Source organism: Dipodomys merriami, unplaced genomic scaffold (assembly GCF_024711535.1).
Source record: "Dipodomys merriami isolate MVZ:Mamm:240054 unplaced genomic scaffold, mDipMer1.0.p SCAF_348, whole genome shotgun sequence".
NCBI classification, from domain to species: domain Eukaryota; kingdom Metazoa; phylum Chordata; class Mammalia; order Rodentia; family Heteromyidae; genus Dipodomys; species Dipodomys merriami.
Window position 1 is genome coordinate 912,071 of NW_027205026.1, and position 116,101 is coordinate 1,028,171.

At 65.2% G+C, this 116,101-nt stretch overlaps 6 protein-coding genes across 7 annotated transcripts; 5 read left to right on the forward strand and 1 right to left on the reverse strand.

Moving 5' to 3' along the window:
- Positions 1-615: 615 nt before the first annotated feature.
- Positions 616-59,516, forward strand: LOC138803781 (piezo-type mechanosensitive ion channel component 1-like). Its single transcript, XM_069987864.1, has 51 exons — positions 616-679; positions 28,382-28,477; positions 34,244-34,366; positions 35,027-35,069; positions 35,233-35,371; positions 37,703-37,871; positions 37,994-38,207; positions 38,307-38,478; positions 38,564-38,674; positions 38,742-38,829; positions 39,556-39,656; positions 39,949-40,209; positions 40,874-40,985; positions 41,067-41,245; positions 41,324-41,472; positions 41,573-41,755; positions 42,021-42,115; positions 42,403-42,563; positions 42,646-42,822; positions 43,160-43,285; positions 43,373-43,573; positions 43,981-44,185; positions 45,594-45,698; positions 46,008-46,161; positions 46,229-46,472; positions 46,560-46,656; positions 46,750-46,921; positions 47,324-47,413; positions 47,493-47,593; positions 47,875-47,946; positions 48,255-48,355; positions 48,739-48,817; positions 48,890-48,946; positions 49,025-49,197; positions 49,276-49,370; positions 49,491-49,697; positions 49,995-50,253; positions 50,334-50,522; positions 50,605-50,896; positions 54,490-54,607; positions 54,691-54,838; positions 54,918-55,132; positions 55,245-55,403; positions 55,510-55,657; positions 56,881-57,069; positions 57,925-58,017; positions 58,111-58,283; positions 58,362-58,484; positions 58,560-58,639; positions 58,747-58,936; positions 59,013-59,516. The coding sequence occupies exons 1-51, from the start codon at positions 616-618 to the stop codon at positions 59,260-59,262; spliced, it is 7,542 nt and encodes a 2,513-aa protein (XP_069843965.1). The 3' UTR covers positions 59,263-59,516.
- A 23-nt stretch (positions 59,517-59,539) lies between these two features.
- Positions 59,540-65,842, reverse strand: LOC138803780 (cytoplasmic tRNA 2-thiolation protein 2-like). Of its 2 annotated transcripts, XM_069987862.1 has the most exons (15): positions 65,722-65,842; positions 64,854-64,928; positions 63,100-63,178; positions 62,934-62,993; positions 62,156-62,216; positions 61,670-61,779; positions 61,290-61,558; positions 61,045-61,180; positions 60,747-60,878; positions 60,463-60,554; positions 60,281-60,384; positions 60,062-60,200; positions 59,905-59,971; positions 59,767-59,825; positions 59,540-59,695 (listed from the first exon to the last, which is right to left on the reverse strand). In XM_069987862.1, the coding sequence occupies exons 1-15, from the start codon at positions 65,787-65,789 to the stop codon at positions 59,620-59,622; spliced, it is 1,527 nt and encodes a 508-aa protein (XP_069843963.1). In that variant the 5' UTR covers positions 65,790-65,842; the 3' UTR covers positions 59,540-59,619. The 2 variants fall into 2 exon arrangements, with proteins under 2 accessions (XP_069843963.1, XP_069843964.1); XM_069987863.1 differs by lacking the exon at positions 59,905-59,971 and having other exon boundaries at positions 59,561-59,695.
- Positions 65,843-65,973: 131 nt separating this feature from the next.
- LOC138803783 (E3 ubiquitin-protein ligase RNF166) lies at positions 65,974-74,673 on the forward strand. The gene is made up of 6 exons (XM_069987865.1): positions 65,974-66,158; positions 69,940-70,096; positions 72,158-72,270; positions 72,563-72,677; positions 72,841-72,948; positions 73,680-74,673. Exons 1-6 carry the CDS (start codon positions 66,004-66,006, stop codon positions 73,743-73,745), a joined length of 714 nt encoding a protein of 237 aa, XP_069843966.1. The 5' UTR covers positions 65,974-66,003; the 3' UTR covers positions 73,746-74,673.
- Positions 74,674-80,245: 5,572 nt separating this feature from the next.
- Positions 80,246-85,587, forward strand: LOC138803746 (zinc finger protein SNAI3-like). The gene is made up of 3 exons (XM_069987794.1): positions 80,246-80,321; positions 83,582-84,193; positions 84,985-85,587. Exons 1-3 carry the CDS (start codon positions 80,246-80,248, stop codon positions 85,164-85,166), a joined length of 870 nt encoding a protein of 289 aa, XP_069843895.1. The 3' UTR covers positions 85,167-85,587.
- Positions 85,588-92,216: 6,629 nt separating this feature from the next.
- On the forward strand, positions 92,217-101,318 carry LOC138803784 (diphosphomevalonate decarboxylase). Its single transcript, XM_069987866.1, has 10 exons — positions 92,217-92,355; positions 95,368-95,438; positions 95,811-95,925; positions 96,075-96,221; positions 96,665-96,864; positions 97,089-97,163; positions 97,265-97,483; positions 98,180-98,295; positions 100,127-100,235; positions 100,775-101,318. The coding sequence occupies exons 1-10, from the start codon at positions 92,286-92,288 to the stop codon at positions 100,853-100,855; spliced, it is 1,203 nt and encodes a 400-aa protein (XP_069843967.1). The 5' UTR covers positions 92,217-92,285; the 3' UTR covers positions 100,856-101,318.
- Positions 101,319-103,761: 2,443 nt separating this feature from the next.
- LOC138803785 (cytochrome b-245 light chain) lies at positions 103,762-110,511 on the forward strand. The gene is made up of 6 exons (XM_069987867.1): positions 103,762-103,894; positions 108,706-108,775; positions 108,979-109,053; positions 109,176-109,259; positions 109,687-109,768; positions 110,194-110,511. Exons 1-6 carry the CDS (start codon positions 103,837-103,839, stop codon positions 110,416-110,418), a joined length of 594 nt encoding a protein of 197 aa, XP_069843968.1. The 5' UTR covers positions 103,762-103,836; the 3' UTR covers positions 110,419-110,511.
- The last annotated feature ends 5,590 nt before the right edge of the window (positions 110,512-116,101 follow it).

The window sequence follows — 116,101 nt, forward strand, 5'->3', positions numbered from 1 at the left end:
GCTGGGGCGGCGAGGCGGGGGCGCAGCCGGTCCCCGCGGGCCAGGCCGCGCCAGCGTGGCCGCCGCCGGCCCCAGGGGGCGCCGCGCCCTCGCGGCTCCGGGAGCAAAGCGAAAGTCGCTCGGGCCACGCGGGGCAGCTTCGCGCGTGGGTCGGCCGGGCCCAGGGGGCCTGCGGGCGCTGGCGGGGTGGCGGTGCGGGCCGCCCAGAGGGGGCGCGCGGGGCGGCGCGGGCGGCGCAGGGGCCGCGGGGCGGCGGAGGGCGCCAGGGCGCGTCCGCCGGCCGTCGGGGCAGCGCGGAGGCGGGCACGCCGGGAGGGCGGGGGCCGAGCTTATAAAGGCCCGCGGGCGGGCAGGGCGGAGGGAGCCGCGGAGGCGCCGTCCGGCCCAGCTCGGTCTCCGCCAGCCGCGACGCTGACGCCCGGCGCGCGGGCTCCAGGGGTCGGCACCGGAGCGCGGACGCCGCGGGCCCCGGCCCGGAGAGGCGGCGGCGCGGCGCTGGGCCCCCGCGGGCCCCCGGGCTCCCGGCCGCGCGCAGACTCGCCCTGAGCGCCATGGCGCGCCGGCCCCGCGGCCCCTGCGCCGCCCCCTAGCGCGGGAGCCGGGCGGGCCGCGGCGATGGAGCCGCACGTGCTCGGCGCGGGGCTCTACTGGCTGCTGCTGCCCTCGGCGCTGCTGGCGGGTGAGTGGGGCGGGGGGCGGGGGGCGCGCGGCCCCGGGCGCCCGCATTCCGGAAGCATGGGCGGGGGGCGGCGGGGCGCGGGGCGGCAGCGGTGTGGGGGACGGCCGGGCGCGGGCGCGGGTGCGGTGCGCCGGGCCGGGCGCCCCCAGCCTCCCCGCGCGGGTCCCGCGGCGCCCAGCGCAGCGCGTTCGTCTCGGCCGCCCGGGGCCGGGGCCCGGCGCGGGGCGCGGGGCGGCTGCGCCCGCGGGTCGGAGCGCGAATCTCCGGCTCTCCTTCTTGCTTAAAAAAAGAGAAAGGAAGGAAGAAGCGCGGCCGCGCACCGGGACTTCCTGACCGGGGGGACGGCGGCTTCCTGCCCGGCTTCCCCGCGCCCAGGAGCCGTCGAGCCCGCCCCGCGCCGCCCCGCGCCGCCCCGCGCCGCCCGGCTCCCTGGGCGCCCTCTCCCCTGTGCCCTGCTTGGCGGACGCGGAGGGCGCCCCACGAGGCCTGGGGTGCGCGGGCGTGGCGGGAGGAGGGTCCCGGGGTCCCCAGAATCTGTACCCCTTGTTCGCGGGAAAGCGTCCTCCCCGGGCCCTCTGCCCCCACCGCGCCCCGCCCGGAGTCCCTGTCCGCAGCCCGGCTGGCTCGGCGCTGCTCCGTGAGCGTCGGCGGGGAGGAATCCCGACGCCCAGCCGGGTCTGTCCCCGGGCCTTCCAGAGCTTTGCGGCTGGGGAGGTGGGCGCTGCCCCCACTGCGGCCCCCGGCGAACCCAAAGGGGCCAGATGGGGGACTTCAAGGCAGGAATGGAGGAGAACCGTTGAGCTTAGAAAGGAGGGGCCTTGGGACACCCCGGCCCGTGTGGACTCTGCGCAGGAGAGCTGGGTCCAAGCTCCACACGGCCGGCCTGCCTTCCTCCCTGGCCTGTAGAAAGCCAGATGGTAAAAACAAAGGTCCTGGGCCAGTGGTAGGCCCGGGAGCCAGGAGATGAATGAGCTCACCTGGGACCCCCTGGGGGCATTCCAGGGAGGGCCGGACAGGTTGTCTGTGTTCCTTTAGCGGGAGGATTTCTTCCTAGATGGTAACAGCCCTTGAACAAAGTCGGCAGAGCTGTCTCTGCCCTGCCAGATGGTAAACACTTTCACAAAATGAAATGCTCCTTTGATATTTTTTCCAGCCATTAAACACGTAAAAAACGTTCTCGGCTGTGGGCAGTACCAAAACAGGCAGAGCGGCCGGATCCAGCGGGCAGCCGGGCTGTGACCCCCTCCCCTGCCCATCGGGAGGGCGGTGGGTGGCGAGGGGAAACCCGAGCTCCTGGGGTAGGATGTGGGGTTTCACCAGTTGAGGGTTCCACCCAGGCCGAGTTAGTCACCTGGGGAGTGACTAACTCTGTGCTTTCCCTAAGCCCGAACTGCCCTGAATAACATCTGTTCATGAAGAAAATGCCGATGCCCAGGACACACCCGCTGGCTGTGTGCCCAGTGTGGGCCTTGCACCCCTGGGGGAGGGGTGCAGGGCTGGCCAAGCCCTGTCTCCTGACACCTGAGCCTCGCATGTGCTGCCTCCGGAGTGCCCCTGGTCACGGAGCTTTGGTGCTCTGGTATTTTGGAAGTGACACCTTTGGAGGGTTAGTCACCTTGTGTGGAGGGAGAGCCTGAGTCACCCAGTGCTGGCCTCCTCGCCACGCCCCATCTAGCATCACTACCTGGAAAGCCCGGCAGCGCTGGCCCCGGGCCCGCGCCCCGCGTGGCACAGTGACCGTGTCCGGGTATCTCCTGTGGCGGAAGCCCTCGGGGATGAGCTCCTGGGGTTGTCCGGGCAGAACATTCTGTACTTGGATAGAAAGGACCGCAGCTACCTCTTTGGCTCTTGGCTTGCTGGGCCACCCAGCAGCAGCATGGACATCAGAACGGAACGCCCGGCGGTGAGAGGCGGCCTGGCCTGGGGCGCGCAGGTCTCCCCAGCGTGTTACCTCAGGTCGTGGTGATCTGGGCTTTCTCACTGTTCTCCACAGCGTGAGGCGGGCAGACAGGAGGGGAGGAGGCGGCGGCGGCTCTGGCTCGGCTTTGAGAACAGCCGGGACTCGGTAGCAGTCACTCAGCCTCAGATCTGCCCCTCAGCCCAGTGGCTGGCCAGCGAGTAATGAGGATCCCAGGGAACTCAGTATTGGCAGGTGCTTGTGCTACATCTCAAAGCTCCAGGCTTGGCAGCCACCCTCTGGGGTATGGGTGGTCCCGCGTCCCTGGCAGGGACCCCAGGTGGGCCTGGCACTGGTGAAGGCCACAGCCTCTGTGGTGGGCGGGGAACTGAGGGCTATGGTGCACTTGGGTGTGTATTCAAGGGTGAGCCTAAGGTGGGGTGCCAGGGGCCCACCCAGGAGCTGAGGATGCACCTCCATCCTCTGGCCAGCCACTGGGCTGAGGGTCTTCCTGCAGAAGTGGTCTTCCGGCCCAAAGGGTGGGCAGGGAGCTGCTCCTCGATCCTGGCCCCAGGCTGTTTGCGGGGCCGTGTCTCCTGTACTGGCACAGCACTAAGTTTGCTCTCTGTGATCAGAGGTCGGGAAGGTGAGCCTTGTAGGCACTGCTGTCCAGGGGCGCCGTGCCCTGACCCCACACATCCTAAACCCAGCAACGTTGGTCTTTGCTATCTAGTTTAGACATATGCAATTACCCATTTACATTTTCATCCATGTTTTTTATTTTTTTGTCGGTTGTGGGTACTGAACTCGGCCTGGGCGCTGTCCCTCAGCTCTTCAGCTCAAGGCGAGCGCTCTACCACTTGAGCCACAGCGCCACTTCTGGCTTTTTCTGCTTATGGGGTGCTGAGGACTTGAGCCTAGGGCCTCAGGCATGCAAGGCAAGCGCTCTACCACTGAGCCACCTTTCCAGCCCTCATCCATGTTTTGTTCTTGTTACTGCAGTAGTTTTGTATTTTGTCTTCGTGAGACGTTTAAGTGTTAATCTGAGCAGTGATTATGGCAGCACAAGCACCCATGTGGCCCTTTTTTTTGCTCTACTTAAGGTGAGCAGTGTTGCGGGCAGCCTGGCCTGGTGAGGGTCCCTGCAGAGCAGAGGCCTCCTGGCCCCGCCCTGCCCCACCCTGCCCGCAGCCTGCGCCTGGAGGAATGGGGTGGCCTGGGGGAGGACCTCTCACCCCTAGCCCTGTCTTCTGTCCCTCCCTTGACCTTTGACCCCAGCTCTGGAGTATGGGGAGTTCATTTGCCCTCTGGAGGGGGAACCACTGGGGGTGAAGTCTTGCTTTCCTCTGGGCAAGTGAATCCTTCTCTCCTGCCGGCAGCTGGACCTGTGGAGGACCTGGGCTGGGAGGTCGCTGAGAGGAGGCCTAGGTGGCTGGAGGCAGTGCTGGGCGGAGGCCCGGCCAGCTTGCTGGAGGGGTCGTGAGGCCTCTGCTTGCCCTGAGCATGGCAGCCTCATCTCCCTCCTGCCCTGTTACCTCCTCTGTAGACAGGACAATGCGAGTTTCACAGGGGCTCCCAGATCTCTCAGGGCCTGCTGGGCGGGGTGGGCAGCCCGCCCTCGGGAAGGCCAGCCCTGAGTCCAGCCCTCCTCGCAGGCCTGTGAGTCCCGAGTGCTTTCCCAGATGTGCCGGGCCGAGCGCTGAGGCGTTGGTGGTCAGCGGCCAGGCCAGACCTCGAGGGAGCTCTGTGAAGGGGGGCCGCCTCCCCCTGATGCTCTCTAGAAGGGGAGGCTCCGCGGGGACCCAGCCAGGCGTCTGCCTCCCTCCGTGTGCAGAACGAATCCCCTGGGGTGTCTCCGGCCCAGTCCCCGCAGCCAGGTCCACACAGCCTGTGGAGTCACGCGGCCCTTTCCCTGGCTCCAAGTGCATTCGTGCGGCTCTCATCTAGGTCTTGTGGGCCGCAGCCTTGGGTGGGAGCCAGGGGCTAAGTTAGGATTTGAGGCCTGGAGTGCCGGGTGTGGGGCCTGGGGGCTCGGGGGCTCTGCATGCTTGCTGCTACCCACAGGTGGGAAGAGCGAATCGTACCAGCAAAGCAGGGCCTCCCAGTAACGCCTCCTGGGGGGACCCCAGTCACACCCTCAAATGAGGTTCCCTAAGGTAAGTGCTGGACCTTCGGAGCAGGGCCGGTGTCCAGGGGGGTATGACCGGGCTGGGGAGACCTTGAGGGCTGTGTGAAGTTGTGAGGGCCCCCGTTTCTCCGGGGGACAGTGGATTCCTACGTGTGCCACTGGCCGGCCCGCGGGGAGTCAGTGCGGCTCCGGGCTGGGCTGCAGAGGCCCAGCTGTCCAGCAGCTTCCCGGCTCCGAGACACAGGCCCTCCACCACGGCCCCTCCACCACGGGCACCCGACCTGCAGTGTCTTGGGGCCTCAGCCGAATGGGGCGGGTCCATTTTTCTGGTGTGTTTTAATAGCATAATTACAGGGAGTATTTTTGGTTCCCTCTAACGGGCTGGCGGGGTTGGGGTGCTGTTTACTGGTGCACGCTGTTTTTCCCTCTCTCTCTCTATATATATAGCTGGGGCCGCTGCTTCCTTGGCTCAGGTTGCAGAGGGACTGTCTGCCTTGGTCTCCTGTGGTTTCCTCTGCCGTTGAATAGGCAGCCAAAACAGGTCGGTGCCGAGCGGCCGCTGGGCGCTGGGTGCTGCCGGAGGAGGGGGCTGGGCTGCAGCCGCCCTCTCCCGCTGCCCGGCCGGCCTTGAGGAATCTGCAGGATCCATAAAACTAAGTGCCGTGGGGATCCGTTCACAAGGCCTGCAGGCTGCTCTCTGCTCGGGCAGCCCCAAGGGTCACAGCACAGAGGACTAGGATGGGCCCCGGGCAAGGGTCTTCTGACAAGACCCGGGTGCACAGCAGGCCTGAGGGGCTCAGCCTCTACTTTTTTTGTGTTGGTCATGGGGCTGAACTCTGGCCTGGGCGCTGTCCCTCAGCTCTTCAGCTCAAGGCAAACACTCTACCACTTGAGCCACAGCGCCACTTCTGGTTTTCTGGTGATTCGTTGGAGATTAGAGTCTCACAGACTTTCCTGCCTGGGCTGGCTTTGAACCGCAGTCCTCAGGGCTCAGCCTCCTGAGTAGCGAGGATGACAGGCGTGAGTCACCGGTGCCCGGCCAGCCTCTACTTCTTGGAGCCCGCAGGGCCTGCGCTCTGCTGGTTGGACCCCTGCGCCCAGCTCCTGTTGGGCATGTCTGCCACCAGCCACACTTGTGCAGTCCCTGTCATTACCTGAGTTCTGTTTATAGTTAAAACACGGGTTAACAAAGCACATCATCCTGATGTGAAAGGGAAATGAACCTTCCCTTCCGCCAGTCCTGTCCAGCAGAGCCGCTGTTTTTGTGTTCCTTTTCCTGTCCAGCTTGTCTAGGACTGAAGGGACCCCCACACCCCGACGCCGTGCGGCTGTGTGTCTGGTGGAGCTGTGACACGTACAGTGCCCCTGTTCTTGGGTGGCTGAGGCAGCGCCACGGGTGCGGGCAGCCTGGCCTTGGTGGGCAGGCACAGGACGCCTTGCCTCGGGCTGTGATCTTCCGGCCCAGCGCCTCCGTCCAGTGACCCGGCATGTGTGTGCAGACCTGCATCATTTCTTCTAGCAGCCCCCTGGGCAGCCCCTCGGGCCCCTCAGCCTGGCAGAATCCGCTGTCTGCTTTCTCCCTGCCCCTGCTGCCGTGCAGCTGTCCCGAGCACACCCCACCACCTATTTTTCGAGTAAAGCCCTTGACCGGACTGCCCAGCTGTGAAGACCCAGATGCTTTGGGGTGCGGGGCCCCCAGCTCTTTCGCCCTGTCATCACCCTCCAGAGGCAGCAAGGGCAGCTGCTGCAGTGAGAGGCTTGCTTCCGGACAGTTCAGCGGAGTAGCCCCGTTTCTTAGAGAAGGTCCTACGGTGCACTGTCCCTGCCTGGGGCCGGTGTCCTGCCCCATTGCCCTGTCTGAGCCCCCAGCTCCTTCCCTGAGCCTGGCCAAGAGACCTTCCTGCTCTGTGGCTGGAGTGTCTCTCATCTCCCTGGCCTCCAGCTCAGATCCTTCATTCCTCCAGCCTCCATCTACACCCCCTGTCATACTAACCTCTGTCGAGGTTTAAGTCTCCCTAACTCCCAGCCCAGACCCCTTGTCCTCCTGTGTTCGTCCTGGATACTTTGTCCCCCAGTGCCATTTACCCTCCTGCCCAGGGCCTGAGACGCTCCACCCCCATCTCCCCGACCCATTTCCCTCCAAACCCCTAGTGCCTGTCCTTGACATCAGCCATTTATTTGGCAAATGAGTCTGGAAAACTCTCTGGGGGCCAGGCTGCCCTAGGGTGCGGAGTCCCGACAAAGTCCCTGCTGTGTGGCTTTTTGGGTGCTTAATTGGGGATAAAGAGCATCATGGACTTTCCTACCCAGGCTGGCCTTGAACTGTGATCCTCAGATCTCGGCATCCTGAGTCGCTAGGATGACAGGTGTGAGCCAGCAGTGCCAGGCTTGTTTTGTTTTTTGAGGCAGGATCTTGCTCTTTAGCCCGGGCTAGGCTTGAACAATCAACACTCCTGCGTTCGCCTTCTCAGTGCAGTGGTTCTAGGTATGCACCTGACAAGTTTTGACAGTTGACTGAGGTTCTAAACAAGACAGTGGCGGTTCCCGTCCCCTGGAAACTCCCTGCCTCTCTCTGGCCCCAGCTTCTGCGGCAGCGCTTTCCCTGTCTGGTGCTTGTGTTTGGGTCAGGCCCCGCAGGGATGTGTCTCTTTGTGGTCTTTGCTCAGCGCACGTGTGGGCTGCGCGTGTGGCTGGTCCCTGGCTGCTGGGTGACATTCCATTTGTTTGTTCATCATCTGCCAGTGGAGCTCATCAAGTCCAGGAGGCCCCAGCCCCCCGGCCACCTGTCCCTTCATCTTCGGGCTGTGCCTAGGATAGCTATACCTTGTGGCATTGGAGCCCAGACCTCTGCGGGTCCTGTGAGGCCCGTGCCCAGCCCTCCCGGGAGATGGGGTGCTGGGAGCAGGTCTCGGGGACCTAGCTGGGCCTTGTGCCCTGCAGTCGTGCGGGTTCCACCTGCCCTTCCGGTCAGCCCGCTTCTGTGATCTCTGGTCAGGCTGGCGTGTGTGGTTTGGGCCCCATCCTACCCTGTGGTGGGAAGGGAATGTCTGCAGGGGCCAGGAGGTGAGGAGGCGGGTGCTGCTCTGGGTCGTGGAGGTCATGCCTGCCTGCCCGCCCCGCCCCGCCCCGCCCCATGGTTCCATACTGTGAAGGCCACTTCTATCCGGCCCTTATCAGTGGGTGCAGACCGTGCCTGTTAGGGGTGCGGGTGGCTAGCCGGTTCCAATCTTGGAGGGCCAGGACTGTGGGCCTGGGGACCCCCAGGGAGCTGTTGGAGGTCTGGGGCAGGGGCTGAGGCCCTGTTACGGGTGGCCGTGTCTGGGGGCTCAGCGGGCTGGCCTCTCCAGGCAGCAGCCATGTGGCCCCGACTCTGCCCTACACAGTCTCCTGCCTTGGTTTCCTTTTCCTAGAAAATGTGCAGATGGTCTGACTTCATCCTATGCCTTCCCAAGAACATACTTGGCCAGTGGACAAGCAGAGTTCCAGGCCACTCCTTGGGTGGCAAAGCTGGGTGACCTGGCGTGTTCCCCGGGCACCCGGTGTGGGTGGCGGCCTTCCTTTGGGCTTGCCACCCTGCTGGCGGTTGCTGGCCCAGCCTTTCCAGGCTTTGGTCCCTAATCTGGGGGGCTTCGGTGTGTGACCTCCGGACATGGCCGCTGCTGTCTGTGTCCTGCAGACGAGGCCAGGCCTTGCCAGGCTTGTACAGGACCTGCATGCAGGTGGGGCTTCCTGTGGATCCTCCCCCTCCCCCCTGCTTTTCCCTCTTGGCTTCACCCTGGCCCCACCCTGGGGCCACCCGCCTCTCCCTCTCCCACAGTCCCCACTCCGGCCCTGGGCAGCCCTTCACCCCGGGGTCAGCGTCTCCGGCCCCCCCTCCCCTGCAGGCTCCCCATGATGACCAGCTCCAGGCATGGAGCCAGGAGTTACTGAAAGGCTGGGGAGGGCTCCCCAGGTGACAGGGGACGTGGGCCTGGGCCGGGGCAGGTAATAGCTGCCTCCCGAGCTTGGGGCTCCTGGGCTGACAGGCTGTGTCACATTCCAGAGGAGGACGGGTGGGGGTGGGGGCTTCCAGGCTCCCTGGAGGCCGCCAGCGACCCACCTGCGCTGTGTGGGTGTCGCAGCGCGCGCCGAGCCCTGGGTGGGTGAGGCAGTGTGACTCAGCCGCCCCGCAGCGCCCGAGAAGCAGGCCCCCCATCCCAGCGGCTCCTCCATCTCCTCTGCCAGACTCGCGCTCACCCAGGCGCCACCCTGGGGCATCCCAGGTCACCTGACTGTCCACGGCCCCGGCGGTGTGAACGTACCCTGTCTGCAAGGTGCTGGCTGTCAGCGGCTGCGACCACACGTTAGCCTCGCCTCGAAGCCCCTCCGCCGTCCTCACCTGGGTGGAAGCCAGGCAGGACGGTGACCCCCGCGCTAGCTTCTCGTCACCTCCAGTCCTGTCTCTGCTGCCGGCCCCCGGGGCAGCTCGTCCGGCCTCCCTAAGCCCCGAGCCTTTCTTCTTTAAGGAGTGGGGCCGGTGCGGCCCCCTGTAGTGCAGGCCGGGCCCGGGGTGCAGGCTCCGAGCCGGTGCCTGGCAAGGCGCTGTCCAGTGCTGCAGCTGTTCTGGCGGCGGCGGAGGCTTTATCTGCGTTTTGGATGCTTCAGTTATAATGTTAGCGCCTGTCCTGCTTGGCTCCTGGGGACACAGCAGGTGACGAGAACAGAGGAGCCTTGCAAAACCAAACGAGACAGGAGGGGGCCTCCCTGCACCGCCAGCCTCCTGTCACGGGACTCAGGGGCTGTCCCGTGTTCAGAGCACGTGCGCATGCGTGTGCTGCCTGGTCCCCGGTGTGAGGATGTGGGGACCAGTCTACGGATCTGCACCTGGAGACCGCGGTGTCCTCCTGCGGCCGAGGTGGGGACAAAGGCAGCTGCCAGTTGAAAACACCAGTTTGGGGACTAGCTATGGCCTGAGGCCAGGCGGGGGCCGTGGTCCGGGGCTGCTGAGGAAGCCAGGGGCCTCTGGGGTCCGGAGTCCCCCCAGGAGGGCCGTGGCCCGGCGTGTGGGCGGGGCTGCACGCACACAGGAGGCCTTGCCCCACGAGATGGCACGCTGCTCTGGGTGCCCTGGGCCCTCGCGGCGAGCTCAGTCACAGCCACAGCCCCGAGAGGCGAGCCGGTTCCCACAGCCACAGTGGGACGTGGCACAGCCGGGGCCAGACACAGGCAGCGTGTGCTGGGCAGCGGGCGCAGCTGGCAGCGGCCTCGCAGGCGGGGGGACGTGTTGTAGGACCCCCGCAGAGTCCTGTGCCCTGAGGTTAGCGCGAGCCTTCACAGTCCCTCGCTGGTGAGGGGCCCGGGACCCCCAGCAGTCCACACCCCACCCTCCTCCCACGTCGGCCCCAGCAGGCGCAGTACATAGCCTCTCCTTTAGCTAGCCGCCCTCTTCTGGCCACCGTTGAGGGCACCGAAGCCCATCCCAGTGCCACCTGCCCCTTGGGGTGGTCTGGCCCACACCTGCTTTCCACAGGGCCGCCCTCTGGAAGCAAGCATGCTGTTCCTGGTTAGCCTGGTAGCCTGTCCAGCGTGCTGGGGGGCAGCCTGGCAGGGGGCGGGGGCTGGTCCTGATGCCTCTGGAGTCCACAGGCCGGAGCTCTGGGGCCATGGGCCAAGAGAAGACAGGGTTGGGGTCAGCCCCAGAGCCCCGTGGTCCTGCGTCCCTGTCCCTGCCGGGGCTTGGGCCGGCCCCGTGGGCCCTGTGGGTGTGGTTTCCCTGCAGTGCGGGCAGCTGTGCTGAGACAGACAGCCGGTGGCTAACGAGTGAGTAGCTGGCAGCCAGTCTCGTCTGGTGGCTTCGAAGGGGAGATGGAGGCCCAGAGGCCCCGTGGCGAGCAGGGGTGCGACTGGCCCCAGAGCTTGTGCTTTCCAGCCTGTGCTGCGTCCGGCCCAGGGTCCGAGCCTGGTGCAGACCCACAGTGTGGCCAGTGCTTGCCGTTCCCCTGTCCTGCCCAGGGTCAGAGCCGCTCCTCCGCAGCTGGCCGAGGTTTGGGGCTGGCGGGTGAGGCCCAGCCGTCCCTGCTGCTGGGGAGGGCCGGCCGCTGGGAGAAGGGAAGCGGCTGGGAGGGCTGCTGCCTCCACACGGGTCGGGGTGGGCTCGCCTGCGGTCCCGTGGCCCCTCAGGACCCCAGGGATGGCTGCCCCTGGCCTGCCAGCGGGAATTAGATTAGTTTTCCATGAAAACAGGATGTGGTGGGCGACAGGCCCGCCCAGCCGTCATTTTCTCACTCCTCTTTTTCCAGGAATTGAACATATAGCCTTTGGCCGGGATCGTCCCCGTCCCCACCCTGCGTCCCCATGCGCCGCAGTTCTCTGCTCTTAATGGCCACTTGATCCGCTCGTCCTCCAGGCCCGGCGAGCTCATTAGTTCCTTGGGAGCCACTGAGTCCCACGGGGACACCGACCTCGTGGCCGAGGATGGGCGGGAAATGGAGGAGGCTCTCAGCCTGGGCAGTGCTGGCCAGCCTAGGCGCTGAGCACCGTGTCCAGCAGAGCAGTAGCCCAGCCGGTGTCCACATGGCAGGCGCTGGGCCCGGGGAGCCCTTCCCCGGACGCCGCGCAGGCACAGGATGGAGGGTCTGTGGGCCTCACACCTCCACTTCTGGGGTCAGTTGTGCAGAATGGGGCCCAGGGCCAAGAGCAGCCCTGGCAGGGGGCAGAGGAGCCACGCAAGGGGAGGGGCGGCTGCGGGGCGGGGGGCAGTGAGGAGCCACGCGAGGGGAGGGGGGCAGTGAGGAGCCACGCGAGGGGCGGGGGGCAGTGAGGAGCCACGCGAGGAGGGGCGGCTGCGGGGCGGGGGGCAATGAGGAACCACGCGAGGGGAGGGGGGCAGTGAGGAGCCACGCGAGGGGCGGGGGGCAGTGAGGAGCCACGCGAGGGGAGGGGCGGCTGCGGGGTGGGGGGCAGTGAGGAGCCACGCGAGGAGGGGCGGCTGCAGGGCGGGGGGCAGTGAGGAGCCACGCGAGGAGGGGCGGCTGCGGGGCGGGGGGCAGTGAGGAGCCACGCGAGGGGAGGGGGGCAGTGAGGAGCCACGCGAGGGGAGGGGTGGCTGCGGGGCAGGGGGCAGTGAGGAGCCACGCGAGGGGAGGGGTGGCTGCGGGGCGGGGGGCAGTGAGGAGCCACGCGAGGAGGGGCGGCTGCGGGGCGGGGGGCAGTGAGGAGCCACGCGAGGGGAGGGGGGCAGTGAGGAGCCACGCGAGGAGGGGTGGCTGCGGGGCGGGGGGCAATGAGGAGCCACGCGAGGGGAGGGGGGCAGTGAGGAGCCACGCGAGGGGCAGGGGGCAGTGAGGAGCCACGCGAGGGGCAGGGGGCAATGAGGAGCCATGCGAGGGGAGGGGTGGCTGCGGGGCGGGGGGCAGTGAGGAGCCACGCGAGGAGGGGCGGCTGCGGGGCGGGGGGGCAGTGAGGAGCCACGCGAGGGGCAGGGGGCAATGAGGAGCCACGCGAGGGGAGGGGCGGCTGCGGGGCGGGGGGCAGTGAGGAGCCACGCGAGGGGCGGGGGGCAGTGAGGAGCCACGCAAGGGGCGGGGGGCAATGAGGAGCCACGCGAGGGGAGGGGCGGCTGCGGGGCGGGGCGGATTCTGGAGGCTGAGGGTGTGTCGGGGTGAGGCTTTGTCCTGTCAGCACTGGGTGCCATGAAGGACAGCTGGCGGGTGCTTGGAGTTTTCTCACTACCCGCTGTGAATCCTGGGTGGGACTGCGGGGCAGGGGCAGCCTGAGGGGCCAGGCCCACGTGGTGGCTGGGGCTCAGCTGGCGCAGCCCCTCCGGCTGTGCGGCCTGGGGACCAAGGGATCAGCTGTGTCGTTCCTCCGTGGAGCAGGAGAGCCGTGTGTCACTGCCGGTGATGGAGTGACCGGCTTGCCTCGCGGGGCGGGGCCTGTGCCCTGCTTGGGGACAGGCTGCACCGCTGAGGGTTTCTGGCACGGGAGGAGCGGGGGTTTCCAGGAAGTGGGGCCTGGGGCCAGCCCAGCGTGTCTCCATAGCTCCACGCTGACTGCGACCTGAGGCTGGCGCCTGGGGCTGGGGCTGCCGGGCCACCGAGGGGTGTGGGCCAGGGCAGCTTCTGGAGCTGTGCTCCCTCCCGAGGCTGCCCGTCCCATCCCCAGCCTGGCTGGGCCAGACGCTTGGCTGGCCCTGGAGGTTGGTGTGTTCTGTGGCTGCCGTGGTTCACAGCCACAGGCCTGGAATGTGACCCGCATGAAGTTCCAGGGCCCAGTCTGGAAGGGGTCGTCTGGGGAGGGAGGAGGCCTGGGAGGCATCCGAGGGCACAGCTGGGTGACGTGCAGGCAGGCAGGCAGGGAGCGTGCATGCGGTGCGCAGGTGCCCGGCCCCAGGCAGCGAGCGCCGCTCTGCTGCTCTGCACCTTGGGCCTGTGCAGATGAACACAGGACAGTGAGTGCTCTGTGAGCTGGCCAGAGTTTTCATGAAAGGAGGCTGGGCGGCCGGGGCCAGGGCCGGGGCCGGGGCCGTGGGCCGGGGCCGTGGGCCGGGGCCAGGGCCGGGGCCTGGGGCCGGGGCCGGGGCCTGGGGCCGGGGCCGTGCCGGGGCTGGGGCCGGGGCCGGGGCTGGGGCCGGGGCCGGGGCCGGGGCCTGGGGCCGGGGCCTGGGGCCGGGGCCGGGGGCTGGGGCTGGGGCTGGGGCTGGGGCTGGGGCTGGGGCCGGGGCCGGGGCCTGCGGCCTGGGGCCGGGGCTGGGCGGGGGGCTGTGGGCCGGGGCTGGGGCCGGGGCTGGGGCCGTGGGCCGGGGCCGGGGCTGGGGCTGGGGCCGTGGGCTGGGTCTCTTCCAGGCGGAGCTCACGGCAGCTGTTTGGACCTGTGGTGCTGGGTTATTGCTTGGTTACTTCACGAGCTTGTTGGAATTCCCCAGTGCGTGTAGGGGCCTGGGCTGCGTGTCCTCCCTGCCCTGTCCACAGCCATGGAGAGCTGTCCCCATCCGTCTGCCTATTTGTATCTGCATTCCTGTATCTACGGCTAGCTACTTCTATCTGTGTCTGTGTATTTATATCTACCTAGACCTGTAGCTATGTATCCACCTGCAGCTGTCTGTATCTCCTATCTTTGCCTCCCTGTATACATCTGCTTATCTCTTATCTTCTGAAGATGTCAGGGTGGCAGCAAGTAGGAAATGGAGTCACTGATCTTTGCTATTCATGTCTGGTCCCTCTTCCTCTGGGGTCCTGGGGCATCTACCCTAATCATGCCAACCTGTTTCAGTGTCCTAAAAACCCCTTGGTGCCGGTAGTAAGATTGGTGCCTGGTCAGCCTCTGGGCCCGGCAGCCCAGGCTTCACAGTGAACCCGGGAAATGAGGCTTGGGCCAGCCCACGGTGCCCACAGGGCCAAACGCAGACCCTACACCTCCAGCCTCAGCCCAGCGGCAGCCCCAACGCTGTATCCCAAATCGACGGCGGGAGGGCAAGGTTTCCGGGCCGGACGGGCAGGCCTGCGGTCTCCAGCTCTGTGAGCCACTCGCATGGGTACCTCCCGGGCCGTGTCCCCGCGTTTTACCACTGGGGAATCACGGATGGCAGAGGTGAGCCAGGGCCGGCGTGAGACACCTGACCAGTCGCCCTGGCCTCTGCGACCCTGCGGTAGCGCCCGGGCAGGCCCCGCAGGGGAGCCTGGCCGGTGCCACCGGTCCCTCACCCCCAGCCAGGGGTCAGCCGCCTCCTGGCAGCCAGTGGGAGGCCGCCAGACAGCATTCCTCCCAGGTGTGCGGGAGGGGCCTGGGCGGCCGGGCTCCGGGTCTGCTTGCACAAGCCAGGCTGGACGGCTGAGAAGGCTGAGTCACGGGGCGGGGGTCTGAGTCAGTGCGTAACTTCTGCCTTTGGCTGGGAGTGACGAAAGGGCTGTGTGGTGGCTGGAGCTGCCTGGGCTGGCTAGGCATTTGGAGTGGACGCTCTGCCCCGTGCGCACGGCCAGCCGGGGCACCGGCCTCTGACGCCCAAGGGCGGAGCCAGCCGCTTCCTCGGGCGAGCCGTGGGGGCCGTCTGTCCTTAGTGATGCCCACGTCCATCCTGGGGGCAGCGCGGGACTGAGCCAGGCCTCTGCTGTGGTCACTCAGTGCCGAGCCACACCCTGCCGTGCCGCCCGCCAGCCTCGCAGATAGTGGCAGGAAGATCTCCATGGCAGCTTACCATCTGTCTCTCCTCCATCCCTGGAGTGTGAGGCATTAGAACCTGTCCGCAAGCCGCCCTGGGAACGCCGCGGGGCCTGGGGTCCCCAGGGGAGGCCCCGCCTCGAGACCCTCAGCTCTGCGGCACGGGTGGTGCTCAATCCGGGCACAGGGACAAGGGGCAGCCGCCCACCTCGGGGACCCCGGCGGCACAGGGCTCAGCCTTCCCCTCCAGGGCCTCAGCACTTCGCTTTCTCTGCTGAGTCTCCCCAGGCCCCGATTCTTCCTGCCCCATGTCCAGCTCCTGCGTCCCCCAGGGGAGCCTTCCATCGGACACTCCTGTTGCGTTGCCTCCTGGTTCATTGGGCACCTGGGTGTGGGACTGGGCCCTGGCTCCCCGCCCCTCCCCCCAGCCCCTCCCCGTGCTGTTGACCCCTGACCCGATGGCTGCCCTCATGCGTGTACGTAGCCCTCTGCGCCTGCAGCCTCTGCACCTGTGGCTCATCCAGCCACAGATCAGAGTGTTTGCCGCGAGGCGCCAGAGGCTCACGTGTCATCCTACCCACCTGGAAGGCAGAGGTCTGGAGCATCTCAGTGTGAGACAGGCCCAGGCAGAAAAGGTTTCTAATAACTAGAAACGGCAGGGCTGGAGGTCTAGCAAGCTCGAGGCCCTAAGATCAAGCTCCAGAATCCCTAAAATTAAAGAGAAAAATGGATGAAAGAATTGACATAAAATCCTGGAAGCTCTCAAGAAGCAGACTTTCCATTTGCTGTGAGCAGAACGCTGTGTGTGCACCCCTGCCACAGCCCCGCTTCACGACCCCCGTCTGCCCTCGTGCCGGCCCGGCCTCCGCTGCCTGTGTGCCGCTCCCTTCCCCTGGCTCACACTCTGGTCAGCCTGGCCGGCTGCGTCTCAGCGCTCTGATGCGGTAAGCACCGTGGTGCAGCGTGTTTGCGTAGCACCTGCATGGCCAGCATAGGCCTATTGCCAGGCTCCCACCACTGACTCACACGCACAGGCCATGTGAGCTCCGCACAGCCCCACGCCGCTTTCCAGAAGAGAGAGCCTCCCGGATGGATGGTGGTGTCTGTGGGACCCTAGGACCAATCTCCTACAGACACCAAGTGGCAACTTCAGGGTTTTGTGTTTTGTTTTGTTGTGGTTGTTTAGTGGTACCGGAGTGTGAACTCTGAGCCTCACACGCTTGCTAGGCAGGTGTTCTGTCATTTGAGCAACATCTCTAGCCACTTTAGTTATTTTTCAAATAAGGCCTCACAGTTATGTCCAGACCAGCCTGGGCCACAATCCTGCTGTTTGCTTTCCTCTCAAGTAGCGAGGAGCACAAAGCCTGCAAGCCATGATTCTCCCTTTTTCTACTTCCCACGTGGCTAGGATTACAGCCTGAGCTACTTCCTGGCTGCGGTTGTTTTTTGAGACAGGCTGTATGTTGCCCAGTTTGTATTTGTTGCTTTGGGTGTGTGGCAGGTCTGGACCCACTCTGTGCCGTAGCTTAGTGCTCTTCCCACTGTGGAGAGCTCCTCACCACGGCTGGCAGATGCCTGAGGTCTGGGCTCTGCATCGTGTCTCTAGCTCCAGGGCCTGGCCCGGGCCAGGGCCGGCATCCCTGAGACAGACCCGGGGTGGAGAGGGTGGTGGCTTCCACCATCCTGACCCACGCAGCTGTGGGAGCTGGCGGTCAGTCCTGGTGGGCTCTGCTGTGTGAGGGGTCCAGGCTCACATGAAAGTCCGGGTGAGAGGCCGTGTCCTGGCGCAGGAGGACCCTGGCTGTCGGCTCCATCACATAGAGTTGGGAGGGCAGGCAGGGCCCAGGATCCCAGGGTGCCGCTCCAGATTTCTAGACTCTCTTTCTGCCCTGCCTAGGTGCCCTGGGCAGGGCTGTTCCTGGAGGAATCCTCCCCCCTCCCTCCGTCTACTGGGAATGCTGCTGTGGCCTGGCTCCAGGTCAGGAGAGAGGCTGTTTACCCACAGCGCAATGCCAGCCCTTCTGTGCTAATCAGTCAGGTCCATCCAAGAGTCCTCTGGAATGTGCTGGCCACTCTGTGGGGCCAGAGCCGGGAGGGGACACTGCCGCTGTGACCCAGGCCCCCTTTGCAGGAGTCACCGTGGGCGACTCTGGCTCGGCACATTCCTCCAAGAGTTTCCAGGAAGTCAGTGCCTTCCCAGTGAACGGGCTCTGAGCTCCTGGCCCCTCGGCCCAGGGCCCCCCAACACCATGCCTCGTCGCTCCTGGTCTCCACGGAAGGGGCATGGCCGGAACCTCCCCCCACCTGATGCGGACACAGGGCCGCAGGAGGGCAGGGTGTCCAACCCTTCCCCCCCCACCACTCACCTCTGGTCTTGGCCTTTGACCACAGGAGCCCGAGAGTCCCTTCCACACTGGGACCTGTGACTGAGCCCCTCGCTGTGCTGGCTTTGTCCGTCTGCCACCAAAGATCTCAGGGGGCTGGGGATCTGGAGGGTAGTGCCAATGGACTGGGCTGACCGGGGTGGAGGTGTGTGTGTGTGTGTGTGTGTGTGTGTGTGTGTGTGTGTGTGCAGGCACACACGTACATGTGTGTATATGACCTGGGTGGAGGCTCGAGGATGTGTGTGCACACGCGCGTGCACACGGGCGTGCATGTGTGTATACATGCAATGTGAGCAGGTTATCTCCTGAGCCTGTCTTAGCCCTGGGTCCCTTGCTGTGCCCGAGGGACTCTGTCCCTAGGTCTGAGCTGTTTTGTCAGTGGCCTGCCGTGTATAGGGTTAGTGATGGCCTCTCCTGGCCGGACCCCTGCCGAAGCCCAGATCCCAGAGTTCCAGAAGCCCGGGAGGGATGTTTGGCTCTGCAGAGGTGGCTCTGCTGGAGCCTTGTTGGGGCTGGGGCCTGCCCCTTCCCCGTGCCTTCCCCGGCCTGTGCTCACACCCCTCCCCGCCTGCTCACCTGCATCAGCTGGCAGATGGCAGCCCAGATAACCCTGGGATCCTCCTTCCCTCAGAGGCTGGGGGCCCGGGGCCCCGGGGCGGGCGGCCTGGGCCCCGCCCTGTGGGCTGTGGGAGATTGGATGGCTGGCATGGAATGCAGTCCAGCCGGCCCTCCATGCCAGGGTCTCCTGGGGGACCGTGTGGGGGGATGTGGAGGCCCTGCAGAGGCGTGGAGTTGCTGGGTGGATTTAGGGAGGGGCGGCCGGAGCGAGTTCCGGGAAGGCTCAGGCTTGGCTGGCCGTGGGGCAGCCCAGGTCTGTGGGAGGGGAGCGTCTCCCAGGTGGGTTGCTGGGACCCCCCTCCGCGGGCTCTGGTCTTTTCCGTGGCCTCTGGCACTCCTGCGGTGGGGACCCTCCCTCCCTCCATACCTGTGTCTGTCAGTCAAGTACAACTCCTGGCCACACGTGCCTCTGCTTCCCTTGGGAGGCCAGCAAAGGTGCCCCGTTGAGCGGGCACCAGTGACTCACACCTGCAGTCCCAGCTGCTCAGGAAGCTGAGATCTGAGGATCACGGTTCAAAGCTAGCCTGGGCAGGAAAGTCCAGGAGACTCATCTCCACACCAGAAAACCAGAAGTGGTGCTGTGGCTTAAAGTGGTAAAACCCTAGCCTCGAGCTGAAGAGCTCAGGGACAGTGCCCAGGCCTAGAGTTCAAGCCCCATGACCCCCCAAAAAGGTACTGCGTGAACTTGTCTCCTCTGCTGGGCTGCTGGCCCCGTCCCGTTGTGTCCGATGCACCCCTGGTTTCCCGCTTTCCTGGGGCTCACGTGTGCACCCCCGACCTGCTTCCCCTGCTAGCTGGTCACCTCAGAGAGCCACCTGGCTCTCCAGCTTTGGTCTGCCCATCTGTGAGATGGCAGCTGCGGACTTGCCCGGACGCAGGTGAGAATCTCAGGCTGTGGCCCCTGCAGACCCCAGCCTGAGCCCAGGCCGCCCGGCCTGTGCCCTGGCCGCCCGGCCTGTGCCCTGGCCGCCCGGCCTGTGCCCTGGCCGCCCGGCCTGTGCCCTGGCCGCCCGGCCTGCACCAGCGCATGCAGCAGGCCTGCTGAGCTGTCTGCAGCCAGCCCCCCTCCTGTCCTGCAAACCTCGTGGTCACCGTGGCGAGTATAGCTGCGAGGGGCGGCCCTGGGGCACAGTGGCGGGCTTGTGTAGGACTGCAGGCTGCCCTGCGTTCCCGTTCCTCCTGGAGGTCCCTGCCAGCGAAGTGTCCCTCAGGCCACCGCAGCCCCGCAAAGCCATCGCGCAGAGAGCAGGGCCACCAGTGACCTGCCCCGTGCAGGCGAGCCATAAAACCACCCTTCCCAGACACGGCAGTAATGAAACTCTGACACTGTGCTAATTAAACGCTCCAGAAGCTGCTCAGAGTTCCGGCTGCTTGGCCCCGCTCCAGGTAGGCAGCACTGTGTTCCTGCTCCTCTCCCGCCTCTCCGTGTCTCCCGCCTGGGTCCCCACTGCTCCCACAGACCCACGTGTCCCGAGTCTGGTCTCCCTCCCGTGGGTCCTGGATTTCCACCGGGTGAAAAGCTTGGGGTGTCTGGAGCTCGGCAGGCCCTGAGGCTTCATTTCTTGGGCTTCGTGCTTGGGCTTTCTCTGCTCCTTTGCTGGGGTGGTGCTGCAGACGGGCCTCCCTGCCTCCGGCCTGTGCCGGTGGGAGTGGCTGGCTGCCATCTGTGCCTAGGACTGTTTGAAGCCGGCCTTGGGGTTACCAAGGCCCAGAGGTCCTCGCTGGCCCGGGGCCAGGTTGGACTTGGGGTGACAGAAGAAGCAAGAACCTGGTCCTGGGGGGCTGTGCGCACAGGCAGATGACTGCGGGCTCGGTGCCCGCCCAGTCTTGGGGGCAAGGAGCAGACAGGAGCTCCGGAAGGAGGAGGTCTGCCTACGGCTGGCTGGTGCGAATGGGTCTGGCTAGGGCTGGTCAGACAGGGACCTCCAGCCCCTTCCCCGCCAGCACCGCCTGACTGCTCTAAGCCCCCCTCCTTTGCGCAGGAGCCATGGACGTCTGGCCACACCGCCTGGGCTGACCCTGAGCACAGGCCGGACGCACCTGCAGTGGCCGGCCCGTGTCCCCCCCTGCTCCAGCCTTCCTCTGCATGGGTGGACTGGCCACGCCCGCAAGTCGCCTCGCACGGCCTTCCGTGTCCGGGTTTGGGTTCTGTGCTCTGCCTTGCGGGGCGGGGAGCCCTGGGGATTGAAGCCCCAGGCCAGGCTGGCAGGGCAGCAGCAGCGCCCTGCGCTCCTCCCCTGCCGCCTCCTCCGCCCCGTCCCACCTCTGGCAGAAGCTCCACAGACGTGTTTATGGTTTCTGGCCCAAGCCAAATAAGGCAGAGGCAACTGGGAGTTGGAGTGGGCTGAGGGCAGCTGGGCAGGGACCAGGCCCCCAGCCCAGCAGCTGTGCGGCCTGGCCGCTGTCACCTGGCCAGACCTGGTACCCCCCGTCCCCACCGGCCCTTCACACGGTCAGCGGGCGCAGCAGGAGGCCTGCCTGGGCCGGGACCCTGGGGTCTAGGCCTCAGACACTGCCCGCTCCACCTTGCAGATGGCGCTTGGCCCCTCCCCCCTCGTGTGTGGAAGGTGGAGTCGGGTCAGGCCACTTGTCAACCACCCCAGTCATACTGAAAACATTTTTCCGTGGCAGAGGGTCAGCCTTAGGACCTCTGCTCCCTCTGCCGGCCCACACGCACCCAGGGGCATCACCCCATGCACCACATAGATTGTGGATTGGACATGCGGCTGCAGGTGTCGCCCAGAAAACATCAGATGTGTTTGGCTGTCTGCAGCTGTGTGGCTGGACAGACTGCGTGAGTCACCCCTACCCCTGTGCTGCGCCCAGCCCCGCACTGGCTGCGTGCTGCCCGTCCGGCAGGCTGTGGCTGCAGACGTTCTGTGAGGGGCAGTTGTGACTCTTGCTGTGGCCCTGCGAACAGCCCAGACTTGATTCGTGGTTGGTAAGGGGTGGCAGCGTGAGACAGCCACCAAGTCCTGCAGAGTGCGTTCCCGTGGCAGTGACGCCCACCAAGGGTACAGAGGCCATTTCCACGTTGGCGGCCCTGTGACATGGGCTGTTCCAGGTGCCCCCGTGTCTCGTGGCCCTGTGACGTGGACTGTTGCAGGTGCCCTGTGTCTCGTGGCCCTGTGACGTGGACTGTTCCAGGTGCCCCCGTGTCTCGTGGCCCTGTGACGTGGACTGTTCAGGTGCCCTGTGTCTCGTGGCCCTGTGACGTGGACTGTTCAGGTGCCCCGTGTCTCGTGGCCCTGTGACATGGACTGTTCCAGGTGCCCCTGTGTCTCGTGGCTCTGGCGTCGGCTGTTCCAGGTGCCCTGTGTCTCGTGGCACTGTGACATGGACTGTTCCAGGTGCCCCGTGTCTCGTGGCCCTGTGACGTGGACTGTTCAGGTACCCCCGTGTCTCCTGGCCTGTGACATGGACTGTTCCAGGTGCCCCGTGTCTCGTGGCCCTGTGACGTGGACTGTTCCAGGTGCCCCTGTGTCTCGTGGCTCTGGCGTGGGCTGTTCCAGGTGCCCCTGTGTCTCGTGGCCCTGTGACGTGGACTGTTCCAGGTGCCCCCATGTCTTGGGGCCCTGTTCCAGGGAGCCCCCTTGGTCTGCTGTCTCGTGGCTCTGTCTTGTGGGTCTGTGGTGTCTCTCCAGGATACAGGGAGTGGTGGGGGCTGGGCCTTGTCAAGCACAAACTGGCACAGGCTGGAGGGGAGCAGCGGGGTGTGAGCCACTGTCGGGGGGAGCGGCCGCGGGCCCAGCCGAGGGGCGAGCAGCAGCAGCAGCGTGGGAGAGGCTGGGCCACCGGCGCCAGGGTGAGGACGCCGCTTCCTGGAAAGCAGAAGCGTCACAGGAGGCCGGCCGTGGGGGCACTGAGGAGATTCTTTGCTCCGGGACCATTGTGCCTCCGTGGCTCTTCCTCTGTAGCCACTGCATGGCGGCCTGGGAGACGGAGGGGCCCTGGGAACCCCTTCCTGGACCCGGCCAGTCTGTCCCTCGCCTTCCTGCAGAAGAGACGTGGAAGTACGGGCGGCCAGGCTTTGGGCTTGCTCGGGGGGTGAAGGGCGGTGTGACTCCCCTTCTCCCTCCTCCGAGCACATGTGTCCTGCTCAGCCCGCCCCTCTCTGGTTACCCGCCCGACGCTGCCCCAGGACCCTGGCCACCGCCAATGAGGGGCGGCTTGTGAGGCATGGCACATGGGCCCCCCAGGCGCTCCCTCCTGGACTGCCGTGGCCTTTCCCCTGCGGTGGCCTTTCCCCTGCGGTGACCTTTCCCCTGCGGTGACCTTTCCCCTGCGGTGACCTTTCCCCTGTAGTGACCTCTCCCCTGCGGTACCTCTTTCCTGTTCCCCTGGCACTCAGGCAGCCTGGAGGCTGTGGGGTGGGGGTGGGGAATTTCACACCTCAGCCACCCAAGGTTCAGGGGTCTGGCATCTGAAGGTAGAAGTGACCCAGTGACACCGACCCCAGGGTGGCTGTGGGGTGCCCAGCCCCGTGCTGTCCCCTGGGGGGTGACGTCCGTGCTGACCTGGGTCAGCAGGCCTTTATCCTGAGGTCCGGAGGCCCACGCAGACCAGGGTGTCTGCTCTACCCCTTATCTTCCTCTCCCCCGTTAGTTCAGCCCAGTCCCCCCCACTGGCTGCTGCCTGGCACTTCGGCTGTCCATCAGTGTGGGTTTGGGGGGACACCCGGCAGCAGTGTCCTCTTCAGGCCCAGCCTGTGTCCTGAAGCCTGCACCTGGGCCAGCCAGGTCCTCCTTGAGGTTCAGGGAGTGTGAGCCTGTGTGGGGCCTGCCCCGTGTGTGGTGCCCTGTCCCCGTGGTGTCCTGTCCCCCGTGTGGGGCCCTGTCCCCCGTGTGGGGCCCTGTCCCCCGTGTGGGGCCCTGTCCCCATGGGGTCCTGTCCCCGTGGGGCCCTGTCCCCTGTGTGGGGCCCTGTCCCCGTGGTGCCCTGCCCGCCATCCTGCTCGGCTCACCCACATTGTAGAGGAGATTCCGGCCCCGAGCGGGAGTCTTGCCCAGGTTCCCGAGGGTCAGCACGTGTCCTCCTCCACCGAGGCCGGGGCCAGGCTGGTGGACGCAGGGTCCACATCTTCCTGGGACCTGGCTGTCCAGACTTCACAGCCCGTCTCCCTGCAGGTAACGGGAGTGGGCGGTGAGTGGGCCGTGCGTGTGGAGGAGCTGGGAGTGGTGTGGGGCTCTGTGACCTGGGGTGCTGGTCACCCCCTCCCCCCGTCCCGTCCAGTCCCTCCTCCCCCCGTCCAGTCCCTCCTCCCTCCATCCCGTCCAGACCCTCCTCCCCCCGTCCCGTCCAGTCACCTCCTCCCCCCCCCCGTCCCATCCCAGCCGCTGCTGGGCCATCTGGCTTCCAGGAGACTCACCCCAGTGGCCTCAGTTTCCCCAGTGGGAGCTGGACACCTGAGCGTGGTGCTCAGGTGGGAAGTGCGGGTCCGTGAAGGGTTAACGGTCCTGGCTGCGGGGCTCTTCCTGTCTCCACTGACCCCCATTGTTGCTAGTTCAGGAAAGGCATTTCCTGTGAGGTCACAGCCGGGTGCTGTCCAGGCAGGGCTGGGCTCTGTCCCCTCTGAACATCTTTGTGTCCCCACGTTGCCTCCAGCGGGCAGCGGGCAGCCTGCCTTCAGGGGCAAAGCATGGCTGCCTCTCTAGGCCTCCTGCACCTGACCTCTCTCCACTGGGCAAGGGCACAGCAAGGGCACCGTCAGCGTGCTTGGAACGAGCCGGGAGCTGAGGGGCGCTGGTGTGAGGCCGGGGGGCGCTGGCGTGGGGCCGGGGGGCGCTGGCGTGGGGCCGGGGGGCGCTGGCGTGGGGCCGGGGGGCGCTGGCGTGGGGCCGGGGGGCGCTGGCGTGGGCTCGGGGGGGCGCTGGCGTGGGGCCGGGGGGCGCTGGCGTGGGGCCGGGGGGCGCTGGCGTGGGCTCGGGGGGGCGCTGGCGTGGGGCCGGGGGGCGCTGGCGTGGGGCCGGGGGGCGCTGGCGTGGGGCCGGGGGGCGCTGGCGTGGGGCCGGGGGGCGCTGGCGTGGGGCCGGGGGGCGCTGGCGTGGGCTCGGGGGGGTGCTGGCGTGGGGCCGGGGGGCGCTGGCGTGGGGCCGGGGGGCGCTGGCGTGGGCTCGGGGGGGTGCTGGTGTGGGGCTGGGGGGAGCTGGCGTGGGCCCAGTGAGGGCTGATGTGGGCCGGGGGGGTGCTGGCATGGGGCCGGGGGGGGCGCTGGCGTGGGGCCGAGGGGGGTGCTGGCGTGGGCCGGGGGGGCTGGGGGGCGCCAGTGTGGGGCCGGGGGGCGCTGGTGTGGGGCTGAGGGGGGGGCGCTGGCATGGGGCCGTGATTCCTGGCTTTCCCCTCACAGGCCACAGCCTCATGTGAGCGTGGGGAAGGAGAGTCAGCACCACTTGTGGTTTTCTGGTGTTTTATTGGAGATAAGAGTCTCACGGACTTTCTTGCTCGGGCTGGCTTTGAACCTCGATCCTCAGATCTCAGCCTCCTGTATGATGAGATGACCGGCGTGAGCCACCAGTGCCTGGCAGTGTTTGCTGTTTGAACCCATTTTTCAATGCATGTCCCACCGGCATTAAACATGCTCACATTGTTTTGTGTCTGTCACCACCGTTTGCCTCTAGAACGTGTAAATTGTCATGAATTAGACCTCAGGCCCCTTTGCTGCCCTCCTGGCCTCCTGCCAGCCTGGGTGGTCCCTGTGGACGCCCCTCCTGTGTTTCCACCTTGGGTGTCCGTTCCATCCTTCCTCTGGCTAGGCCCTAGCACCGCGTCAGGAGAAAGCCAGGGTCCCCAGGGTGGGTGGTGGACACCGGTGGACAGATGGGTGAGCGTCCTCTGGCTGGAGGCTCTTGGGTTGGAGGGGAGGGGAGGCTGGCCTGGGGACAGAGCGGGGCTGGCGCTGGTAGAGGCAGCACCTGGCGGCTGAAGAGTGCAGTTCTGGGAAACAGGCGGGGCCGTGGAAGGGTTTGCCGCACTGCATCTCCCCCGCCCCTGGGCCGTGGAAGGGTTTGCCTATGTGCATCCCCCCCGCCCCTGGGCCGTGGAAGGGTTTGCCTATGTGCATCTCCCCCGCCCCTGGGCCGTGGAAGGGTTTGCCTATGTGCATCTCCCCCGCCCCTGGGCTGGTCACATTGATTTTCTTCTTTATGAAAATGTATAATTGTTGAAAAGTTCAGATTTAAGGGAGTCAAGCTGATAGAAGTGGAAAGAGGACACCGTGGCCCCAGGGGCCCCGGGGCAGAGATGGCCACGGTGTGGAGGGAGGGGAGCACTGTGCTGGCGGCAGGCGCCCTGGGCTCTGTGGCTGAGACCTCTGGGTCCCCGAGGGAGGAGGCTCCTGGGAGGAACTGTACGTTGGGGTGGCTTGGGATGGGGTGCAGGTCCTACCCGTGGCTGGTATTGCTGCACAGCGTCTTCTGCCTGGCGTGGGCACCGTTGCTCTCTTCCCTGGTCCCAGACTGGGTTTGGAAGCCCCTTTCCCTGTCAGTTCGCTCTGAGGGAGCCCACTCCTGTCCCTGAGCTCAGGACCGCCTGCCTCCGCCCTCCGGAATGGATGTGTTCCCAGAGGCCGGAGCCACAGCTGGGTGTGTGAGTTCTCACGGGTGGGGCTGAGAGTGGACACGGGTGGGCGGCTCAGGGGACGCACGCATTGCCTCTGCGGGGTGGGGATCGGCCTGCGGTGCGGCTGTCCCAGAGGCTCCTCCAGCCCCGGGTGGGGATCGGCCTGTGGTTGGGATGTCCTGGAGGCTCCTCCAGCCCCGGGTGGGGATCGGCCTGTGGTGCGGCTGTCCCAGAGGCTCCTCCAGCCCCGGGTGGGGATCAGCCTGTGGTTGGGATGTCCTGGAGGCTCCTCCAGCCCCGGGTGGGGATCGGCCTGCGGTGTGGCTGTCCCAGAGGCTCCTCCAGCCCTGGTCTGTGTGGACCAGGTCCGTGTGCTCCACTCCTAGGGGAAACAGTTGTCCAGGCTTCCTAGGCGGTGTGACTGGTGCCCCTCAGCTGGCATGAAGGGCCTCTCTGTGCCCAGGAAAGGCCAAGGGGCTCAAGTACCCAGTGCTCTGATCTTAGTACCTCGCCCCCGGCAAACCTCGGTCGTGGGAGGAGACGGCTCAGCTGGCCTGGCGGGCAGGGTCCCCGGCTCTCCGCTCCAGGTGCCCTGGCCATGCTGGTGGACGTACTCAGGATGGCGTGGGCATCACATGGCATCAGAAGGTCCCCGTGGGCAGCCAGGCTGCATGCTGTGTGGCTCTGGTTGGTGACCTGGGGGAGGCAGGGCTGTATCCCCGAGAGCGGGTCGTCGGGGCAGGGAGGGCACCGCTCTGCCCAGTGGTGGCTCCTGTGCCTTAGCAGCATTCCTGGAGTCGGCCACCAGAACCGTGTGGGGGTGCATGGTCAGCGGGACTTCAGAATTGTGGGGAAGCCAGTGAGGAAGAAGGGTCACTGCTCAGCTCACTGTCCAGAGGTGACGCTGGGGCAGCGGAGTGCGCATCTGACCAGGGGCTGTGGTGTCTGATCACATGAGGAGGCCGGGGCTGTGGTGTGTGACCTCGTGGGGAGGCCGGGGCTGTGGTGTGTGCACGTCTGACCACGTGGGGAGCCCGGGGCTGTGGTGTGTGCGTGTCTGACCACATGGGGAGGCCGGGGCTGTGGTGTGTGATCATGTGGGGAGCCCGGGGCTGTGGTGTGTGACCACGTGGGGAGGCTGGGGCTGTGGTGTGTGCGTGTCTGACCACGTGGGGAGGCCGGGGCTGTGGTGTGTGCGTATCTGACCACGTGGGGAGGCCGGGGCTGTGGTGTGTGCGTGTCTGACCACGTGGGGAGGCCGGGGCTGTGGTGTGTGACCTCGTGGGGAGGCCGGGGCTGTGGTGTGTGCACGTCTGACCACGTGGGGAGCCCGGGGCTGTGGTGTGTGCGTGTCTGACCACATGGGGAGGCCGGGGCTGTGGTGTGTGATCATGTGGGGAGCCCGGGGCTGTGGTGTGTGACCACGTGGGGAGGCTGGGGCTGTGGTGTGTGCGTGTCTGACCACGTGGGGAGGCCGGGGCTGTGGTGTGTGCGTGTCTGACCACGTGGGGAGGCCGGGGCTGTGGTGTGTGACCACGTGGGGAGGCCGGGGCTGTGGTGTGTGCGTGTCTGACCACGTGGGGAGGCCGGGGCTGTGGTGTGTGCACGTCTGACCACGTGGGGAGCCCGGGGCTGTGGTGTGTGACCACGTGGGGAGGCCGGGGCTGTGGTGTGGTGACCTCATGGGGAGCCCGGGCTGTGGTGTGTGACCACGTGGGGAGGCGGGGCTGTGGTGTGTGCGTGTCTGACCACGTGGGGAGGCCGGGGCTGTGGTGTGTGACCACGTGGGGAGGCCGGGGCTGTGGCGTCTGACCACGTGGGGAGGCCGGGGCTGTGGCGTCTGACCTCATGGGGAGGCCGGGGCCGTGGTGTGTGACCACGTGGGGAGGCCGGGGCCGTGGTGTGTGACCTCGTGGGGAGGCTGGGGCTGTGGTGTGTGCGCGTCTGACCTCGTGGGGAGGCCGGGGCTGTGGTGTGGTGACCTCATGGGGAGCCCGGGCTGTGGTGTGTGACCACGTGGGGAGGCGGGGCTGTGGTGTGTGCGCGTCTGACCACGTGGGGAGGCCGGGGCTGTGGTGTGTGCGCGTCTGACCTCGTGGGGAGGCCGGGGCCGTGGTGTGTGACCACGTGGGGAGGCCGGGGCCGTGGTGTGTGACCTCGTGGGGAGGCTGGGGCTGTGGTGTGTGCGCGTCTGACCTCGTGGGGAGGCCGGGGCCGTGGTGTGTGACCACGTGGGGAGGCCGGGGCCGTGGTGTGTGACCTCGTGGGGAGGCCGGGGCTGTGGTGTGTGACCTCGTGGGGAGGCTGGGGCTGTGGTGTGTGCGCGTCTGACCTCGTGGGGAGGCCGGGGCTGTGGTGTGTGACCTCGTGGGGAGGCTGGGGCTGTGGTGTGTGCACGTCTGACCTCGTGGGGAGGCCGGGGCCGTGGTGTGTGACCTCGTGGGGAGGCTGGGGCTGTGGTGTGTGCGCGTCTGACCTCGTGGGGAGGCTGGGGCTGTGGTGTGTGACCTCGTGGGGAGGCCGGGGCTGTGGTGTGTGACCTCGTGGGGAGGCCGGGGCTGTGGTGTGTGCGCGTCTGACCTCGTGGGGAGGCCGGGGCTGTGGTGTGTGCGCGTCTGACCTCGTGGGGAGGCCGGGGCCGTGGTGTGTGACCTCGTGGGGAGGCTGGGGCTGTGGTGTGTGCGCGTCTGACCTCGTGGGGAGGCCGGGGCCGTGGTGTGTGCGCGTCTGACCTCGTGGGGAGGCCGGGCTGTGTGGGAGCGTGAGGAGCTGTCTCCGTGGAGGGGTGATGCGGCTGCACTGCGTGCTCCTGCCCCTGCATGCGCTAGCAGGGGTGTGGCTTGGCTGTGTGTGGCACGCAGGGACACGGCGGATGCAGGGGCCTTGGGGCCTTGGGGCCTCCCAGTGAGGAGGGCCCGGCAGCACCCCCGGGAGGGCCGACGGCCCGCTTGCCGTGCCACGCTAACTGCGTCTCTCCTCCCCAGCCGCCCTGCTGCGCGTCAACGTCCTCTCCCTGGTCTACCTGCTGGTGCTGCTGCTGCTGCCCTGGCTCCCGGGCCCCACGAGGCACAGTGTCCCAGGTAAGGTCCCGGGGGGGTGCCGCCTAGGCAGAGACCCGGGCAGCGGGGAGCCGGACCCGCCCGGGTAACCGGCCGACACGAGGACTCCGGAGTCTCGTTTCCTCATTGTGGACTGTGGCTGTTTCCGTCTGCTCTGCGGAGGGCTCGTCACCGGCGTTGGTGTGACAGGATAGAGGCTGTGGGCGACTCCCCGCCTGTCACGGGAGCCTCTGGAAGCCAGGACAGCCCACACAGGAGCTTCCCAGCCTACCCCGTTCCGCAGCTGAACTGGGATGCCCTCCCCCACACGACTGTGGCCACGGCGGTCTCAGCCCGAGGGGCTCCGGCCGACTCACCCAGCCAGCAGCCCAGGCTGCCCGTGCGCCCTGCTTCCCTGGTGTCCCGAGGGGCCAGCCTGGGCTCTAGCCAGCGGTGAGCTGGGCAGGGATGTCTCTTCTGTCCTCCACATGAGCGAGGGTCGGTTCTGAGCCGTGCCTCCAGGGGACTGGGCAGTGCGGCCCCAGCGGGGCTGTGTCCCAGCTATTGCTGCTCCATGATAAGGAAGAGCGCAGCGCTGTGCCCTGGGCGCAGGCCTGGCCACGGCTGCCGGGGCCAGAGCTGAGGGCCCTCGGTCTCCAGTTCTTCTTGCCTGCACTGTGTGCGTCTAGTGTCCGTTTTACGCCTTACAGTGACAGCAAGTGGTCAGGAACCTGTCCCCAAAATGCCCACCCTTGGGTGGAGAGGCCTTAGCTAGCCGCGGGGCTTGGAGTGGGATGTGGCCCCCAGTTTACAGAGGGTTGTGGGGAAAGCACGCGTCACATCGAGAGACCCTGCCCAGGCGGAGCTGTCCAGGAGCGGCAGGAAAGCAGCTGAGGCCAGCAGGGGACACCCGGGGCTCACCGAGGACACTCAGGCCTGGGCACTGCCTTCTGGGTGGTGCTGGCCACCTTAGCGCCTGGGTGAATGGGCTTCCTGTGGCTGCTGGGCTGAGTCACCACCCCACCCTGGGGCTGTGGAGCCACAGCTGACTCCTGATCCTGACTGCTCGTCGGTTGGTAGAACCCAAGGTCGGGGCAGCGGTCGGGCTGGACTGGCTTGCTCTTCCTTTTAGCTTTCTTTTGCTTGTTTTTCATCTGTTTGTGCTTTTTGTTTGGCTTTTGGGTGGTTATTTGGAAATAAGAGTCTCACGGACTTTCTTGTCTGGTCTGGCTTCAAACTGTGATCCTCAGCTCTCCTTCTGAGTAGCTAGGATTACAGGTGTGAGCCTCCCATACCTGGCTTGATTTTGTTTTTGTGCTAAGGTTTGAACAAAGGGTCTCAAACTTGCTAGGCCGGTACCCTACCACTTGACCCGCTCCCTCAGCCCTTCTCTCTCTCTCTCTCTCTCTCTCTCTCTCTCTCTCTCTCTCTCTCTCTCTCTCTCTCTCTCTCTCTCTCTCTCTCCCCCCTCCATCTCTCTGTCTCTCTCTCTCTCTGTCCCTGTCTCTCTCTGTCTCTCTCCCTCCCTCTCCGTCTCTCTCTCCCTCTCCGTCTGTCTTTGTCTCTCTCTCTCTTTCACTTTTCTTTTCTTTTTTTCTTTTGGTAGGTTGTAGGTAGGGCTTCAACCTGGCCTCAGCACTGTCCCTGACCTGTTTTTGCTCAAGGCTAGCACTCTATCCTTTTGAGCCACAGTGCTACTTGTGGTTTCGGGTGGCTATTTCTATTTGGAGATAAGTGTCTCACGGACTTTCCTGCCTGGGCTGTCTTGGAACCTCAGTCCTCAGACCTCAGCCTCCTGAGTAGCAGGGATGACAGACAGGCCTGAGCCTCCTGTGCCCAGCTGGGTCAGCTCTTTTTGCTTTAGGTTATTTTACAGATAGGCCCTTCTTGTGTGTGCGTTTCTAGCCAAGATACTAGACACACGCCCCCTGCTCATCCTATTGGCCGAGAGGAGGTCTTTCGTTAACTTTTAGCCCAGGCTGACGGGAACTTGAGTGGGAATCCTCCCGAAGCCCCTCCCAGGACCTGAGAGGACGGTGTGGGCGGCCAGCCAGCTGGGGTCTGGCTTTCTTGCCTCTTCTTCTGGCGAGAGGCACACGCACTCCTTCCTTCAAGATGGCTGCCCTTCCTCTTCTCTTAACACACTGAGGTGGTCTAGAACAGCCTTCCACATCAGCTCCGCTCTCAGCCGCCTTTGCTCACGTCTGCCTTAACCCGCATGAGATCATAGTCCCCAGGGGTGTGAGCTTAGCATTGTCCTGCTGGCCACAGGCAGAGGTCACCCCTCCCTAGCTTGGCCATCCCTCAGGCACCACCAGCCCAGAGGGCAGAACCAGGGGGCAGAAAGCAGAGGGAGGGCATTTGGGAGTCCAGCACAATCAGCACGCTGGGAGGCGGGGGGCGCGGGCCAGCCCTTCCCCCCTGCTGGCCTCACTGAATGCCACTTGCTCCTTCAATGTCTCGCACTGGAGACTCCCAATGTGGCAGCCAGCTCAGCCCTGTCCTCTGACATAGTGGCCGTCCAGTCTGGATTACGGGGGAGACCCTGACTCCCTGCCCCGTGCTCTGACGTGGTGGCCGTCCAGTCGGGGTTACGGGGGAGACCCCAACTCCCTGCCCCATGCTCTGACGTGGCCATCCAGCCTACCCAGGTGGGGATTACAGGGGAGACCCCGACTCCCTGCCCCATGCTCTGACATAGTGGCCGTCCAGTCAGGATTACAGGGGAGACCCCGACTCCCTGCCCCATGCTCTGATGTGGCCGTCCAGTCAGGATTACAGGGGAGACCCTGACTCCCTGCCCCATGCGCTGACGTGGTGTCCGTCCAGTCGGGGTTACAGGGGAGACCCCGACTCCCTGCCCCATGCTCTGATGTGGCCATCCAGTCAGGATTACAGGGGAGACCCGGACTCCCTGCCCCATGCTCTGACGTGGCCATCCAGTCAGGATTACAGGGGAGACCCCGACTCCCTGCCCCATGCTCTGACGTGGTGGCCGTCCAGTCAGGATTACAGGGGAGACCCCGACTCCCTGCCCCATGCTCTGACGTGGTGGCCGTCCAGTCAGGATTACAGGGGAGACCCCGACTCCCTGCCCTGTCCTCTGACGTGGTGGCCGTCCAGTCGGGGTTACAGGGGAGACCCCGACTCCCTGCCCTGTCCTCTGACATGGTGGCCGTCCAGTCGGGGTTACAGCTGTCCCATGCTGTCTGTGTGTCGCTCTCCAGCCTCAGAGACCCTCCGGGGGTTTTTCCAGGCGTGAGAGAGGAAAATGTGAAGCAGAACGGTGTGGAGTATCCTGTGTGGGTTTATGACTTGTGCAGCTGCAGGCCTTGGCAGCGGTCATGGGGGAAGGCTGACGTTGCCTGGCCGCGTCCCCTGACCTCTGGGTGGGAGGGGGCGGGGGGGGCTGGCAGGGGCTGGCTTGGGCCCTGTGCCCAGACAGGCCCTGGGCCTGGTGTCCAGCCACCTGCTTGTGACTGACCCCTGCTGGGACTCGTCCTGCCTGCCAGGGTGCTCGCGCCAGGAGGGCCCCCCCACCCCCCCCACCCCTGTCTATCTCCCTTTCCCACGGGGATGGCCGGGCCTCACCACCCTGCCCAGGCTCGACTGGTACCCCTCACTGACATGACGCAGAGCGGGACGGCCCAGCCTAGCCCTGCGCAGCTCCGAGACCCTCCCCTCCCACCCGCCCCCTCCCAGCCCCTCCCCTCCCACCCGCCCCCTCCCAGCCCCTCCCCTCCCACCCGCCCCCCTCCCAGCCCCTCCCCTCCCACCTGACCCCCTCCGAGCCCCTCCCATCCCACCCGCCCCCTCCCAGCCCCTCCCCTCCCACCCGCCCCCCTCCGAGCCCTCCCCTCCCACCCGCCCCCCTCCCAGCCCCTCCCCTCCCACCCGCCCCCCTCCCAGCCCTCCCCTCCCACCCGCCCCCTCCCATCCCACCCACCCTCCTTCGAGCCCCTCCCATCCCATCTTGCCCGCCCCCACCCGAGCCCCTGTGGTCCTGGCAGCGGCTTGGCCTCTGCCCAGCAGCGTTAAGACCTCCTGCTGCTCAGCTCAGTGAGCAGAACCCCAGCCCAGGGCTCTGCCCAGGCAGAGGCTTGCCCCTGGGGCTGCGGCTCAGGAGCTGGGGCCGGGGCCTGGCGAGTGGCAGGCGTGTTGCTCCTCGGGGCTTCCTCTGCTGCTGAGCACCGCTCCCCCTTCGCTGGCTGCGTCCCCCTTCACCTCCTTCCAGCGTGGGGCAAAGGATGCGTGGGGAGGCGGGGGAGGGGGGCTCCTGCAGTCATGTGCACACAGTTGAGTCAAACGGGCCTCCCGTACGCTGGCAGCCCGGCCCGGCCCTGCACGTCTGCCAACCGGCCCTGGAGAGGTCTGGAGCTGGCCTCGGCCTGGCGCCTGTGCCCGGAGGGCGGGGTGCGGTCGCGGAAGGCGGGGCTGCTGCTGCTTCCTGGGGTGGGGGAGGGCAGGGCCGGCTGGCAGGGTCTGCGGACCTCCAGTGTCCAGGCCCAGTGAGGCCCTGACTGGCTGCCAAAAGGACCTGCCCCGGCCACTTCCTGTTTCCCCTTCCATCCATCTGTTTTCTCAGCTGAGCCCCTGCCCTCCACCAAGCTGGCCAGCCCCACGGGGTCACCCAGCGGCTCAGGGACGGAGGCCGCCGGGCCGGGTGGCCCGGCCTCCCGGTGTCCGCAGGGCAGGCGTCCCCGTCAGCCAGCTCGAGCTGTGGAGATGAAGGGGAAGGTGGGCGCCCGGGCCGTGGGCGTGCTCCGCGGGTTCTCTGCATCGGTTTGTCCGTCTGAATGAGAGGGAGCAGGCGCGGGGCGGGGAGGCCTGCGGTGGGGGAGGCCCACCTCGCACGTCTGGTCATCACAGGGCTTCTGGCTGAGAAGTGGACTCCGGCCTCGCTGGCCAGGGTCACTGCAGGGCTGCCACCACCCACCCACTTCTTGACTCACTGGGGTGCAACAGCAGTGGGGGAGGGTAAAGTCCCCCACCCATCTTCCCTCCCCCAGACCCTACATCCAGGCTCTGTAGGGACTGACCACGGGGGCCTGTGTACCAGGCTGCTCCCCACCTTCTACGCCTTAAAATAAGTCTTATTTGGGGCTGGGAAGGTGGCTGAGTGGTAGAGCGCTTGCCTTGCATGCCTGAGGCCCTGGGTTCGATTCCTCAGCACCACATAAGCAAAAAGAAAAAAAGCCAGAAGTGGCGCTGTGGCTCAAGTGGTAGAGCGCTAGCCTTGAGCTGAAAAGCCGAGGGACAGCGCCCAGGCCCAGAGTTCAGGCCCCACGACCGGATTCCCCCAAAAAAAGTCTTATTTGAGACAAGGTCTCACTCTGTAGCAGAGGCTGCCTTTGAACTCATGATCTTCAGTCTCCAGATTGCAGGTATCTGTTTGCAAGGCAGGTAGATCTTTGCTGGGTCAATGGAAACAGTTGTGTCTCTGGGAGCCAGGGGTTCTTCCTGCCTGTTCTCTGTGCTCCCAGAGAGCAGCGAGCAAACAGGAGCCCTGTGGGTCGGGCTGTGGGTCGGGCTGCCCTCCCTCGCTGTGCGGCCTGGGGCCGGTCACTTCCCCAGCCTGTGCCGTGTCCTCATCGGCGTCAGGTCACAGCAGCATCGTCCGATGGCTGCCAGGAGAGGCGCGGTGCCCGAGGGCTGTGTAGCCTGTGCCGCGTACCTGTCACTCTGGTCACAGAAGACGTTGGCTGTGGTTCAGACGCCACGGCCGTCCTCCTGCCCCTCCATGTCGCCTGCGCCCCTGGCCATGTCCCTGCCTGCCCTTCCAGCCTCACCCCAGCCTGTCTGCCTCAGGTCACACAGGCCGCCTCCTCCGTGCCCTGCTCTGCCTCAGCCTCCTCTTCCTGGCGGCTCACCTGGTCTTCCAGATCTGTCTGCACACTGTGCCCCGCCTGGACCAGCTCCTAGAGCAAAGCTGTGAGTTGCCACGGGGCAGGGGTGTGTCTGTGTGTCTGTGTCTGTGGCTGGAAGGAGCAGCGTAGCCTCTCAGGCAGACCCTCGGGTCTGCTCGGGAAGGCTGAGCCGACCCCGGCAGGCTCCCGGCCTCACCCATCATGTCTGGCCATGGTTTATGTCCAGCGCAGGTTTTCTGGGGGCTGATCCGGGTCTTGGGCGTCCAGGCTTGAAGGCAGCCTTCGGGCCCCTGCGCCCGGCCCAGCACAGGTCTGCGTGTGGCTGTGCAGCCGGGCGGCTCCAGCACCTTCCTTCCACGTGTGAACCGAGCCTCGGCTCCAGACAAGACGGGGTCTGACGCCAGCCCCTCCCCACACTTCCTCCACACACAGCCCGGCGTCCCGCAATGCCACGCAGGCTGGGGCCCCGCCCTGGGGCTTTGCCCTGCTCGTTAACCACTGAGATGTCTGGGCCTCTCTGCACCCTGAGGTTCAGCCGCGGCTACTTCCAACCCTGCCCTGCTACATCGCCCATCCGGGCCCAGCACCGCTGCCCTGCCCCCCGCCACCGGCCGTCCCCCGGCTAGGCCTCCGTTTCCCCATCAGTGAAGGCCGGAGGGGGGCTAGGCGTCTGAGCCCCTTGCTGTCTTGCTGTCCTGCCTGACCGGTCCCTCACTCTCTGCAGGCAGCCGCTGGGAGAACATCTCTCGACATGTCGGGGTCACAAGGTAAGACCCCGTGGGCTGCCTGGGGCTTCTCAGTCCAAGGGCGGTTCTGGAACCGCGATCTGGGGTCCTCGCGGACCAGCCTGTGTGTTCTCGGGGCAGCCGCTCCCCTTCCCGGCCCTGCCCCCCCCCCGTGCTGACCATAGGCCCTCCCTGCCCTCCACAGACTGGACCTGAAGGACATTCCCAACACGCTCCGGCTGGTGGCCCCCGACCTGGGCATCCTCGTGGTCTCTGCGGTCTGCCTGGGTCTCTGCGGGCACCTCACGAGGAAAGCGCGGCAGAGCCGGCACACCCGCGAGCCGGTGAGCGGCGGGACACTGGGCGGAGGCTCGGTGACACTGGGCAGAGGCTCGGTGAGCGGTAGCACTGGGCAGAGGCTCGGTGACACTGGGCAGAGGCTCGGTGAGCGGCGGCACTGGGCAGAGGCTTGGTGACACTGGGCAGAGGCTCGGTGAGCAGTGGCACTGGGCAGAGGCTCGGTGAGCGGTGGCACTGGGCAGAGGCTCGGTGACACCGGGCAGAGACTCGGTGAGCGGCGGCACTGGGCAGAGGCAGCTCCCAGGGCTGCTTTAAGCCTCTCTCTTCAAGCGCTCGAGAATAGTCATGGAGGTGCTTATGTGCTGGGTTTGAAGAGGGATGCAGGAGGAAAGGGAGCGTTCTGGTCCATTGCTGAGCCCCAACCATGTGGTTACTCTTTTCTTTTTTCTTTTTTGTCAATCCTGGTCTTGAACTCAGGGCCTGAGCTGCTTTGGCTCAAGGCTAGCACTCTACCACGAGCCACACACCGCTTCTGGCTTCTTCTATGCATGCGGTGCTGAGGACGCCATGCATGCGAGGCGAGCACTCTCCCCAAGCCACACTCCCAGCCCGTTATTTACTCGAGACCAGTTCCTGCTAGGAATCCCACCCTGGGCAGAATCAGCCAGGGAGCCATGACTCTGCTTGTGGGAAATGTCGCTCAGGGATTAGCTCAGCTGGAAGGTGGGACAGGTGCCGGTGGCCACAGCAGAGCCACGGCCCTGAGGACCAGGCAGGGCCCAACCTCACTGCTGGGCCACCGAGCCCAGCACCACAGGCACGGGGGCTGTGCCCTGGGTGTGCCCTTGGTGGCCTCTCGCCCTGCCTGTAAGCTGTGCCTCCAGCCCCACCCCAGCCTTGGCCTGCTAGCGCGGTGGCTAGGACTGCCCCAGGATTTACGACAGTCCAGGTGTTCTGGCGCAGGCCCCCGGCCCCAGCGTGCGTTTATCCACAGCTGACGCTTGCTGGGCCTTGCGTTCCGTCCAGAGAGGGGAGGAGGCTGGCGGCGGGCACAGAGCAGGTCAGCAGCCCAGTGGGCCTCACTGCCCGCCACGGGGTGGCCTCGGACGCCCCGACTCTCGGGCGCAGCCCCGATCTTCCCACACCTGCAGTCACACATTTGTCACGGACTTCTCCGGGAGGTTTCCCAGGCCTGGAGTCACGCGTTTGTCACAGGCTTCTTGGCTGTGGGCGAGGGCCGATCCCAGCGGGCGTGGCCTCAGCCTTGCTGTTCCCGCTGCCTCTATGCTCAGGGCTCCGCCCTCCAGTCTCCAGGTCTGGCCTCCCTCTTCTCTGCCTCTGTGGTCTCCAGGCCTCGCCCCCTGCCTCAGCCCCAGCCTGAGGCCAGACCTGCCGGCTTCCACCCCGACTTCACCGCGGGGCCTGGGCCGCCTGGCGCCGAGCTAGCGCACTCAGCCTGGGCACCTGCATCCTCTCTGCGCAGGGCCCAGCTGGGCCTGGGCTGCCAGCCCCCGGCCAGAGCCAGCACAGCTGATGAAGTTCCTGTTCTTTTCCAGCATGTCCTGGCCTTCCCCGGGTTCTGGGAAATAGAAAGTTCTGTTCTGGGAACCCTCTATCAGGGCCAGGGGAGGCGGGTCCCATCGGGTCCAGGTCAGCCCCAAGTAACGGCTGACTTCCTCCTAAGCAGTTGGCCACCTCCATCCTGCTGGCAAGGGCGGGAAGCTGTGCCCCGTGTGTGGCTGCGTTGTCTGAGGGGTGGGGAAGGGCGCAGGCAGAGCAGCTGGGGGCCCCGCAAGCGGCCCCCGGCCCCCAGCTGGGCGGCAAGTCTAAAAATGCCCTGTAAACTACAGTGCACGTGGCACCCACGCCCGACGCGTGTGCAGTGCGCACAGCCCGCTACTCCCCTCCGTCCTCCTAAAAATGCCCATCTGGGAGCTGCTTTGGGGACAGATTCGAGAATCTGTGGCTGCCCTGTCTCCTGGGGCTAGCCTGCATGGTTGTGTGTGCCAGGTCTTGGCAGGGCAGTGGCCGGTGGGCTGGGCCAAGCACCCCCAGGAAGGCCCGCAAGGCAGAGCTGGAATGAGGAAGGAGGCTGTGCGGCTGACTTCCGGTGGAAGACAGCGGGTTGGTGCTTGGGGCGGTTGTAGGCCCAGTGATTTTGTAGGGGCAGGTGAGGTGGGGCAGAGGACCACACGCCTGACCCCCCTCTCCTGACCCCCACCCCTGACCCCTCCCCTTCCCTCCCCTCCCCGCCCCTGATGACCCTCACCGCCCTCCCTTGACCGTCCTCCCCTCCCCACCCCTGATGACCCTCGCGGCCCTCCCCTGGCCGCCCTCCCCTGACCGCCCTCCTGCCCCTCCCCTGACACCAGCAGGACACTGAGGAGGCGGAGGGGGACGGTGAGCCCCCGGCAGGCCCACAGGAGGCCTCTGCAGCGGGACCCAGGCGCAGGCTGTGGCTCGCCCCCCGGTTCTGGGTCACCGCGCACTGGCTGTTGGTGGCCGCCGGGCGGATGCTGGCCATCACACTGCTGGCGCTGGCAGGTACCTGAGGGGCGGGCGGGGGCGGGGATCCTGGGCTGGCCAGCGCTGGGGCCGCTCCCTGCGCTCCCTCCCCGCCGGCCGTTGGCTGGTGGACGCCAGCGTACCTCGCCTCCGCCCTGCAGGGATCGCCCAACCCTCGGCCTTCTCTAGCGTCTACCTGCTGCTCTTCCTGTCCATCTGCACCTGGTGGGCCTGCCACTTTCCCATCAGCCCCCTGGGCTTCAGCGCGCTCTGCGTCATGGTGAGCTGCTTTAGCGCCGGCCATCTCCTCTGCCTCTACTGCTACCAGATGCCCATTGCACAGGCTCTCCTCCCGCCGGACGGCCTCTGTGCCAGGTGAGGGCTCCCGAACCGCCTCGGTCCTGCCCTGGCCTGTCCGAGTCTTGGCTGCACCATCTCTGGGCCTGTGGTCAGTGACATGCCCTCTCTGGGCAGGTTGTTCGGTCTCAAGGACTTTGTGGGTCCCACCAACTGCTCCAGTCCCAATGCCCTGGTGCTGAACACCAGCCACGACTGGCCGGACTATGTGAGCCCCGGCATCCTGCTGCTGCTCTACTACACGGTCACCTCGCTCCTGAAGCTTCGTCAGCGTCGCCCCTTGGACCAGGTGAGCACCTCTTACCCCACCTCGCATGCCGGGGTCTGCGCAGCCTGCTGGAGGTGTGGGCTGAGCTCGGGGCCATGACTTGCAGAGGAAGGAAGTGGCCAGCGAGGATGAGCAACATGATCTGGAGCTGGATCAGCTGGAGCGGGGGACCCAGGGCCAGCCCGGCGCTGCCGCTGGAGATGGGGAGGCCACGCAGGTGAGCAAGTGGCCAAGCGGGTGTGCCGGCCACCTGCGGCGGCCCGCTCACCCACCTCTCCTCACAGTGCCCAGTGCCCACGTCCACGGGGCCCGACACCAGCAGCTGCATTGTGCATGACCTGACCGGCCAGAGCCCCATCCGGCAGCGACCCAGTGAGTAGGCGCTCTTGAAGCCAGGGTGTCTGGATCCCTCTCCACCTGTGGGCAGGGCTGGTGCTGCCCCCCAGTGGCCGCCAGGTCCTCTGCACTCTCTAGCCTTCCCATGCTGTGCCCTCGAGGCCATCTGCAGCCATGTAGCTGCTCCCGGCACACTGGGGGGGGGGGGGGGTCTCCAGCATCCCCTGGACCACGGCACGCGCTGGGGGTCTCCAGCATCCCCTGGACCACGGCACGCGCTGGGGGTCTCCAGCATCCCCTGGACCACGGCACGCGCTGGGGGTCTCCAGCATCCCCTGGACCACGGCACGCGCTGGGGGTCTCCAGCATCCCCTGGACCACGGCACGCGCTGGGGGTCTCCAGCATCCCCTGGACCACGTGGCCCCGGGAGAAGCAGCTGCGGGAGGCTGTTCCCCACAGTGCCGTGGAGAGGGCTGGGAACGGTGCCTGGGTTTCTTTCCTCACTGTGAGCTTTGTTCTCTGTTGTGGGATTTGTCCCCTGTTGAAGTGTACGTGGTCACGGGCCCTCCGTGGGAAGGGGGTAGGATGGTCCTGTGTATCCTGGCCCTTCAGGGCCTTGTAAAGCGCGGACAGCAGGGCTGTTTCCTGCTCCGTGCTCCGCCCTGGCCATGCGCTGGGCCACACTGCTCGCAGGCAGCACCGTGGGGCCTCGTGGGCTGTGGGAGTAGACCCCCAGGTGCCAGCCTCTGCCCCGCCCCTAGTGCACCCCAGGCTGGCTCAGCCGAGAGAGACGTCGCCGCTGCACGGCCTGGGCCACCTCATCATGAACCAGAGCTACGTGTGCGCCCTCATCGCCATGATGGTGAGAGGGGGAGCCTGGGGCTCCCCGAGGTCCCCCAAGGTCCCCCGAGGTCCCCTGAGGTTCCCGAGGGACGGTGCGCTGAGAGGGGCCGGGGCGGGGCTGGAGACAGGCCCAGCATCCGTCCAGCAGACACGGGCTCCGACTGCTGCACAGGGAGCTGCCTGTGTGTGTGTGCGTGTGTGTGCACACGTGCGTGCGTGCGTGCGTGCCTCACTAGGACCTGTCTGCGTTGGTGGGCCGGGGATCTGGACCGGGCACCCTAGGCAGCCCCTGCCCATGCCCTTCCGCCCAGGTGTGGAGCATCACCTACCACAGCTGGCTGACCTTTGTGCTGCTGCTCTGGGCCTGCCTCATCTGGACGGTGCGCAGCCGTCAACAGCTGGCCATGCTGTGCGCGCCCTTCCTCCTGCTCTACGGGCTGACGCTCTGCTGCCTGCGCTACGTGTGGGCCATGAAGCTGCGTCCCGAGCTGCCCACCACCCTGGGCCCCGTCAGCCTCCACCAGCTGGGGCTGCAGGACACTCGCTACCCCTGCCTGGACCTCGGCGCCATGGTACGTACGTCGCTACGTCGGATGGTGCGCCTGAGGTGAGGTCTGCTCCTGACCTGCTCGCTCGGTTGGGTAGAAACTCCAGGCGAGTAAGCTGTGTCCGGCAGTCACCTGTGGTACAGCGTCCTGGCCAGGCCCCATGGCCACGCAGACGTTGGTGCTGTGTGCTGAATGTTGCTGCGCTCTGGGGGCCAGCCCTGTCCTCTGGGATGTAGTACCGTGTGCATCACAGCCTGTGTGCTACCCCGGTCTCTGGCACTTGTGCCAGGTCAGGGTGTCCAGGCCACCTGGAGAGGGATGTCCCCAGGAAAGACAGGAGAATACCAGCGCCTTTGTGTCTGCCACCAGGCCCACTGACTATAATAATTCCATTGTGAGACTCGGGAGCCTCTGCACACTTAGGAGTGTTTTAATGTGCATGTGTGTGCGTCTGTGTGATGAAACTGAATGTGAGAACCTGCAACCTCATGTGCATCATTTCGTGTGAGCACGTGCTCATCTGTATGAGTGTGTCAGACATGACCGTGTATGTGCCCGTCCCCATGAGGACCCATGTGTGAGTGTGTAGAGAGGTGACTGGGTGAGCGAGGTCCTCTGTGGTGCCGGGTCGCTGGGCCGGGCTCTTGGGTGAGGCCTGGGTCCTGGAAGCCCCCTGTACTTGTTGCAGCTGCTCTACATGCTGACCTTCTGGCTCCTGCTGCGCCAGTTTGTGAAGGAGAAGCTGCTGAAGAGGGCGAAGCCGGCCGCCGCGCTGTTGGAGGTCACGGTGGCCGACACAGGTGAGAGGCGGGCCGAGGCGGGTGGCCGGCACGGGCCCCTGGTCGCCCGAGACCATCCTCTCCCTCCGGCCCGGCCCCCAGAGCCCACGCGGATGCAGGTACTGCTCCGGAGCCTGGGGGAGCTGGTCACGGGCATCTACGCCAAGTACTGGATCTACGTGTGCGCCGGCATGTTCATCGTGGTCAGCTTCGCCGGCCGCCTGGTGGTCTACAAGATCGTCTACATGTTCCTCTTCCTCCTGTGCCTCACCTTGTTCCAGGTGCCTGGAGGGCCGCACCGGCCGGCGGGGGGCTGAGGTGCAGCCCCCCACGCCCGGCTCACAGCCCCCCGCCCGCAGGTCTACTACAGCCTGTGGCGGAAGCTGCTGCGCGTGTTCTGGTGGCTCGTGGTGGCCTACACCATGCTGGTGCTCATCGCCGTGTACACCTTCCAGTTCCAGGACTTCCCCGCTTACTGGCGCAACCTGACCGGCTTCACGGATGAGCAGTGGGTCCAGGCCCCGGCACGCCCGCGCCCTTCCGCCCGCCGCGGCCGCGGCGGACCCTGGGTCCGGCTGGCCGGGGCACTGACGGGCCTCTCCCGCCAGGCTGGGGGACCTGGGCCTGGAGCAGTTCAGTGTGTCGGAGCTCTTCTCCAGCATCCTCATCCCCGGCTTCTTCCTGCTGGCCTGCATCCTGCAGCTGCACTACTTTCACCGGCCCTTCATGCAGCTCACCGACCTGGAGCACGTGTCCCCGCCCGGCACCCGGCGCGCACGCTGGGCCCGCAGGTGCGGTCCCGGGCCACGAGGGAGGTTCAGAGCCTGACCGTGGCTTCTGCCTTCCACATGGCCCTGTGGGGGTCAGGGGCATTAGATGGCGTGGGCCGGGTGCGGGGCCCGGGCTCAGGGACCACTCGGTCTAGGCAAAGGCCCCGCCACGTCCGGGGCCCATGCAGCCATCCTGGCCACCGCGTGGGGAGCTCGGCGGGGCATGTGGAGGAGGAGGAGGCTGGGGCAGGCCGGCAGTGACCGCTGGCTCTGGACTCTTGTCCAGGCAGGACACCGTGAGTGAGACCCCTCTGCTGCAGCAGGAAGAGGAGCTGGCCTTCAGGGAGGATGGCCCCCTCCACACCTCACAGGCCGCTGAGGGTGAGGGAGCCGCCGCCAGCCCGAGCCCTGGCCTGGGTCTCCGGTGCCAATCCTGCTGTGGGCCTGGAGGCTGGTCTCCCTCACTGTCCTCCCCCTTCCCCTCATGCCCCCCACCGTCCCTCCCTCCCCCTGACAGTCCCCCTCCCCCCTCACCGTCCCCTCCCCCTCACTGTCCCTCCCTCCCCCTCACTGTCCCTCCTCCCCCCTCACAATCTCCCCTCCCCCTCACCATCCCTCCCCCTCACCATCCCCCCATCCCCCTCATGCCCCCTCACTTCCTGCAACAGGTTCAGTCAGCAAGTGGGGCCTGGTGGCCGAGCGGCTGCTGGACCTTGCGGCCAGCTTCTCGGATGCCCTCTCTCGCGTGCAAGTGTTCGTGCGCCGTCTGCTGGAGCTGCACGTCTTCAAGCTGGTGGCCCTGTACACCGTCTGGGTGGCCCTGCGGGAGGTGAGTGCGGGTGGCCGGACGTCCCTCGAGTCGCGCCCTGGGTGCTGCTGGTCCCCGCTGCCCGCCGCCTCCCCCCACGCAGGTGTCGGTGATGAACCTGCTGCTGGTGGTGCTGTGGGCCTTCGCCACGCCCTACCCCCGCTTCCGGCCCATGGCCTCCTGCCTGTCCACCGTGTGGACCTGCATCATCATCGTGTGCAAGATGCTCTACCAGCTCAAGGTCGTCAGCCCCCACGAGTATTCCAGCAACTGCAGCCAGGTGCGGGCTCTCGGGGGAGGGGTCCACCCTGCCCGTGGGGCCTGGACCGTGAGCGCAGTGGAAGGAAGGGACCGACCTCGGGGCCAGGCCTGGGGCCGGGAAAGGCGCTCCCTGCGGCCCCATCCGGGGCTTTCTCTGCTCCACTGTCCTCCTCTTCCCGGGCATCTCTCTTCCCCCCCGGCGCTGGCTGTTTCCCAAATGTCCAGCTCCCTGTTAGGGTGGCTCCGGTTGCCAGTCCTGTCCGCCTGACCGGGTCAGCTGCTGTGTCTGCCTGGCGCTGATCTGGGAAGCGCTGGCGACCCCAGAGCGAGCGCTGACGCCCACCCCTCTCCAACAGCCCCTCCCCAACAGCACCAACCTGCTGGCCGCGGAGATCAAGCAGTCCTTGCTGTACCGCGGGCCCGTTGACCCAGCCAATTGGTTTGGGGTGCGGAAGGGCTTCCCCAACCTGGGCTACATCCAGGTGAGCTGCGGGGTCGGCAGCCAGGCGGTCCGCCCCGGAGGCTTCCCGAGGGTCCCCGTGACAGCTGCTGAACCCCTTCCCCTGCAGAACCACCTGCAGGTGCTGCTGCTGCTCGTGTTTGAGGCCATGGTGTACCGGCGCCAGGAACATTACCGCCGGCAGCACCAGCAGGTCCCGCTGCCCGCCCAGGCCGTGTGTGCCGACGGCAGCCGCCAGCAGCTGGACCAGGACCTGCTCAGCTGCCTCAAGTACTTCATCAACTTCTTCTTCTACAAGTTTGGGCTGGAGGTGAGACGGAGCGTCCACGCCTCGTTCCCCTGCGGGGCATGTGACTCGCAGGCCAAGGGGCCGCGTGGGCACGGGCTGCGCTGGGAGGCCTCGAGGGGGCTCCCCAGGACGGAAGCGAGGCCGTGGTGCCCAGGGAGGCGAGGGAGGCTGGGCCTTCCCATCAGGGGCCGGGTGAGGCTGTCCAGTGTCTTAGAGCCCACTGCCTGAGCCTGCTTGCTCCAAGCGTGGTGGAGACACATCTAGCTTTGACAGCCCTGGGAGAGCAGGTCGGGTCCTCCCAAGCCGGGGTGTGGGCCCCCAGGGTGCCCTGCACGAGACGGGAGCTGCTCCCGGCGTGCATCTCTGGGGGTCCTCACAAGCCGGGGGCCCTGCATCACGCCCCTCCGCGTCTCCCCTCTTCCGTCCAGATCTGCTTCCTCATGTCGGTGAATGTGATCGGTCAGCGCATGGACTTCATGGTCATCCTGCACGGCTGCTGGCTGGTGACCATCCTGACCCGCCGGCGCCGGGGGGCCATCGCCCGCCTCTGGCCCAACTACTGCCTGTTCCTCACCCTCTTCCTGCTCTACCAGTACCTGCTGTGCCTGGGCATGCCCCCCGCCCTGTGCGTCGGTGAGCAGGCCGTGGCTGGGGGCGGGGAGTGCCTCCGCCTGTCCAGGCGTGTGAGGCAGTGTGGGCTGCATGTGTGTGTCGTCTGTCTGCACGGAGGTCTGTTCCCCTCCACCAGCCTCATCTTAGCTTGGTCCTCCAGGCCCACGCCAGGCAGCACGTGCGCTCACGCCACCCTTCGGTGTCCTCTGGGCCGTTGTTGGCTGTGCCCCAGCATAGGTCACTCTGGGACAGGGCCTGGCCGCTTGGAGGTCTCCTTGCCTCTGGTTCTCATCGTCATCTCCTCCCCCTCCCCCTCCCCCTCCCCCCTCCCCCTCCCCCCTTCCCCTCCTCCCCCTCCCCCTCCCCCTCCTCCCCCTCCTCCCCCTCCCCCTCCTCCTCCTTCCCCTCCTCCCCCTCCCCCTTCCCCTCCTCCCCCTCCCCCTCCCCCTCCTCCCCCTCCTCCCCCTCCCCCTCCCCCTCCTCCCCCTCCCCCTCCTCCTCCTTCCCCTCCTCCCCCTCCCCCTCCCCCTCCTCCCCCTCCCCCTCCCCCTCCTCCCCCTCCTCCTCCTCCTCCTCCTCCTCTTCTTTTTGGTGCTAGTCCTGGGGCTTGAACTTGGGGCCTGGGCACTGTCCCTGATCTTCATGTTCAATGCAAGCGCTCTACCCCTTGAGCCACAGCACCACTTCCAGTTTTCTAGTGGTTTATTAGGGAGAAGAGGCTCACAGACTTTGCTGCCTGGGCTGGCTTTGACCTGAGATCCTCAGCTCTCAGCCTCCTGAGTAGCTAGGATGACAGGCATGAGCCACCTGCCCCCGGCTGTGGACCTGTTTTTTTAACAGAAAGTGTCAGAGTTGTGGGCTGTGGGCTCCCAGGTGCTCTTCACCCCGTGTCCCTTCGTGCCAGCTGCGTCCACAGCCCAGCAATGATGCCAGGAGGGAGGGAAGGCCGTGCGAGGCTCCCGACTGGGCAGTGAAGCGCTCGGCACGTGCCATCTCCGGCCCTGCGCTGCGGCCTGTCCCCGGTGCCGTCTGTAGGGACTCCTCGGCTCCCTGGGGAGCTCTGGACGGCTTTTTTAGTGCCGTCCCTGTGGACCCCAATAAGGTGCCCCCTTGGCCGCGCCAGGCACCCCTGCCAGCTCCGCTCCACGCAGGTGGCCATGGCCTCCACCGGGTCGAGCTGGGTCCCAGGCTGTCCCCCTGCAGCTATTACTTTTCCCCTTGTTGGTTAGGCCTGTTGTGGAGGGGACACTGGAGACTGGGCTGAAGTCCTTTTTCTCCTCTGACATTGCCCACTAGACTTACTCAGGCGTTTGGACCCAGGCAGGCCGGGGGGGGGAGGGCACTCCAGCACAATTGCTGTGTTCTGTCACTCCATCTTGTGGCTCTGGCCTCGGGTCCTGGGCCATCCCGACGCTCCTCCGTCCCACAGACTACCCGTGGCGCTGGAGCCAGGCCATCCCCATGAACTCCGCCCTCATCAAGTGGCTGTACCTGCCTGACTTCTTCAGAGCCCCCAACTCCACCAATCTCATCAGTGAGTGACCCCAGCACAGCGCCCGTCCACCTGGGGCTACCACAGGATGGGGGGGGGCAGGACGCAGGGCCTGCGCTGGCGGGCTTCTTGTGGAGGGTGGGCTCCGAGCACAGTCAGATGGAGCTGGGCTGGGCCGGCTCACCCACACAGGCGTGCGCCCCGTGTGTGTGCCGTGCTCTAGCAAGCACGCAGACGCGGTGCGTGCACACGTCCCTCCCCACACAGAGGCCGCTCGGGGGACCCCCAGGCAGACGCGGGCCCTGTGTCCTGTCCTGTGGCTCCCGCCGACGGCCGCCCCACGTCCCCCAGGTGACTTCCTCCTGCTGCTCTGCGCATCCCAGCAGTGGCAGGTGTTCGCGGCCGAGCGCACCGAGGAGTGGCAGGGCATGGCTGGGCGCAACACCGACCAGCTGCCGCTGCTGCAGGGGGAGCCCAACCCCGTGCCCAACTTCATCCACTGCAGGTGGGTGCCGGGCCCTTCGGGAGGGGCGGCCGGGGTGCCGGGCGGCCTCTGACAGCTCTGTCTGCAGGTCCTACCTGGACATGCTGAAGGTGGCCGTGTTCCGCTACCTCTTCTGGTTGGTGCTCGTGGTGGTGTTTGTCACGGGGGCCACCCGCATCAGCATCTTCGGGATGGGCTACCTGCTGGCCTGCTTCTACCTGCTGCTCTTCGGGACCACGCTGCTGCAGAAGGACACGCGGGCCCAGCTCGTGCTGTGGGACTGCCTCATCCTGTACAATGTCACAGTCATCATCTCCAAGAACATGCTCTCAGTGAGTGCCGCCTGCCCCGGCCCTTCCCCCGAGTCCCACCCCAGGAGCCAGGCTTGACTCCTCTCCCGCCCGCCCGCCCGCCCCCAGCTCCTGTCCTGTGTCTTTGTGGAGCAAATGCAGAGCGCCTTCTGCTGGGTGATCCAGCTTTTCAGCCTGGTGTGCACCGTCAAAGGCTACTACGACCGTGAGTGGGTGAGGCCCGCGGGCCGGCGGAGGGGCACGGGGACCCCGGGCGCCTCTGGCCCTGACCCTGCCCACTCCGGCTCCTCCCCCACAGCCAAAGAGGTGATGAGCAGGGACAGGGACTGTCTGCTGCCCGTGGAGGAGGCGGGCATCCTCTGGGACAGCGTCTGCTTCTTCTTCCTGCTGCTTCAGCGCCGCGTGTTCCTCAGTCATTACTTCCAGCACGTCAGCGTGGACCTGCAGGCCACGGCCCTGCAGGCCTCCAGGTCGGCCAGGCCCTGGCCCCGGGCTCCCGTGGAGTAGCATCTCCACTCCCTGAGAGGGAGCTGCAGGGCCCTTGGCCCGCCGGCTCCACCACATGCTGATCCCAACGGAAGGGACTTTGCTGGGCCACGGCCCCCATAAGGTGTCACAGGGGAGCCAGCTCACCGTGCTGAGCTCAGGCTCAGGGCCCGGCCCGGGGTGTGAGCACCCACACCCCCCGGGCAGGCTTTGTGCCTAGGAGAATGGAGGGAACAGGAATCTCCCAGAGTGTGCCCCAGGGCCCTTCTGTGGGAGCAGGAGGCCCAAGTGTGCATGCACGGGCAGGGTGGTGGGCCTGGCCAAGCCCACAGGCAGGAGGAGGCCCGTGGGGCCGGACCTGAAGTCTAGGCCTCTCTCTTCCGCAGGGGCTTCGCCCTCTACAATGCGGCCAACCTCAAGAGCATCGACTCCCACCGCAAGACAGAAGAGAAGTCCCTGGCCCAGCTGAAGAGACAGTAGGTGCCCTCGGGGCCGGGCCGCAGCCGCGGGCCGCTGGCAGGCCGCCTGGTGCTCAGCCCTCTCTCCCCCTCGCAGGATGAAGCGCATCCGTGCCAAGCAGGAGAAGTACAGACAGGGCCGCGCGGGCCGCGGCCGACCCCGGTCCCCGGAGGCCGAGGACCCCGGCCAGGAGCCAGGTGGGTGTGGTCTCTGCCCTCCGGAGCCTGCCTGCATGTGTCCCGCATGTGTCCCGCATGTGTCCCGCGTGGCGTCCCCAGGGCTCCCGCCCACCTGTCCTCGTGAGGTGGTCTCCGCCCCAGCGGGCTGCTGGCTGTTGGCCCCGTGCCTGTCTGCCTTCGCTCTGCGCCCGGGCCCAGCCCTGCGTCACGGCACGGCACCCCTGTCAGCGTTGGAGCTCCGTGTTTGTTTCTGTCCCCAGCCCCTCCCGTGGCCTCACGCCTGCCCCACCCCTCCACAGGGCCTGTCAGCCCCGGGGGCTCCTCCCTGCCACGCAGACAATGGTGGCGCCCCTGGCTGGACCACGCCACAGGTACACTGCTGGGCCACTCCGCCCCACTGCCGCCCGCTCTCACCTCACCTCACCTCACGGCTTCTTGTCCCGTCTGGTCTCGTCCTGCTCTGGCCTGCGTCCCGTTCACGCCTTGTCCTCGTGATCCTCCTGCGTGGGGGCCCAGGGGAGATGACACTGGGCAAGACCACGTGGGGGGGGAGCAGGTGAAGGGCACCTGGGCTGGCACGATGGCTTTGCCGTGGCCAGCCCCACGCCAAAAAGGAACCAAGCTCGTCGGTATTTTGCCCAGTCGTGGGGTCCGGCTCTCACCCCCACTCTGTCTGCAGTCATCCACTCCGGGGACTACTTCCTGTTTGAGTCGGATAGTGAGGAGGAAGAGGAGGCCCTGCCCGAGGACCCCAGGCCCTCAGCCCAGAGTGCCTTCCAGGTGCGTGTGCTCTGCCTGAGCCTCCCGTGCCAGGCAGTGGGAAGGTCAGCTCCTCCTGGAGCCTCAGACCCCAGGGGACTCCAGTCTCCTGGAAAGCCACACTGTAGGGAAGGGACCTCCACCGGCTCCCGCTTCTCCTGCCTCCCAAAGTCCCAGCTCTGCCTCCCTAGGTGCCCCCGGCTCAGGAAGGGCTGTGTGCTTGTTGGCCACAGCTGTGTCCTGGCCCGAGTGGCCAGGGCATGCTGGGTCCCGCCGTAGCCCTCGGAGTTTCAAGAAGGTGCAAGCCCCCAACCAGGCGGGCAGCTGCGCCTAATTCCCCTTCCTTGGAACTGGGCTGACTCGGAACCGGCTCACGAGGGTGCTAACTGCTCCGTGGCCCGCAGATGGCGTACCAGGCATGGGTGACCAATGCGCGGACGGTACTCAGGCAGCGGCAGGAGCGGGCAGGGCACCTGCATGCGGGTGAGCTGCTGGGGTAGGGGCTGTGGTAGGGAGCCGCCTGGCCGCCAGCTGCTGACCGGCCCCCGTTCCCAGGAGGCAGCCCCAGCCAGGAAGAGCAGCCGGCGGAGGCCCTGGAGGATGAGGTGGCAGGTAGGTGGACCCACGGGCTGCAGGGCGGGGGGCTGTCCGGGCTGGCCTCCCCTCCAGAGCCCTGTGCCCTCCCTGCAGGCCGGAGCCACATGCTACAGCGCCTGCTGAACACGCTGCAGTTCCTGTGGGTGCTGGGGCAGGCCACGGTGGACGGGCTGACGCGCTGGCTGCTGGCCTTCACGAGACACCACCACACCATGAGTGACGTGCTGCGGGCCGAGCGCTACCTGCTGACGCAGGAGCTCCTGCGGGTGAGCGTCGCCAGGGCAGGGTGGGCTGGTGGGTGGGCCCCGGGTCTGCGGCGCTGAGCACCTCCCTGTGCCCCGCAGGGCGGGGAGGTGCACCTGGGCGTGCTGGATCAGCTTTACGTCGAGGAAGCGGAGACCGTCCTGGAGGGCCACGACGGGCCCAGCGCGGCCTCAAGGTGGGTGTGGGGCCCGGGAAGCTGGCGTGCGCCTGTGCCTGGCCACAGGGTATGATGACCCGTCCTCACGCCTCTCCCCTGAGCCTGAGGGCTAGCCACCTGGGACCCTCTCTCCCACAGCGGGCTGGGGCCCGAGGAGCCGCTGAGCAGCATGACAGATGACACGGGAAGCCCCCTGAGCACCGGCTACAACTCCCGCAGCGGCAGCGAAGAAATTGTCTCAGACACGGGGGACCCCGAGGCTGGGGGTCCCCTGCACGGTTCCCAGGAGCTGCTGGCCCATGCCCACACGCGTACGCGCACAGCCAGCGAGCTGCTCCTGGACAGGTGCGCCCCGTGAGGGGCGGGGGGCGGGGAGGCGGCCAGGGACAGGCCGAGGCTTCAGTTGATGGGGTGGTGAAGCCCAGGGGTGGCGGAGCTGGGGGACAAACCTGGGGAGGGAGGGACGCTGGCAGAATAGGGGGGCCTGGGGGGGGTGCCAGGGGAGGGAGGGCCTGAGGGAGGGGGCCTGGGGGGGGGGATACTGGCGAGGGGGGATGCCAGGGCAGGAGGGGAGCTGGGGACGGGGTGGCGGGCCCGCCCGGGCCTCCGTGCCCGTGGCCCCCAGCTCTCGGGTCTCGCCAGGCGTCTGCACATCCCGGAGCTGGAGCAGGCAGCGCAGTTCGAGGCCGCGCAGGGCCGGACGCTGCGGCTGCTGCGGGCGCTCTACCAGTGCGTGGCCGCGCACTCAGAGCTGCTCTGCTACTTCATCATCATCCTCAACCACATGGTCACAGCCTCGGCCGCGTCGCTGGTGCTGCCCGTGCTGGTCTTCCTGTGGGCCATGCTGACCATCCCCAGGCCCAGCAAGCGCTTCTGGATGACGGCCATCGTCTTCACGGAGGTGGGGGCTGCGGGGGGCGGGAGGCGGCTGCGGAGGGGGGCCCGGGAGCCTGGCCCCGTGCTGAGCGCCCGGCCCCACAGGTCATGGTGGTCACCAAGTACCTGTTCCAGTTCGGCTTCTTCCCGTGGAACAGCCACACCGTGCTGCGGCGCCACGAGAACAAGCCGTACTTCCCGCCCCGCATCCTGGGCCTGGAGAAGATGGACGGCTACATCAAGTACGACCTGGCGCAGCTCATGGCCCTCTTCTTCCACCGCTCCCAGCTGCTGGTGAGCGCCGGGGCGGAGGTGGTGCTGGCGGGCCCCGGGAGCCCGGGCCGCCGTCTCACCGTCCTCCCTGCTCCGCCCACAGTGCTTCGGCCTCTGGGACCACGAGGAGCACCCCCTCTCCAAGGAGCACGGCAGGAGCAGGGGGCAGGGCCCGGGGGCGGCGGAGAGGCCCGCCGCCCCGCCAGGACCCCAGGCTGAGGTGGGCACAGGCTATCCAGAGGGACCGGGGCTGCCTGCGGCCACCACGAACATCCAGGGAGAAGCGAGCGTTGGAGCCAAAGACGGGAGCCCAGAGGCTCAAGCGGAGCTCAGAGCCCAGGACTCAAGGCACCTGAGCCTGCGCTTCAGAGGGAGGCAGGAGAGCCCCGCCGTCGGTACATTCCCCCCCCCCGGCCCCCGAGGCCCCCCCGCACACAACTCTGGACTAGCCCTCTTCCCGGGAGGGTGGAGACAGTACTGCAGCCCAGCACGGGGAAGAGCAGGGCCATGAGCCTCTGACCTTCCAGGGAAAGAGGCCCTCACGGCTGCCTCCAGGGCCGACCTCTGCGAGGCTGCTTCACGGCCACCCCAAGGGACCCCCCAGGCGGGCAGCACAGGAGAAAGATTATGATAAGGTTCCCTACAGGGGCCATAGCTCCCCAGGACGGAGCCATATGGCGTCAGCTCCCTTCTAGGTGGACAGCTCTGCGGCAAGCGGCCCGCCCAGGTCTGGGGAAGAGAGGGAGCGGCCAGCTGCATGGCCAGAGGCTCTCAAGTCTGGATGGAGCCGAGGACCAGAGGCCAGATCCTGCGAACATCCTCCACCTCAGCCCTCCTCCTCCTCAGCTCCTCCTCCACCTCAGCTCCTCCTCCACCTCAGCCCTCCTCCTCCTCAGCTCCTCCTCCACCTCAGCTCCTCCTCCACCTCAGCTCCTCCACCTCAGCTCCTCCTCCACCTCAGCTCCTCCACCTCAGCTCCTCCACCTCAGCTCCTCCACCTCAGCTCCTCCTCCACCTCAGCTCCTCCACCTCAGCTCCTCCTCCACCTCAGCTCCTCCACCACCTCAGCTCCTCCACCACCTCAGCTCCTCCACCTCAGCTCCTCCTCCACCTCAGCTCCTCCACCTCAGCTCCTCCAACTCAGCTCCTCCACCTCAGCTCCTCCTCCACCTCAGCTCCTCCTCCACCTCAGCTCCTCCACCTCAGCTCCTCCACCTCAGCTCCTCCACCTCCTCAGCTCCTCCACCTCAGCTCCTCCTCCACCTCAGCTCCTCCTCCACCTCAGCTCCTCCACCTCAGCTCCTCCTCCACCTCAGCTCCTCCACCTCAGCTCCTCCTCCACCTCAGCTCCTCCTCCACCTCAGCTCCTCCACCTCAGCTCCTCCACCTCAGCTCCTCCTCCACCTCAGCTCCTCCTCCACCTCAGCTCCTCCACCTCAGCTCCTCCACCACCTCAGCTCCTCCTCCACCTCAGCTCCTCCTCCACCTCAGCTCCTCCACCTCAGCTCCTCCACCTCAGCTCCTCCTCCACCTCAGCTCCTCCACCTCAGCTCCTCCACCACCTCAGCTCCTCCACCTCAGCTCCTCCACCACCTCAGCTCCTCCTCCACCTCAGCTCCTCCACCTCAGCTCCTCCACCACCTCAGCTCCTCCACCTCAGCTCCTCCACCTCAGCTCCTCCACCTCAGCTCCTCCACCTCAGCTCCTCCACCTCAGCTCCTCCTCCACCTCAGCTCCTCCTCCACCTCAGCTCCTCCACCTCAGCTCCTCCACCTCAGCTCCTCCACCTCCTCAGCTCCTCCACCTCAGCTCCTCCTCCACCTCAGCTCCTCCTCCACCTCAGCTCCTCCACCTCAGCTCCTCCTCCACCTCAGCTCCTCCACCTCAGCTCCTCCTCCACCTCAGCTCCTCCTCCACCTCAGCTCCTCCACCTCAGCTCCTCCTCCACCTCAGCTCCTCCTCCACCTCAGCTCCTCCACCTCAGCTCCTCCACCACCTCAGCTCCTCCACCACCTCAGCTCCTCCTCCACCTCAGCTCCTCCTCCACCTCAGCTCCTCCACCTCAGCTCCTCCTCCACCTCAGCTCCTCCACCTCAGCTCCTCCACCACCTCAGCTCCTCCACCTCAGCTCCTCCACCACCTCAGCTCCTCCTCCACCTCAGCTCCTCCACCTCAGCTCCTCCACCACCTCAGCTCCTCCTCCACCTCAGCTCCTCCTCCACCTCAGCTCCTCCACCTCAGCTCCTCCTCCTCAGCTCCTCCACCTCAGCTCCTCCTCCACCTCAGCTCCTCCTCCACCTCAGCTCCTCCTCCTCAGCTCCTCCTCCACCTCAGCTCCTCCTCCACCTCAGCTCCTCCACCTCAGCTCCTCCACCTCAGCTCCTCCTCCACCTCAGCTCCTCCTCCTCAGCTCCTCCTCCACCTCAGCTCCTCCTCCACCTCAGCTCCTCCACCTCAGCTCCTCCTCCACCTCAGCTCCTCCTCCACCTCAGCTCCTCCTCCTCAGCTCCTCCACCTCAGCTCCTCCTCCACCTCAGCTCCTCCACCTCAGCTCCTCCTCCTGCTCAGCTCCTCCAGCTCAGCTCCTCCACCTCAGCTCCTCCTCCACCTCAGCTCCTCCTCCACCTCAGCTCCTCCACCTCAGCTCCTCCTCCTCCTCAGCTCCTCCTCAGCTCCTCCTCCACCTCAGCTCCTCCTCCTGCTCAGCTCCTCCAGCTCAGCTCCTCCTCCTCAGCTCCTCCTCCTCCTCAGCTCCTCCTCAGCTCCTCCTCCACCTTAGCTCCTCCTCCTCCTCAGCTCCTCCTCCACCTCAGCTCCTCCACCTCAGCTCCTCCTCCACCTCAGCTCCTCCTCCTCCTCAGCTCCTCCACCTCAGCTCCTCCTCCACCTCAGCTCCTCCACCTCCTCAGCTCCTCCTCCTCCTCAGCTCCTCCACCTCAGCTCCTCCTCCACCTCAGCTCCTCCACCTCCTCAGCTCCTCCTCCTCAGCTCCTCCTCCACCTCAGCTCCTCCTCCACCTCAGCTCCTCCTCCACCTCAGCTCCTCCTCCTCCTCAGCTCCTCCTCCACCTCAGCTCCTCCTCCACCTCAGCTTCTCCACCTCAGCTCCTCCACCTCAGCTCCTCCTCCACCTCAGCTCCTCCACCACCTCAGCTCCTCCTCCACCTCAGCTCCTCCTCCACCTCAGCTCCTCCTCCACCTCAGCTCCTCCTCCACCTCAGCTCCTCCTCCACCTCAGCTCCTCCTCCTCCTCAGCTCCTCCTCCACCTCAGCTCCTCCTCCACCTCAGCTCCTCCTCCACCTCAGCTCCTCCTCCACCTCAGCTCCTCCTCCTCAGCTCCTCCTCCACCTCAGCTCCTCCACCTCAGCTCCTCCTCCACCTCAGCTCCTCCACCTCAGCTCCTCCTCCACCTCAGCTCCTCCACCTCAGCTCCTCCTCCAGCTCAGCTCCTCCACCTCAGCTCCTCCTCCACCTCAGCTCCTCCACCTCAGCTCCTCCACCTCAGCTCCTCCTCCACCTCAGCTCCTCCTCCTCAGACCTCCTCCACCTCAGCTCCTCCACCTCAGCTCCTCCTCCACCTCAGCTCCTCCACCTCAGCTCCTCCTCCACCTCAGCTCCTCCACCTCAGCTCCTCCTCCTCAGCTCCTCCTCCTCAGACCTCCTCCACCTCAGCTCCTCCTCAGCTCCTCCTCCACCTCAGCTCCTCCTCCTGCTCAGCTCCTCCAGCTCAGCTCCTCCTCCACCTCAGCTCCTCCTCCTGCTCAGCTCCTCCAGCTCAGCTCCTCCACCTCAGACCTCCTCCACCTCAGCTCCTCCTCCTCAGACCTCCTCCACCTCAGGGCTAACCCCTAGGTGGTGAGCAGAGGGGAGTCACTGTGCTCAGTCTGTGACTGTGCTCAGTCTGTGAAGTGGGGTGATGCCTGCTCCTGGGGTTGTCTGGAGCTGTGGCAGCTCTTGCTGGACTGGGTCAGCACGGCCTCTCCCACAGAGTCTGCCGACAGGGAGGAGGAAGAGGAGACACAGGACACAGGAAGAGAGCAGCCAAGCCTCTGCCGAGAAAGAATGAAGGCAGCTGGGCGCCGGCTGCAGAGCTTCTGCCTGAACCTGTGAGTGAGGGGCGGAGGGCGGAGGGAGGGGAGGAGGAAGCGGGGGCGGGCACTTCGCCGGGGTCACAGCTCCCCGCCCCCAGGGCCCAGAGCGTGTCCCAGCCCCTGTGGCAGTTCTTCCACGACATTCTGCACACCAAGTACCGAGCGGCCACCGACGTGTATGTGCTCATGTTCCTGGCAGACGTGGTCGACTTCATCATCATCGTCTTTGGCTTCTGGGCCTTTGGGGTGAGCCAGCCTGCCCCGTGACTAGGGGTGGAGGGCGCCCCCACTTCCGCTCCCCCTGACCAGAGCTCTCCCCCCACAGAAGCACTCGGCGGCCACGGACATCACGTCCTCACTGTCGGACGACCAGGTGCCCGAGGCCTTCCTGGTCATGCTGCTCATCCAGTTCAGCACCATGGTCATCGACCGCGCCCTCTACCTGCGCAAGACGGTGCTGGGCAAGCTGGCCTTCCAGGTGGTCCTGGTGCTGGCCATCCACCTCTGGATGTTCTTCATCCTGCCGGCTGTCACAGAGAGGTGCGCCTCCTACCCCCGGGGCCCCCTCTGTCCAGGCACAGGGCACTCGCTGTGCGTGGCATTGGTGGGGCTCTGCAGCTCCGCTCTAACCAAGCCTCTGCCCCGCTCCCAGGATGTTCCGCCAGAACGCCGTGGCCCAGCTGTGGTACTTCGTGAAGTGCATCTACTTTGCCCTGTCCGCCTACCAGATTCGGTGCGGCTACCCGACCCGCATCCTTGGCAACTTCCTCACCAAGAAGTACAACCATCTGAACCTCTTCCTCTTCCAGGGGTGAGCGTGGGCTCCCTGGGCATGGCGCAGCGGGAGGGGCCAGGACGGCAGGCCTGTTGCCGTGGGTCCGGGAAGGGCCCACCTGACAGGAAACTGGCCTTGACAGGTTCCGGCTGGTGCCGTTCCTGGTGGAACTGAGGGCAGTCATGGACTGGGTGTGGACGGACACCACCCTGTCCCTGTCCAACTGGATGTGTGTGGAGGACATCTACGCCAACATCTTCATCATCAAGTGCAGCCGGGAGACAGAGAAGGTAGGTGTGGGACTGAGGGCGTGGGATGCGGCCCCAGGGTGCTGGCATCCTGAGAGGAACTTTCTGAAGCTCCTCTGGGCTGGGGCAGGAGGACACTGGGTCTCCTGAGGGGTTCACAGAAGCGCGGGAGGGAGGAGAGCCTGGTGGAGGTGGAGGAGCTTCGGTTCTTCACTACGAGTGCAGTTTGGTGCTTTGGTGTATTGACGCAGCTGTGCACCTACCGCAAATCCAACTTAGGACACTTCCATCACTCCACAAAGCAAGCCTGGTTCTGGCCCCACTATCAGCCACTGTCTGTGCTAGTCCCACAAAAGAACTCTCTGGTCTGCTTCCCGCCTCTGCCCGCCGCCCTCCCAGCAGTTTCCCCACGGCCCGGCCAGTCAGCGCTCCACTCCTTTCCACGCTCAGGCGGTGCTCCCCGGTGTGCCCGACCTCTGGCTGGTCTCTAGGCCGTCTGCACTCCCCCCCCCCCCCCCCCCCCCGTGGCAACTGTGAGCCACCGGTGCTCCATCCACGGTCGCAGAGCTGCTGTGGGCCTGTGTGGAGGAACGGCCCGTCTTCAAGTAGCGGCACTGCTCTGGCGCTGCATTCTTACCAACAGGGCCCCTGTTCCTCGGCGGCCACCCTTTAGCCATGAGGCCATGTCTGCCTCCGGCTGTCAGTTCCTAGCAGGAACTCAATAGACGCCAGCCACCAGGGCTCGGCTCAGCTAGGCCACAGCTTCTGCCACGTGTGGTTGCCTCCAGTTTTGCCTGCATTTTGCTCAAGCTCTTGGTGTTCTGTCTGCAACTTCTGCCAAATCCAGGCCACCGTGTGGCTGTCTTGCCGAGGTTTAAACTCAAGCTCTGATCTTGAGTCCACACTTTATACGTGCAGCAAGGGGCACGTGTGTTCTCGGGCACGTGCAGCGTCCCAGTCCTTTGGTTGAAGAGTCCATTCCTGCTGAACGCTCCCAGCACCTCATCCAGGGCCCCATGACCACATCGGGGTTTGTTTCTGCACTTCAGGTCGGTTCAGCGACCTGTATGTCTGTCCTGCGCCAACACTATGGGTTTGTGCAGATGCTGCCTTGTGATTTAGACCAGAGGCCTGTGAGGGGTGGGAGTGACCTGCGTCTCCCCTAGAAATACCCGCAGTGTGACCTGCGTCTCCCCTAGAAATACCCGCAGTGTGACCTGCGTCTCCCCTAGAAATACCCGCAGTGTGACCTGCGTCTCCCCTAGAAATACCCGCAGCCCAAAGGGCAGAAGAAGAAGAAGATCGTCAAGTATGGCATGGGCGGCCTCATCATCATCTTCCTCATCGCCATCATCTGGTTCCCGCTGCTCTTCATGTCTCTGGTGCGCTCTGTGGTGGGCGTGGTCAACCAGCCCATCGATGTCACCGTCACCCTCAAGCTGGGGGGCTACGAGGTGGGTGGTTCCCAGCCCGGTCAGCTCCCCGCCTGGGAGACAGAGTAAGGCTGTCCCCAGGCCACTTGTGCACAAACCCTCATGTGGGCCACCCCCACCATATAGAGCCCCCATGTGCAGACCCCCGTGTGGCCCATGTGCACAGCCCCCCCACACCCCATGTGGCCCGTGTGCAGCCCCCGTACACAGCTCCCCCCACCCCGCGTGGCCCCCTGTGCACAGCCCCCCCACACCCCATGTGGCCCCCTGTGCACAGCCCCCCCACCCCACGTGGCCCCCTGTGCACAGCCCCCCCACCCCGCGTGGCCCCCTGTGCACAGCCCCCCCACCCCACGTGGCCCCCTGTGCACAGCCCCCCCACCCCACGTGGCCCCCTGTGCACAGCCCCCCCACCCCGCATGGCCCGTGTGCACAGCCCCCCCACCCCGCATGGCCCGTGTGCACAGCCCCCCCACCCCGCATGGCCCCTGTGCACAGCCCCCCCCACCCCACATGGCCCGTGTGCACAGCCCCCCCACCCCGCATGGCCCGTGTGCACAGCCCCCCCACCCCGCATGGCCCCTGTGCACAGCCCCCCCCACCCCGCATGGCCCGTGTGCACAGCCCCCCCACCCCGCATGGCCCCTGTGCACAGCCCCCCCCACCCCACATGGCCCGTGTGCACAGCCCCCCCACCCCGCATGGCCCGTGTGCACAGCCCCCCCACCCCGCATGGCCCCTGTGCACAGCCCCCCCCACCCCGCATGGCCCCTGTACACAGCCCCCCCCACCCCGCATGGCCCCTGTGCACAGCCCCCCCACCCCATGTGGCCCGTGTACAGCCCCCGTGCACAGCTCGCCGCATTGCCCCCCCAGCCCCTGTTCACCATGAGCGCCCAGCAGCCCTCCATCGTGCCCTTCACACCCCAGGCTTATGAGGAGCTGTGCCGACAATTTGACGCCCACCCGGTGAGTGGCCCCTACGTGGCCTCCACTGGGCGGGGCGGGCGGTGGCCTGGTGGGGGTCCGCATCCCCCACTGAGGGCCCCCGCCCCGCCGCAGCTGGCCATGCAGTTCATCAGCCAGTACAGCCCTGAGGACATCGTCACGGCGCAGATCGAGGGCAGCTCGGGGGCGCTGTGGCGCATCAGCCCGCCCAGCCGCGACCAGATGAGACGAGAGCTGTACAACGGCACAGCCGACATCACGCTGCGCTTCACCTGGAACTTCCAGAGGTAGGCCCCGACCCGGGACCCGGGCGCCGCGCGGGCCACGGGGGCGCGTGCAGCGGCTCAGCCGTGCCCTCGCCTCAGGGACCTGGCCAAGGGTGGCTCCGTGGAGTACACCAACGAGAAGCATACCCTGGAGCTGGCCCCCAACAGCACAGAGCGCCAGCAGCTGGCCCGCCTGCTGGACGGCACGTCTGACCACTCCGTGTGAGTGAGGGCGGGCCCTGCGGGCTGGTGGGGGCTGGGGGCTGAGCTGGCCCTGACCTGCCGGCCCCACCACAGGGTCATCCCCCACCTTTTCCCCAAATACATCCGGGCCCCCAATGGGCCAGAAGCCAACCCCGTGAAGCAGCTGCAGCCAAGTGAGTGTGGGTGTCCGGGCCTGGGGGGGGAGGGGACAGGAGCTCGGCCCCGGGGGGATGGGGCAGCGGCCCGTGGCTGCTCCAAGCGTCCCCCGGCTCTGACCCAGTGGAAGAAGCCGACTACCTCGGTGTGCGCATCCAGCTGTGGAGGGAGCGAGGGGCAGCGGGGGCTGCCGGCTTCCTGGAGTGGTGGGTCATCGAGATGCAGGACTGCCACAGCAACTGCAACTTGCTGCCCATGGTCATCTTCAGCGACAAGGTCAGCCCGCCCAGCCTTGGCTTCCTGGCCGGCTATGGGTGAGTCTGGGGTCTGGGTGGCCCGGGGCTGGGCGGCTCAGGCGGCGGCCCGGGCCTCACTCTCCGCTCCTGGCAGGATCATGGGGTTGTACGTGTCCATTGTGCTGGTCATCGGCAAGTTTGTGCGGGGCTTCTTCAGCGAGATCTCGCACTCCATCATGTTCGAAGAGCTGCCTTGCGTGGACCGCATCCTCAAGCTGTGCCAGGACATCTTCCTGGTGCGGGAGACTCGCGAGCTGGAGCTGGAGGAGGAGCTGTATGCCAAGCTCATCTTCCTGTACCGCTCGCCAGAGACCATGATCAAGTGGACGCGAGAGAAGGAGTGAGCCCCGCCCTCCCGCCCCGGGCGCTGGGAACGAAGGAGCCGCCAGCACAGGCGGCACCGTGGACTGGGGCGGCTGCTCCCCGGCCCCAAGCCCACCAGCTGTGACAACTCCGCGGCCCCCCCGAGCCCCGATGCTGCTGTCAGAAGGACGCTGTGTCCCACCCGAGCCCCGTGGGCCCAGCCTAGTCCACGGCCAGCCAGCTGGGCCTGGAGGCCCAGCCCCACGCGTACTGTAGAGTTTTCTAATTAAAAATGTTTTTATTTATACAAATAGACAATGGTGGGCCAGGCCCATCCTGCCCTGACTCCCGCCCTGCGCCGACAGCCCTCCCGCGCCGGCCAGGTGTGTCCTCCGGGCTCAGCTCTGAGCCTGCTCAGCCTCGCTGTCACTGTCCTCAATCAGGTACTCCTGGATCTCCTGCATGACCAGGTCCCTGCGGAGCACACAGTGAGCGCCGGGCGGGTCGGACGCCACAAGGGGCTTCGCAGCTCAGGCGTCACTCACCTCTGCCTGCGGGACTGGGCCTCCGCCAGGATGTAGGGGGGCAGCGAGTCCTGGGAGGGCTGCAGGAAAAGAAGCCAGGAGGGGTGAGGGGTGGCGAGCGTGCTGGTACCCATGGCTGGGGGAGGAGCGTCCACTCACCACGTCCTTCATGGTGACCCGGCAGCTGTAGCACAGCTGCTCGGTGACGCAGGCCGGGGCCTCCTCCCTGGGGAGCAGAGTGGACCTGTGGAGCTGGCTCTGCCCAGGCCCTGGTGTCCCCCCCTTCCAGCTGCAGGGAGATGGGGCAGGGACTCACCTCTCACAGGCCGCCCCGCAGCAGGCCTGGCCCCTGCCTGGCTTCAGGCTGCCGCAGGGTGAAGTGGGAGTCCCACACTCAGCCTGGGGTGTTTTTGAGCGACGCAAAGAGGTCTGAGCCCCAAAGGCAGTGGCACTATCTGCAAACAGAGAGGGGTGAGGGCACCAAGCCCCAAACGCCAGCCCGCCCCCCGCTGGCCTGCTCCCACCCGGCACCTACCGTCGGTGTCGATGTCCAGCGCACACATGCACAGGAGGCAGTGGGGGCCGGCGGGGCCGGCAGCGCAGCCCTCCCTGGGGGACTTGGCCAGCTTCTCGCTCGTCCTGCGGGTAGGCGGGAAAGTCACGGGCACCACCCCCAGCCAAGCCTGGCTGTGGGCTCAGCACCCCCTGCATGCACACCTGTACACGGTGCTGATGGTGGAGGGGAACTGGGTCTGCAGCCGGAGGATGAAGGCCTCCATCAGACGGTGGATGCTCGCCTTCTCGGGTGCCTGGGGGAGGAGGGGGCGGGGGAGGTGGTGTGGAGGACAGGGTTTCACGCACCGGCCCTGCTTCCCCAGCAGGCCAGGGATGTCCGCTCTGTGGCCCCGTGAGGCCACAGCCTCTCATCAGGAATGACAGGACAACGTAGGGTTCTCATCAGCTGATGTGTGCCAAAGGAAGGGAGGCCCCGGCAGACCCACCTTGGTGTCGATGGCCGGCGTGAAGACCGACGGTACGGCGAACAGGCGGTTGTAGAAGACCACCTCTTTCAAGGTGTGATCCCGCATGGGCCGCACCACCACCACGTCCCCATGCCGCTCATCTGAGAAGCCCTGAGGGGTGCAGCGGGTGACCCAGGTCCTGCCTGAGGCGGGGCCAGACCCCCTCCCCCAGGCGAGGTTGCGGCCCAGAGGCTTTCAGGTGAGGGTACGGGGGCACCTGGCCCCGCCCCCATGTACGTGTCCCCGCCCCCACGTACGTGTCCCCGCCCCCGCATACTGTGTCCCAGGCGAGGAAGGCGCCTCTCCCCAGGGCCAGGTTGGTCATGAGCTTGATGGCCAGGCGGGTGCAGCTGTCCCCCATCATCACCTTGGAGTAGCCGTGGACTCGGGCCACGTGCAGGATCAGGTGGGCCCTGTGAAGGAGCAGCGGCCGTTGCAGAGGCCAGCCAGGGTCCCAGAGGCAAGGGCAGGGCCCGGGGCACGGGCTCAGAGGCAAGGGCAGGGCCCGGGGCACGGGCTCACCGGAGGGTCTGCAGAAGCTCCTCCTTGGCCGTCAATGTCTTCACGGAGTTGAACAGCCTGGACAGAGCCGCAGTCTGCGCAGCTGTAGGGGACCCGGTATGGCCTGGGTGGGGTGGGCACGTCTGCTCTCCCCCCTGAGCCGGGCCGCGGCTGCCCTCTGAGCCCAGCTGGTGCTGCAGAAAGCTGCCCACTGCTGCCTTGTAGCCCTCCTCCGTCCCTCCTGGCTCCCGGGCAGGGCAGCGAAGCACCGACGGCGGCAGGCTGAACACCTGCCAGGATGCCAGAGGCCAATGAGCTCAGGGCCCAGCCTGGGGGAGCACGGGAGCAGGAATGGGCACACCCATGGCCCTCCAGGTCCTTTCCCAGGACAGCCCAGCCACCTCCTCTAAAGCGACCACGTGCCACGGGAAGCCAACGCTCTGCAGGATCCGCTGCACCTCAGCCAGGGTTTCTGCTCGGCCTCCCGGGCTCTGGCCACAGACTGCTCCCTCTGCAGTGGGAAAAGGAGGGTGTGGGCTTGCAGAGATGCCTGGGGCGGGGAAGGAGGGGACCAACGCCCGCACGGCCAGACTCCCAGACTCCGTACAGGGGCGGTTCTGAGGTTCTCAGAGCTGGCAGCAGGTACCTCCGCAGAGCGAGAGAGGCCACACAGCCCTCCACATCCTACCCAACACCGGCACTGAACACAGGGCAGGCACTCGGCCCCTCGCCCCAAATCTGGGCAGTCTGACACTTCAGGACAGTACTTCAGTGCCCACTGCTGGAAGTGTCCCTACCAGAGCCTCAACGAAAGGCCCTCCCAGGCAGGCCTCGCCAAGAGGAGGCTCTCCAGGGCGGCCCTCAACATCTAGCGCTAGCACACATACCATCAACAAAGATGACTCCCGGCACAAAACGCAGTCTTTTGGCAGAATCCTGACTCAGGCCCTGCGGGGAGAAGCAGCACCTAGGATTGCCTTCCCAGCAGACAGAAGGAGTGCTGCTCCCAGGAAGCAGAAGCAGCGGCTCAGGCGCAGGGTTAGGCAGGCCTGCGGACAGGGCTGAGCAGGCCAACGCGCTGAAAGGCACACTGTGTAGGTCTCAGAAATCTGTAGTTCTGTTGCAGAACAGAGTTGGCCTCAGGCAGAGGGAGCTGGGCCAAGCGATGCCACCCAAGTGCTGGCTGGCCGGCCGGGGCCGTGCTCCACCTGAGCAGGGACGGGGACCAGGCACAGGAGCACTCTGCGGGCTGCCTGCCCCTCAGCCGGCGTGGCAGGAGCACACGTGCCCCATCCCTGCTCCAAGACCTCCACCTGGAAAGGCCAGAGCCCTAGGGCCCACCCACGTCCTGGGTTCACAGCCTGAGCCCCCCCACATCTATCTCCTCCCCTTACATGCTGCACTCTTTGCCCAGACCACTTCTGACAAGCGTTCTCCATCTCCCCATGAGCCGTACTTGGCCAAGCTGCAGCACCATGGTGATGCAGGTTTGGAAAATGAACAGAGCACAGTGGGGCACAGCTGGGTATCCAGGATGTGGCTTCTGGTCTCTGCCCCTGCCGTCAACCCCAGCAGTGCCGTGCAGGAGCGGGCTGCTGGCTCCTGTCTACACAAGGCCGTAGGAGCCAGCTGAGCAGGAAGCTCCCTGACTCAACTTGAACATACCTCAAGGACCTGCCAGACCATGGAGCCAGACGAAGGCCCCCCCGACCATGCCAGGAGCACCTGGGGAAGAGGAAACATCGACAGTTTTACATAGTGCCTTCTAACACACAGGCGTCTACCCCACACCGAGCCCACCCTCAGAGCCTGTAGGGAAGCCCCTGGCTACCTTCTCTCCAGGAAAGATGAGGCGGTTCTTCCCCAGCATAGCTCTGAACTTGTGCACATACAGTGCCTTGAAGCAGTCCCTGTAAAGGAGCCAAACGGGGCTGCTCTGGCCCACCAACGGTGTACAGCCAAGGCCCAATGGCAATAGCATCTGTCTCTTGGGAATGCCCGCCTTTAGAGACTGCCACAGCCTGGAGAAGGGCTGGGTGGAATGCAGCACTGCAGATGCAGCTGCCAGGTGCACCAGGTTCCCAGGAACACACCTAGTCCCTGAAGGTTGCAAGCTATACCGAACATGGGGGCCGTAGCTAATGCACCCCAGCTGGTGGAAAGGGCAGACTCAGACTGGCAAGTGATGAGCCAGGCCTGATGCCCACGAGGAGACACGCTGATGGATGATTGGCTTCTAGGTACTGCCCCTCTGGAGTGGAAGAGGAAATGCTAAGCAGGCTGTAGAGAGGCACAACAGCCCGGGCCTCCAGGCTTGCCAACCGAGGCTGCAATGTATCTAGGCCTTGCTAGGCAGAAATGGTTCCGAATCTGCACCAAACACACATCCTCAGGTCCCTCCTTAATCCTAACTACTCAGGAGGCTGAGATCTGAGGATTGCGGTTCAAAGCCAGCCCAGGCAGGAAAGTTCGTGAGACTCTTATCTCCAATAGACCCCCCCCGCCCCCCCCCCTTGCTAGAAAACCAGAAGTGGTGCTGTGGCTCAAGCGGTAGAGCGCTCGCCTTGAGCTGAAGAGCACAGGGACAGGGTCCAAGCCCAGAGTTCAAGCCCCACAACCAAAAAAAAAAAAAAAAACATAGTCAAAACTTCCCACCAGGTCTGGGAAGCTCTTAACATTTCAGTTGACTCAGGCTACTAAGGCAAATGTTTTCAACCCTGGCTGCATGTTAGACTCACAAAGACCAGTTGTCAGAATTTCCAGGGGTGAGATCTAAAATTATCTGCTTTAAAAATTCTCTCAGAAGCTAAGCACCAGTGGGTGAGGCCTGTAAGCCTAGCTACTCAGAAGATTGAGATCTGAGAATCTGAGCAGAAACATATCCATGAAACTCATCTCCATTTAACCACCAAAGAGCCAGAAATGGGTGGCTCAAGTGCCAGCCTAGAGCAAAAAAGCACCCAGGTCCTGAGTTCAAGCCCCAGTACTGGCACAAAGGAAGAAGAAAAAGGAGGAGGAGGAAGAGATTACTTACTCAACAAACAAGCCCTATTCTAAACAGTATCCAACAACAGAAGAAATTAAAAGGCTAAAATGCAGAGACCTAGTGCTGCCCTCCCGCCCCGGACCCTCTGGAAATAACATCTTGTTCCTGGCCAAAGGACTTGGGGGACAATGAGCTTTCCTTCCTAGCCTCTGCTCCCACAGATAAAACGGATGTCCTACAAGGTAAACAACTTCTACCCAGAGCACTTGGCAAGTTCCCAGGATGCTCTGAATGGCGTCAGATGTATCCTAGCTAACCCTAAATGTCAGTTGTGGGGCTTGAACTCTGGGCCTGGTGCTGTCTCGCGCTCTTCAGCTCAAGGCTAGTGTTCTACTGCTTGAGCCACAGCACCACTTCCGGTTTTCTAGTGGTTTATTGGAGATAAGAGTCTTACGGACTTTCCTGCCCAAGCTGGCTTTGAACAGCGATCCTCAGATCTCAGCCTCCTCCGCAGCTAGGATGACAGGCGTGAGCCACCGGCGCCGAGAGTAACAATGCTTTTAAACAGAAGAAAAAAGCCTGAGAAGCAGGGCTCTCACCTGCAGAAGGCATCTCCGGCGCGGATGACCACCACTGGCAGGCCTTCTTTGCACTTCACACACTTCTGCTCACCTCTTGAAGGGTCAGGGAGGAGAGAACAAGCATGTGGATGCAAGGCCCCCTTGCCTTAGCGGACCAGATGGCCACCTAAGGCCGGACCAGAGGACCCTCCCTGGTACCCTGGGGCTTGTCTGTGTCTTAACCAACAGCTCAAAGGCCCTGGGCTGGAAGAATGTGTGGCCTGGAAAAGCAGGCCTAGGGGACATGTGAGGGTCTCTGAGGAGACAGGCCTCCAGTGACAGGACAGCAACGGGGGGGGGGGGGGGGGGGGGTGTGTGACAGGCAGAAGGTGTCAGTCAGGGGCCAGGGGCGACAGGGAGTAGACAGCAGTCAGAGCCAGGTTGCCAGATTGGGGGGAGAGGACTAACAAGAAGAGAGCATCAGGCTGGGGTGACAAGGAGAGGGCATCAGGCGAAGGGTTTAGGGTGGGGGGCGTCAGGCATAGGGTGCAACGGGCGGAGGGGACGACGGGGGGGGGCAACAGGTGAGGGGGGGACAGGTGGAGGGTGGGACAGAAAGGGGGGAACAGGCGGAGGGCGGGACGGGGGAACAGGCGGAGGGGGGACAGGTGAGGGGGGACAGGTGGAGGGTGGGACAGAAAGGGGGGAACAGGCGGAGGGGAGACAGGTGAGGGGGACGGGGGGACAGGCAGGGGGCGGGACAGGCGGGGGGGCGGGGGTGTGGACAGACGGGGGGACGGGGGGGACGGGCCAGGCGGACCGGAAGGAGCGGTTCCCAGGGCCTCGCGAGCCGGCAGGCCGCTCGCGCCCGGCCCGGAGAACCGCGAACGCGGCCCGGGGCTCTCACCTGGGCCGGGGCGGGGGCGCCGGCTCTCGGGGCGCCGGGTCCGCGTAGTCCTCGCCGGCCTGGCACATGTCGGCGCCGGGCGTCGGAGCCGCCAGCCCCGCCGAGCGCCCGCGCCGTCTGATGACGTCGGCGGCGGCGACGCGCCGTGAGGCGAGGGCGGGGCGAGCGGTGACGTCGGCGCGGTGGCGTCACGGCGGTGACGCGCGGGCCGGGCCGGGCCGGGCCGGCCGGGACGGGGGGCGGGGGGCGGCGGCGGCGGCGGCGGACGCGGCCTGGCCCGGGATGGCGATGTTCCGCAGCCTGGTGGCGTCGGCCCAGCAGCGGCAGGCGCCGGCCGGGCCGGCGGGCGGCGACAGCGGCCTGGAGGCGCAGTACAGCTGCCCCATCTGCCTGGAGGTCTACCACCGGCCGGTGGCCATCGGCAGCTGCGGCCACACGTGAGCGCGCCCGCGGGGCGGGGGTCGGCCGGGCGCGGGGCGCGGGGCGCGGGGCGCGGGGCGCGGGGCCCGCCCCGCTGCGGGGCCGCCCGGCCCGGACGTGTGCCCACGGGCCGCCGCCGCCGCGCGGGGCCGGAGCGCCGCAGAGCCGCTGCGCCGAGCGGGCGGCGGCCGGGAGGAATGACTTGTGGCTCTGCTGTCAACTTTCTCCGCCCGCGGGCGGCTCCCGGCCCCGGCCCGCTCCCACGGCGGGTCCCCCACGGCGGGTCCTCCCACGGCGGGTCCCCCACGGCGGGTCCGGGCCCCGGCCCGCTCCCACGGCGGGTCCCCCACGGCGGGCCCCCCACGGCGGGTCCTCTCACGGCGGGCCCCCCACGGCGGGTCCCCCACGGCGGGTCCCCCACGGCGGGTCCCCCCACGGCGGGTCCCCCCACGACCGACCCCGGAGGCGGCGCTCGGCCCGCGGAGCTCCGGCCCGGCCCGCGCCGACCGCCCCCGGGCGAGGCGGAGCCTGGTGCGGAGCGTGCGGGGTTCTCCGCGAGGCCGGGATCGGGCAGGGCGCGCCCGGCGGGTGGGAGGCCCGGGAGCCGCGTGCGCACAGAAGCAGCTGCCTTCCCGGGCTGCGGGTGCGGGAACTGCCAGGCCGGGTAGGCGGGAGGCGGCGGGGACCTCGTCCGCGTCCAGTGCCGCCCCCCTCGGTCAGGTGGCACCGGCGCCGTCCGCAGGGAGAGCCCAGCCGGCAGCCCGGGCGCCGCCGCTCCCCGGCTCTGCAGCGGCGTTGGACCGTAGTGCCAGTCACGGAGCTTGAACTCGGGGCTGTCCCTGAGCTGCTTCTGCTCGAGGCTGGCGCTCCACCCCTTGAGCTACAGCTGCACTTCCAGCTTCTTGGGGGTTAAGTGGAGATGAGAGTCTCACAGACTTTTCCTGCTCAGACTGGCTTCCAGCCTTGAACATCAGATCTCAGCCTCCTGAGTAGCAGGGTGACAGGTGTGAGCCGGTGGCACCGCCCAGGACTTACTGCTTGATAGCACACACTCGCAAGTGTCTTAAGGTGTCTTCTGCACCTCCTAGTCTATTCGTGAGGTTTTGCTGGGGTCTTTGAAAAACCTTTCCAGGCCTGGAGCATCACAATGGTTCTGACTTCTTCACCCTGATTAGAGCCATCGTACTTTGCGCTTCATTGTCTGCAAAAATTAGTATCCACCCTCCCACCTCCCCCCAAAAGAAGTCTTTTCTTAAAATGTGATGTGCATGGGAAAAAGCAGGAGTTTATGGACGGACTGAAAAGCTTTTCCACCGATGTCTTCTCGTTGCTACTTCTGTCAGATACAGTTATAGAATGTGGGCAAATGAGCACAGTTTAAGGCCTCTCCTGACACCTCTTAAAAGTTTGCTGATTCTTTCCCCTCCAAGAGCCACTGACCACAAGCGGTTTCCTTCCCGTGAGCTGGTGTTCTGGTGGTAAGAGGAGGCCCGCATGGGGTGGGTGTTACTGCTCTAGAACCCAGACAGAGGAGAGTCTAGGGAGGGCTTTTGAGTTGCAGGCATGGACAGGAAGCCAACTGGTAGAGCCTTGTGGAGGATTCAAGTAACTCTCTTGGGTCCCCAGAGGTGTGGCCCATTACAATCAAGAAACAGCTGGGGTGAGCCACGTCTAGGTCCAAAGGCAGGTGGGCCAGGGTGCACACAATTGTGAGTCAGCCCACAAAGCCTTTGGAGGCAGCCTCTGCTGGTCAGCACAGTCTACTGGCCCCACTGACGCCCGAAACATCACCTGTCCAGAAGCCCAGAGCAGGTCCTGTGGCCTGCAGTCCACCCTTGGCAGTCCTCAGGGCCTGGAGAAGAGCTGGGCCTACACCCACTGCCCTTGTCTCTTCGGTTGAGAAGTGGCTCAGCACCGGGCCCTGTGCAGTTTCAGGCAGAAACTCCTGTGGGAGAAGCAGGCCCTAGAGCCCTGTCTCATGTTCCTTAGGGGCCTTGACTTGGGGACAGTCACCCTGAGCTACATTTCCTCCCCAGCCTTCCCTGCATTCCAAAGGGAAGTACAGCTGCCCTTCTTACTTTCACCACCATTTTCTTCAGCGACCAGCTTTTCCCAGTTCCACATGGACCCTCTTCCTCTGCCCAGTGAAGTGTCCGTGACTTACACTGGTCTTGCTCATGTGGCCTTGCCTTGTGCAATTTTAATAACTTCACTGAGAAAAAGTGCAGTGCATCACGATTTATTCACTTCAGGTGTAGAATCCAGTGATTTCTAGTTTGTTCAGTTACATAGCCATTGGCACAAGAGAGAAGGAAACTCAGTACCCATTCCCCTCCCCCTAGCTATTGGCAGCCAGTACCCAGGCCGGTCTGTGTATTTGGGTGTGCTGGCATTTCATATAAATGGTATTACACAAAATGTGGCCCTTTTATTATTATTTTTTTACTTAGCATGTTTATGAGGCTTGTCTATTTGATATCAATGCTTTGCTCTTTTTTATGACCAAATTCATACAGCACATTTGTGCACCTGCCCCTCTGCTGATGGACACCCAGGCCATGGCTACTTCTTATCCCAGGAACACTTGGATGTTCTTTGTCAGCATCATCTCACCAGCCTCTTCCTCTAGTGAAGAGGTGAAGCAAGAGGCCTCCCTGGCTGAACTCTGGGACCAGGCTGTCCTGGACATACTTGCTGGGGTGCTGAGGGGTGTGTGGGTGCCTGAAGAGACCTCCCCCATGGGCGAGGTGAAGGGCAGGGAGCCACTTCGTGGTCAGGCAAAGCCTGTTAGGGTCCTTTCACGGCAGGTGGGTCTCGGGGTAACTGCTCCCTTCTCGGCGCAGTGTAACAGAACTATCCAGAAACCAGAGGGTAGAAAGAGAAGGGAGCTGGCGCTCTGGGGCTCTGCCGGAAGCTGGGGCCTGCTTCCTCTTTGTACAAAGGATCTTCTCTTGGGGAGGGAGGGAGAGCGTGTGGTGGCCCTTGTCTTTAGCTGAGTCATCTGTAAACTCTTAGCCTCTGTCCAGTGTGGTTCTTCATCCCCACCCCATGCCAGCCTGCCGGGCACGTCAGGGAGAGGCCGAGCAATGCACTGTGCTCCCAGAGCCTTCTCGCAGTTGGCGAGCTTGCCATCCTGCTGGGCTGGGTCGCCCCGCCTGCTGAGCACCGCCTGGTGCTCCGCATCCATGCGGGACCCGCCCCCGGCACTTCCTGTGAGGCTGCATGGAGGGGCCTGTGGGCATGCTCCCTTCCTTCTCTTCACCCCCCTCTTGTGGGGGGCTGCCGGGAGGCAGGGGACGGGGCACAAACCCCAGCTGGAGTCTGGGGCCTGCTCAGAGCACATGGCTGCTTAACTTGGTCTTTCTGGGTGACAGTGCTTGTGGGGGTTTCAGAGTCCCAAGTGAGTGCTTAGTACCTGAACCTGCCCCAGGGCAGCCCTTCCACCAAAGCATGGCTCAAGGTGCAAGAGTCCCTGTAGCCTGGGGAGCCGGCCAGCTAGGGCCAGGCCTTGCACCTTCCTCCTCAGCCCTGGGGCTGCCCGGTGCCTCCCGAGTTAGCATCATCAACATGTGACCGGAGCCTGCAGGGCGCAGTCTGACCTCATAGGATGTGGGATGCAGGGCTGAGGCTAGATAGAGCAGCACCCTGCAGCCCGGACGGGCCCAGCCAGCTGGTGTTTCCCAGCTCCACAAATCCCAGCGGCAGCTGGGCCGCCCCTGCCCATGCTGGTTGGTTCTGGCTGGTTCCGGAGGCCCTGGCAGGGCCCCTGCTAGCAGCGCTCAGGCCCGTGTCCCGCAGGTTCTGCGGGGAGTGTCTCCAGCCGTGCCTGCAGGTGCCCTCCCCACTCTGCCCGCTCTGCCGGCTGCCCTTCGACCCCAAGAAAGTGGACAAGGCCGCCCACGTGGAAAAGCAGCTCTCGTCCTACAAGGCGCCCTGTCGGGGATGCAGCAAAAAGGTGCGACCTGGTGTGGGCCTGGGCTGGGCTGCCCCTGGGGGGGGGGGGGCGGCGGCGTTCCGTGAGCCCCGCTCTTCTGCAGAGGCTGCTGCTCCTCTTGTGGTGAAGCTGGCTCTCGTCCGCACTCGGATGCCTGCGTTCCTTCCCCTGCCCTCCCTCTTCCTATGGAGCCAGAGCCGGGCTTGAGGTGCACAGCGCCGAGCTGCACTGAACCAACCGCCTGTCTCTGCTCAGCCTGCCTCCCCTGGGTGCTGCTGGGCACACGGGCTGTGGTGGCTCCAAGGCGGGAGGCATGCTGTCCACACAGGGAGGCGGGCCGAGCGGGGCCGAGCACCTGGGAGTTGAGGGGCGGGGCCTGCCGCCCACTGCAGAGTGCGCTGAGGCCTCCCCCCAGTGGTCAGGCCAGGAACTTCACCTCCCTTCCCCGCGGTGCCCCCCACCGTGACCCCCTCTCCCCCTCCCTCCCCACCATGCCCCCAGCCCCTGCCATGCCCCTGGCACTGTTGCTGCGCAGCCCAGGGCCCAAGGCCCCAAAAACACCCTAGTCCTGAGCAGGGTGTGGAAGGAACAGCTAGGGGCCGTGTCCAGTGCACATTTCAGACATCGCTGTGTCTTGGCCAGTGATTCTCACCTGTCATGGTAGACATCAGCTCTGTGGTTGTTCCTGGGATCCCCACAGATGCTCTCGTCCTGAGGTCCCCAGACGCTCTGGCCCCCCTGGTCTGTCCTGGGGTCCCCACAGATGCTCCGGCCCACCTGGTCCGTCCTGGGGTCCCCGCAGACACTCCAGCCCCCCTGGTCCCAGTCCATCCTGGGGTCCCCGCAGACGCTTCAGCCCTGTGGCCCGTCCTGAGGTCCCCGCAGATGCTCAGGCCCTGTGGCCCATCCTGGGGTCCCCGCAGACACTCCAGCCCCCCTGGTCCATCCTGGGGTCCCCACAGACACTCAGGCTCTGTGGCCCATCCTGGGGTTCCCTCAGATACTCAGGCCCTGTGGTCTGTTCTGGGGTCCCCACAGACACTCTGGCCCCCGCGGTCCATCCTGGGGTCCCCGCAGATGCTTCGGTCCCTCTGGTCCCAGTATGTCCTGGTGTCCCTGCAGACATTCCAGCCCTGTGGCCTGTCCTGGGGTCCCCTCAGACGCTGCGGCCCCCCTGGTCCATCCTGGGGTCCCCTCAGACGCTGCGGCCCCCGCGGCCGTCCTGGGGTCCCTTGTGCTTGGTGGCGGTGAGCTGAGCCGCTGGGGTGTGCTATGGTGGTGCTCAGATGTCACCTGCTACGCCCCAGTCAGACTCTGGCCTGGGCAGGGTGGTCATCTCCTGCTAGCACCCCAGGGACAGGGGCCTGCCCCTCCCCCAGTGCCTCAGGCCTCTGCCCGAGGTCTTTGGGGCACACGTCTCCCTGCACAGCTTCCTGCCAGCTTGGGTGTCTGTCCAGCAGCCCAATATCAAAGAGAACCCTGGCCCGGGAGTATGCGTTGGTTACCTGCTGGTCCTGGGTTCGTGACCGCGGCTTCAGGGACAGGTTCTCCCCCTCGGGGAAGGTGCCACCCTCCCAGCCCCTCCCACGTGCCGGTGGCAGCCGCTCGTGGCCCACCTTGAAGGGAGCGTTGGCCCTCGCTCTTCCTCTTCCTGCTCAGATGCCCCCTCTGCTGCCCCTCCTCAGCCCAGGCCTCCGGGTCTGCCTCTGCCCACAGCCAGGCCTTGCCCGGCGACTTGGGTTGGCCAGCACGCCGTGTTGCTGTGCTGTTTGCCTTTTGCCCAGGGTTTTCCAGGTTCCCATCAGGAGGTGCGTTTCCCTGCTAATGCATGCCGGACCGCAGCTCCTTTCTGCCGCCCGAGCCTGTGGCCCCAGCTGTGTGTGGAGCGTGGTGGCGGGGCTGCGGCCGCTCCGCGTGCCGTCTCCCCACCTGGCTCCCGGAGCCCTGGCTGCTGGAGCGGCAGCGGGCCAGTGTGCTGCTGCTGCTGCTGCTGCTGCTGCAGGGGACTTGCTGGCTGTTGCCTGTCCTGGGGGCCACGGCCTCAGCCTTCCCAACACCTCTTGCCCTCTCTCCGTCCCCTAGGTGACCCTGGCCAAGATGAGGGTCCATGTGTCCTCCTGCCTGAAGGTCCAGGAGCAGATGGCCAACTGCCCCAAGTTTGTTCCTGTGGTGCCCACATCCCAGCCTATTCCCAGGTGGGCAGCCCTCGGGGCGGGTGTGGCCGGGCCAGGCCGGGCCAGGCCGGGCTCGGGTAGCTGTGGCCAGAGTGCCTGTCGCTTGGGCTGCACGGTCCCCTCTCTGGTAGGCCGCAGCCTGCAGCCCCTCGTGGAGACGGACCGGACTGGTAGACAAGGCAAGAGGGCCAGCCGGCTCCCGCTGCCTCCTTCCCGCCCGCTGACAGTGTGGCTCCTGCAGGCTGGGCCTCGCGGTGTTGGAGAGAGATGGGGGCGGCACCCAGCCTTATTCCCTCTCTTCCCACCCCTCCAGCAACATCCCCAATAGGTCCACATTCACCTGCCCCTACTGTGGCGCCCGAAACCTGGACCAGCAGGAGCTGGTGAAGCACTGCGTGGAGAGTCACCGCAGCGACCCCAACCGCGTGGTGAGCACCAGAGTCCACACCTCTCCCCACCCCGCCCCGCGCGTGGTGAGCACAGAGCTTGTGCTGCTGTGTGAGTCTGGGGCACCGCCCCGCCCCACCGCCCGGGCCTCCTCCCAGGCCCAGGCTGCCTGGAAACCTGTCGCGTGCTGGCCTTGTGTTGCAGGTGTGTCCTATCTGCTCCGCCATGCCCTGGGGCGACCCCAGCTACAAGAGCGCCAACTTCCTGCAGCACCTGCTGCACCGGCACAAGTTCTCCTACGACACCTTTGTGGTAGGTCACCTTCCTGCCTTCCTCCTCCTCGCCCCCACTCTCTGTCTCTCCTTCCACCCTCCTCCTACCCTGCGACTCACCCACAGCTCCTGTGCGCCCCTCCTAACCAGCGTTAAAGGCCCCGATTCTGAGCAGGCAGGTGGACCAAGCTCCCTTTGAGCTGTGACGTGCCAAGATTAAGTGGACACTGGAGGGCGCCACACACCCACGCTGCCCGGGACTTGGGCCCGTGTTCAGTGGGCCTTGGCCTCCAGGACGGCCTCCTGGGGTTGGCCATGTGTTTTCTAACATGCTTGTGGAGAAAAGCTGGAGAAACTTGGCCCACCGCACGCTCTAGGTCCTCACCTCCGTCCCCTCCCTGAGCTGCAGGGGTCCGGCAGCCTGCAGACCCTCACCAGGTCTCTGGTGCAGCTCCTTCCCATGGCCTGGCTTACTCCATCAGCTCCTCACAGCCCCTGGCTGCCTGGCCCTCCACTCGGTCCACCCCTAGACAGCCCCATCCTCTCAGCCCAGGCTCTCCATCCCATGCCTGCCCTGTCAGCCCCGGCCACGTGTCTGCAGACTGCCCTTGGGGAGCCTGTTGAGGCAGAACTGGGAAGGCAAGCAGGCCTGACGTGGACAGGTGCCGGTATCCCCAACAAGGGTAGTGCAGGGAGTGGGAACGGGGTAAACCTGGCAGGGAGATGGACGGGGGCTTGCACGCCCAGCCCATTTCCACTTCCTGTTTCCAGGACTATAGCATTGATGAAGAAGCCGCCTTCCAGGCTGCCCTGGCCCTGTCTCTCTCTGAGAACTGAAGGCACGCCCAGCGGCCTGCCCGAGCCTGGGACCGAGGCGCCCTCTCCCCGAGGACAGGGTTGGAGCCCCCACCCCGGCACTCGCACAGGAAACACCTTGCAGGCCAGGTGGAGTCATCCTGCACGAGGAGAGCCATCCAAGGGCCACCGGAGCCTGGACGCTGGCCGGCCAGTCTTGGCTGACCAGCAGAGAAGCAGGGTTATCGGTGCTTTGAGGGGCAGTGCTGGCCCGTTGGGTCAACGCAGTCGGCCATCTCCTCCGAGCCTCGAGGTGGAGAGTATGTGGTGCGCAAGATGTGCGCCCCACTGCCGGACAGCAGGAGGAGACCTGAGGCTGAGCCAGCCAGCATCTGGCTCGCCCCCCTGCGCCTTTGGTACTGGCTTTGTGATACTTAGAATCCTGGCGTTTTTTCTATCTTACCCCGCGTGATAATCTTTTCACATTTTATAGAGCAAAGACAAAGCAGTTACTCTTCATATTGCAATATCTGTGTTTGACTAGGATGAATAGTATTTTTATGAAACATTAACAAAGTTATATTTTTAAAAAAAAAAACATTAAAAATAGCCGTTGTTTGGGATCAGCGCCTAAAGGGTCGGGATGGCGGGCACGCTCAGCCCAGCCGGGCCTGGGCCTGGGCCTGTGTGCGGGGCAGGTGTCGCAGCCCCGGCCACCCGTCGGGGTGTGGGGGGTTGTTTTTTGTGGGTCTTGTCATCTGCTGGCTTTTATGACAACCAGGAAGAAGCCCGGCGCCCCTGGAGGTGTGCTCTGGCCGGCCCAGCGTGCAGGGGGCCCCACCCGGCACCTACTGGGGCAGGGCGCTCCCCAGCAGCGGCCAGAGAACCCTTGTCAGCACTCCTTTTCTGTTCATGGCATAAATTATTGCTGTCTTTTCAAAAACGTTTAAATAAAACATTTCCAAGCACCCGTGCGAGTCTGGAAGTGGAGTTCCTCAGTCTTCAGCACGGCTCTGCCGGGGGCCACCCCGGGGATTGGCCCCCTGTGCCCCGGCCCAGCCTCCCCTGCAGAGCCGTGAGGTGTGGATGCCGCTCTGAAGCAGCCGGGGACCCCGTTTCTCCTTTCCGGGGCGGGTTCTTGGTGCGGTGCATCAGGCCGACTGCTTCCAGCTTCCTGAGGACCACCAGGTGCCCTGTTGACTTGAAGGTCACTGGAAGGCTGAGCGGTCACCCGGTGGCCAGTCCTTGTAGGTGGTTGCTGTGGCCTCTTACCGTCCTTCCCAGATGGGGTCCAGAGACAGATCTGTTCTGGACGGTTTGTTCTAAGAAGAAGTGTGTTCTCCAGCAAAATCTATGGCCTGAGCCAGGCAAACCCAGGTCACCCATAACTATAACTCAGCAGGGCCAGCACCGGGCGAAGCTGTGAGGGCTGCTGGGCCCCCCTTGCATGTTTTCTGTGGCTGGGGGCCCTCAGCAGCGCTGGGCCGCAGTCAGCCAAGCCTGACTTCCCCCTGCCTTCTGGGAGGCGACCAGAGATGGCCCAGGCCGGTTGTCTGGGTCTCAGGCCCCGCAGGCTTTGTGCCCGCCCCCTGGCGCCTGGCCAAGCCTGTCGCCCTTGGGCAGGAGCTGCCAGTGGAGCCGGGGGTGCTGCCCCTGCAGGCCTAGGCCTGCCCACTGGTGAGTGACGCAGGTGCCATCCTGCGCGGGACCCTTGGTATCCAGGGCCTGAGGCCGCGTGGGACCTGCCTCAGCCGGCTCTGACCTCAGCAACCTCACCTTTCCATCCACCCTCGGACGGACGTTGCCCAAGCTCCGGGCCCCTGTGGAAACCACAGTAGCTGAGGCCCTGCGGCTACTTTACCTGGAGCTGTGGACCCTGAGTGCCGCGACCACAGAGGAGGGAGGAGGAGCCAAGGCCACGGTGGCCCCTGGCAGTGCACTGCCCGCGAGGTCAGGGTGTGTACTGAGCAGAGTGAGTGTGGGCTCCAGTTGGGCCGACCCCTGAATGCCCTGGTATCTAGTTCGATCTCTCAGGGAAGGCACGGAGGAGTGGGAAGGAACCTGTCCCCAGGTACAGCCTGTGACACTCCCGCCGCCGCCACCAGACCCAGAAAGCAGGGCCGGGCGGGAGCCTCCCTGTGACCGCATCTGGCTGGCGGTGGCCAGTCAGTCCTGCGCCCCGGGGTGAGCCGTCACCACACGCGCTGTGCTCAGCAGGCCCCACGGGGGAGGCGGCTGGGAACCTGACCCACCCTGCCATTGGGAGCCCCTTTCGTGGGCCTCCCACGGCCTGCCTCCTTAGAGCCGTCTGGAGCCCAGAGACCACCCTTCAGGGGCCTGGGGTGGGTGGCGGGTGGGACAGCCATCTTCCCTGCTCGTGAGGACTGCGCTTCCCAAGCACCACCACAGGCCTGCACCCCACGGAGGGGCCTGCACCCCACAGAAGGGCCTCCCCCGGCCGCGGCCCCTCCCCCGGCCACGGCCCCTCCCCCGGCCGCGGCCCCTCCCCCGGCCACGGCCCCTCCCCCGGCCACGGCCCCTCCCCCGGCCGCGGCCCCTCCCCCGGCCGCGGCCCCTCCCCCGGCCACGGCCCCTCCCCCGGCCGCGGCCCCTCCCCCGGCCGCGGCCCCTCCCCCGGCCGCCGCCCCTCCCCCGGCCGCCGCCCCTCCCCCGGCCGCGGCCCCTCCCCCGGCCACGGCCCCTCCCCCGGCCACGGCCCCTCCCCCGGCCACGGCCCCTCCCCCGGCCGCGGCCCCTCCCCCGGCCGCGGCCCCTCCCCCGGCCACGGCCCCTCCCCCGGCCGCGGCCCCTCCCCCGGCCACGGCCCCTCCCCCGGCCGCAGCCCCTCCCCCGGCCATGGCCCCTCCCCCGGCCGCCCCCCCCCCCCCCCAGCCGCCGCCCCTCTCGGTGACCGCACATCCACAGCTCCTCCAGGCCCAAGGGGGAGCCCCGGGCTCTGGAAAGCAGCCAGCACCCCGTTTCCTCCCACCACCGCGGGAGCCCTGGGGCCTCCACGCTGAGGTCCTCCGCAGGGCACAGGGCTGCCCCTCCTGAGGGTCAGCTCCCCTGCAGCTGCCACCAGGCAGCTCCCGCCGCGCCTGTCGGTGCGTGGCAGGCGTGGAGATCCTCTCTGAGACCAGAGCTCTGCACCCCAGTCTCCATCTTCCCCCGGCTATGGCCACAGGAAGCCAGCCAGGCCTCCCTCTCCACCCCCACCCCCAAGCCGGGGCCGCGTGCCCCGCAGAGTCCAGGGACTCAGAGGCTCAGGTCGGTGTGGACGCACCTTAGGTTTCAGGTTGTGCAACGTGTGAGCTCACACCCTCCTTCTTAGAGAGCCAGGGACGCGGGACCTTCTCCATTAGGCAGGAGTGGGCAGCCAGCCTGAGGCAGACGCTGGATTCACCAGTCCCTGTGGCTCCCAGGACACTTCCCTGTTCCCACTGCAGGAGCTCCTCCTCCCCCCATCCTCCCCCTCTCTCCTTGTCTTCCTCCCCCTCCTCCCCTTCCTCCCCCCGCCCCGTCCCCCTCCTCGCCTCTCCACCCCCCTCCATGGGATGGGTATAGTAGAACGCGAATTCCAAGACTGCAGCCCTGGTGGTCCAGAACGTCAAGTGTGGCGTCCTCCACCTGCGCCTCATCTATGGGGTACATGTGGCCCGGCTGCCTTGCCCCCCTGTGGGCACTCAGGCACACCTGGGGCGCCCGCTGGTCACTACGCTGGCACCTCATGGAGGTGGCAGGCCCCTGTGGGCACTCAGGCACACCTGGGGCGCCCGCTGGTCACTACGCTGGCACCTCATGGAGGTGGCAGGCCCCTGAGGTAGGCGGAGGCTTCTGCACCCACGCTGCAGCCGGTGCCCAGCCCGCTGAGGTGAAGGGGCGCCCGAGCGCAGCTCTCTGCTCTTAGCGGCACCTTTCAGCGCAGGAGGGAGAGGTCACCCTGGAGGCACGGCCCAGACACCCTCCCTGGGATGGAGGGCCGCGGGGGCAGGCGGCCTACGCGTGCCCAGCAGCTGGAGGCCTGGCCACCCCACCCTTCACATCCTCCTCCCTCCAGATGTCCAAGCCTTAGGAGGTCATCCGTTCTTGGCTCTTGTCTTCATAACTCTACGAAGGCCTGTCTTCAAACGGGCTCCATGCATGGGGGAGGACTGTACAGCTTTCAAGAGGAAGAAATCCACCCCGGAAGCCATCTGCCAGCTCCCAGGCCACGACGTGGAAAGGTTGGGATGGTGCCTCTAGGGCACGGAGCGTGGAGGTGGCTGACGGGGGAGAGGTGAACAGTGTCCCTCGCCATGGCCAGGCGGCTCAGCCCGCCCTGAGTGCTGCTGGGCCTGCCAACAGCGCACCGCAGAGGGCCCAGGGCCGCCTACTTCCAGCCCAGTCCAGGGCTGGGGGTCGCTGCCCAGTGAGGCAGATGGCCAGCACTGCAAGCTGGCAGGGAAGCCCTGGCATATTCAGGCCACAGATCTCCTGGAAGAGCGTGTTGGGGGGGGGTGTGCACGTGTGTGCACGTGTGTAACTGGTGGTGCTGGGGATTGAACTTCGGGCCTTGTGTGTGCTAGGTGAGCATCTACCACCAGCCAGTTAAGCCAGGGGGCTTAACAAATCTCCCTTCTGTCACCATGGGGGATGAATGAGTGGAGATGGGCAGGCTTTTGTCCCCTTGTGGCTGGACTAGAGAGCATAGGACATTAACTGAACCAAAGTGGGGTCCTCCGGTGACACACAGGAGAGCATCGCAGGCTCTCCTTCCCCTGTGTGGGGCTAGGCCACTATGTGTTGGACCCGAGCCCCGGAGGATGCCTAGAACCATCCACAGACTCTCCCTCCTCGGCTTTCTGTCTGCGTGTTGCACCGATCATTCCTGCACTATCACACAGCATACATGGACACACAAGTGCACAGATGTGTGTGCAGACACACGTTGCCTCCTGGACCAGCCCCCAGCTCCGTTCTGAAGCTCTGCCCACCCCAATCCCGCCTCAGCCTCCAGCCCAGGCATCCAGTCTGCTTCGTGTAACTCCCAGCTTTGTGAAAGGCTCACTTCACCAGGAGCCACCGTGACAGCTAGCAGGGCCCACGAACCTTGGCCTGCCCTGGGGTGACCAGGCCCACACTGATGGCAGGGCCGGTGGATGGTCACGGGCTCAAGTGTCTACTGACACCGGCTGCACAGGTCCAGGTGCGTCTCATTACACCATCTGTCTGCACGCAGACCTGGGCTGCACTGACTACTGTGCCAGCCTCTGCTCCGAGTCCCAAGGTGACTGAGCGCAGCCGGCAGGCGCGTGTGCCCTGTGCCTGTCCCGCACACGCATGCTTCTACAGAAAAGCTCAGAGAGGAGCCGCCGCCCCGCTGCCCCGGGGACAGAAGATCAATTCTCCTTCATCCAGTTCAACAAGCCTTGATGAGCCCGCTGTGGACCTGGCCACAGAATGCGGACTGGTCCATCTCTCAGGCAGAGGACTCCAGGCATCTGAGGCCTTATCCGTGTGGGGCCGGGGAGGGAGGGCTGCAAAGCCACAAATAGAAACCTTCCATGGCCAAGGAACAGGTGACTAAGCAGCAGGCAGGCCGGGGCCACCGGTCGCGGGAGGCCTCGCCCCTCCCCATGCCACCTGCGTGCTGGGCTCCCACCCTATGCCTGGCCTCAGGCTGGAAGCGCGCTGGACTCTCCTGCTGCTCACCCCGCAGAGGCTTGGCCGGGCAGGGGCGCACCGTCTGGGCCGTTTGCGTGCTGTGCCGCTAGGCGCCGGGTGTCGGAGTGACCCGGCGGTGCCTGCTCCTGCCTTCCCATCCTTCCACCTTCCGGGTCCCAGCTCAGACAGCCAAAGCTGCCAGGCTCGGCCATGGGCCACGCGCCCAAACGCCCAACGCCTCACCAGACCCCGGAGCCGCCGCGCGCGCGGGCAGGCGCCCTGGCGTGGACGGGAGCCCCGCTCTCCATGGAGCGCGGGTCGCGGGCAGGTGCTGCGGCGCACAGGAGCGCGCTGCACGCGCTCGCCGCCTTCCCATCAATCGAAGGGGTCGCGCAGGGATTCCGGGGGTGGCGGGGCGGGGGGGGGGCTCCACAGCCCCGGGCGCGCCGGGCGCCCCGACCCTGACCCCCGATCCCCGGCCCGGCCCGCCCCGCCCGGGCGCTCAGCGCTGTGGCTGCGCGGGAGGCCCGTGCGCATCCCGGGGCCGGGCCGGCGGGACCCCAGAGGCAGCCCCGGCGCCCTCCTCTGCGGTGCGCGCCGGGGCGGGGGTCGGGGTGCGCGGCCGAGGGGCGCTGGGCGCGTTTCCCACCCCCGCCCCGCCCGCGCACCTGTCCGGGGCGTGGCGCCGCGTCCCGCCCCGCCGAGCCGGGCACCGGTTGGCCGAGGCGGCGCGCTATGCTAATGACCCTGACCCTTTCCCGCACCTGCTGGCCGCGCCGCCGGGCGCTGCGAGGCCGCCGCCGCCCGGCCCCCCGCGCGCCCGGCCCCCCGCGCGCCCCGCGCCCCCCGCGCCCCGTGCCCTGCGCGCGCCCCCGGCCTCGCCCCGCCGGGAGGGGACCATGCCGCGCTCCTTCCTGGTGAAGACGCACCTCGGACACCGAGCCCCCAACTACGGGCGGCTGGAGACGCGGAGAGGTAGGGCTGCGGCTCCCGGCCTGCGGGGCGGAGAAGTTTCCGGGCGCCCCCAGCCCCCCATCCCCGGCGCCCCAGCCTCAGCCGCCGCCGTCCTGGGGGTCCGAGAAGGCCGGGGACAGCCGCGGCGCTGGCCGGGCACAGCAGAGGCCCCGGGTCCGCCCGGCCCTCTATCGCGGCTGGTGCCGGCAGGGCTTCGGGGTTCGCTCCACGCGACACCGGCCTGGCACCCCCGCGTCCCTGCCCCGCGCCCGGCTCCGGGGAGCCGGGGACGAGACCCCTCCCCGCGTGGCCCCGCGCTGCACCGGGGTCAGGGCGGGCTCCAGCCCTTCGGATGGGAGACTCGGCCTCGGGGACGGGGTTTCTTGGTCCTTGGGAGCGGGTGCCGTGGGCGCGGCAGAGTTCTCGGGTGAGCCCCAGTACCCCAGTACCGGCGGACACCGGGGTTCCGTCTAAGAACGGTTGAAAGCAATGCGGTGAGTCGCCACCAGCAAACTTGTAAACTAGAACGGCACCTACCAAAATGCAGCCCCAGCCTAAGGGAGCTTTTGTCAAATCACATGTCAATACCAGCACAGATAACAGGCCAAAACTGAATATAATGGGTTGCAAGGGGTCTTATCTTTTGGGGAGGGGGCTGGCACTGGAGTTTGAGCTGAGGGCCTTGTGCTTGCTAGGCAGGTACTCTGCGTCACTAGACCTTGTTATGTTTGAGACAAAGCCTTGCTGTGTAGCCCAGGCTGGCTTCGAACTCATCCTCCTGCTTTTGCTTTCCTGGTGCTGATTATGGACATAGGCCACCAGGCCTGGCTGGTTTTGTTTACTTCTTTTACTGTTATGTTAGTGGTGATAGACAGCAGGGTTCCATTTACAAACATCAGGTGAAAGTGCGTTTCCTTTCATACAGCGTCACCTGTTCCTTCATTCTCTCCTATTCCCATTGGCTAGTTTTATCTTATTTTTGTAGAGCTGGAGATGGAACTGGGAACACGGTGCATAGGACATCCTCAGCTCCGGGCCATCGACTTAAGTTTAAAACCATTGTTTAGGGGCCTCCCCATGCTGTGTCCCATCTTTACACTCGAATGTTCAAATCTAGTACCCCCTGTACGCAGTAGAACCCCTGGGACAACCTGCCTTCCTTTGGCATTCCCTGCCTTCCTTCTGGCGTCCTGAGAGTCCTGCTGGCCTGGTGGCGCTCCTCCCACCACGAGAACTGGCCTCGGATGCTGAGGTTTGGAGCCTCTGTTCCCTCCCTATAATAATGCCTGTTAAGCAGGCATCAGTGGTTCACACCTGTGCTCTTACCCAGGAAGCTGAGCTCTGAGCATCAAGGTATGTGGGAGACACATGAGACCCCCATCTCCATCCACCAAAAAGCCAGAAGTGGAGCTATGGCTCACGTGGTAGAATGCCAACCTTGAGCATAAAAGGGAAGGGATAGCATCCAAGCTCTGAGTTCAGGCCCCAGTACTGGCACATGCATACAGATACGCACATACACAAAGGCCGTAGGGTACAGGAAGTCCTGAGTCAGAGGGCGCTTACTTACAAGAAGCCCCTTCTCCCAGAAACCTTGGCTGCAGAACATACAGAAAAGCCAGAGACATGTGGGCAGACATTGAAAGGGTCTCTGGCACCCCGGCACACAGTCCCGTTCTACTCCTGCGGTGACCACAGGCCTCAGACCGAACTCAGCTCTGGTGCTGTCTGGGGTAAGGAGGCAGCCATCTTGGAGTAGAGACGTAGGGGAGGTGGCTCCTTACTTAAGAGAATCTGCCAGTCTGCAGAGCCCAGTCACGGCCATTATTTATCTGTAACACCCCCCCATACCCGCACAGCTTTTCTGGAGGACAGAAACCTGACTTCGTGGGTTTATTCGCAGTCCTGGGCTGTGAACGTGGGGCCTGGGACTTGCGGCTGGCTGGCTTGTTCAGTTGTCACTCTGTCACCTGAGAAACCTGATTGTATAGTTCAGGACACTAGGGGGGCAGGGGTGAGGGCAGGGGACGTCAGAGGGTCTTTGGCTTTGCCATTCCTGTTTTCCACATCCTCCCCAGCACTGGCTTCTGTCTTTTTCTTCTTGAATTCCAGCCATCCAGGTGGCTGTGAAGAATCCCCTTACCATGGGTTTGATTGGCATTGTCCCGGTTAATGATATTAGATAACTTTTTGTATACTTGCTGACAGTTTTTGTGTCTTCCTTCTTAGGAGAAAGAGCTATTTCTATTTCTTCCTAACTTATTTTTTTCTTCCCAATTTTGAAATTGTCTTTGTGTTTTGATTGTTGACTTGCAAACATTCTTTATAGGTTTGGGATACTCTTTCCTGATCAAATATGGGGTAATTCCTTTATTCTGTGCTGTCTTTCTCTACCCAAACTCTCAGCACAGCAGCAGAAGCAGGGCCAGAGGTTTAATTCAACACATCGGGAGGAGGATGCTTAGTGATGGAAGCCTTAGAGAATCCAAAATTTGCTTCTTATCTGTAGACTGACCTTTCTTGTGGGGGTAGGGGATTCTGGGCACTATCCAGCTCAAACACATATGTATGTGTTTGTGTGTGTGCTGGCCACACATACAGGAGCCACTGCCCAAGAACTAGCCACGCCAGAACCAGGTCTGAGCCTGCCAACCCGCCAGCCCCAGCAGTCCACCTGGCTGAGTGGGCTTGTGTGCGCTGCGCAGACAACCAGCACACTGTGACGCGTTGAGGAGACGCTGGATGACCGGGAGGCTAATTGCTGCGGGGGCGCGAGGGGGCTGGCTCTACTCCAGGCGCCTTGGGTCCTGACCTCCTGCTGGTGCCGTGTAGGAGCCTCAGGGCTGGCCCCAGCCACTGCCCACAGCCCGGAGGTGGGGTGCTAGGGACTCTGCAGACAGACCTACCCCCGCCGGGACACCTCTACCAGGTGAAGACTGTTTTCCTTCTGAGTCAAGGTGTTGCTGTGCATCCCTGTCTGGCTTTGAACTCAAGCTCCGCCTGCCTCAGTATCCAGGATTCTAGGACTGCAGGTGCCCCCCCCCGTGCCCTGCAGAGCTGTTTGGGGTCCTGTGGCGGTTGTTGATAAGGAGCTGGGGTCCAGCCTCAGGCTTGCTGGGCCACTGTGCCGCGCGGCACTTCGGTCTCTTGGGAGAGGGCGCAGGTCCCCTTCCGTGGCAGTGCGGATGGCCACAGTGCCGGGATACGAGCAGAAGCCTGCAAGCAGGGGACGAGGCCTTCCGGCCTCACAGGGCTGCCCTCTCTCTCCTCTGCTCTTCTAGAAGCTGATGGTGCCTGCTCTGAGCGCAGAGGGCCGGCGGTGCCCGTCCACTCCCCGGACAGGGAGGCTCCTCCCGTGGCCAGCCAGCCCTGGATCTGCGCCTCCGCCATCACCCGCCTCTCCCTGCCCCTCCTCCCGTGCCACGAGGAGGCTCTGGGGCCCTCTCGACCAGAACCCCTGGACGTCAGCTGGACAGGCCCTCGGGCTGGCAGCACCCCAAGTGTGGCCCTCAGAGCCAGCCTGAACCACCTCAACCTGCCCCTGCTGCCGCCGCCGCCCACGCAGTGGCCCCCAATCCCAGGTCCCGATGGGGACGGGGCCCCAGACAAACCTCTCAAGGACCAGGGGATGTCTCGAGTCCCGGGGGGCTTTGAGTGCACCCACTGCCACAGGCCCTACCACACACCCGCCGGCCTAGCCAGACACCAGCAACTGCGCTGCCGCCTGCCGGCCGGGCGCCCCTTCCCCTGCAGGTACTGTGGCAAGGTGTACGCCAGCCTGGGCGCCCTCAAGGTGCACATCCGCACCCACACCCTGCCCTGCATCTGCAAGGTCTGCGGCAAAGCCTTCTCCAGGCCCTGGCTGCTCCAGGGCCACGCGCGCACCCACACAGGTGGGTGCCACGGGCCCCGGTGTGGGGGGGGGGCGGTCAGGAAAGGAGGGGCAGCCCCCGCTGTGGCGCGGCCACACAGACGGCCTTGAACAGCTGACCTGTCCTTCCAGGCCCCGAGGCCAGAGCCTGAACTCAGGCTGTGCGGTGTGAGTGCCCCTGAAGGTTGGGGGTCTTCCTGCCCCGTCCATCACTCCTCTCTGCCTGTCTGCAAGGGCCCTGCCCCTGCCCCTGCCCCCCATGCCCGTCTGTGTCTGGCCCCCTCTGCTATGAGGAGGTGGGCTTAGGGTTCACCCTAAAGCCTTCATCTTTGCAAATTATACAGACAGAGACCCCATTTCCAAATGAGGCCACAGGGTAGGACTGGAGTCTGGACAGCTTTCTCTGGGGCGTGGGATATACAGGGCCTTCTGTCAGCCCACCGGCCCCGTTCCAGGCCCAGAACAGAGGGAAGGGGTGGGAGCCCGGCCTCTGTGGGGCACTGCGGGCACCTGGTCCGGAGGAGGGCAGAGGAGCTCAGCTGGGGAAATGGAGTCCGTGGGCACACAGGAGGCCTGGGCCCCGGAGACTGCAAGCTGGAACCCAGGCTCCACACGACTGTGGGACTAGACATGATCCCCCACAGTCCTCCCCCAACAGCCTCTGGGGGGAGGGGCTCAGCCTGTACAGGGGGTGGGGGGAGGGGCTCAGCCTCTGGAGGGTGGGGGAGGGGGATCCTCACCAGCAGGTGCAGACCTTTCACCTGTGGCTGTGGTCCTGGTTGTAGTCGCTCACCTGGTCCCCCCCCACCGCAGGTGAGAAGCCCTACGCCTGCCCGCACTGCAACAGGGCCTTCGCGGACCGCTCCAACCTGCGAGCTCACCTGCAGACCCACTCGGGCACCAAGAAATACCAGTGCAAGGGTTGCTCCAAGACCTTCTCCCGCATGTCCCTCCTGGCCCGGCATGAAGAGGCCAGCTGTCGCCCCGGCCCCTGAGAGGCATGGGGGTGGAGGGGCAGTACCCTGGGGCATTCAGAGGCTCCTCGCCTGCTACCCTGGGCCCAGAGAAACCAGGAAGCCCTGCCGGGAGACTCCTCGCCAGGAGCCTTCACTGAACTGAGAACCACGGCCCCACTTCCCGGTCCCCCAGGAGATGGGCAAACTCTGCGCCACGCTGACAGCAGGCAGCCAGATCTTTCTCCATGCAACTGGAAGCTGTGTCCGCCTCGAAGGCTCAGCCGCCCCTCCGCCAGCCTTTGGCTGGGGTCTGGATCAAGCTGTCTCCTGCCACGCATGGGCACAGACACACGCGCGTGCACACACACACACACACATACCTTTTCACTTTCTCAGACTCCCCTGACATGGAGCAGAGCCAGGAGAAGAGTAGGTGGTGGTTTGAGACAAAGCCTCCAGAACCGGCCCTACAGAGACCCAGGAGCTGGCCTTCGGTAGCCTGCTGACTTCTCTTTCGGGGCAAGCAGCTGTGGGGTAATAAACAGCCAGCCCCTCACGCGTGTCTGCTGTGTTCTTGAGCATTGCCCTGTCCCTGGGTGAACTTGAGGGCCAGGATTTGAGCCCTTCTGGACACAGAGCAGGCAGGAGATGCGTGAGGGCAGGTACCACAGCGTCATACAGGGATTCTGTGAGCCACTGAGCTCAGGGCCTTCTCTGGAAGAAAGGAGGTGGGTGTCCCACAAACCAGCCTGGAGGAGAGGGAGGGAGGGGGGTCCCGGGCAAAGACTGCCTGCGGGAGAAGCACTGGTAGGCCAGAGCTGGGAGTGGGGGGAGGCCCCCCCCATGAGCGGCCAAGATGCTGGTTCTCCCAGGGGGTCTGACCAGCTCCAGCTCACCGTGTGAGGTGACTTTGGGGACAGAACAAGGAGGCCTGCTGGGTGCTAACCGCTCACGCCTGCAATCCCAGCCACTCAGGAGACAGATCTGAGGACCACAGTTCAAAGCCAGCCTGGGCAGGAAAGTCCATGAGACTCTTATCTCCAATAAACTACTCAAAAAAGCCGGAAGTGGCACTGTGGCTCAAATGGTGGAGCACTTGCCTTGGGCAAAAGGAGCTCAGGAATGGCACCCAGGGCCAGAGTTCAAGCCCCAGGATCAGTAAAAAACAAAAAACAACAACAAAAACACCAGGAGAGCCATCTTGTGCAAGAGAGACAGGCCCTGGCGCCCTGGCTGGCAGGGCTGTGCTCAGCAGAGTTCTGCAGAGGCACTGTGCTGCTCTGGAGACGCCGCTGGCCACCAGCAGCTTCCTTCCGTTTCTTCCTGCCCCTTCCTAGCCAGCGTGATGGGAGTTAGCAGCCTGGGCCTGGGCCCTGGAGCCGAGCTCTGTGGCCAGTAGGCAGAGGCTTTCTTTTTCACCCTCCAGCCTCTGGGCCTGCCAGCCCTCTGCGCTGTAGGAGTGGGCACGGGAAAGCTGGCTGGGACCTGTGGGTCAGCCTGGCTCTGGAGGGCTCTGCGTGGCCGACGTGACCATGGCCCCTGGGGGTGCTGGGGACACCCCAGAGGTTGCACTCTCCGGCCCCAGCATGACCTCCCGTAAATTGGTCACCGGTGGTGAGTGAGCGCTGAGCCACGCCCATGCCAACTGGCAAGGATAGGCTCTGAGAAAGCCACCCTGGAGCCATGGCTCCCTCCCTGCGGGCTGCCCTTGAGGGGGTGGGAGGGGCGGGGGGCACTCGCAGAGCTGGGCCGCCCACGGCGGGCAGCCCCCCAGTGTGCTCCGGACCCCAAGTTCACATGGAGGCAGCCTTCAGGGCTGAGGTGGGGCTCAGGCCTCAGCCTGGTCTCCCAGTGCCTGGATCTTCACCCCATCTTGCCCCGGCCTCAGCCCCATGCCAGTCATCTGATGTGGGATTCCTCCCACGCGCTCCAGCGTGACCTCACAGTGACTCACCTCCCCTTTGGAGGACCTGGCAGTTAGGGCATCTGCATAGGATTTGGGGGGCTGCATTCAGCCCCCTACCCAGACGAGGAGAACACAGGCTCTGCTAGAATGACCTCGCTAGGTCTTGGAGCCCAGGGAAACGCCTGCCTGTCTCTCCCCACGTCTCCGGAGGAGTTCAGGCACAGCCCTTGCCTGATTCACCAGAGGCACCAAAGAGGTCCATGAGAAGGCCCTCTCCTCCCCTCCCCTCCCCTCCCCCGCCCTGCCCTCCCCTGCCCTCCCCTCCCCTTTCTTCCCCTCCCCTGCCTTCCCCTCCCCTCCCCTGCCCTGCCTTCCCCTCCCCTCCCCTGCCCTGCCTTCCCCTCCCCTGCCCTGCCTTCCCCTCCCCTCCCCTCCCCTGCCCTGCCTTCCCCTCCCCTGCCCTGCCTTCCCCTCCCCTCCCCTCCCCTGCCTTCCCCTCCCCTCCACTCCCCTGCCTTCCCCTCCCCTCCCCTCCCCTGTCTTCCCCTCCCCTCCCCTCCCCTGCCTTCCCCTCCCCTCCCCTGCCCTGCCTTCCCCTCCCCTCCCCTGCCCTGTCTTCCCCTCCCCTCCCCTCCCCTGCCTTCCCCTCCCCTCCCCTGCCCTGTCTTCCCCTCCCCTCCCCTCCCCTGCCTTCCCCTCCCCTCCCCTCCCCTGTCTTCCCCTCCCCTCCCCTCCCCTGCCTTCCCCTCCCCTCCCCTCCCCTCCCCTGCCTTCCCCTCCCCTCCCCTGCCCTGCCTTCCCCTCCCCTCCCCTGCCCTGCCTTCCCCTCCCCTGCCCTGCCTTCCCCTCCCCTCCCCTCCCCTCCCCTCCCCTCCCCTCCCCTGCCTTTCCCTCCCCTCCCCTGCCTTCCCCTCCCCTGCCCTGCCTTCCCCTCCCCTCCCCTCCCCTGCCCTCCCCTCCCCTCCCCTCCCCTCCCCTCCCCTCCCTTCCCCTCCCCTCCCCTGCCCTGCCTTCCCCTCCCCTGCCCTGCCTTCCCCTCCCCTCCCCTGCCCTGCCTTCCCCTCCCCTCCCCTCCCCTCCCCTGCCTTCCCCTCCCCTCCCCTGCCTTCCCCTCCCCTCCCCTCCCCTCCCTTCCCCTCCCCTCCCCTCCCCTCCCCTCCCCTCCCTTCCCCTCCCCTGCCCTGCCTTCCCCTCCCCTCCCCTGCCCTCCCTGGTCCCGAGTTCACTCCCTCTCTTCCGCTGACAGAGCTAGGCCTTTCAGGTGAGCAAAGGCAGAAATTGGGTCCCAAGGAGGCTGCTCCTCTCTGCCAAGCAGGTCAAGCCCCCAGCAGAGGGGCCCCCAACCCCAGCACAGTCAAGAGCTCTACCCAACGGGGGCCTGGGTGTCTCCCAGGAGAACTCTGCTAAAATAGCATCCGGAGGCCTAAAGGAAACTATATTGTGGGTCGCGGTCTATTTCTGGGCCCCTGTATCTAAATGAGGCAGCCGCACCTGTTGGGTATGAAGGAAGGGAATTTCACAAGCCGAAAATAAAGCCGAATGCCTTCCCCTTGGTACCACCCATGGAAAATGCTCTTATATTTATATCTGGGCTGGCAGGGAGCAGGGTGGAGAAGGCACAGGCACCTGCCAGGGAGCAGATTTGAGATGAATGGAGGACACTTTTCACTCAGCACGCCAGGCGGCTGCAGCCCACCAGTCCCTGCCAAACACCTGTGCCCGTCCAGCCCGCCGGGCACGCCGCACCGCCGCCTTCGCCCTGGGTGATTACCTGGTCACCAGCAAGCTAACCTGGATGGTGGTTTCAAATCTGGATTCTGGAGCCCTGTGTGCACACCTGTGTGGCAGGAGACAAGCGAAATGCACAGGCCCCACCGGCTCTTTCTCTGGGGGCTGCTATTTGGGGACCCCACCTGCCCCCCTTTCCTACCAAGATTCAACTCAGCTCCACCTTACTCTCTAAAAAAGCCTCCTGAGCAAGCAGCCGAGTGGCACACGTCAGAACCCCTCCCTGCAGTGGGGGCTGGGGCCAAGAGGGGATGCGGCCCTGGGTCCCAAAGGAGTTGGGAGCAGATGTTTCCATCACCAGCTAGTTGTAGCTGGTGGAGGCCGAGGCCATGGAGCGAAGCGGGATTCTCGACAAGACGAAAGGCTGGGGCTGGGGCTTCCCCAAGGGAAATCCTGACCACTCTCCGGGCAGCAGGAGACGCTGCATGCGGCCCTGAGACCTCCCCATGCTGACTCGTGGGGAAACCGAGTGCACACTGGCCACCCCTCCCTGCTGCCCGCTGAGAGCCAGAGGCACTGAGGTGATGGACTTTGTTTCCAGAAGCCTAGGGTGGTCCCCCTCCTCCCCCTCCCTCCCTCCCCCTCCCTCTTCCTTTCCTCTTCCCCCTCCTCCTCCATCTGTCAGTTGTGAGGCTTGAACTCAGGGCCTGAGCTCTATCCCTGAACTCTTTTTCTCAAGGCTAGCACTCTACCACTTTGAGCCACAGCTCCACTTCTAAGCCTAGGGTTCTAGAAATAGAATTTTGTTCCAGAATGTTCTAGAGGGTTCTCTAGATACTTGAAAATAGCCCACTTGTTGCTATCTATACTCGAGCGCCCACCCCTGGCCGCACCCGCATGGCTAAGTTTAGCTTCCTGGCAGAGCTCCATGGAATAGTTTCCAGACTGCTCTGCCTCGGGCGCAAAGCGCCCTGCCACCAGCAGGTGGCTTGGGAGAGGCCACACTGCCTTCCCCTCCACCCTAGGGCTGCGATCGCCTGGCGGCGATCACGCTGCGGGTGGGGTCTCCCGCGGGTCTCCAGCAGGAGCCGAGGGACCATGTTGGGTTCTTAGTGAGACCCCCAAGTGAAGGAGGCGGGGTCAGGGGGCGCACACACCTTGCTGCTGGCTGCTGGCTGTGGAGCGCTGGCGCAGCCCTGGCTCCGTAACTGTCCCCAGCCCAGCAGAGGCCGCAGCAGCTCCCCAGGGCTGCCCCAGCCTCCCCAAACCCTCTGTTTTCTCCCCCTTCTTATTTCCTAGCTGTTGTTCTCTGCAAGGGTACACCATGGCTCCTCCCCAGAAGGGCGGTTATTTCACTTCCTGCGCTGGCGTGGGGGGCGGACACGCCAGGACCAACTGCGGAAAGAAGACTCAGCGTGAGGGGGGGGCTCGCCTCATCTGGACATCCCTCTCCGGTCTACACATGGGTGGCGCTGACCCTGCCACCCTGCAGCTCCCCCACAGTGGACTCCAAGGGGTCCAGGGCTGCAGGTGTGGTCACTGCTGGTGTTTATCCCCTCCCCTTCCCACTCTGCAAACCTGAGGCCCTCGCCAAGGTGTGGTGCAGGCCTGGGGGCAGAGCTGGGTAGACTGGAGGCCTTACCCCTCCCCCCTCCCTCCCTTCTCCCTCCCCCCACACACATAAGGGACAGATGTGGCCTCAAGTGCCCTCGTTGCCACATCATGGCCCTGAGTCCACATCTGAGGAATGGACGGCACGGCTCTGTGAGGGCCCTACCCCATCCTGCTGTCGGCTGGCCTTTAGGGACAGCACCTGGGTAAGGTCTGGGTATGGCTGCCCAGCCTCGATGCCCACAGAGCTCCTGGTCACTTGAGAGGACAATCGGCAAGCGCCCATGGTAATCACGGTTCAGGGATTAGGGAGAAAACAAGAACCAGACCTGTTATGGCACCTGGCCCAGAGTAGGAGCTCACGGCTCAGCTTCTCCCCACATTCTTTGTACAATGAGGGTACTAGTCTTTCTGATTTACAATTGGGAGTATCTAGCCAGGTGTGGAGGTCCACCCAACACTCAGGATGCTTAGACAGGACTGGGAGTTCAAGGTCAGCCTGGGTTACACATCAGGATCTGGTCATGCCTCATCACTAGCCGGGCAGAAGGCAAATGACCGAGCCTCCCCCCACCCCTGCCCTCCCCTCCCCTGCGGCCACACCCACTCCATTCCAGGTAGCTGGGTGAGGACAGGGAGCCGGCTCTGCGGACCCACCTACCCGTTACTCTGGAAACGACGTCTTATGTGGCTTTTTGTAAAGCAGACATGTGATTACAAGGGAAATTAAAAATAAAACTATCTGAGATGCCATTTGTCGGCCTTCAGACCCACAGATGGAGAGGGACGAGGTATTCATACTTTGGTAGGGAGCGGTGAGCCCAGTCTCCATAGAGGGCACCTGGCCCCCAGTCACCAAACGCCGCCCCAGGCACCCCTGGTTGGCTCGGATAGTCCACATTCTGGAATCACGCCTGTGGAAATGCATTCGCATAAAATGTATGGAAAGGTGCTGTGTACAGAACCTAGAAATGGTCCATCAGCAGGGGATGGTTAAGTACATTCTAGAACATCTAGACAACAAATGGCAGTGCTCTTTTAGTACTGCATTGTGATGATTGCAAGAAGCACGTAAATGCCGGGCGCTGCTGCCGCCCGCCTCTCCTCCTGGCTCCTCGGGAGGCTGAGACCTGAGGGCCGTGGTTCAAAGCCAGCCCGGGCAGGGAAGTCCGTGAGACTCTCAGCTCTAATTCAAGTTGGAAGTGGTAAAGCGCCAACCAAAAGCTTTATTGCACAGCAATGCCAACCGACTGAGCCACAGAACACGGAGAACACGGAAGCTCGGGAAAGAGTTCCCGTGCGCTCTGAAACCCCAGCCACTCCGATGCCAGCAGCAGAATGCGCAAGGGGAGCCGGGAGCTACAAGTTTAGTTCTGCGAACGGACGGTGGTGATGGTTGCACTACGTAGCATGCCACCGAAACAGCTAAACGCGGGTTAACCGTGACTTTCTCTGCTATGCTTCTCCTGAGAAAGACCGAGTCTCCGCTGCGGGGAGCTGAGCGGCGTCCCGGCCCGCCCCGCCCCGCCCCGCCCCGCCCCGGGCCCGCCCCGCCCCGGGCCCGCCCCGGGCCCGCCCCGGGCCCGCCCGGGACACGCCCCCAGAAGCCCCGCCCCGCCCCGCCCCGCCCCCGAGTCTAGCGCGATCCTGGGCGCGCCCACCCGGGAGGAAAATAGGCACCCCCATTGATCGCACTGCGCCTGCGCAGAATCCGTGCTCCGGATCTGCGGGCCATCGTCCGATCCCGCTCATTGGCTGAGAGGTGGAGTGGGGGCTGGACCTGCCTCTGATTGGACAGCACGCGAGCAGCCGGGTCCGCGTGGGCCAATGGCGTGTCAGCGCGTGAGGCGGAGGAGCTCCACGGGACCGGTCTGAGACAGCTCTCGCCTCGGACGGCGGCGCGCGGCCCGGCCATGGCCTCAGGGAAGCCGCCGGTGGTGGTCACCTGCACCGCGCCGGTCAACATCGCGGTCATCAAGTACTGTGAGTGCCGCCGGCCGGCCGGGGGGGCGGGAGGGGCCTGCGGGCCCGGGCCGGGCGCGCTCCCGGGGCCGCGCCGCCGACGCTGTGCCCACGGCCCCTCCCCGACCCCGACCCCGACCCGGCGCCCACGGCCCCTCCCCGACCCGGCGCCCACGGCCCCTCCCCGACCCGGCGCCCACGGCCCCTCCCCGACCCCGACCCCGACCCGGCACCCACGGCCCCTCCCCTCCCCGACCCCGATCCCGACCCGGCACCCACGGCCCCTCCCCGACCCCGACCCCGACCCGGCACCCACGGCCCCTCCCCTCCCCGACCCCGATCCCGACCCGGCACCCACGGCCCCTCCCCGACCCCGACCCCGACCCCGACCCCGACCCGGCACCCACGGCCCCGCCCAGCACCCCGGGCTCTCACACAACACGGCAATGTTTGGCTTCTTTTTCTTTTCTTTCTTTAATTGTGAAAATACTGTACAGAGGGCAAGATAATGAGTGCATTTCTTTTTTTTTTTGGTCTGGTCGTGGGGCCTGAACTCTGGGCCTGGGCACTGTCCCTCAGCTCTTCAGCTCAAGGCTAGGACTCTACCACCTGAGCCACAGCACCACTTCCGGCTTTTTTCTTATGTGGTGCTGAGGAATCGAACCCAGGGCCTCATGCATGCAAGGCATGCCACCTTCCCAGCCCCTACGAGTGCATTTCTTATCAAGCATTGTAGCCTCCTGCTTTGTTTCCCCTTCCCATCCTCCCCCGCCCCCCCTGGCTTATTTTCTTCAGGGAGGCTCCCTGGGAGTTGCCTTGCTCTCTCAGGCAAGGCCTGACCGCGCACCCTGGAGGGTCTGGTGGTGCCCAGCTTAAGGCCGTTGCCACAAAGCCGCACACGTTCTGTGCGGGTCTGTGTGTGACAGTAGGTTTTCATACTTGGGATCCGTGCCCAACGGTGCAATTGCGAGGGCACTAGGGGGTGGTTGCAATTCATTTGCTTAAAGAACTGTCAAACTTTTCCTAGTGGCTCTGCTAGTTTGTTTCCCACCAGCCACGCTTGTGTGATCGGGGTTCCCGCCTCCCCATCAGCATCCTTTGTCACTGTCTTCTTTTTTACTTTGGTCAGTCTCCCAGGAATGTGTGTTTAACTTGTACCTAATTAATTAATCAATTGCAGGTGACAGTGACCATCTTTTTCTAGGCCTACTTGCATCCATGTAACTCTAAGTGCTGGTTCCATGTTCTAATTGAACCCTTGCTCTCTTCCTGATGCATTTCGAGAATGTGTTATATATCTAGACGCTGGTTCTTTGTAAGTTGACAACGTTCCCCCAGGGCTGAACATGCTAGGCATGCCAATAATTCCAGCTCTAGAAGGCTGGGGTAAAATCTACAGGTTTAAGGCCCTGTCTCGAAAAAAACTTAGAATAGTTTATCATTATTTTTACTTTTCAGGTCTTTCTTTAAAATCATGAATAGCTGTTGAATTTGGCTGAATGCTGTTCCTGTATCTGTTGATAAGATGGCATGATCTTTCCCCCCCTTTAGCATGTTATTGCAGTGGGCAGCATTGATTTATTTTTGAATATGAATTGGTATTCAGTTTGCTGAACTTTCCCTCTGACTCTTCTGAGCCTTTGTTTCAATTACTGTATTTTTCTTTTTCATCTTCTGTTTCTTTGTGGAAGCTTTCTCGTTTGTTACAAACATATTTGTAATTGCTGTAAGAGAAAAGAACAGAAAAAATCACCATGTAATACAGGCGGCCTCAAACTCACTATCTTCCTGTCTCAGCCTGCTGGGTGCATTGTGGGGGGGGGGGCTGATTACAGAGCCGACTGATTTCAGAGCGTCTGAATCATGGCTGTTTTAAATGCTTTTCCAGAGAATGTCTCTGGCACCTCTGAAATGGCCTCTGTTGGTGGTTCTTGTTACTGTTTGAAATCTCCCTTCTTCACAGGGGGAACACGGGATTTGGGGTGAAATCTGAAGGTTCTGCTGTGATCTAGGATTCCGTCTCATTGAAGCCACCTGGTTGTTTTTTGACACACGCTTGTGAGGGTGCTCCCTCCTCATAAGGCTGTCAGAGGCAGAAGTGCAGGCTCCACCGACAGTGGCAGCGGGTTACCCCTGACCAACAGGCTCCTGCCAACAGCCAGCAGGGCTGGGAGTGAAGCCGGGCATCCCACTGAACAGGAAGCTAGAGAGTGGTCCAGCTCCCCGGTCCAGCTCTCCCTGGTGGGAAAGCCCCAGGCTGCACAGGGCAGAAAGAGCAAGGCGGTGCCAGGGACTTCAGTCCTGCTGGGCTGCTCTGTCCTGGCTGCAGGCGGTCAGGATCAGGCCTGGCTGGGTGTGTCCAGTGGCAGGAAGAGCCATGCCAGGATCAGGGGCCCTGGGGTCTGCCCTCTCTTGCTGAGTGTCCCCTGCTGGTTTTCGTGTGACACCGGGGGCCTTGGTCATATGTGGGCTGCAAAGGGACAGGCATCGCCCTGGCCCTGGAGTGGCCTCTCGCTCCAAGGAAAACCCTCAGCCTGAGAACCACAAAGGGTACTCACTGTGTGTGTGACCTGCTCTTCTCCCCCATCCCCAGGCTCACACCAGCCCAGCTGTGTACGTGTGCGTGTGCGCGCGCACGCATGCGCTGCATGTGGGTGCGGCTTAGTGGAGCCTTTCATTGGGCTTTCTGGATAGTTGGCTGTGTTGACGTGTGAAGTGGGCAGGCATGGGCCGTTCTGAGCAGGGTGGCTTGGAGGGCAGTCAGGACCTGGACTCGGGTGGGGGACGGGCCGAGGGAAGAGGCGGCCATGAGCCACACAGCAAGTGCTCAGCAAATACAGTGAATCTGGAGCGGACAGGAAGATGAGCAGAGCAGCGACAGCAAGGCAGGGGCAATCCAGAGGGCTTCCTGAGGCAGTGGCCTGGCAGCAGCAGGAGAGCTAAGAGTGTGCACAGAATAGAAGCAGAGCGGCAGGGCCTTCAGTGGGAGCGTGTGCCTGGGGACCCCTGCCGACCTTCGGTTGCTTTTTCCAGGGGGGAAACGTGATGAGGAGCTGATTCTGCCCATCAACTCTTCTCTGAGTGTCACTCTGAGCCAGGACCAGGTGAGTGGCACAGTGAGTGGCCCCTGAGCTCTGGCCACCCTGGCGCTAGGAGGAGGCAGCCTTCCCACACGGGTGGGGCCCTGGACAGCACCCACCTTCACCTCACCCCCTGCCCCCAAAGATCCAGGGCCTCCTTGGACGGCTGTGTCTCTTCATCTAGACCTCTGGGTCCTGCCTGGGGCTGGAGCATGGGCTGTGCCCTGTGCCGTGGGGCCAGCCCACCGGCCCGGGCTTCCGGGCTGCCAGACGCAGGGCCTGCCTCAGCCCCTCATCTCCTGCAAGCGATGGCAGTGTGAGGGGATGAGCAGGAAGGGGTCCTGGTGAGCGGCGGGCCGAGCGCCGGCCTCAAGGGCCCTGGGTTTTCCTTCTCAGTTAAAAACCACCACCACGGCAGCCATCAGCACGGACTTCACAGAGGACCGGATTTGGCTGAATGGCCGGGAGGAGGATGTGGGGCAGCCGCGCCTCCAGGCCTGCCTGAGGGAGAGTAAGTGGGGGCAGCCAGGCCGCGTCTGTCTCTCTGTCCTCTGTCCTCTGCTCCCCCAAAGCCCGGCTGCAGGCTCCCTGGGAGGCTGTCCCAGAGGCCGGCAGTAGGTCTGCTGGCGGGGGTCACCCATGATCTCCTGTGTCCTGCAGTCCGCCGCCTGGCTCGGAAGCGGAGGGGAGCAGGGGACGGGGACTCGCCGCCCCTCAGCCTCAGCTACAAAGTACACGTGGCCTCCGTGAACAACTTCCCTACGGCTGCAGGCCTGGCCTCCTCCGCAGCTGGCTACGCCTGCCTCGGTGGGTGCCTGAGGGGGGGTGGAGCGTGCCTGCCTCGGTGGGTGCCGGGGGGCCGTGCCTGCCTCGGTGGGTGCCGGGGGGCGTGTCCAGCGTTGGGCGCAGAGGGGCTTCTGCTCAGAGCACCCAGGAAGCCTGTGTCGGGCGCCGGGCTCTGCTGTCTCAAGTTCGTCCTGTTCTCTGGCCGTGAAGTCTCCCCTCTGGGGCTGTTAGTTGCCAGGGCAGAGGCGGAGCTGGCGCAGTTGAAGCTGCGGTTTCCTGGCTGGCTTGCCTGGGAATCCGGTGGTGCTCCCGGCCCGGCCAGGCCGGAACACCCGGTGCTGTGAGGGGAGGGTGTGGCTGGGCTCGTGGGTGCTGAGCTGGGTGCTGGCTCCCTGCGTCTGCCCTGTTTCCTGGGGGGCCGGGGGGGCCGGCACGCTGCCTCACGTGACGCCGCTTCCGCACAGCCTATGCCCTGGCCCGAGTCTACGGGGTGGAGGGCGACCTCTCGGAGGTGGCACGCCGGGGCTCGGGCAGCGCCTGCCGGAGCCTGTACGGGGGTTTTGTGGAGTGGCAGATGGGGGAGCAGGCGGACGGCAAGGACAGTATCGCCCGGCAGCTGGCCCCCGAGGGGCACTGGCCCCAGCTCCGAGTCCTCGTCCTCGTGGTAAGGGGCCTGGCTGTGGCCCGGTGGGTGGCTGTCTGTCCAGCCGTTAGGGCCAGGACTGAGGAGGGGGAGATGGCCCCACAGGGCTCAGTGGTCAGGAGTCTCCCCCAAAGTCAGAAGGCCCTGACTCCGCCCCCAGCTGTCAGAAGGGGGAGGGCCCATATGTGGGCTGGGGCGGGGCTTGACGGCCCCCCTGCAGCCAGCCGGCACCGTCTCATGTCCAGGTGAGTGCTGAGAAGAAGCTGACAGGCAGCACGGTGGGCATGCAGACCAGCGTGGAGACCAGTGCCCTGCTCAAGGTAGGAGATTGCCAGGCTCTGCCCCTGTGCTCTGGCTGGGCTCTGACGTGGGACCCAAGCTGTAATGAGCATGGCCCCTGGAAAACAGCTGCGCCTTGCAGTTCCGGGCTGAGTCGGTGGTGCCGGCGCGCATGAGGGAGATGGCCCGCTGCATCCAGGACCGCGACTTCCAGCGCTTCGCCCAGCTGACCATGAAGGACAGCAACCAGTTCCACGCCACCTGCCTGGACACCTTCCCGCCCATATCCTACCTCAGCGACACCTCCAGGCGCATTATCCAGCTGGTGCACGCCTTCAACGCCTACTGTGGGCAGACCAAGGTACTGCGTCGCGGAGGGCGCCGGCAGGCTGCGGGCGGGGCCCTGGAAGGCATGGGCCTGCACCTGCCACTCATAAACTGGAGGCTGTGGAGCAGGCCTGCGTTCTGTCTACAGACCACTGGTGTCCTGAGGCACAGCACATGCGCCCTTCCCACACTGCCAGCGCAGCCCTGGACAGAAGAAAAAATTTCTTCTGCCGGCTTTTGCATTATTATTATTAAGTAGCTTTATGAAGAGATTACAGTTGCATACATCAAATTGGTCAATTCTGTGGTGTTTTGGTTTTGGTCACGGGGTTTGAACTCTGGGTCTGGACGCTGTCCCTGAGCTCTTCAGCTCAAGGCGAGCGCTCTACCACTTGAGTCACAGCACCACTTCAGGTTTTCTGGTGGTTTGTTGAAGATAAGAGTCTCATGGCCTTTCCCGCCTGGGCTGGTTTTGAACCGCAACCCTCAGGTCTCAGTCTCCTGAGTAGCTAGGACGACAGGCGTGAGCCACCGGCACCTGGCTTCTGTGGGGTTTTGTTTCCTGGCTCCATACACTGCTGCGTGATGCCCTCAGTCAAGCCTCGCTGCCTCGTCCTGGTCTGCGGGCATGGGTGACTTGTGACGCTGCTCGCTCTAGTTTGGCCATGCGGGGAGACCTCATTTTCCCCTGGCAGATGGGGCTCTCAGCTGGGAATGCTGTGGATTCCAGGTGGCGTACACATTTGACGCGGGCCCCAATGCTGTGGTCTTCACCCTGGATGACACCGTGGCTGAGTTTGTGGCTGCTGTGAAGCACAGCTTTCCCCCTGCTGCCAACGGAGACAGGTGAGTGTGGGACCACTGCTGTGTCGCGGCCCGCCTGGAAGCCACAGGTGCGCCTGCGCCCAGGCCCTCTTCCTCCAAGAGTCAGGACCCCTGCGCCCCCCCCCCCAAACGACCTTAGTGTTCCTTAGGAAATGCACATAGTGTGAGGAGTGCTTGGTCTGTCTCTATAGAGCTCTGTCTCTATCTCCCCTGAGCTCCCTCTGTCTCTATCTCCCCTGAGATCCCTCTGTCTCTATCTCCCCTGAGCTCCTTCTCTGTCTCTATCTCTATCTCCACTGAGCTCTCTCTGTCTCTATCTCTATCTCCACTGAGCTCTCTCTGTCTCTGTCTCTATCTCCCCTGAGCTCCCTGTCTCTATCTCCCCTGAGATCCCTCTCTGTCTCTATCTCTATCTCCACTGAGCTCTCTCTGTCTCTATCTCCACTGAGCTCTCTCTGTCTCTGTCTCTATCTCCACTGAGCTCTCTCTGTCTCTATCTCCACTGAGCTCTCTCTGTCTCTGTCTCTATCTCCACTGAGCTCTCTCTGTTTCTATATCTCCGCTGAGCTCTGTCTCTGTCTCTATCTCCGCTGAGCTCTCTCTGTCTCTATCTCCACTGAGCTCCCTCTCTGTCTCTATCCCTGCTGAGCTCTCTCTGTCTCTATCTCCGCTGAGCTCTCTCTGTCTCTATCTCTACTGAGCTCCCTCTGTCTCTATCTCCGCTGAGCTCCCTCTCTGTCTCTATCTCCGCTGAGCTCTCTGTCTCTGTCTCTATCTACGCTGAGCTCTCTCTGTCTCTATCTACGCTGAGCTCTTTCTGTCTCTATCTCCTCTGAGCTCTCTGTCTCTATCTCTGCTGAGCTCCCTCTCTGTCTCTATCTCCACTGAGCTCTCTCTGTCTCTGTCTCTGTCTCCACTGAGCTCTCTCTGTCTCTATCTCCGCTGAGCTCTCTCTGTCTCTATCTCCGCTGAGCTCTCTCTGTCTCTATCTCCGCTGAGCTCCCTCTCTGTCTCTATCTCCGCTGAGCTTCCTCTCTGTCTCTATCTCCGCTGAGCTCTCTCTGTCTCTATCTCCGCTGAGCTCTCTCTGTCTCCATCTCCGCTGAGCTCTCTCTGTCCCCATCTCCGCTGAGCTCCCTCTCTGTCTCTATCTCGGCTGAGTTCTCTCTGTCTCTATCTCCGCTGAGCTCTCTCTGTCTCTATCTCCGCTGAGCTCCCTCTGTCTCTATCTCTGCTGAGCTCTCTCTGTCTCTATCTCCGCTGAGCTCTCTCTGTCTCCATCTCCGCTGAGCTCCCTCTCTGTATCTCCGCTGAGCTCTCTCTGTCTCTATCTCTGCTGAGCTCTCTCTGTCTCCATCTCCGCTGAGCTCTCTCTGTCTCCATCTCCGCTGAGCTCCCTCTCTGTCTCTATCTCGGCTGAGTTCTCTCTGTCTCCATCTCCGCTGAGCTCCCTCTCTGTCTCTATCTCTGCTGAGCTCCCTCTGTCTCTATCTACGCTGAGCTCTCTCTGTCTCTATCTCCACTGAGTTCTCTCTGTCTCTATCTCCGCTGAGCTCCCTCTATGTCTCTATCTCCGCTGAGCTCCCTCTGTCTCTATCTACGCTGAGCTCTCTCTCTATCTCCGCTGAGCTCTCTCTGTCTCTATCTCCGCTGAGCTCCCTCTATGTGTCTATCTCTGCTGAGCTCTCTCTCTGTCTCTATCTCCGCTGAGCTCCCTCTGTCTCTATCTCCGCTGAGCTCCCTCTATGTCTCTATCTCCACTGAGCTCTCTCTGCCTCTGCCTCTTTCTCTGCAAGCTGTGTTAGTGTAGCATGCGCCCGGAGTCACAGTGGCCTGCCTTGTTTTGTGCCAGGTTTCTGAAGGGCTTGCCGGTGACGCCGGTCCCCCTCTCTGAAGAGCTGAAAGCTGCGCTGGCTGGGGACCCCACCCCTGGGGGTGTGCAGTACATCATCGTCACTCAGGTGAGGCCCGGGGCCCCCTGCCCACCTGTGTGTCTTGGAGGTGTGCCCCCTGCCCCCGGCGCACCTCAGGCGGGCGATGGGATGCTGCCAGGGCGGCAGCACGCTGCCCTCTGTCCTGGGGACGTGTGGCTTGTCCACGTGGAGCTGTGGAGGGACATGGACGGTGGTGTGGCAGGAGCTTCTGGGTGGGTCTGGAGTTGTCGGGCACAGCCGTGCCTCCATGGCAGGCAGGCCCCTGCGTCCTGCCCTGTCCTGCAGAGTGGCCCATCCCAAGCGCTCACGCCTGCTCCCCACACCAGGCTGTGTGCTTGGGTCTGCTGCTCCTCTATCTCTGCGGCCTGCGGTGCACCCCAGGGCCAGGGCACAGGCCCTTGGCTGGCTGAGTCATCTCAGCCTGCATAAGCAGGGTATGGCTATCACCGTCCAGGTGGGTGCACTAACATGTCCTGCTGAAGACCCTCGGCCCGTCCAGGTCGAGGAAGCTGCGGGCAGGGCCACTGCTGTCACCTGATGATTGACCCTGCTTTCTCTACCTCCAGGTGGGGCCTGGGCCTCAAGTCCTAGATGACCCCCATGCTCACCTCTTGGGATCGGATGGCCTCCCAAAGCAGGCCTCTTGACCTGCCCCCCCTCGGACTCCATCCTCCTCCCCGCCCCCCCGTCCCCCAGCCTGGGGACCACAGGGCCAGCGTGACAGCGTGTTGTGCTGTGCTGTGCTGTGGGGCCCAGTGGGGCTCACTGGCTCCTCCAGGCTGGGATCAGCCTGGTGGTATCCGGGGGCCCAGGAAGTGCCTCAATTTTCCTAGTACTTCACAAGATGGGCGTTGGGGCCCAGACAGCTGGTGAGGGGCCCTCTCCGTGTTCCCCAGCAAGCTTACCAGGGAGTCACTGCCTCCCGAGCAGTGTGTGCTGCATGAGCCCATCCTGTGGCCCTCAGGAAGCTGGCCACGGGCCTGGAGGACTCAGGCCAGCGGTGGGGATTGGGTGTTTCTTCATAGAAAGGCCGTGGCCTCTCGCTGTGAGGGCGGGTGCAGTGTGGGAGCTGGGCCTTGGTGGCCGCAGGAATAAACTGTTGACACAGTTGAGCCGTCTTGCTTCTTCAGCCAGTGCCTAGGCCCCTGATCTGAGCGGCAAGCAGTGCGCAGCAGGGCAGGGGCACAGCCCTTTGTTCTCTGGCTCCCTGAGGCCGGGCTGGCCCTGGTCCTGGGGTCCAGTGTGCTCAGTCTGGGGTCCTGATCCACCTAGTGGCTCCCATGGAGTCGGCCGGCTCTTCTCCTTCCTAAGCCTGCACCCAGGACCTCGTCATCCTGGGCTGCCGCTGCTTCCCCTCCCCACCCCAGCGTGGCTGCCAGGTGAGCCCTGGGCAGTGGGGGTCAGCAGCTCACAGCACTTGGTTCTCTCTGCTTCCTGGGGTTTCCTGGCCTTGACTCATGTGGTCTGAGAGGCCATCCCCGGCTGGCGGGCCCAGAGGGGTCCGGAGTAGGCTGGTCCTGTACGGGCCTTGGAGCTAGCACCACTGAGCAGAGGCCCAGGCGTCCCTGGGCAGTGAGCACCACCCGCCTGCCCCCGGTGCTGGGCTTTGGGAAGCTCTGGAGAGGCCTGGGCCCAGGGTCACTTCCTGCCCCTGTTCCGCCCAGCTCACGTGGGCTTAGGCCGTCCCAGGGATGCCCACCGCCGGGGCTTTGGGCCACCAAACCCACTCCTCAGCAAGCTGGGTGGGGAGCTGGGGAGGGCAGCCTGGGTGGGGAGCCTGGGTGGGGAGCTGGGGAGGGCAGCCTGGGTGGTGGAGCTGGGGGAGGGCAGCCTGGGTGGGCAGCCTGGGTGGGGAGCTGGGAAGGGCAGCCTGGGTGGGCAGCCTGGGTGGTGGAGCTGGGGAGGGCAGCCTGGGTGGGGAGCTGGGGAGGGCAGCCTGGGGGAGGGCAGCCTGGGTGGGGAGCTGGGGAGGGCAGCCTGGGGGAGGGCAGCCTGGGTGGGGAGCCTGGGTGGGGAGCTGGGGAGGGCAGCCTGGGTGGGGAGCCTGGGTGGGGAGCTGGGGAGGGCAGCCTGGGTGGTGGAGCTGGGGGAGGGCAGCCTGGGTGGGGAGCCTGGGGGAGGGCAGCCTGGGTGGGGAGCCTGGGGGAGGGCAGCCTGGGTGGGGAGCTGGGGAGGGCAGCCTGGGTGGGGAGCCTGAGTGGGGAGCCTGGGAGGGCAGCCTGGGTGGGGAGCTGGGGAGGGCAGCCTGGGTGGGGAGCCTGGGTGGGGAGCTGGGGAGGGCAGCCTGGGTGGGGAGCTGGGGAGGGCAGCCTGGGTGGGGAGCTGGGGAGGGCAGCCTGGGTGGGGAGCTGGGGAGGGCAGCCTGGGGGAGGGCAGCCTGGGTGGGGAGCCTGGGGGAGGGCAGCCTGGGTGGTGGATCTGGGGAGGGCAGCCTGGGTGGGCAGCCTGGGTGGTGGAGCTGGGGAGGGCAGCCTGGGTGGGCAGCCTGGGTGGGGAGCCTGGGTGGGGAGCTGGGGAGGGCAGCCTGGGGGAGGGCAGCCTGGGTGGGGAGCTGGGGAGGGCAGCCTGGGTGGGGAGCTGGGGAGGGCAGCCTGGGTGGTGGATCTGGGGAGGGCAGCCTGGGTGGGCAGCCTGGGTGGTGGAGCTGGGGAGGGCAGCCTGGGTGGGGAGCCTGGGTGGGGAGCTGGGCAGGGCAGCCTGGGTGGGGAGCCTGGGTGGGGAGCTGGGGAGGGCAGCCTGGGTGGGGAGCCTGGGTGGGGAGCTGGGGAGGGCAGCCTGGGTGGGCAGCCTGGGTGGTGGAGCTGGGGAGGGCAGCCTGGGTGGGCAGCCTGGGTGGTGGAGCTGGGGAGGGCAGCCTGGGTGGTGGAGCTGGGGGAGGGCAGCCTGGGTGGGGAGCTGGGGAGGGCAGCCTGGGTGGGGAGCCTGGGTGGTGGAGCTGGGGAGGGCAGCCTGGGTGGGGAGCTGGGGAGGGCAGCCTGGGTGGGGAGCTGGGGAGGGCAGCCTGGGTGGGGAGCTGGGGAGGGCAGCCTGGGTGGGGAGCTGGGGAGGGCAGCCTGGGTGGGCAGCCTGGGTGGGGAGCTGGGGAGGGCAGCCTGGGTGGGGAGCTGGGGAGGGCAGCCTGGGTGGGGAGCTGGGGAGGGCAGCCTGGGTGGGGAGCCTGGGTGGGGAGCTGGGGAGGGCAGCCTGGGTGGGGAGCTGGGGAGGGCAGCCTGGGTGGGCAGCCTGGGTGGGGAGCTGGGGAGGGCAGCCTGGGTGGGGAGCCTGGGTGGGGAGCTGGGGAGGGCAGCCTGGGTGAAGGTCCCCAAGTGGTCCAACAGGAGTGGGGCCTCCCCTGCAGTCTTCCTTTCTCGGGGATGGGGCGGGGCGACGCGGGCGGGCGGTTGCGGTGGGCGGGGGGACGCGGGTGGGCGGGGCGACGGCGGGCGGGGGGACACGGGTGGGCGGGGCGGAGGGGCCGCCGGGCGCTCCCCAGTCCAGGGTGGGCGGGGCCGCGGTGGGCGGGGCGGGTGGGCGGGGCGACGGCGGGCGGGGGGACACGGGTGGGCGGGGCGGAGGGGCCGCCGGGCGCTCCGCAGTCTGCGGGCTTCCCCAGTCCAGGGCGGGCGGTCGCGGTGTCCGGGCCCGCAGCATGGGGCAGATCGAGTGGGCCATGTGGGCCAACGAGCAGGCGCTGGCGTCCGGCCTGAGTGAGTGCAGGGCCGCCGGGCGGGCTGGGCGGGGGAGGGCCAGGGCCGGCCCCGGGCGGAGCGGGCGGAGCGGCAGCGCGGCAGCGCGGCTCCGGGCCTGTGCGCTCCCCGCCCGTCCCGAGCCCCCTCGGCTCCCTGCACTTCCCCTTCTCCGACCTCGGCCGAGGAGGAAGTTGCAGCCAGCAGAGGCCTTTTCCCCGGTCGTTTCCGGGGACTCTCTGCCCCGCCCCCAGGGGGCCTCCTCCCAGGGTCCTCCGCGGCCCGGGACTGGGGGGCCCCGGGCCTCCTCCCAGGGTCCTCCGCGGCCCGGGACTGGGGGCCTGGCCTGGGCCTCCTCCCAGGGTCCTCCGCGGCCCGGGACTGGGGGGCCCCGGGCCTCCTCCCAGGGTCCTCCGCGGCCCGGGACTGGGGGGCCCTGAGCCTCCTCCCAGGGTCCTCCGCGGCCCGGGACTGGGGGGCCCTGGGCTTGGGGCTACCAGGGACCCCTCAGGCTTGGAGCCAGTGCGCATGGGCCCCAGACCGGGAAGTGGGCCCCGGCTGGGAGCGGCCCGCGCGCAGCCCGGGGTCTGGTATTTCACCAGTCTGGGCCGCCACACTGGCTTTGGGGTGAGAGCGGGGCGGTTCCACTCCACCCTGGCCTGGCTGCAGCAGGTCCTGTGCTGCAGAGAGACGCGGGGACCTGAGCCTGAGGCCGGGCCTGGCCGGGTCTGCCGTGCTGTGGGCCCCCAGGTGGGGTGCCCCCCGGAGGGACCTGAACTAGTTGTGGGGTGCAGGTGCGCCATACTCACCAGGCTGGTGGCAGGGGCTGTGGGAGAACTCCCAGACTTGCGCTTCAAGCCTCCTTTGGGGCTGCGCCCTGCGGTGTGATCTGTGCCCTGCCGCAGCCTCCTCTCCTGTGCTGCCGAGCGGCTGCCACACTGCACCGGTTTAGGCCAGGCTCTCCTCTCCATGCCCCCTCCGTGCCTCCCCCCCAAGTGCCCTCCAGGAGGTAGGGGCAGCGCTGCGCCCAGCGCGTCTCTGGTGCGGTGCCCGGCTGGCACGCACCTCAAGTCCAGCGTGGAGGCCTTCGGCATCGGAGGCTGCTCCTGGGAGGCCTGCCGCACAAAATCCGTGCTCCCCAACCTCGTTCGCCCTGGGAAGTGCCTTGCGCCCCATCCAGCGTGCCCTCTCCCGGCTTTAGACATAGTAGTTCCCACTCCCCTCCCTTCCCTCTCCTTTTCTTTTTTTTCTTTTCTCTCTTCTTTCTTTTAGCCCAGACTAGCCTCCAGCACACCACCCTCCTGCCTCCGCCTCTCCCTCGCGCTGCGGGCTCAGGCATGTGCCCCTGTGCCCGGATCACAAACCTATTTCTATTTCTGACTATTTGAGTCCCTTTCTGCCCTCCTGTCTTCCCAGTGTGCCCCAGGACCTTTGCTGAAGCTGTGTCTTCTGCAGAGTTCCAAGTCTGACTCCTTTATCTCTTAACTCAGATGACGCCTGCTTGGAAATATCCTTCTAGAGCATCCCGCCGGCCCCCTTGGTCACGTTCCTCTGCTCAGGCCCACTGCTGTCTGGAGCTGGCTTGTCTCCTGGGGCTGTGCCCTCAGTCTTGTCCCCTCTGTGCCCCTGCAGAGACCCTGCCCTGTGATGTGCTAGAAGATTCCTCAGGCACCCCGTCCCAAGCTGGGGTCAGGGGTGTCTTTGCCCTTGGAAGCAAAACCGAGGCTGAGCGTGGGACCACTCTGGGTGCTGAGTGAGCACGCCAGGAGGCTCCCCCCCCGTCCCCCCTCATCCACATGAGTCTACGTGAGTGCGGGCTGAAGAAGTTAATGTGTAGTGAGCTCAGAGCCAGGGACAGAAAGGCAGCCGGGCATGGCAAGTCAGGCTCCGGAGCCGAGGTCTCCGCATCCCCGGGACCGGGCTCCGAGTCTTAGTTCTGCAGAGGAGTTAGCAGCCGGGCTGGGAGGTGGCCTGAGCAGGAGCGCCCTGGAGCCCCTCCCCTCCAGCTGCCGGGAGCCGCCAGGGAGGTCGGCCCACTGCCGGGACAGGGTGGGAAGGATCACAAACGCCAAGCCCCGGTTTGGCGTGGTACTGGCTTGACCTGCAGGTGAAGAAATCAAGGCAAATCAGACCAGGGTGAGGCAAGTTCAGGACCCAGCACAAACGAGTGAAGCTTGCGTTTGGGGGCACAGATCAACACAGGAAGGAAACATGCCCTGTGGGTGTGCCCCACACACAGCGTTTGGGGAAGTAAAACCCTGTGAGGGGTGAGAGCGCACCGGCCAGGCCTCGTGAGCACGTCTGAACTGGTCAAGGGAAAAGAGGAACAAAACTCCACAGCAGGAATGGGACTCGGGACGTGAGTTCATGGAGAATAGCTACTAGTAACACCAGGGAAGTCCTTCCCAGGGCCGGGGAGATGAGGGAAGTGGGGCTGAGGCCTGTGGCCAGCAGCTCGGATGTGGGGATTTCCACACACAAGTTGTGTGGACACTGTACAGGAAGAAGCAGCGTGTGCCGGTCACAGGAAGATCCAGAGGAGAGTCGGATACGCGGGGAGGCTGTGCGGGGCGGGGCGGGAAGTGAAGAGCTCAGGCAAGGAAAGTCCTTCTCAGGACACTGGACAACGAATTCATTAAAGAGGGGAAGAAAGCCTTACAGCTGTAACCGCAGCTCCTGGACGTGAAGGTCAGAAGGGCCGGCTACAAGCCAGACTCGGTAAAAAGTCTGTGAGACCCTCTGGGCGGATGGCAGGCGTGTTTGGTGGTGTGTGCCTGTCATCCCGCTGCTGTGGAAGAGAGAGAGAAGTATCGGGTGCCGGCAGCCCTGGCTCAACAAGCCAGAGCAGAAAGGTCTAGGAGCAAGGCAAGGCTCTGAGTTCAAAACCCCAGATCCACCAAAATGTAAAAATAAAGATAAAAGTGCCATTTGCGAAAGAAGAACTAGGAAGAGATCTTGTTCCAGATGTAGGAAGATGGAAGAAACAACCAATTACCAATTTCAGGAATCTTGATTTGATTCATGATTAAAAGAAAGGATAGGGGCTGGGAAGGTGGCTCAGTGGTAGAGCGCTTGCCTTGCATGCATGAGGCCCTGGGTTCCATTCCTCAGCACCACATAAGCAGAAAAAGCTGGAAGTGGTGCTTGGCTCCAGTGGTAGAGCACTAGCCTTGAGCTGAAGAGCTGAGGGACAGCGCCCAGGCCCAGAGTTCAGGCCCCATGACTGGGAAAAAAAAAATAAATAAAAGAAAGGCTATACCTGAGTCCAGTGTGAAGGTTCAACCTGTAACTCCAGACTAGGGAGGCTGAAGCAGGGGATCCTAAGTTCGAGGCCAGCCTGAGCGACATAGTGAGACCCTGTCTCCAAAACAGAACAAGCTCAAAGGCTGTTCCTGGGCTGGGATGTAACTCAGTGGCAAAGACCTTGCCTAGCAAGGGTGATGCTGTGGATTCCTGGGTCAGCTGGGAAAACTCATAGGAGCTCACTGACGGAAGTCAGCTCCCTACCGCGTACCTCTGTGCCCACCACGCCCTCTGTGCCCACCATGCCCTCTGCTGCACACCATGCCCTCTGCCCACCGCACCCTGTGTCCACCACGCCCTCTGTGCCCACCACGCCCTCTGTGCTCTGTGCCCATCGTGCCCTCTGCCCACCACGCCCTCTGTACTCTGTGCCCATCGTGCCCTCTGCCCACCGCACCCTGTGTCCACCACACCCTCTGTGCCCACCATGCCCTCTCTGCCCGCCACGCCCTCTGTCCACCATGCCCTCTGCCCACCACGCCCTCTGCCCACCACGCTCTCTGTGCCCACCACGCCCCCCTCTGTGCTCTGTGCCCATCGTGCCCTCTGCCCACCACGCCCTCTGCCCGCTGCACCCTCTGCCCACCACACCCTCTGTGCCCACCACGCCCTCTGTGCTCTGTGCCCACCGCGCCCTCTGCCCACCATGCCCTCTGCCCACCGCACCCTGTGTCTACCATGCCCTCTGTACTCTGTGCCCATCGTGCCCTCTGCCCACCACGCCCTCTGTGCCCACCACGCCCTCTGTGCTCTGTGCCCACCGCACCCTTTGTCCACCACGCCCTCTGCCCACCACGCCCTCTGTGCCCACCACGCCCTCTGTGCCCACCACGCCCTCTGTGCTCTGTGCCCATCGTGCCCTCTGCCCACCACGCCCTCTGTGCCCATTGTATCTGAGCAATGGCCCAAGTGCAGCAGGTGTCTGGAAGTGACTTGGTCTCTGGGGAGTCTGGCCGCTCATGAATCAGGCTCGTGGCCCCCAGGAGACTCATTGCAGGATGGGAGGAGCTCGTTAGAATGTAGCCACGGCCTAGCTTCCATCCCCGCCCGAGGAAGGGCTCGGGAAAGTCAGCCCCGCCATCAGGAGGCAGGAAGGCCACCGGAGAATGCGGACAAGGAAAGCTGGGACGTCCTAGCTGGGCACTCGCTGCGGGGCCCCGTGCCCACGCCGAGGGGTGGAGTAGGGGCAGGACCGCGGGGCGGCGCTGCGGCCAGGGCTGCCGGGCCCCGTGCCCACGCCGAGGGGTGGAGTAGGGGCAGGACCGCGGGGCGGCGCTGCGGCCAGGGGTGCAGGCGATGATGGGCGGCCGGCCAGGCCCCCCCCCAGCGGCCCCACCCCGCCAGCCTCGGGTCTCTGCCCGCCTCCCTCCTTGCTTTGTCCTCCTTCCGCCTCCCTCCTGGGCCCCCCGCCCCGGCCCTCATGGCCTGGAGCCGCAGCAGGCGGAGGCGGGGAGGTGACGCGACCCGGGGGTCTTCCCGGGTCGGGTAGCCGCGGCAGGCGCCGCTGACCGCCTCCTGTCCGTTCACAGTCCTCATCGCCGGGGGCATCGTGGCCACTGCCGGGCGCTTTGCCCAGTGGTATTTTGGCGCCTATTCCATGTATCCTTTTACTGGAGACCCGGGGCCCGAGGCTGGGGCTGGGGGGCGGGAGGGCGGCGCCCGCACGCGGGGCTGAGGCCGGGCCGGGCCTGCGGAGCCGCGTGCCGCCCGTGCACGCTGGACGTCGGCACCCGTTTCCATCAGCACGAGGGCCTTGCCGGCGGCCAGGCCCAGTGGGGTTGCGCCTTAACCGAGCCCTGCAGCGCGGCCGGGGTGTTCATCTGCCTGCTGGAGTACCCCCGGGGGAAGAGGAAAAGGGGCTCCACCATGGAGCGCTGGTGAGTCCCGAGGGGCAGAGGCCAGGCCGGCCTTGCAGGAGCGGCCGGGGCACCCCGAGCGGGGCCTGGGCACCGGGAGGAGAAGGGCCGAGCTGGCTCACCGCCCGCCTCCCTCTGTCTAGTGGACAGAAGTACGTGACCGCCGTGGTGAAGCTGTTGGGGCCGCTCACCAGGAACTACTACGTCCGGGCTGCCTTGCACTTCCTGTGAGTCTCGGGGAGGCGGGGGGGGGGGGGTGGCCGCCCCCGTGGAGCGGAGCGGGGCTCCGGCAGACCCCCTCCGGGACGCTTTCCTAACAAAGCCCAGATCCCAGGCCGCGGAGGGGCCCAGACCCAATCCCAAAGCGCAGACCTGAGCTGGAACAGCGTCGGGGCGGCCGCCTGCGTGGCTCCCACTGCCCTCTCCAGCGTCCGGCAGGCTCTGTCTGGCCACGCCGGTGCCCCACGCGGCCACGGCTCTGAGACTCCCCCAGCATGGTGTCCGGGGCCCCGGAGTCAAGCCGCACGGTCTGGCCTGTCCCAAGGCCTGGGGCCCCACGGCTCCCGAACACTTCCAGCGGCTGCCCAGGGTGCGGGGCTGGGGCCGCCGCTTCTGGTGGCTCTGCTGCACTTGCTCCCTCCTGTCCTCCCCCAGGCTGTCTGTGCCCGCGGGCTTCCTGCTGGCCACCATCCTGGGGACAGCCTGTTTGGCCATCGCAAGTGTCATCTACCTGCTGGTGAGTGGCGGAGGCTGGGCCGGAGCCCTGGGGTGACCGTGGTGTGCGGCCACAGGGGCTGCAGCCCACCCGCCCTGTGCTGGACGCGGGAGGAAGCTGCGAGGTCGCGCCCTCCGGCCCTGGGGAAGAGGCCCCGGGCCCTGTCCTAGTGTTAGGCCCTCAGTCCCTGGGAGGACACAGGGCTCCACCCGCATGGCCTCCAGGGGGTTCTTCCGCGCGTCCCGCGCCGCGCCCTGGGCTCCTGTTGCTGAGCCGCTGGGGCTCGAGGTCCGCGCCGTGGAGACCATGCTGTGTGGCTTCAGGCCGTCCTCAGCCTCCGAGTCCCCCGTCTGTCTCAGCGATTTGGGGCCTCTGCTGGTGTGGGTCCCCCAGGGAGGCGGGGGTGCAGGCGTGCAGGGTGCTTTGCAGCCCTTCTGCGCCCCTAGGCAGCCGTCCGAGGTGAGCAGTGGACTCCCATTGAGCCCAAGCCCAAGGAGCGGCCGCAGGTGGGCGGCACCATCAAGCAGCCGCCCAGCAACCCTCCGCCCAGGCCCCCGGCGGAAGCCCGCAAGAAGCCCACGGAGGGGGGAGAGGCCGCGGCCGCGGCGGCAGCAGGAGGAGGAGGAGGCCCCCAAGTCAACCCCATTCCTGTGACAGACGAGGTGGTGTGACCTGGGCATCCCACCCGGAAGCCGCCCGCAGTGCCTACGGCTGGCCGCCAGGGGCAGCAGCGCACACCTCAATAAATGCAGGAGGATTCCTGGGCTCTGGCTCTTCCTGGGGGGGCAGGGGGGCACCCCAGCATCACTGGGACGTGGTGGTGTGTTTCATATTCTACCAAATGTACCGGGGATTTCTACCAGGGAAACGCAGAGCTCGGGTCCCAGAAGCCCCTGGGCTGAAGGTGGCTGGACGCTCGGAGGGCTCAGCCTTTCTCTCCTGCCTCTTCTCAGAAGTAGGGGTTTGCTGGCCGCTGCCGCCGCTGCCTGCCCATGCTCCCGGGGGACCCCAGGCCGAGCCCCCGGGGCTCTGCGCCCTCGCCGGTGCCGTCTCACACACATGCGCTGCATACGCTGACCCCAGGCCCCTTGTCGATGATGGCGGGCTGGCCTGGTGGCCACGTGCCACCTCCCTCCCGTGGGATCCTCGTGGCAACGGTGGCCCAGACTCTGGAGAGGTCTTCACCTCTCCCCCTGGGCCGAGTGCTGCATGCTGAGGGAGCCAGCGGCTCCTGTGTTCTGGGTTGAGCCTGCAGGCCACAGCCCGCTGACCCTGGTCCTGGACACAGACCGTGTCCGGTACCCAGGCGGGCCAGGGCCTCGGGCTTCCCGGGTGTCCTTTCCACACAGGCTGCTGCTCCAGTCCCTTGTCCAGAGGCCCCCGACAGCCCCGGGCCGGGCCTGGTGGGAGGTGGCCGGGACGCCGGGCCCCTGTGGGAGGGGAGGTGGCAGCGTGGTGACAGTCGCTGGCCCTTCACCCCAGCGCTGCCGATCCGGGGGCAGAGCCCGTTCCCGCACACTGGCCGCCCAGGGTGGGGCCAGAGCCGCCTGGAAACATCGTCAGGTGGAGCCCGCGGGAGGCAGGCAAGACTCACTGGGCACCTGCCGGACACACAGACACCTGGGGAGGCGGGGATTCAGGCGGCCCCGGGGTCTGCTGGACCAGGAGCGACCCGCAGATGGAGAGCAGAGGAGTCTGAACCGTGGAATTGGATGTTTAATACAGGCACGGTTAGACTGCATGGCTAAGAAAAAACAGGTGCTGCCAGGTGCTGGTGGTTCACGCCTGAAACCTTTTTTTTTTTTTTTTTTGGGTCCAGTCATGGGGCCTGAACTCTGGGCCTGGGCGCTGTCCCTCAGCTCTTCAGCTCAAGGCTTTTTGCTCTACCACTTGAGCCATAATGCCACTTCTGGCTTTTTTTCTGCTTATGTGGTGCTGAGGAATCGAAATCAGGCCCTCATGCATGCAAGGCAAGCGCTCTACCAACCACTGAGCCACCTTCCCAGCCCACACCTGTAATCTTAACTACTGGTTCACACCTGAAATCTACTCAGGAGCCTGAGATCTGAGGATTGCAGTGTGAAGCCAGAAAAGCAGGAAAGTCTGTGATTCTCATCTCCAATAAACTACTCAGAAAAAAGCTGGAAAGTGGTGCTGTGGCTCAAGTGGTAGAGCTCTAGCCTTAGCAAAAAGCAGCTCAGGGACAGCGCCCAGGCCCAGAGTTCAAGACCCAAGACCTGCAAAACAAAAACAAAAACAAAAGGTACTTTTTTCTTTCTGGGGTGACTGAGAAGAGAAAGCCTGAGGTGGGACCAACCTGGGACCTACAACGGAGGGGAGGCAGAGGGGTCCCTGGCGCGGCCCAGGTGTGTGGGGTCCCGGGCCCAGTCCAGGTGTAAGTAGGGTCCCGGGCCCGGCCCAGGTGTCTGTGGGGTCCCGGGCCCAGTCCAGGTGTAAGTAGGGTCCCAGGCGCGGCCCAGGTGTGTGGGGTCCCGGGCCCAGTCCTTGGGGCCCCTCAGTTCTTTTCTTGTCATGGTTCTAAGAAGTTTGAGGAAAGCAAGTGCTCTGTAGCCAGCCTTCTCCTCCAGTAAAAGGTAAACTGAGGCTGGAGAGCCACAGGCAACTCCTTCAGACACAGGTGCTGGGCCTCCTGGTAGCCGCTGCCTGGAGACGGCCCTGGGAGGGGGGAGATGCGGGCGGGTGGGCGCAGCCCAGCTGGGCCTCGGGTGCTTAAGTAGCAATAAATAACGAATCATAGGGGTCTTCTCAAGGCGCCCCAGTGTGGGGGGGGTCTGGAGACGCTGTGTGACTCCACCGGGCCGGTGGCCGGTGGTCACCATGCTGACCGGGGCAGGACACAGGTGCAGCCCACAGGCACGCAGATAAACGGCATGGAAGGTGAAGGCCCTGGGTGTGGGGGAGGGGGGCTGCCCCCCCATGGCGCCCACCCCACTGGGGTGCAGGGCCGGCGCCGCAGGACGAGCAGGCTCTGGTGCAGCCGGACTGAGCTGAGCGCTGGTGTCTCGCGGCCAGTCCTGGCACGGATGCAGTCCTGGCACAGGCACTCGGCCACCGCCAGCTTTTGCGGGTAGCGGTTTTCGTCGGTGTCGATGCTGTGGGGAGGGGAAGGGGGGTGAGCCAGCCCTCCCCCCCCAGGCCCTGGGCTCGCTGCGTGCCCCCAGAGGGCTCTGTGAGGGGGTCCTGGTTAACAAGGTCCCAGATAAGGTTGATCCCAGCCACACCCCATCTTCCCGAGGGACAGGGTGGGCTGGGGTTGGGGTGCATGTGCCCCCCTGGCTGGTGAGAGGCTCAAAGCGCCGTGCCCTCACCCGTATCTCCAGGGAGAGATGGGGCGCAGTGGGTGTCCGCCACCAGCATCTCAGCGGGCTGAGCTGCCTCCCGCCGCCCTCTGCTGCCAGGCTGGACACCGGGGCCACGGGCACGGCCCGCTCCCACTTGGCACTTCGAGCCAGCAGATGTGGGGGGGCCCGGCCGTGGGGAAGATCCTCCTTGGAGTAGCAGCGTGGGGTCCCGTGGCCGCGAGGGGCCCCGAGCGTGCAGGGCTTGGGCGGGCCGGGCCGGCAGGGAGCATGCTAAGAGCAGGAAGCCAGGGAGACGCTGGGGAAGACCCAGGGTGGCGTCAGGCTGCCCAGCCAGGGCCCAGCTTCCTCCCCGTTCGCCTGTGTCCAGTGGGCACACGCATGGAGAAACTGAGGCCACGGCGTATCCAGGCTCCTCGGCAGCTCCTCGGATTTGGGGGTGTCCCAGAGCCTCCTGGGCAGGGAGCCCCCGCCTCTGCTCACCTTTGCTGAGGGGGAGGGGCCCGCGCCACCCCCCCGCCAGTCCCAGGGCTGTGTCCACAGAGCCGGGCTGCGCGGCTCGCTCCACCCGGGCCCCAGCGGGGGGGAACCTGGCCTGACTTCCTCGTGGCTGTGCCAGGCCTACGGCCCCATCCCACCCCAGCGCACAGCCCAGGCCTCTGGGATGGCCTCCCCCTGCCCAGTAGAGCTCCTGCACAGAGCCACGGCCCTGGCCTTGTCTAGCAATCTGGAACTTTCTACAGATGTTCAGCCTGAGCGCCCATCAGCAGCTGGGCACTGGGAACCAGTTTTGTACCATTCTTGCTTGGGTCTGCTGGCCCCGGGGTTGGAGGCTGGGCTTGACTTACGCCTGCCCCCTCTGCCAGTTCGTCCTGGGCATGGATGCCTCCAGCGATCAGGTCCAGCTCTGTGCAGGCAGGAGACAGTGGGCCGAGTGCACCTGTCTCTGTGGGGCTCGTGTGTTATTTAATGCGCATGCTTTGTCAGGTACTGGTTGCTAAGACTCGAGAATCATGGTTCAAAGCCAGCTTGGGCAAAAAAGTCTGTGGGACTCTTTTCTCGACTTAACCAGAAAACAGCAGTGGAGCTGTGGTTTAAGTGGTAGAGGGGAGAGGTGAGGAGTCGGGCCGGGCTCTGAGTTTAAGGGCTTCAAGGCCTGGGAAGGAGGCGGCGGTCACGGCTGAGGCGCTGAGGACACAGGCCTGCCAACCTCCCGTGGCCGGAGTCAGGATGGTGGGCTGCCACGGGCTGGGGGCCTTTGTTTCCTGGAAAGGAGACAGCTAACATTTTGGAAGTGTGGATTTAAATGTCATCCTGGGAGGGTCCTTGGCTTCCCGGATCCCTGGCCGCCCGAGGCAGAGGGCCCTGTCCCCAGGACGCCCAGCCCAGGCCAGGTCTGAAGAGCTGTGGGCTGCTCTGCCGTGTGTCCCCCCACGGAAGTGCGGGGGTGCGCCCTGCGGTCAAACCCCCGATGCAGGCCTGCTCTCAGGTAGGGGGACTCACTGTGCGGAAGCCAAGCCCACAGCCAATCCACTGAGTCCCAGGTGGGCTCTGGGGCGGGCAGGTGGGCGGGCGGGGACTCCGTTCCAGACCCAGGTTAGCTGGCGATGAGGACGCAGGCCTCCCTGACCCGCATATCCCTGTCAGGCCTCCTGCCCTCCGCCTGTGGCCATGGTTGTGATTTTCCTTCTCTCCAGCCCATGACAAGTGGGTGTCACATGCAGGAACTGGGCACTAGCCAGGGGGGACCCTGTGAAGTGGGGTCAGAGTCGGGCACAGTGGCTCACGCCTATCATCCTAGCTACTCAGGAGGCTGAGATCTGAGGATCGAGGTTCCAAGCCAGCCCAGGCAGCAAAGTCCATGAGACTCCTATCTCCAATAAACCGCCAGAAAATTGGAAGTGGCGCTGTGGCTCAAGTGGTAGAGCGCTGGCCTTGAGCTGAAGAGCTGAGGGACAGCGCCCAGGCCCAGAGTTCAAGCCCCACGACCGACGCCACCAACAACAAAAAGAAGTGGGGGTCAGGAGGTGGGGCAGGGTGGGCAGGGTGGGGCTGCGGACAGGCAGCCTTGCGCTGCATGAAGTCCCGGACTGGGCAGGACTGGATGGGCGGCAAGAGGAGGGACAGGCCCCAGCTGGCCAGCTACGCGAGGCAGTGCTGCAGGTGGACACAGGGGCGCGGGTGTGCGCGGTGGGGTGCAGGTGGACAGGAGGGTCTGGCACTGTCGTTGATGGGGCTTGAACTCAGGGCCTGGGCGTTGTCTTAGCTTTTGCTCAAGGCTAGTGCTCTACCACTTTGAGTGCAACTTTTGGTTTTTGAGTGGTTGAGTGGAGACGAGCCCCATGGGGACTTTCCTGCCCGGGCTGGCTTTGAACTGCGATCCTCCTGAATAGGTGGTGTTATAGGTATGAAGCAGGCGCCCGGCTGAAGAGCCTTCTTGAGCACGGGTCCCTGTCAGGCCTAGATTGGCCTGGAGTCCAGCCAGCAGAGGCCATTGCCCCGAGGCGGCCATGCTGTGCCAGTGACACATTGAGATGCTGGGACACTTAGGGACTTGTCACTTAAAGCTGGACCAGCTGCCCATGTGATGCTCCCCAGACCCCCACAGCAGAGGAGCCCGGCCCGGTCCCAGGGAAACCTGTGTGGGGTCCAGCCTTGGCTGTGGGCCTTTGGGGCCATTACAGGCTGCTCTCAGGGCCGGGGCTCCAGTGCTCGTCAGCGGCCACCTATGTGCATGAGGAGTTCTTTGTGCCTGTCTGTGATCTGATAGCAGAACAGACACACCTAAAATCAACCAACCCTGGACATGCACACTGGGACCACGTGGCTTGTGAGTCAGCTGACTCCAGCCTGGTGCAAGGCGAACAGGGAGGCGACCCAGGCCCCTGGGAAGAGCAGGGCAGTTGCCGCTGCTCAGGGTGCCAGGCGAGGGACAGCAGGAAGAGCCCAGCAATGTGCCCAGCACTCAGAAGACAAGAGCAGAGCAAAGACTTAAAGGCCTCAGTCAAGGGCTTGGGCCGTGGCTTTCTGGGTG

Bases quoted from the DNA above. Each gene is read 5' to 3' on its own strand.
- LOC138803781 (XM_069987864.1), top strand. From the start codon at position 616: ATGGAGCCGCACGTGCTCGGCGCGGGGCTCTACTGGCTGCTGCTGCCC. The intron at 46,657-46,749 runs GTGAGTGGGTGA...CCTCCCCCACAG, and splicing joins CGTCAAAGGCTACTACGACC to CCAAAGAGGTGATGAGCAGG. The intron at 47,414-47,492 runs GTAGGTGCCCTC...TCCCCCTCGCAG, and splicing joins CTGGCCCAGCTGAAGAGACA to GATGAAGCGCATCCGTGCCA.
- LOC138803780 (XM_069987862.1), bottom strand. From the start codon at position 65,789: ATGTGCCAGGCCGGCGAGGACTACGCGGACCCGGCGCCCCGAGAGCCG. The intron at 62,217-62,933 runs GTATGTTCAAGT...TTCTCCCCGCAG, and splicing joins TGGTCTGGCAGGTCCTTGAG to GGCCTGAGTCAGGATTCTGC. The intron at 59,972-60,061 runs GTGAGTCCCTGC...TCTGCTCCCCAG, and splicing joins TGCGGGGCGGCCTGTGAGAG to GGAGGAGGCCCCGGCCTGCG.
- LOC138803783 (XM_069987865.1), top strand. From the start codon at position 66,004: ATGGCGATGTTCCGCAGCCTGGTGGCGTCGGCCCAGCAGCGGCAGGCG. The intron at 72,271-72,562 runs GTGGGCAGCCCT...CCACCCCTCCAG, and splicing joins ACATCCCAGCCTATTCCCAG to CAACATCCCCAATAGGTCCA. The intron at 72,678-72,840 runs GTGAGCACCAGA...CTTGTGTTGCAG, and splicing joins GCAGCGACCCCAACCGCGTG to GTGTGTCCTATCTGCTCCGC.
- LOC138803746 (XM_069987794.1), top strand. From the start codon at position 80,246: ATGCCGCGCTCCTTCCTGGTGAAGACGCACCTCGGACACCGAGCCCCC. The intron at 80,322-83,581 runs GTAGGGCTGCGG...CTGCTCTTCTAG, and splicing joins GCGGCTGGAGACGCGGAGAG to AAGCTGATGGTGCCTGCTCT. The intron at 84,194-84,984 runs GTGGGTGCCACG...CCCCCACCGCAG, and splicing joins CCACGCGCGCACCCACACAG to GTGAGAAGCCCTACGCCTGC.
- LOC138803784 (XM_069987866.1), top strand. From the start codon at position 92,286: ATGGCCTCAGGGAAGCCGCCGGTGGTGGTCACCTGCACCGCGCCGGTC. The intron at 96,222-96,664 runs GTGGGTGCCTGA...GCTTCCGCACAG, and splicing joins AGCTGGCTACGCCTGCCTCG to CCTATGCCCTGGCCCGAGTC. The intron at 97,484-98,179 runs GTACTGCGTCGC...TGTGGATTCCAG, and splicing joins CCTACTGTGGGCAGACCAAG to GTGGCGTACACATTTGACGC.
- LOC138803785 (XM_069987867.1), top strand. From the start codon at position 103,837: ATGGGGCAGATCGAGTGGGCCATGTGGGCCAACGAGCAGGCGCTGGCG. The intron at 108,776-108,978 runs GTATCCTTTTAC...CGAGCCCTGCAG, and splicing joins TATTTTGGCGCCTATTCCAT to CGCGGCCGGGGTGTTCATCT. The intron at 109,054-109,175 runs GTGAGTCCCGAG...CCCTCTGTCTAG, and splicing joins GGCTCCACCATGGAGCGCTG to TGGACAGAAGTACGTGACCG.